The sequence below is a fragment of the Telopea speciosissima genome, chromosome 4 (genome assembly GCF_018873765.1).
Source record: "Telopea speciosissima isolate NSW1024214 ecotype Mountain lineage chromosome 4, Tspe_v1, whole genome shotgun sequence".
Lineage (NCBI taxonomy): Eukaryota > Viridiplantae > Streptophyta > Magnoliopsida > Proteales > Proteaceae > Telopea > Telopea speciosissima.
Window position 1 is genome coordinate 59,447,279 of NC_057919.1, and position 122,860 is coordinate 59,570,138.

A 122,860-nucleotide genomic window follows, 5' to 3' on the forward strand; every position below is an offset into this window, starting at 1 on the left:
GTCCTCCTCCTTTTTGAATTGGGCTTCTAGGTTTTCCCAAATCTCTTTTGCAGTCTTATATTTACTATAGGTCTCTGTCAGCCTATCTGACAGGCAGTTCAATAGGTAGTCTTTGCAAAAGTCCTCATTACTTATCCATTGGGCTTCAGTTAGGTCCGTGCAATCAGAAAAAGTATTTACCACAGTGTAGAAAATATTGAGGTACTTCAGTTCAAACTGAGTCCTCCTTTTCCAAGAACTGAACTCAGAGCCACTAAAGCTTTCCAATTTAATCATCTCAATTGAAACAACATGTTTCTCCGTTGTTATGTGATTTGTTTATATGCCCAAGAAAAAAAAAAAACTCAAATAAAAATAAATGTTCAAAGGAACAGTCACACCTGAGATGGAGAACCCTGGATTTAGACAACGGAGGAAGGATGGCAGAATTGCAATAGCGTTGGCGCTTGCAATGTGCACGCTAGTGTTGTGCGCTGGTGTCGTGCACTGGTGCGTGCACTGACACTGGTGCATTGAAGCTCGATAATTTTCAGGACTGAGTGCGGCTTTCCCTTTAGATTTTTTTTTATTTAACAATCAAATAATAGCTAAAGTCCTTTTGACTTTTAGCAATTGATTGAAATAATAAAAAAAAACTTTGAATAAAGGCTGCTTCTAACGTCAAATCAAAGCCTGGATCTCCTTCTGATTTTTTTTTTTTTTAATAATCAAGTAATCAATGCTTTGTGAAAAGCATTCTGATAAAAGACAAAATTCTGCAAAGTAGCTTTCTGACAATCGATTCAAAGGCTTTGTGATAAAGCTTTATGACACTCTGTAGATTGGTTTTTCCAAGCAAAGGCTCAGAAAACAAGAAATCAGAATCGAACCCGAACCGTGAATGGAGACGATACCGAAGCCAAAAAAATCAGATTCGCACGATCAGATTAAAACATTAAATGGAGATTATCACCGTAGCCGAAATGTGAATCCGAACTCCAAAACTAGAATTGTGAATTTGAGAAATCCAAAGCCGATCTTGATCGCAGAGAAACGAAAATTCTAATGCTTTAAGATCGTTAGGGTTTAGGGTTTAAGCATAAGGTTGCTTAAAGCATTACACACTGAGTATCTAGTTTAGAATACCCAAACTGCTGCCTCCAGCTAGTATTTATAGGAAAACTAGGGTTTAGGTCAGATGGGCTAATTACTAGATTGCCCCTCACAGCCTGAGTATGAATATAAGTTGGATTATATTAGAACATATGAAGGGATATTACATAAATACCCTTACATATAGCAGCTCCTTCCATCGTTTCATAATTCTTCTTCTCTTCCCAATCACTTTCTCCTCCATGGGTTTTTTTTGAAAAATATTGCGCAAAGATTAGCACCATCGCAAGTTGCCGCATCATCATCTCTCCAACCGCTGCCTCCATCAACATTGCACCACCATTCACCCGCGTATTGTGTTCCATGGAAGACTGTCGTCACCATTGCTGTGTCTGTCAATTAGCCCCATGAGTGGCTAAGTATCTTCTGTCTTTAGGTCTAGATGAAGCATTGAACTTTGTTAATTAAATTCTGATTTTTAGTACACTTAATTGGTTGATGTGTAGACCATTCCATGTGAATGATTTTAATTTATTAATTTACTTTAAAAGATTTGCTTTTGTGATTCATATTTTCTATTCAAGAAATGATTTTTATTGTAATTGTGGTTATACCGATGAAAGCCTATATTTGACAGAACTAAGCGTGCTAAGCATATGCGAAAGATGATAGTGATCTGCAAGATATGTTATAACTAGGATGAATTGCAATTATCATTAAATGGTTTCATTAGGGTTGCAGCTGTAATGAACCAAAATGTACACCAATAGTTAATTGATAAAGATCAACATGGATTTGAAACTTGAAGACAATCTTCTTTCATCGATTTTGATTTATTCATTAGTTCATAGTTTATTTTTAATTGCAACAAACAACAACAACAACAACCATAACCTTATCCCAACTAAATGGGTCGGCTACATGGATCCGAAGAGGCTGTGACAGTAATAAAAATACAATAAAAAGGAGTAAAAAGAAGGAAAAAGAAAAAATAAAGTTACTACAGGAAAAAGTCTAAGCAGCAGTCAAAGCAGCATCCCAGGAACATCTCCCTATAAGGGGTCGGCTACACAGGTCCTTGTCCTCCAAACAACTCTATCTGCGGTCATACTAGGGTCGAACCCTACTACATTCATATCCTTTCTTACCACTTGTCCAATAGTCATTTTAGGTCTGCCCATGCCTCTTTTAGCTCCTTCAAACTGAATATGGTCACTCTTTCTTACTGGTGCATCCATAGGTCTCCGTTGGACATTACCATACCACCTCAAGCGGCTCTCCCGAAGCTTGTCCTAGATTGGTGCAACTCCCAATTGGGTTCTAATACAATCATTCCTTACTTTATCTCTCCTAGTCTTGTCGCACATCCTCCTCAACATCCTAATCTCCGCTACACTCATCTTATCTATATTATTTTTCTTAACGGCCCAACATTCTACCCCATATATCATCGTAGGTCTTATTACTGTCCTATAAAATTTCCCCTTAATCTTACCAGGCATGTGTTTGTCACATAGAACTCCTGAAGCACCTCTCCACTTCATCCATCCTACTTTAACTCTATGTGAAACATCATCCTCTATATCACCCTCATTATTAATGGTTGACCCCAGGTATCTAAAGTATTCACTTGGTTGTATCTCTTGCTCCTCAAGCTTCACCACATCATCACCTCTCCTAGTTTGATTGAAGTTGCATATCATATATTCTGTCTTTGTTCTACTTAACTTAAAATCTCTTGATTCCAAGCAAGATCTCCATAACTCTAGCTTTGCGTTAATCCCCTCCACTGTCTCGTCTATCAAAACAATATCATCAGCGAAAAGCATACACCAAGGGACCTTATCTTGGATATGCCTGGTTAAATCATCCATGATGAGTGCAAACAAATAAGGGCTTAGAGCTGATCCTTGGTATAACCCAATTGTAATTGGGAATTCATTACTTTGGCCCTCTGCAATTCTGACACTTGTCATCACACACTCATACATATCCTTAATTATATCCACATATTTACTTGAGTTTCCTCTCTTCCCTAATACATGCCAAATGATCTCTTTAGGCATTCTATCATAGGCCTTTTCTAGGTTGATAAAGACCATATAGAGGTTCCTTTTGTAAGCCCTAAAAATTTCCATAAGCCTCCTTAGAAGGTAAATAGCTTCAGTTTTGGATCTCCCTAGCATAAAACCAAATTGGTTATACGATATATCAGTTTCTTTTCTTAGGTGTGCTTCAATGATTTTCTCCCATAACTTCATGGTATGACTCATTAGTTTAATGCCTCTATAGTTATTGCTAGGGCTGCAAGTTTGGCCGTGTCGGCCAGAACCCACCCTGGCCCGCCCTGAGCCGGAACAGGGTCTAGGCTAAGATTTCTGGCCCTGAGGGCAGGTTAGGGCCAGAAATTCTTGGCCCTGAGTCAGGGTGGGGTCGGGTCGGGTCAGGGTTGAGACCTCCGGCTCAGCCCGACCCTGATTTTTAACCTTGATGGCCCTGAAGAAAATTCTTTATTTATTAAATAATAGAAGGTATTATACATATAAGCAATTGCGTGGCGCACTTGGTAGTTTGTGGTACATAAAAACCAATTGCTATAAGGAGGTCTTGGGTTCAAGCCTCCTCTTTCACATCTTCCCTATACTTGTTATTTAATTTGCTTATTGCAAGGCCAATCAGGGCGGGCTTGAGCTGGGCTTGGCCCATCAGGGTCTGGGTTAGGGTCAAGGTATTTAGGCCCTGAGTCAGGGTCAAGGAGGGCCTGGACCCAGCTAAGGGGACTCAGGGTTGGGCTAGGGTTTTAAAAAGCCCGGCCCAACCCGACCTTGTTGCAGCCCTAGTTATTGCAGTTCTGGATATCACCTTTGTTCTTATAAATTGGGACTACAGTGCTTCTCCTCCAATCATCTGGCATTTTTTTAGTGCTCAAAATCTTGTTGAATAGCTTGGTTAGCCAAGATACCCCTCGTACTCCTAAGCTCTTCCACACTTCAATTGGGAGTTTATCTGGTGCTGGGGTTTTGCCTACCCTCATCTTTCGTAGGGCTTCTTTAACTTCAGCCTCGTTAACTTCTTGTAGGGGTCCATGACAAGTGTTGTCTTCAGGGCTATTCCTCTCAACCTCCGAATCCATTCTATCAGTCAAGGTAGCTCTATTAAGTAGATTATAAAAATACTCACCCCATCTCTCTAAAATGTCTACATCCCGTAATAGCACTCTACCATCTTCGCTTTTAATGCATCTAACATGGTCCAAATCTCTACTCTTCCTTTCTCTTATTTTAGCTATCCGATAGATCAGGTTTTCCCCTTCTTTAGTATTAAGGTTTTCATAAAAGTCATCAAATTTCTTCGCTCTTGCATTCCCCCACAATCTTCCGAGCTTCTTTTTTGGCCGTATAATATCTCACTTTATCCTCTTCCTCGTTAGTCCTTTGCCAGGTCTTAAAACAAACTTTCTTAGTTCTAATGGCTGCTTAGGCCTCGTCATCCCACCACCAAGTCTCTCTAGGGCCTGTATGCATACCCTTGGAAACCCCTAGAACTTCCTTAGTCACCTTCTTAATACAATTTATCATCTCAATCCACATCCTGTTGGTATCACCCTCAAAGTCCCACTTTCCTTGTGAAACCACTTTATTGATAAATGACTCAGGGAGAGTTCCTTGTAGTCATCCCCATCTTATAGGACAAACCTGTTTCATCCTCTTACGTTGCCTCATATTGAGATACATATCCAAGACCATCAGTCTATATTGGGCAGTTAAGCTCTCTCCTGGTATAACCTTACAATCCTTACATAATAATTTGTCTGATCTTCTAATAAGGAAGAAATCTATTTGGCTTGCATGTTATCCGCTCTTGTAGGTAATTAAATGCTCATCTCTCTTTTAAAAAAAATTATTTGTTATGCACAGGTCAAATGCTATCGCAAAGTCTAGCACTGAGATCCCTTCTTCATTTCTCTCCCCAATCCCATATCCTCTATGAACATCATCATATCCTCTATGATCTCTGCCCATATGTCTGTTAAGGTCACCTCCGATAATAATTTTCTCTCCTTGACCAAAACCATGCGCTAAACCATCCACGTGTTCCCAGAATTATAATTTAGCACTCTCATCTAATCTTGCCTGGGGTGCATATGCACTAACTATGTTGATAGCCTCCTTGTCTAACACCAGCTTGATAGATAGGATCCTATCCCCAAATCTTTTAACGTTCACTACATCATTCTTAAGGTCTTTGTCTACAACTATGCCCACTCCACCTCTCCCGCTTTCGTCTCCCAAGTACCAACATTTGAAGTCATCCAATGCCTTGGCTTTTTGACCCTTCCATCTTGTTTCTTGAATACATGTAACATTAATCTTTCTTCTTCTCATAACATCTATCAGCTCCAAACTCTTACTTGTCAATGAACCGATGTTCCAGGATGCAAATCTAATCCTACGCTTACAAGTATTAAAGGACATGATAAACGGAAAGGCTATAGATCAACAAAACAAAAATAAAAAATAAAAAAATAAATAAAAATAGTCAAAATAAAGTACTAGGATCCATGCAAAAGGGATTGGCTAGGTATATAGTATAGTGCTAGCTGCCTACCTGATGCACCAAAAATAGTATAAATACTATAAAATATATAGATGTAATATGAAAGGTATGGTTAAAAGAGGCTACTTAGTACCTTATACCATCAGTCTCATCCAAACAGAAAGTAATAATGCGGAATAGAGTTAGATAAACAAGGTGGAAACACACGATTCAATTAAGGTTTGGTCAAGATGGATTAGGTTATTTCACAATAAATACACTATATAGAGGGGTGGCACAGTTAATTAGAGCAAGAAGAGGTAGACAGAACATAGGTATAATACTGTATTAAAGACTTAAGTAGAGGATACCACCACTCACCAAATAGTACTAGTGTAGTACCCAATATAGTAATTAAGTGTAGTAGTAACAATATTGAAGTAAGCACAAAATTAAGTGTAGCAACAAACGAAATACTATAACAAATAATTAAACAAATGAATGACCAATGAGATAGATGCAATAAATAATGTAGTGAGCCCCACAGTAGGTCAAGCAAGGCAAAAGAAACAAAATGAGCAGAAACAAATGAATACACTACAAAAGAAACAAATGCAATAAATGTTGTAATCAGACCCACATTAGATCAAGAAAGTTAAAAAGAAAACACTGAAACAAATTGATGCACTACCAGGCTGGAACTCATAAAAAAAAGCCCTTAATGTTTAAACCTAAAAAGGGCAAGTATGTGGGATTCAGTTTGGTGCAATGCGTACCAGGCCTGGGAATCGATGCTGGGGTATGGGGAAATAGGTGTATAGGGGAGGGCAAGCTGAGAGTCTGGGTAGCACTGTAGTAGGAAGAAGTCTGGGGGTAATGGGGCAATGGTCACGGTGGGTGAGCTGGAATAAGTGGGGGACAGAGTTGAAGTATAGGAATCGAAGGGCAGAGGAGAGATAGAAAGAATCAGGGCAGGTGTTCGTGGGTTGCGAGAAGTTAGAGGGTGGAGGTGGACCCACGGGGTCGTCGACGGTGGTAGCAGTCAGAGGAAGAGGTAGATGAGAAGGGGAGGGGTCAGTTGGCTGTAGTAGCATACGGAGATGGTAACAGAGGCAAACCGTGAGTTGGGTTCCCCTTGAATCAGTTAGATAGAGAGTCGGTATAGGGGAAAAGTCGAGTCAGAGAAGAGATGGTTTCTCCTAGAGTCAGTCAGAGAGAGAATCAATGAAGGGGGAATGGTCGACGGTAGTAACAGTGGTAGGTTATGAGAAGTGTGTGAGAAATAATCGAGTGAGAGATCGAGATTAGGTAGAGGTCTCGGTGATGGAAGAGGGTATACTTACTTGGTGGTTGGTCCTAGCTACCGGTGCCGGAGATGGGAGTGGGAATGGAGCGCCGGGTATTGAGCCGTTAGCAATCAGAGAAGATAGCCGTTAGCAGTCAGAGAGTATCGTGAATGAGGTTTGTCCTGTATTCTTTCCCTTTAACACGATTCTTGTAGCACAAAAGCCTATCTGCATAGACATTTAAAAGAACAATGTTGTTTCTAACAGCCAAAAAAATCTGAAAAAATGCAGAGAAAACTCTAAAAAGAAAATGGGGCTTTTTTTGTCTTGATGAAGACTAAAGCAGGAGGAGATACAGAGGAGAAAGGGAAGTTATAGGTGAAGAAGGGAAGAAGATGACTCCTCGTTGAGCTTAAAGAAAAAAATAAACCCTTAACACTTACTCTCGGTCTTTATTTTTAATTATATTTTAGATAATTATTTTTTAAATCACTTTATATCATCTTAAGTAACTTAGCCTTCTAGTTTCCCGTGGATTCGATCCCTTCTTACCACTGTCCTAGCAGTAATTTAGGGTTTATTTTTTTTCTCTTAATGACACGATCAACCAAACATCTTTCCAATCATGTTGGTTGATGAACGCTTCAACTATTGTTCTATCTTTATGTTTTTGAAAGTCTACTATACTGCTAATATTGTGTTCACGTTCCTCTGTTTATATTCATAAACTATTACAACTAGTATCAGAGTTGTCCTAACCTCTGTGATAGTCTTGTTGTTCTTATATCTCTTCTTCTTATTTCATATAGAAAAAATCAGGTCGAGTATTCACTCTGCTCCGAAGCCTCCAATACAACACGAGTCCCCATATTTTAAGTATTTTTTTTGTCGTTAAAATCTTTATATTTAATTCAAGAAAGGAAAATTAAAAATAATAGCACAAAACCCAATAAAGAAGGAAAAGTCGAAGATATAATCTGAACTCACTTGGGAGCCTTCTTCAAGAGGAAGATTCCAATTGCGATTGTTGGTAAAATTAGTGCATTTGAGACATAGGTCCGATGCAAGAAAAATATGTTGCTCGTTGGTAGTCCGAAAGAAAATCAAACATCTATTATCTTTTTTAACCTTCATGACCACTTCTTCCCACCACTCACTTTTGTAAAGGATGTTTACATCGTCTTTCTCTAAGAATGTCTAAAGTTCTTTACGGGGAGTTAGAGGCCTCACATTGCGTTCGAAGATCATCACTTCTGACTATTTCTCATCTACTCTTTCAGAGAGTAGCTTAAGTCAATAGTAATTCCTGAACTTCGTCAAAGGCTGGATTATGATATTTTTAAACCAAACGTCCTTCCAATCATCTTAGTTGATGAACGTTTCAACCAGTGTTTCGTCCTTATGTTTTTGAAAAGTCTACTATATTACTAATATAATGTTCAAGTTCGTCCGTTCGAATTCATGGATTACTACAACTGGTATCAGAACTTATCACCAAAATATAGCATCCACTTTATTCCAAAGTTTTTCTTTCAAACTCCCTAAAGTAGGAATCAAATTCCAATAAACACTTTGATGGAGAAGAATATTACGGCGTGAGAGCTGTTGCACTGACGAAGATAGCAGGAAGATTAGGTAGACAGAGAGACAGGGCTGCTAAAATGGTAAACAACGTGAGAACTGCTACACTAACGAAGACAGCAGGAAGACAAGGTAGACAGAGAGACAGAGTTGAGGACTAAGTTAACCTCTTACTCTTTGGTCTTCATTTTTAATTGTATTTTAGATAATTATTTTTTAAATCACTTTACATCATCTTAAGTAACTTAGCCTTCCAGTTCCCTATGGATTCAATCCCTTCTTACCACTGTCCTAGCAGTAATTTAGAATTTATTTTTGATCTCTTAACGACACGATCAACCAAACTTCTTTCTAATCATGTTGGTTGATGAACGCTTCAACTAGTGTTCTATCTTTATGTTTTTGAAAGTCTACTACACTGCTAATACTGTGTTCAAGTTCCTCTGTTCATATTCATGAACTATTACAACTGGTATCAGAGTTGTCCTAACCTCTGTGATAGTGTTGTTCTTATATCTCTTCTTCTTATTTTATATAGTGAAAATCAGGTCGAGCATTCGCTCTGCTCCAAAGCCTCCAATACAACACAAGTCCCCATATTTCAAGTGTTTTCCTCGTCATTAAAATCTGTATATTTAATTTAAGAAAGAAAAGTTTAAAATAATAGCACACAACTCAATAAAGAATGAAAAATCGAAGATATAATCTGAACTCACGTGGGAGCCTTCTTCAAGAGGAGGATTCCAATTGCGATTGTTGGCAAAATGAATGCGTTTGAGACATAGGTCCGACACAAGAAAAATATGTTACCCGTTGGTAGTCCGGAAGAAAATAAAAAACCTATTCTCTTTTTGAACCTTCATGACCACTTCTTCCCACCACTAACCTTTGTAAAGGATGTTCACATCGTCTTTCTCCAGGAACGTTTGAAGTTCTTTACGGGGAGGTAGATGTCTCATTAAAATCTGTATATTTAATTCAAGAAATAAAAGTTGAAAATAATAGCACAAAATCAAATAAAGAAGGAAAAATCAAAGATATAATCCGAACTCACTTGGGAGCCTTTTTCAAGAGGAGGATTCCAATTACGATTGTTGGCAAAATTAATGCGTTTGAGACATAGGTCCGATACAAGAAAAATATGTTGCTCGTTGGTAGTCCGAAAGAAAATAAAAAATCTATTATCTTTTTGAACCTTCATGACCACTTCTTCCCACCACTCACCTTTGTAAAGATGTTCACATCGTCTTTCTCCAGGAACGTCTGAAGTTCTTTACAGGAAAGTATAGGCCTTACATTACGTTTAAAGATCATCACTTCTGACGACTTCTCATCTCCTCTTTCGGAGAGGAACTTAAGTCAATAGTAATTCCTGAACTTCATCGAAGGTTGGATTATGACATCTTTAAATCAAATGTCTTTTCAATCATCTTTGTTGATGAACGCTTCAACCAGTGTTTCGTCCTTATGTTTTTGAGAAGTTTACTATATTACTAATATTTTGTTCAAGTTCGTCCGTTTGTATTCATGGATTACTACAACTGGTATCAGAACTTATCACCAAAATATAGCATCCACTCTGTTTCAAAATTTTCCTTTCGAACTTGCTAAAGTAGGAATCAAATTCCAATCAACACTTTGATGGAGAAGAATGTTGCATCGTGAGAGCTACTACACTGACGAAGACAGCAGGAAGACCAGGTAGACAGAGCTGCTAAAATGGTAAACAGCGTGAGAGCTGCTACACTGACGAAAATAGTAGGAAGACAAGGTAGACAGAGAGATAGAGTTAAGAGTTAAGTAAACTTCTTACTCTCTGGTCTTTATTTTTAATTGTATTTTAGATAATTATTTTTTAAATTATTTTACATCATTTAAGTAGCTTAGCCTTTCAGTTCCCCGTGGATTCGATCCCTTCTTACCACTGTCCTAGCAGTAATTTAGGATTTATTTTTTATCTCTTAGTGACACGATCAACCAAACTTCTTTCCAATCATGTTGGTTGATGAACGCTTCAACTAGTGTTCTATCTTTATGTTTTTTGAAGTCTACTATACTGCAAATACTGTGCTCAAGTTCCTCTGTTCATATTCATGAACTATTACAACTAGTATCAGAGTTGTCCTAATCTCTATGATAGTCTTGTTGTTCTTATATCTCTTCTTATTGTTTCATATAGTGAAAATCATGTCAAGCATTCGCTCTGCTCCGAAGTCTCCAATACAACACAAGTCCCCATATTGCAAGTGTTTTCTTCGTCATTAAAATCTCTATATTTATTTCAAGAAAGAAAAGTTAAAAATAATAGCACAAAACTCAATAAAGAAGAAAAAATTGAAGATATAACATGAACTCATCTGTGAGGGAGCCTTCTTCAAGAGGAGGATTCCAATTGCGATTGTTGAAAAAATTAGTGCGTTTGAGACATAGGTCCGATGCAAGAAAAATGTGTTGCTCGTTGGTAGTCAAGAAGAAAATCGAAAATCTATTATCTTTTTGAACCTTCATGACTACTTCTACCCACTACTCACTTTTGTAAAAGATGTTCACATCGTCTTTCTCCAGGAACGTCTAAAGTTCTTTATGGGGGAGGTAGAGGTCTCACATTGCGTTCGAAGATCATCACTTCTTACGACTTCTCATCTCCTCTTTCGGAGAGGAACTTAAGTCAATAGTAATTCCTGAACTTCGTCGAAGGCTGGATTATGACATCTTTAAACAAACATCCTTCCAATCATCTTAGTTTATGAACGTTTCAACCAGTGTTCCGTCCTTATGTTTTTGAAAAGTCTGCTATATTGTTAATATTATATTCAAGTTCGTCCATTTGTATTCATAGATTACTACAACTGGTATCAAAACTTATCATAAAAATATAGCATCCACTCTGTTCCAAAGTTTTCCTTTCGAACTCGCTAAAGTAGGAATCAAATTCTGATCAACACTTTGATGGAGAAGAATGTTGTAGAATCCTCCCTCTAACAATGGTAATCACCAACTAATTGGAAAAAGAGAAGAAGAAGAGGGGAGAGAGAGTCTACAATTTAGGAGAAACTCTTTCTCTCAAAGTTTAAGAGCTAATAATGGTAGTCCAAAAGAAAATTGAAAACCTATTATCTTCTTGAACTTTTATAATCACTTCCCACCACTCACCTTTTTAAAGGATATTAACATCGTCTTTCTCCAGGAATGTCCGATGTTCTTTACAGAAAGGTAGATGTCTCACACTGCGTTCAAAGTTCATCACTTCTGATGGCTTCTCGTCTTCTTCAGGGAGGAACTTAAGTCGATAGTAATTCCTAAACTTTGTTGAAGATTAGATTACAACATCTTTAAACCAAACGTCTTTCTAGTCATCTTCGTTGACGAATGTTTCAACCAATGTTCCATCCTTATGTTTTTGAGAAGTCTACTATATTACTAATTGTTATGCATATTTTATACCACATTTTAATGCATTATTTACTGTCATTTTATTCCAAGAACAGTGCTACTCGGGTATTTTCTGTCATTTTTCAGGTTTAGAAGCATTTTGGTCAAAGTGGAGAATACATGTCTAATTGGACTATCAAACATCAAGCTACAAGGTTGAAGAATTCAGTCAGGTTAGCTTTTCAATGCATAGCATCGGAAGTCACTTGATTACAAGCCGATTCGAGTTTAGAGAAGAAGAAGAAGAGAGAGAAACATCAAGCATTTGGGGTTAATGGTAATTTTTTTAATCGGAAATCTTTCAGAAAATATTCCATATTGGGCTCATGTCGTCCAGAATTCAAAATGATACAACTTTAATTCTCGGGCTAGGTCCATCCGGGGTCAGGATGAAAAGATATCATCAATAGGAGGAATTCGACTAAGTTTAAAATTTGGGTTGAATTTTAGATTTAAATAAATTATTAAAATTCAATTTCCTATTTTCTCTCTAATCTCCCACAGTCTTCTTTATCCCACTTCCTCTCGGATTCTCTCATCTCTCCTATCTCCTTCCCATCTCTTTCATGTGCTCTCTCTTTCCCATATAATTTCCACCTTCCCATCTCCCTTTCATTCATTCATATTTTTCTCTTTGGCAATGTCCTTTTGAATATAGCAATAGCAAGTTTTTCTTTGTTCTTAGTTCTGGTTCTGTTATTTTGTGGTTAATTCTTATTATCTCTCTTAATCTCATATTTGCTTCTTCTTTAATTCTAGTTTTTAGATCTCTTTTTGGAATAGATTTGTTTTTAATTTTTAGATCTATATATTAGGTTCATTGTATATAATTTTAATTTCTAGATTAGTTATTAGGTCAATTTTATCTGCCTTCCTCTTTGATCATATATGTAATTTTTATTTAGCACTTTTGTAATTTGTTTGTCGTTATTGAGGAGCGGCGAGTTCAAGTGACGGTGCTAAAGTGAATGGATTTATCTTCATTGGAGTTATTCGAATCAGTTAAGTTCTTCTATTCTATTTAATTTTTTATTTTTGATTTTTTAATTAGTTTTAGTTCACTCAACTATTAATTAGTGTGTTCTGCCTAAGTGGAAATTGGATTAATCATCTCCCTGTGTTCGACTCGTAATTACGATTGACCCGTACGCTTGCGGTATTATTTTAAACTTAAACACTAATTTTGTGTTCAAGTTTGTCCATTCGTATTCATGGACTACTACAACTAGTATCAGAGCCTATCACCAAAATATAGTTGTCACTCTGCTTTATATATTTCCTTCCAAACTCATCAAAATAGGAATCAAATTCCAATCAACACTTTGATGGAAAAAAATACTGCGGAATCCTCCTTCTAACAATCCTTATGAAACTAGGGTGGAGATTATTGTCTGAACCCTCCACGTTATGGGCTAGACTGTTAAAGACTAAATATTTTCCATTTTGCCCCTTTTTTTTATCCCAAAATCAGAAAGAAGAGAGGATCATCGACTTGGAATAGCATCACCCAGGTCATCCTTGCTCTCTAAGAAATTACTACAATGAAAATTGAAAATGGGAGGTCCACTTCCCCTGGATCCTTCTTACAGAAGTACTCTCCTTCCTTCTATACAAAATATAGATTTGTGAAATGCCAAAGTTGCTGATTTTATGCTAAACGGTAGATGTAAAACACATTTCATAAATGCTACTGTTCCTATGCATGTATCTTCTCATGTTCACAAAATATTACTAACTCCTAATGAAGACAGGTGGTGGTGCACGCTTGCCAAGAATGGATTATTTAGCACAAAATTAGCTACTCAATCGCTAAATTCAATTGTGTCTGCCAGTAATCCTATTAGATCCACATGGTGGAAATTTTTTTGGAATTTAAAAATTTACCCTAAATTCCAAATCTTTTTCTAGCGACTTTTAAATGGAGGTCTCCCAAGCAAGGTGGTCCTATCAAAATGGACCAAGATGGATGCAATTTGTGTTTTTTGTGGACAGGGTACGAAATCTTACTGGCACTTGTTCCTATCATGTGAGTGGACTAAAAGAATATGGGTTGCGAGACCATTAGGATTGAGAACTGAAAGTTTAAGAAGCTCTTCCTTGGAAAACTACTGCATTACTACTTTGGTTAATCGATCTCTAGATAAGAACTCTTTAAACTAGTTCTTTAGGGTATTTATTACTATGTGCTACTTCATTTGGACCATGCGAAACAGGGCAGTAATAGGAAGGGAAAAACCCAATCCAAGTTGGATTATAGAGCAAACAACCCGCTAGTTGGAGCTTCTGAAAACTTCCCCCCCAAACCACAACCCATGAAGTAGAGAATGATAACATTGATCTGTTGGCATTACATTCTCTTTCCATTCCTTATATTACTTACCATGTCTTAATCTATGCAGGATACCAGAATCCTCAAGTAAAACCATGCAGGATGGGCGTGCATTAGTTTGATCAACGAAAACCTCAATTTTTGTGTAGCCAAGTTTACTAAATCTATTTGTGAATATGCCTCTGAAGTACTTAGTATTGAATATGGACTGGAGATAGCAAGGAACAAGGGATTATAGGTTAAAGAAGTTTGGTGTGCCTCTCAGGAGATAGCCGATCTCCTCTCACATCCATCAACTCAGCCGTGGCCGTGGTCTTTACTAAAGGAGTTATTTTGTATAAATTCTTTAGGCCAAAATCTTACTTTTAGAACTAGTCCTCACCCTTTTTGCCTATTATTAGCTGGTAAGCTGGCTAAAGCTGCTAGTATGTCTAAATCTATGTACATGTTGACTAGGAAGTTTTATATAAATTTCTATTTTCATAAAAAAAAAAAAATCATAATCACCAACTCATTGAGAGAGAGAAGAAGAAGAAGAAGAGAGGAGAGAGTCTACAATTTGGTCGCATATTTGATAGATACTTTTGTATTTGACATGATCATATCAGTGAAAGTTTCTGAACATTTTCTCATCTCTATCTTTATTTTTTTTTTTGGTAACCTTCTCATCTCTATCTTTATATATACATTTATTGTGATATGAGTGAGAAATTATTGTTTTTTGGCCATTATGTTATTGTATATCCCTTTTATGCATTAGTTTGAATGAAATTATTGGTGTGGTAACCATGGAAGGGAGCGTGTCGATTAAATGACACATGACCGTCATGATTCGCATTAATAAGACTATTTATACAAAGTATTATGTTATACAACCAATAATTGGATATTTTGTTGGAATTCAAGTATATTTGTTTTGGGTGATTATGGTTACATGGTCCAAGTGAGAGATTGTAGGATAATTTTATATTTTAATAATATAAAAAATCCTCCCCTATTTTGTTGGCCCATTTGACCGAGTCGTATAGACGTTGCTTAGCTGTTGTGGAACGTCCCTTTTCAACTTGGGATTTCATCTCCCCTATTTCTAAGGAAGTTGTGGAGTAGTGAGATACTCACTCCCTATAATTTCTAGCCGTTATGGGAGGCTAGAGATTATCCATATAAGAGGACACTTAGGTCCTCCCTCTACCATACGCAACACACAAGTCCCCATTATCTTGTGAGTATTACTAATAAGGTCAAAGGGAGAAACCTTGTCTTCGTGTGATGCTTGTTTGACGTTGCAATAGTAGACTTAAGTAGGACGCCATCAATGGCTTCATCGTCATCTGTAGAAATAAAAAATTCGATGGTAAACGGTATGTCTTGTTCCCATATTTATAATTTGTGATTCAAAGCATTTGTAGGTAAGATCCTGTTTGTGTGTATATAAGGGAATTAAACCCTACATGAAGCCCCGCTTTTCGTAACGGTGAATCATGCAACACCAACCCATTCACGTCGCCATGACCCTCGACACAAACTACCTCTGAGGCACCATGGCAGCCATCCTCTCCATCCTTCAACACTCCACATGCCTAGAGAACATTGCCTTCCACTTCCTCTTTGTTTTGCCCGACTCCAATATCTTTGCCAACAAGTCCATCTTCCCATAGCTCAACTTCAAGCTTTATTCCTTCGACCCCAACCAGGTTTGTGGCAAGATCTCCAAGTCCATCCACCAAGCTCTCAACCAACCATTGAACTATTCTCGTATCTAGCTCACCAACATTATTCCGTCCGATGTCAGCCGGATCATCTACCTCGACTCGGACCTCATTTCATTAAGTACTTCACTGATTCTTTCTGGTCTGACCCGACATTGAAATAGAAGTTCAGAGGGAGTAAACCTTGTTATTTCAATACAGGAGTGATGGTGGTGGACATGGATAAGTGGACAGAAGATGGTTATATGAAGAAGGTTGAGGATTGGATGGCAGTTGATCTCACTACAACAAATTTGGTTTTTTGCGACGGAAATTCTCCGTAGCAAATACTATATTTACGACGGTAATTTACTGTTGCAGGTCCGTCGGATAGACTTCCGTCGTATCCATATACGACAGAAAAAGAGTCCACCGTGGGTTCTAAATGTTTTTGCGATGGTTAAAATATTCTGTAGCATAAAATAAAGTATATAAGACGGAAGGAAAATACCGTGATTTAAAATATATTATATACGTCGTAATTGATATTTTTTGCGATGGAATGTTTTTTCCACTCCAAAAAAACTGTCGTAATTGACCCTTTTTCTTGTAGTATGAGAAGAAGAAGATATATGACTTGGGCTCTTTGCCACCTTTCTTGCTTGGAACATTAAAGCTATTGATCATGGATGGAACCAACATGGGTTGGGAGGTGATAACCTTGATGGAAAGTGTAGGAGTCTTCACCCTGGACCCATCAGCCTACTCCATTGGAGTGGCAAAGGTAATCCTTGGTTGAGGTTAGCTCTAGGAAGCTATGCATCATTGGTCATCTTTGGGCCCCACATGATCTTTACCATTCATTGACAATCTGTTTGAAAGGATGAAGAAGAAGGAGAGAGAGAGATGAAGTGAAAAAAGAAGCCAAGGAAAGAAGAAAAAGGATTCTGTGAAAGGAATTGTGAGTGCAGAGGAGAGATCAAGATGTTGGGAAGTAGTAAAGGCTTAAATGAAGAGAGCTCTCAAGTCACAAGTGGGCTTTGGGGAAAAAGTAGGTTCTGGGTACCGTCCACAGATCAAAACTATGGGCTTATGCACTATTGTTTGGGCTTTGGATGATTTGTAAGACATGATCAGGGAAACCCAAAATCACTTTTAATTTCTTGCTCTTGAGAATACAAGATTTGTAGAATAGACACAATAAGTGTATATTTTGGAGCAGGTTGACTGAGTTTTGTCATGATTGTTTCCCAATGATACTGCATCAGATTAACCTTGTTCTTATGACTAACTTTTCGTTGTTTCCATTTTTATTTTTTTTATTACCAAAAAACAAAAGTATTTCTTTCTGGTAATAGAGTATTAGTTTTTATTCATACACCCATACACCCTACCTTAAGGGCTCAATGAAATTTTATAGGACCAATGGAAATATCATGAGCCTAGCAATAACAAATAACTAAACTAAAAATTATGATTTTATTGCAGCTTTTTGTAACTGACAAATCAAGTTGTAATCCTCATTTCTTCCATGATTATTAATTTGGTATGTAATTTTATAGACATCGAATGCTGAAATTTTTACTGAAAACAAAAAAGAATGCAAAAATTTAATTAAAAGGGCTTAAGGCAACAATCCCCCAAAAATTTAATTAAAAGGGTTTAAGGCAACAATCCCCCAAGTTGCCTGCTTATCAAAAGTTAATGGCATTATTAGTTTATTACTCCAACGATTTAGATGAGGGCTTTGCAGACTAGCTCTGGCATTATATTACTCCAATTCACCCTATCAATAGATCTTCCTCACCCTTTAAATTCTGCAACAAGACAGAAGGATCATAATTTCCAAAACAAAGAATCCATTTGCGAACCAAATACCAAACCATTCTCAAGGCAATGAGCTTTCAATAGTACATTGACAAAGATCAAATAAAGATGTAATCACTTATTTCCCAGACCACATTGCACCTTCCAATAGTACATTGTAAACAGAAAGATCCAATCCATTTCTTCTCAAGGCAATGAGCTTTCCTCCACCTGAACAAAGTTTCAGATTCCCCAGTTTAATGTCAAAACTGACTTCAAGCTCTTGTTCATTGTAGCCTTGGCATGTGCCTGTGAGTTTCTTTTTCCGTGCCTAATAGTGGGCCAACTTTATTGTTATATTTTTCTTTTGTTGAAAGACACCAGTTCAATCATGTCAAATATATACTATCCAAGACTGCAAATCCAGCAGCAACTCCACCTTCATTTGATGATGTAACTTTTGTTCGCATCAGGTAACCACAGTGATCATTTATTATGATTTTACTTTTGCTCCTGTAAAATTAAGTCCCAACACATCAAATGCAAGTTAGTTTCAAATACTAGATCCCTCTCCCTACACACCACACTACCCAAGAAACAGAATATACAAAAGAAAACACACTTTGATACCTTAGATAAGCACTATATATCCCAAGTTCTGATATGGCATGCTCTTGGTGACAAACACCATCTCGCACCAGAAATGAAGGAGAATCAGTGGGGAAAATCCTTTGCATAAGGATGTAAGCATCACGTTCTTCACTCCCTTCATTCTCCAATTTCAGCAGAGTTTCTCTCAAATTTTCACCATAGATGTTGTTACCTGAAGTTGGAATCATAATCAGATCAACAACAACGGCGGCAACAATAGCAATGAGTTTGGAAAGACTGACCTCCGCCTTCTCGTTGAGGTTTGAGCACAAACAAATCAGGCTTTTCAATGGCACTTTTTATAACATCAGAATAATCCATACTCCATAACCCTGCAAAGCATTTGCGTAGTTTGGCAATATCGTCCTTGTTCTCGAGAAACCTACTCATATATTCAGCAAAAAATTCAACTAGAAGTATACTACTCGCCGGGGGGGGGGGGGTTACGAAGAAGTGTACTAAATCTAAGAATCACAGAAACACAACCACATATATAATGAAATCAATTCAACTGGAATGGCAGAAAATGATTCCAAACTAGGATCCAGAAAATCGAAGTATAATCAGAGAATGAATTGAATAACTTGACGAGTTTTTTGTGGGCTGTGGCCCCATTGGTTTTACTCAATCTAGAGATCTTTTAAGGCATAATTACATATGCTGGAAATTTAAGGTAGTTTTATCTTGTGCATAAATGAATGAAACAAACAGAAGAACTAGGACCTAGGCTCTGATTGAAAACAAAATTTGTTACCTTTCAAGTACATTGGGTTTTGCCAGCTCTTGCTGAATTTTCTTGGTTCCTGCTAAATGGTAGGAAATAGATGGGCACTTGATTGCAGAGGACTGCTCCATTAACAGTCTGGCTCTCCATTCCTAGGAAATCAGTAAGAACATAAGCATATGGGAAAAAAAAACAAATACGCTGACATACAACATTCAATGCACTGCATAATTTACTTCATAACACCATATGACATGATGGACATGCATGGATTTGAGACCTGCAAGTTGATGGATCCCTCCTAGGAGATTCAAAGCAGACCTTCATTCCAGCTCATACATGATTTTTTTTTGGGGGGTTGGGGGACGGGGGGAGGGGGGGGATCATGCAAGCAATTCCAAAAGTATGTCAGATCTAATGCAATGTTGGATGTCTAGGGACAAACGTATGGCACCCTTCACAGTTGGTTTGCCTAGTTGGAAAGAAAAAAAATGCAAGGACTTTTGACCATTGATCCAACTTGCATGCGACAGTAATTGACCTTATTCTTTTTTTGGGTTTACAACTGGTGAAAAATATTTCTTTTTTGACATCCGGAGGAGCTTTTCACTCAAGAAATTCAAGGATGTCCCTTTTCTTTTTTGGAGATTGACTGGGAGGTTTGCTTCACCAGTCCTGGTCAAATTTCCATGGTGTTTGTCCATACGGGATTTTAGCCCGCCCTCAGGGTCTGCCCAGCAGTATATATGCTTCTAAGCAGAAACCAATGCCAGTTGCCACAAGGCAAAACAAGTATGAACAAAAGTATCATCAGGGCACAGCAGAAGAACAGAGAAGCACTTCTTACTGATTCTGAAGGATAATCACTAGGTGCATACCCGGCTCTGAAATAGATGACCGCAACTGGTTGGCCACCACTGCAGGCATAGAGCTTTCAAAATGTTAAAAGTTAGAAGTATAACTTGGCACATGCACAGATACTAAGAATATCACATGTTCAAATGCATAACTACATAGCAGAAAATTTACATACACAAGAAGTGTTCCATCTGGTTGAAGCTCCCCCTCTGCATCTATTTCTGCCATTGTTTTACGAATGGCAGTCACGGAATGTGTATTACAGAGTCAAGGAAGAAACATTAACTTCTTTGTTTTCATCAATCTGTCAGAAACTTTAAATAACCGAAAAATAGGCACTCACAGTTCTTGTTCTCCCAATTTACTCACTCAGGATTTGTTTTGAAGGGCTGAAATTCTGTAACTCAGTACAGGCAACAGAAGTAGAATTTCAGACAATTTTGGAATTTCAGTCAAAACCTGTTTAAACCAAGTTTTAATCAAATCTTATAGACCAAAATTTCTGAAAATTCACCAAAGCCCGGAAAATTTCATGAAATAAAATATTAAATTTTTGTACAAAGCTTTTCGATTTCGACCAACTAATAATCATAGTTGTCAAGGCGTCGCCTAGGCGTCCAGGCGGATCTTTAGGTGTCTAGGCGGCCGCCGCCTTATTGTAGGGCGCCTTGCACTGGTTTACTTGGGGTCGAACCAGGTTTTAGCACTTATTTATGCCAAATATCATATAAATAAATGTTTTTATATTTGTTATTTCATTTACTTAAGATATTATTCATAAATAAACAAATACCCCCTATTTTAATCCAATTAAAATAATTAAAAATTTTAAATTCCAAAAGGATAAAAAGTCAACCCCCAGTTCAAGAACAAATACTCGATTGAAATTTTCAATGTTCTAATGCTGGGGTTTTTCTCAAATCTAAAAAACTCCATAAATCTTAATATGGTAAAACATTGGTAAAAATCAAAAGTATGGTAAACTATTCAGCTGATTTGATATTTAAAAAAATATTTTCATTAAGTGATTTTGACAACATTTGTACACACCAAATAAGGTTTGACCAGAACATAACTCTTTCAATATAAATCAGATTTACGCAATCTTGGATTTGTTGGAAAGCTAGTTTAGTGCTCTAACTAGTACAAAAAGTCTCATGTAAAAATAAAATCTTGATCAATCAATTTTCTTAGAGAACAAAAACATTTCTCTAAATCGAGAGCAGGTTAATTACTTATTGATAAGATTATATTTTCTAAGAACAGTATAAACCAAATGTGAGACTAGGTATACTTGAAAATGACCAATTCCAAGAACATATATAAATCAAATGTATGTTTTGATTGTTTCAAACTTCCAATAGCTTGCTTCTTCAGTTTTGTTGTCTTCTATTTCTATGTTGATTTTTGATGACTTGATGTGGCTTAATACTGATTTTTGATGACTTGATGTGACTTAATGTTGACTTTTGATGACTTGATGTGGCTTAATGTTGATTTTTGATGTTATAAGGTACATATTGTAGCATACTAAATAATGTTAGAAAAGAGGGGGGGGGAAAAAAAACACTTGGGCGCCTTGGTCACCTAGGCAGGCACCTTGTCGCCTAAGCGCTTGGACACCCCTCAACCGCCTTGGGTCGCCTTGCCGTCTTGACAATTATGCTAATAATAAAGGCAGAATGACTTTTTCTTTAGGGTGGGGTGAGAAATCTCCTCTCAAGTTGGGATGCCAAAGCATAGGGTCGTGTGGCACGGGCTATATGGGAAAGGGCAAAATTAAAGGAAAAAAAATTGAGAAAGAAAGATCCAGATGTTTTTTTTTTTTTTTTTAGAAGATGGTAAATTAAAAGGTTCAAGACTTAATTTAGCATTTTTGCTTTATCTTAGAAAACCCAAATTAGACCAAAATTTCGGAATGACTTAGTAGTCTCTGCAGGAATTTCAACCACCAGAATGTTCGAATTACTGAGCCACATGAAATCATAACTTCCCAAAATTTAAAACTATGCTAAGGATACTATAGAATTAACCCCTCTCCCCCCCCCTCCAAAAAAAAAGATCCAAAAAGAAAATCAAATTTATAGAATCAAATACTTAAAAACTAGATTCAGCTTTCATTTTTCCTTTATGGCAAGAAATCACACATATTCACTGCTATATCAATCTCTTACATCTTGAAGAGTGTGATTTGCTAACTGTATTGGCACAATACATTACCCTACAGTGCCTGGTACCACATGGGAAGCTGTACGATACAACTTTCTCGTTTCCTATTGCAATATCAATTACTTTCCAAAACCATTTATAAATTCTTATTTATTTTACTTTCACATCGTTAAAATCCTTTGGGTAGGTGGGTGGGTGGGGGTCTGTTCAAGTTAGGTGTCAAAATGTTAGAAGGACTACTCATATATTGTAGAGAGATTTAAAATAAAGGAAAGGCTTGGATGATCTCTTCACCCCAAGCCCCACTTTATTTATAAGAATAATCAAAACATAAAAGTATGTACATGAGCAATGTGGGACTAAACCCATATACAAAACAAACAAATAAACAAAGGGAAAAAAGTCCAGAATACCCCCCACGGTATTCTGGCCCATATATCAACACTCCCCCTCAAGTTGGAGCATATATATCATGCATGCCTAACTTGACTAGGATAGGATGAAACAGCTTGCTATTCAGCCCCTTAGTGAACACATCAGCCAGTTGATCGATAGACTTCACAAAGGGAACACAAATGAGGCCAGCTTCAAGCTTTTCCTTGATGAAATGTCTGTCAACCTCCACATGTTTAGTGCAATCATGCTGGACAGGGTTATGAGCAATGCTAATGGCAGCTTTATTGTCACAATAAAGCATCATTGGAAGATGGACAATATCCTGCAATAGTTCTCTCAGCCATAGAAGTTCACAAATGCCTTGGGCCATCACATGAAAATCGGCTTCAGCACTGGACCTTGCCACAACATTCTGCTTTTTGCTACGCCATGTGACAAGGTTCCCACCCACAAAGGAACAATAGCCAAAGATGGATTTTCTGTCAGAAGATGCCGACAAGCTTCAATCTTGAGGTGACCATTGGGAGATAAGAGAATTCCCTTTCCGGGAGCAGACTTCAAATACCTCAAAATACAACGGACTGCATCCATATGAGAGGAATAGGGATCATGCATGAATTGGCTCACCATACTTACAGCAACTGCCATGTCAGGTCTGGTGTGGGAAAGGTAGATTAGTTTGCCCACTAACCGCTGATAACCACCCTTGTCAACAGGTTCACCCTCTTTCTCCCTAAGTTTTGTAGTAGCATCCATAGGAATATCCGAAGGATGACAACCTAACAGCCCTATCTCAGTTAATAGATCAAGGACATATTTTCTTTGAGAAAGAAAGATGCCCTTTGAAGAACAAGCAACTTTTATCCCTAGAAAATATTTTAGAGAGCCTAGATCTTTGACCTCAAACTCACGGCCAAGGAGAAGCTTTAAATCCCTGATAGTAGCATCATCATTACCAGTCACCACGATATCAACCACATAGACTATGAGAAGAGTAACCTTGTCACCAACTCGTCTGATGAACAAAATGTGATCAGCATTGCTCTGCTTATAACCTACTGAAATCATAGCCTTATGAAATCTGCCGAACCAGGCCCTAGGTGACTGCTTCAACCCATAAAGAGCACGTTTTAACTTACAGACTCTGCCCCTAGTCCTGTCATCAGAGAAGCCTGGTGGAATGTCCATATATACCTCCTCCTCAAGCTCCCCATGGAGGAAAGCATTCTTTACATCTAACTGCTGAAGATCCCACCCAAGATTTGCAGCACAAGATAATAACACCCTGATAGTGTTGAGCTTTGCCACTGGTGCAAAGGTCTCCTAATAGTCAACTCCATAAGTCTGAGTGAACCCCTTTGCAACCAGACGTGCCTTATACCGATCCACTGAACCATCAGCCTTCTATTTGACCACGAAGACCCATTTACATCCCACTGGTTTTTTCCCTGGAGGAAGAGCCACAAGATCCCACGTGTTATTTTTGTGCAGTGCTCTCATTTCTTCCAACATTGCAGCCTTCCACTTTCCATCTGTATATGCTTCCTGCCAATTTTTAGGAATAGAGACAGAAGAAAGAGAGGATACAAAAGCACGGAAAGAAGGAGAAAGAGAACTATACGAAACAAAGCGAGATATGGGATGTAAAGTGCCAGTCCTAGTACCATTGCGATGAACAATAGGTAAGTCGGAAGGAGAGGGATTACCAAGAGATGAAGGATCCGGGTCTGGAGCACGCAATTGGATGGGTACTGGTGCTACAGTGGGTTGCAGCTGCCCTCTGTTGGATCTACCCCTTGTATAGGTGATGATGTTGGAGTTGTCGATTCTCTTATGAAATTCACCAATAGTTCTCTGGACTGGAGTTAGCTCCCCCTAGATAGGAACATTAACAACACAATTTTCTATGGTCTCCCCTTGTAAAGGATTCCCATCAGGTGAAGGAGGAACAGTCAAAGGAAGTTGGACATCCAAAGTAGGTTGGGCAGCAGCCGTGGGTGGTGGTAAAGTAGGCTGGACAGCAGCTGTGGGTCGTGTAGCCATGGGTGGTGACAAAGTAGGCTAGACAGCAACCGTGGGTGATAGAGAGGGCTAGACAGTAGCCTGAGGAACCTCTGGTAGAGGAATCTCAAAAGGCACATCTTCACTAGAACTCTCCCCCTGAAGAGGTGGGGAAGAATAGTAAGAAAGGGACTCATGGAAAATAACATCCATACTAACCATGGTACGGCGGGAAGGCGGATGGTAACACTTGTAACCTTTCTGGGTTGGAGAATAACCCAAGAAAATACAACGAAATCCCTGAGGTTCAAGTTTGCCAGGAGATCTAGTATCCCTAGCATAACACACACAACCAAACACCTTGGGGGGCACAATAAAGGAGGAATTTCCCATTAAAACATCAGAGGGGCTACGAGAGTTAAGAACCCTAGAAGGATTGATGAGATGGGCTGCAGTGAGTACCGCATCCCCCCAATATTGAGATGGGACATTCCTTGCAAACATCAAAGCCCTGGCCATCTCTAACAAGTGGCGATTCTTTCATTCTGCCACATCATTCTGGGCAGGGGTATCAACACAATTAATTTGATGAAGGATGCCATGGTCAGCCAAATATTTTTGAAATTGTGATTCTGTATACTCCGTTCCATTATCACTTCTTAATACTTTGAGAGTAGCCTGGAACTGAGTTTGAATCATTTTATGAAAATGCTGAAAACATGAAAAAACTTGATTTTTTGTGTGCAAAAGATATACCCATGTATTCTTAGAATGACGATCAATGAAAGAGACAAACCAACGATGGCCAGATATAGAAGGTTTACGACTAGGGCCCCAAACTTCAGAATGCACCAAATTAAAACTTAAAGAACTCCTTTTATTAGAAATTGGATAATTTGAACGTGTCTGTTTGGCCAGAACACAAGCCTAACAAAAAAAGTCATCCTTAGTACGAAGGGTGACCAGACTAGGAAATAAGTGAGCTAAGATTCCTAAAGGGGGGTGACCTAACCTAGAGTGCCACTGGTAGAGTTCAGAAGAGACCATAGAGTTCTGGTGTGGCAGAGAATGTAATGGTGGTGGAGAGAAGCGACCGTCATCAAGTAGATACAGCCCACCGTGCACTTTACCCAATCCAATCGTCTTCCCAGATTCCAGATCCTGAAACACACAATGAGAAGGAAAAAAGTGACTTTGCAGTTAAGATCACGAGTAATACTACTAATTGAAAGAAGGTTAGTAGTAAAATTAGGAATGTGCAAAACAGAAGACAAGGGAAGAGAGGAAGTGCAGTTGATGATTCCCTTTCTAGATATGGAAGAAAGAGAACATTAGCCACTTTGACCTTGTCTTTCCCAGAAGTGGGAGAGTATCTATGAAACAAACTAGAGGAACCGGTCATATGATCTGTAGCTCCAGAATCTATGATCCAAGGATGGGAAGCTACAGAGGCACAATGACCTCTAAATGGAATACCTGACCGGGCAAAATGTGAACCTGAAGGAGCAGATGAATTGGCAGTAGCTAATGTAGTAGAGGCAGCAACAACGGAAGACCTTAGCATACGTAGGAGTGCCTGTAGATCATCTTGGGATAGACCAGGGTCAATAGCAGGGGCTGCAGTAACAGTCTCAGTCTGATGGGCCTTGGTCTTTGTCTTATTCTTGGTCTTGGCAGCCCTTTTAGCTTCAAAATCAGCTGGTTTCCCATGAAGTTTCCAACACTTCTCGTTGGTGTGATAGGGTTTGTGACAGTGCTCACAAACAACAGTCCCTGTAGTAGAATCACCAAGAGAAGCAATGCCACTAGGGGCAGGAGTGGCAGGGGCAGCAGACTTGAGAGCTAATCTGTCAGTGATAGGAGGGTGCAACATATCAGCACTCCGGTTCTCCTTAGAAGACACCAATGCATAAGATTGTTCAAGTGTGGGAAAAGGCTTATGGCCCAACACCTAAACACAGATCGGATCATACTCCACATTCAAGCCAGCCAAAAAGTCATATACTCTGATCTTGTCCACGTGCTTCTTATAAAAAGCAATATCAGCCACTGTAGTAGGGTGGAAGTTAGAGAAATGGTCCAACTGTTGCCATAGACTGCGGAGAGTAGCATAGTATTTTGAAACTGAAAGTTCTCCCTAAGTGGTGTGAAGGACCTTCTTCCGGAGTTCATATACTTGGGCATCATTGCCAAGCTGCCCATATGTTTTCTTGCATGCAGCCCAAATCTGGGAGACAGTGTCCAGAAGAAGAAAGTTATGCTGTAATCTGAAGTCATAGAGCCTATCAGACAAGACATGAGAACACCATTATTGGCAAGCCACTTTTCTTGAGCAGGTCCTTGTTTTGTGGTCATAACACAAGTGCCATTAATATGGTTGGTGAGACCACGGCCGACAATAGCAAAGGAGGCAGATCTGGACCATAGAAGGTAATTCGAGCCATCAAGTTTAATAGGATTTGGTGGGAAGCTGTGGTAGTCTGTCTTATTGTGACCATCATTAGGTGACTGATCTGAAGTAGCTGAAGAATTGATCGAATCACCCATACTTGAATTTGTGGAAATCCATAAAGGGACAAGAGAGGGACAAAAACTTCAGATAAATGGCTGCAACTGAAGTCAATTGATCCTTTATAATGGAGAAAATAACCTGCAGAAACTCAGGTCCAATAGGCAGCAGCAGCCCCAAGATCGATAGATGTTAGGGTTTTGAAAAACCCCTGTAAGTGTGTACCGATCTCAGAGCAGCCTTCAAAACTGAACTGTGGAAGCCCAAAATTGCAGTCGAGTATCTCCTGGTAAGTATAGAATCATCCCTGCAGAAGCAGAACCAAAGTGCAGCAGCAACAAGCAGCCCCACACCCAAAGTCGACAATTGTCTCCAAAACCCTGAAGATGGAGATCGATTGGGAGTAGAGGTCTTCAATGAGTGAGAAGAGATGCTGAATAGATGCTGGAAAAGGTGCTGAAGAAGCTCCAATAAGTGAAGAACAGCCTGCAATAATGGTAGGGGCTCATCTTCAAAAAACCTTGAATACTTCAATACGGCAGGTAAAGTCCAGCAGCTATCGAGCAGTAATTAAATCATAAAAAAAACAGAAAAAGAGGTTGGAAGGGGCAGCAACTAGGTCATACGACCACCTCTTGTAGTGCTGCCCTTAGGGAAAAGGGAGAACCAAGGAGAAACAAGGAGGGAGAAGAAGGGAAAAACGATGGAGGAGAGATGAAGGAGAAAAAATATTGATGGGGTTGGTCACTAATTCGAAATCTACTTTGATACCGTTGTATGATTGTTTACTCTGATATATGTGACACTTTTGGAGTAAACTGTAGAGTTCGGAAGCTTGTAGTTCAAAATATTTTTTTGACTCAATGTTGCCAGAGCTGCCATGATTCCCCCCCCCCTTCTCCCTCCATCCCTTCGCCGCCACCCCCCCCCCCCCCCTCTGCTATTCCCGACATCCCTCCCGGCGACCCCTGCCCTCCTCCACTTGCTTCTTCCCCAACCTTGCCGCCACCCCCTCCCCCATTGCCCCTCCATCCAACAATCTCCCGCTTTGTTTCTGCCCCATACCCAAAACCTGGTCTTCCCTGCTTCAGCAATCACCCTCCCCCACTCTCGACACCTCACTTCACTATTCCAAACCTTTCACCGAGAATGGAGTGCCTTTTGCCCTCTGCCCCAAATCAATTCTCTCTCCCGAGCTCTCCAAATGGTCCTCTTGTCTGGTTGGACACTTCTTAGGCGCCCAGCCTTCCTTTAACATTGTCCGAGCTTCTCTCACCAAGCAATGGAAAGCTACTGGATTGCTCGAAATCCATCTCCTCGATTCTGGGGTGTCTCTCTTCAAGTTCTTCTTTGATGATACTAAGTCTCTTGCATTGGACGGAGCCCCTTGGATGGTTGGTTCCAAGCCGATTTTCCTTAGACATTGGCAGCCCCACGTCCTGCTCCACAAGGTCAACCTCAACACTATTCCCTTGTGGGTTAACCTCCCTGGGCTTCCCCTGCAATATTGGACCCAAGAGAGTCTCAGTCGCATAGGCTCCGTTATTGGAACTCCCCTTCGCACTGACCTGCGCACCCTTAAGCAGCATCGTCTCTCGTTCGCCAGGATTTGTGTGGACATCTCAGCAAATTCTCCTCCTCCTTCGTCCATCATCATTAAGGAAGAGGATAGATTTTGGTTCAAACAGCCTGTGAAGTACGACTGGATCCCTTCCCACTGCCAGCTCTGCAAAATCTTTGGTCACTCCAACTCAGCCTACCCTGCTTTGATGTCTCTGGCCTCAGTGGCTCTTGCTCCTGAAGCTTCACAGCCTCGTTCTGACTCGACTGCGCCGGAGAATATTACTTCTGTTATACCCACTGAGGACCCTGCCCTTCCCGGCGGGAACAGCTTTGAAGCCTCTTCCTCTCAAGCTCTTCCTGCTACGACTCCATCGGAGAAAACAGCTTCAACGTCTGGCCCTCTTATTTCTGAGACTAGAGGTCGCAAATCTCTCAGACTCCATCTCCCCCGTCGCCGCCCTAGCAATCGCAATCGCGGCTCTTCCGCTATCGAGGCCACCATCAACGACGTCAACTCCGTCGAAGGTCCTCCGCCTTTGTCGCCTCCGTCAACGACGGCCGTCGCCCATGGCCCTGGTACCGAGGTCGCTCAAGCCTTTTCTTCATCCCATCTGCTTGAGCCTGCTGCCTCGACCTTTGCGCAAGCTGCTTTCTCAGAAGCTTAGGCGACAGAGAGCTCTAATCCTGGAGAATCCCTTGTAAAGGTCATCGAGATTTCTCTGAGGCAGTCCTTGCACCTCCGCGCTGAGCTTGGAAGGGAAACTGGCTCACCTACCACATTTGGGATGTCTTGCAATCCCCAAAACGAGCTAACCCCTCCTGCAGGTGTTCCTGTCGCTGCCCTGACGAAGACCACCAACCTTTGCCATTTTCGCGATGAAGCTTTCCCCTTTGAATCCTCGTCTGATTCTTTTTCCTTTTTGAACCCCCACCCCCTTTTGTCCCCTTCCACTCCCCCTGCTTTTCCACTTTTACCCCCCCTTCTTCCACTTTCACTACTCCCCCTTCTTCCACCACCCCTTTTACAATTTTACCCCCTGCTCCCTACCCCCTAGCCCATCCCGTCCAATTGTTTAAACGACACTTTTGGGCCTTCTTCTTCGGCCCATGCTCCCTCCTCTTATCCTAGGCCCTATCCGTTGAAACACCCCTTGACCCATCCTCTTACTTGCCCAGCTGCCAGGCCCGCACCTCTTCCCCTAGCCCATCACAGCCCCTCCTAACCTCTCCCCCCCTTTTAACCCTCCCATCCCCTATCCAGCCCTTTTGTGCCCAGCCCCCCTCAACCGTCCCCCCCTCAACCCAAGCCTAGTCTTTCTTCACCTACAACCTGCCCATTTATCAACCTCTAGCCCACCTTTATCATAAACTTTTCCCTAACCCTCCCTCTCATTCCCTCACTCGGTCCATCTCCTCCCCCTCCCTTCTGGATCCCCCTCCCCTTGATCCCCCACCCTCGGCTTTACTCGCTCTCCCCTCCCCCCCCCCCTTTGCTCCCCCTACCCCCCCTCGCAGGCCTCTCGTCTGAGACCCGGCTTTAGTCTTCTTTCGGCGCCACTATCGCAGCACCCCTCCGGTGCGTTCTTTGCCATTCCCCTCCTAGTGTCCATGTCCGCCGACCTCATTTAGAACGTCCGGGGTCTTAACTCCCTGGCCAAGCATCAAGAAATCCGTTCTCTTATCCATTCCACCCACTCCTCCTTTTGTGCTCTCCTTGAGACCCGTGTCTTGCAAGATAATGCAGCCCGCATTGCTGCCTCTATTGCCCCCTCTTGGTCCCTTCTCTCTAACTACAATCACTCTCCTCTCGGTCGGATTTGGTTCCTCTGGGACCCTTCCAAAGTCGCCATCTCTCTTTCCCATTCTTCCTCCCAATTCCTCCATCTCTGTCTCTCCCTCCCCAATTCCCACACTACCTGCTTCCTGACAATTGTTTATGCCTACAACCTTGCTGCTGACCGTTCCTCTCTCTGGTTGAATCTCTCCCTCCTTAACTCCTCCATGGACTCCACCCTCTGGGGTTTAGGCGGAGACTTCAATGTGGTGCGAACCTAAGAAGAAAAATTGGGAGGTAGACCCATTGATCCTTCCTCTGTCCTTGCTTTCAATGATTGTCTAGAAGAGCTAGGTATTGAGGACCTTTGTTGGACCGGTTCCCCCCTTGGAACAACCGGCATGTTGGTCCTGATCGCATCGCCTGCAAGCTGGATCGTTTTCTCTCTAATGAGGCTTGGCTCTCCTCCTTTCCCCACTCCCTTGCCAACTTTCTCCTCCAGGGCCTTTCTGACCACTGCCCCTGCCATATCCTTATCCACCCCTATTCCTCCTTCAGTCCTAAGCCTTTCAAATTCTTCGACATGTGGACCTCCCACCATCTTTTTCTTCCCATCGTCCTCAAGGCCTGGCGCACCCCGGTCCCCTCTCCCTCCCTCCCCCTCATTGCTCTGACCAGGAAGCTTCGCAATACCAAAGCTGCCCTAAAAACCTGGAATATCTCCTCCTTTGGCAATATTAATGCCAGGCTCTCCTGCTGCAAATCCAATCTCTCTTTCGTCCAAGCTACACTTCAATCTGACCCCCTCAATCCCCTCCTTGCCTCTGAGGAGAAACTCCTTTCTGAGGAGCTGTTCTCTCTCTCCTCCTTGGAGGAAAGTTTCCTGCGTCAAAAATCCCGCATCCAGTGGTTGGAGTTGGGTGACTCAAACTCTGCTTATTTCAATAGGTCTCTGAAAGCAAGGCTCAACTCTAACTCCATCACCCTTCTCCATTCCCCGGATGGATCCACCCTTACCTTGGTAAGTGACATCAAATCTACAACTAAATCCTTCTTCTCTGACTTGTTCAATCCCCCCCCCCTCTTCCTTCCACCCCCATTCCCCCTGCCTTCATCAACAAATTCCTCCCTCCCCTTGTTGTGGATTCCCTCATCAGCATCCCCTCTGATGAGGAGATAATAAAGGTCATCCACTCCCATAAATCAAATAAAGCTCCCAGCCCTGATGGTTTCAGCATGGGTATCTTTCTTAGCTGCTAGGACTCCATCAAAGGAGACCTCCTCAAAGCCATCCGCAGCTTCTTCTATAAGCCTAGCCAGCTAGCTCAGGTCAATCAAACCTTCATTTGCCTCATTCCCAAAAAAGAGGGAGCATCCTCTCTTTCGGACTTCAGACCCATCTCCCTCTGCAACCTCATCTACAAATTCATAGCCAAAATCCTTGCCAACAGAATCAAGGCGATTATCCCTTCTTTGGTCAGCCCCAACCAATCCGCTTTCATTGCCGGGAGAAGCATTGCGGATAACATTATCCTTTGCTCTGAGATCGTGCGGGGTTTTGACCGTAAATCTCACTATCCAGCTGCCCTCATGAAAATTGACCTCCATAAAGCTTTTGACTCCCTACAGTGGGATTTCATCTGCGGAGTGCTCTCTCAAATGGGCTTTCCCCCTGCCTTTGTTCGCTGGATCCATGCTTGCATTTCTACCCCCTCCTTCTCTGTTCTCGTCAATGGTTCTCCAGCTGGCTTCTTCCACTCCAAGGTGGGTATCCGCCAAGGATGCCCCCTCTCCCCTTTCCTCTTCTCCATCGCCCTGGAAGTTCTCTCCCGCAGCATCCAATCCAAGACCGATCTCCACCTCATCTCCCCCTTGCCGAAATGCAAGCACATCAACCTTACTCATCTCGCCTTTGCAGATGATCTGATGATCTTCTCTAAGGCCTCTCACTCCTCCATCTCTGCTATAATGGACTCTCTCCACCTCTTTAAGTCCCTCTCGGGCCTTCGTATTAACCTCCTTAAATCCAAAATTTTTCTCTCTGGCATCTCTGATCTAGACCGGGACTCCCTTCTTACCCTCACTGGCTTCTCCATCGGCTCCCTCCCTGTCAAATACCTTGGGCTTCCTCTCATTCCAGCCAGACTCTCTATTCACCATTGTACTCCCATGCTGGACAACATCCGCAAGCGTCTCCAACTTTGGAAAAGCAAACTCCTCTCCTACGCGGATCGCCTTATTTGCTTCCGCTCTGTCTTGCAAGCTTCATATATCTATTGGAGTGGGCTCTTCAGCCTTCCCAAAGCCACTATCCAGGCTAAGGAGCGTCTCTTCTGTGCTTTCCTCTGGAAAGGGTCAGACACTTCTAGATTCCTCCATCCTGTCAGCTGGAAGTCTATTTGCCTCCCTAAATCCGAAGGTGGTCTTGGGATCCTGAGAATAAGACTCCAATACTGCTGGTATTCTCAAGCTTATCTGGAAAATCTCCTCTCATCTCTTCAAGTCCAACTCCATTTGGACTGTACCCATCCCCTTTGATGCCTCCTGGATTTGGAGAAAGATCCTTGCTATCCGCCCCCTAGCCCTTCGAGGCATCTCTTCTTCCATTGCCAGAGGCTCCTCCATTTCCCTCTGGCTTGACCCTTGGCACCCCTTAGGTGTCCTTTTCAGTGTGCTTGGCCCCAGGTCAATTTACTCTTCTGGTATTCCCAAAAATGCCCCCCTTTCTTGCCTCATTTCCTCTGGTTGTTGGTCTCCCCCTCCCTTTCTCAATCCCTCCATTGCTTCTCGGATTTGGCCTGCTCTCCCCCCCTCCTCCCTCCCCCCCCCCCCCCTCTTGGCGATAGATTCATTTGGTGGCCCTCCCCCAATGGCCTCTTTAGCACCAGATCAGCCTGGAACTTTATTCGACCCACCGGCCCCATCGTGCCTTGGCATAGCCTAGTCTGGTTCAAAGGCCATATCCCTCGCCATAGCCTCACCACCTGGAGAACCCTACGCCTTTGCCTCCCCACCAAAGCATTCCTTATCCACCGTCATATCCCTGTCTCCCCTGCCTGCTCCCTTTGCTGGAATGGCCTTGAAGACATCCCTCACCTCTTCTTTGACTGCCCCTTCACCTCTTCTATCTGGAAAAAAGCCCTGTCCTCCATCTGGCATCGCAACAGGAGACCCCTAAATTTTGAGCGAGAATGGTTTTGGTTGGTTAAAACTCTCTCAGGTTCCTCGATTTGTGACACCATTGGAAAGCTGGTTTTTGGAGCTGCTATTCACCACATCTGGTTGGAACGCAATCTTAGGAGATGGACTTCCAACTCTCGTTCTTTTGACCTGATTTGGAAAGCCATCTCCTTTGAAGTGTCTTCCAAGCTCAGCCATGCTCATCTTCGCGCTGTCAGGGACAACCCTAGGAATAGGCATATTGCTGGTTTTGGGGCCTTGATCTGCCCTCCCTTTTCCCTCCCCCCCCCCCCCCCACCCCCATTCTCCTTTGTATATTCTTTCTTTGTCCTACCCCCTCCTGGGGTAAGGTAATACATATTATTCACCCAAAAAAAAAAATTTGGGAAAGGCATAGATGATCTCTTCACCCCAAGCCCCACTTTATTTATAAGCATAATTAAAACATAAAATTATGTACATGAGCAATGTGGGACTAAACCCATATACAAAACAAACAAATAAACAAAGGGAAAAAAAAGTCCAGAATACCCCCCATGGTATTCTGGCCCATATATCAACATACATGTATCTATTTTTTGGAAGGAAGTGATCTATCTAAATTTGGTAATCTTCGAATAACGTTATCCTGGTTCGCCTAAGAAACTCAACCAATATCATTATGTATAATTCATAATTGTCAAGGGCCAGGTAACCTAAGGCGTTGGAGGGGGGGTCAAAACTAGGCTACACCAACAAGGCGCCTGGATGCAGACGACGCCTTGACAACTATTGTATAATTATATAGAATGAATACTGAAGACAAAAAGGATATCTCTCCTTCAAAATGGTAGAAAGCCAGTGTTGATCATACATGTTGCGTTCTTCAGTTTGAACCACAACCATAACCACAGCCCTGAACAAATATATTTGAAATTAGTGCCACCTCAGAATGACCTTGCAAGTACAAGTGTACAACAAAGAAAACAAAGGTATTGGTTGAACCCAACCTAGAGTTATTGTACTCGTTCCAAGCTTTAGCTAATGCCTCAGCAAATCCACTGACTGAATTGTTTCCGGGAACCCTTGAGGGATCCAATCCAAGTTTCTTTCCATGGTGGTTGAGTAAATTCCTGCAAAATGTGAAGCTACCATTGTAAATTCTTGCAAAATATGAAGCTACCATTTAGATACTTGTTGCGGTCATGTAAGATCTCGCCATGCTACTGTCTAGTCTTATGTGTACACATCATGTGAATGAATGCAGTATAAATCAAACATTGGATTTAATATTAATGAAATCAAAAGAACAGATTAATGGATATTGGAGACTGTTCAAGTATTCTGAGGTTAATACAGCACTAGTTGACCTGTGTAGATCGTTGACAACACAACCAAGGCCGGCAAAAGAAGCTGAAACAGTATTAAGCTCTATTTGGAGAAGTAATTCAGTCTGAGCATCAAGCATATAATCTGAACGATGTAAACCGAGACGTATTTCCTGTTATAGCATCGAAAAGGATCAGTGCCTTCGCCAATATTATCAGAAATACAAACTATATTTTTATAGCAAAATAGGTAACTACAATGGCTCACCTCCTTTTTGTTAATTTCTAGCATTTTGGAATGAATATCTAACAGTCTACCAGTGAAAGTGTCCACTTTCTTCGTTCTACAACAGTTCACAACAAAAATAAGAAAAGAAAAGCCAACTAATGTTTTCAATTTTGCATGCCATAGTAGAAAGAAGGTTGAAATGAAACTTGATCAAAATTTAGAAGCAAGAGAGACCCAAACAATGAAAGGAATAACAGCTAGAAGCCTAGGACCAAAACAGGACAATGTAAATCTAATGGAAAAAGTAAATTGCAGAACATACAGGAATGACAGACATGAAAGGGGAGGAAGAACGGCATAATTCTTCAAGCACAAGAAACAACAGATAATAATACAGTACCGAAATGCGCCCTGCTTGCTCCCACAAGTTGACTTACCGGACAGAGCTAGACAAGTTTTTATTATTTAAGGTGATTGAAGCATAAGTTTCATTCAATGAGTATATCATCAAGAAGCACCTTTTTTAGCATATCCACTAAAAGTGTAGAGAAAAAGAATAAATAAAACTCATGAGTAATACTGAACAAACATAAAACCTAATAATTTACAACAAATAACTCAACCACCCTACATCAAATCTGCAATTTTTCTGACATGTGAATACCTTGGTTTTTCTATGATTGCTGGTCATTGATACGACATTGGCATTATCATCCTCCGCATTGTTTGGCCACATGTAGTGCTACATGTGAGGGGGAGATTGGAGATGTTGAAGATTATTCTTCTTATTGAAGATTTTCTGCCTGTGTCTTCTTATTGAAGATTTGAAGATTGACTACCGTATCTTCTCGTCTACCATGTCTTCTTATTGAATATTTTTGTCCATGTCTCCTTATTGGATATTATTTGTCTCTCCTTGTTGGAGATTATTTGCCTGTCTTCTTGTGAAGATTATTTATTATGCATGTCTTCTTATGAAGATGATTTGTGTATTCCTTGTGAAGCATATTCGTCTATTTCTGCGTTGAACATTATTTGTCCATAGCCATGATTTATTCATCTGCTTCTGCTGCTCTTCTCTGGGATTTGCCATTGTTGTTGTTGCTGTTGAAGACTTCTAGCTTACAACGACGATTTGTTCTTCTTCTATACTGCTCTTTTCTGGCATGTAGTTGATTTTTTTCTGCTACTTATATTGTTGGTTGTTATCTGGATCACAGTTATCAAGGCATTGCCTAGGCGCCGCCTTGGCATCCAAGAAGTTTTTTTGGGGTCTAGGCGACTGTCGTCTTAGTCCAAGGTGCTGATTAATTTTTTATTATTCTTTTATTCCATTTATTATGTTTCTATTGGTATCGAACTAGTTTTCGCACTGATTTATGCCAAACATCATTTAAAGTAAATGACTTTGTAATTTTTCTCTAAATTTACTAGTGACCCAAGGTGGTGGAGAGGGTCCAAATGCCAGGCGACACCAACTAGGCAAACAAGGTCTCCAAGGCGCCCGCCTAGGCGACCTAGGCGCCCAAGTTGACAAAGGCGTCGCCCTTGACAACTATGAGGCAAACACCCCCAAGTGAATCCAATAAAAATTGTTAAAAATTCAGATTCCAAAAAGGATAAAAATTCAACTCCCTAGTTCAAGAACAAAAACTGAATCCTCGGTTGTAAGCATAGTTGTCATGGCGTCCTGGCGCTGGAGAGGGCTGCATGGCGACCTACGCCATGGCGACCCTCTTTGATTTCTTCTTCCTGACTCTCTTTCCCTCTTCGATTTCTTCTTCCTGTCTTCGATTTCTTCTTCCCTCTTCGATTTCTTCTTTCCCTCTTCAATTTCTTTCGATTTCTTCTTCGATTTCTTCTTCCTGTCTTCTTTCCCTCTTCGATTTCTTTCGATTTCTTCTTTCCCTCTTCGATTTCTGAATTTTCTTCTTAAAACTTGAGAAACAATAGAGAAAAAATAAAACATGGCTCGAGTATACATCTATTAACACATTAAAAATAGAGAAAATAAAAAATAAAACATGGTCGACATGCTCGCCATGGCAACGCCATGGCGGGCGACATGTCGATATATCGACGTGACACCCTCCACCGACTTGGATCGCCGTGACGCCGTGACAACTATGGTTGTAAGGGCGATTTTCAACTTTTAAATGCAAAGGCTTTTCTCAAATCTAAAAATATCATAAAGCTTATTGTGATAGAACATCACTAAAAACCAAAAGAGCAGCAAAATAATCTTTTGTTGTAATGTCTAAAAATTTATTTCCATTTAGGGTGATTTTAAACAGCAAATAAGGTTTGACCAGCACTTAAATCCTTCAATATAAATCATATTTAAGCAATCTTGGATTTTTTGGAAAGCTGGTTTATGCTCTACCTAATATGGAAAGTCTCACTTAAAAATAAAATCATTTGACCAGTCAAACTTATTAGAAAACAAGAACATTTCTCTAATCGAGAGTAGTTTAATTACTTATAGATAAGATCATATTTTCCAAGAACAGTATAAACCAAATGTGAGACTAGGTATACCAGGACAATGATCATTTCCAAGAACAATATAAACCAAATGTATGTTTTGATTGTTTCAAAATTTTAATAGCTTGCTTCTTCAGCTCTGCTGTCTTCTAGTTCTATGTTGATTTTTGATGACTTGATGTGGCTTAATGTTGATTTTTTATGACATGATGAGGCTAAATGTTGATTTTTTACGATATAAGGTATATATTGTAGCATATTAAATAATGTAAGAAAAGAGGGGAAATAAAAAATAACACTTGGGCGCCTTGGTCGCCTTGACAACTATGATCTGGATTTCTTCTTCACAAAGAATTTTATCTATTATTGCTGCTGGTGGGTGATATATTTTGATGATGTTGCGACTAGAAGGAAGCTTTTCTGTGGCTACTGGCTTCTACGACTGTTATATCTGTTCAAGTTTGCTTCCGTTGGTTGTGTCTATTCTTGTTGTTCGAAGCTAGAGCCTAGGAGATATATATGCTCCAGCTTGAAGGAGAGTGTTAAAGTTATTGTTTTTTTTAGTAAAAATGGTGAAGTTTAGTAGTCTGGAAACAGCCTCTCTGTGAAAGCAGGGGTGAGACTGAGTACATTCCCTCCCCAGACCCTGCAGTGGCAGGAGCCTAGTGCACTGGATACGCTCTTTTGGTGAAGTTTAGTAGTCATAGTGATATTTGTAATTTGTGGTAATATTTAGGTGTGTGTTTAGTAGTCATGGTGGTGTTTACAGTATGTGGTGAAGTTTAGTTATATTTAGATTAAGTTGTGTCATTATAGAAGTCTTTTTTATGATTGTAATCACATTATTATAAGTTATTATACTGCCCTATGGTTAGACTAACTTGTCTAAACTGTAGGCTCTTCTTTTCTTCTCACACACGTGAGACAACCTCTTCTCTCTCCTCCTCCTCTTTCTAATCTGGTCCTGATTATTCAAGGTTGATTTTGTCACAAGTATTAAACACGAAACTCTCGGCAGATGGCCAATATTTCCAAGGAAAGGTAAGAATTGTTCCATTTTTCATACATTCTCCTCTTATAGATAGGACTAACAAAATCTTCCGCCCCAAGTACTATTTCGGGACGTTCCATAAATGAACCTCTTCAAATGGAGATATTGCTATTGATTTGATGATTCCTATAATATGAGGTCAGCAAGAATTACTTATTGGGGCAGACAAATGGGTATTGAAATTACTGTTTCAATAAGTATTTGTATCAATAAGAACAGAAGTGCTTAATTATAAACAGATTCATGGATACTCACCACTTAACAAAGAAATCTTTACATCCCTTTACAAAAGAAACACTAAACAATGCCTCACAAATCACAGTTCTCCAACAACCACAAATTAGAGCCCTAAAGATACTCCTATAAGCTCCTTAAGAAAGATGTCCCACTAGACCAAAAGCCTAAAACTCCAGCAAAATCACTAGCTATTGAGTTCCTACCTACAATAGGACATTTCACTAAAATAGAAACTCCACTAGTAATCTGGGCCCCTTCTTTCGAATACATAGATCTCTACCTCGACCAACAGTACCACTATACCAATGCCCTGGACAAAAAGCTGCATCCCAAGAAAGACATAATGGGGGAACAAAAGACAACTTGCACTTCTGACTCAAATAATCACAACCCACTCCAATGTTTCCAGTTATTTTGCTAAACAATTGGCCTTCTTACGGATATTCCAGATCCCCCCCCCCCCGTGGGAATGAATATAAATGTTCTATAAGCTAGATGGGGAACAGTCCTTTGGTGAATCACATGATCGTGTTCCCAAAGTTGCCATTGACAAAGAAGACAATATTAGGTTGCTTAAAAGACTCACTACCTGACCAGCTTCTTTTTTTCTTGTGTGTGTGTGTGAGGGGGGAGGGGGTTATATTAGTCCTCGGGTAGAAAAGGACTATCACAGTCACATCCTTGTTGACAATAGCCAAGGCCACAAAAGGCAATCTCAACATTGTCATTTGTCAGATGAAAGGCCGTGATAATCTACAGTCACCAATGCTTCCTTTGTTCCTTATGACAGGATCCAGACAGAAGCCAATAAAATCTATTCACACACACCCCTTGAGAAAACCAGCAGGGGACTAATGTATTGTAAACAGCAGTGGAACCACTAAGTTTGGATTCAATGTATGACAATAGTTCCTTGGGCATTCCCCTCCCAGACCAGCCACACCTTACTTAGTGACCCCATGAGATTGCAGAAAAGGAATAGTTTTAGTAATTCCCCGTTGCCCAATGCCACATGATCTAGCAAGCACGAGGGTTAACAAGATTAACTCAATATAAGGTTAGTAGAAGAACAATAGCTGCTCAGAAGCAGAAAAGGAAATGAAATCAGTTCAAAAGGAAAATGGAAACTTTTGTAATCATGTTTGTATAACTACATTGAACTCTTACTAAATATGGTAATCATATTTTTCAAATACAACCTTTGTTTTCCTTCTCAATACCAAAGAATTAGGTTATGACTTGTAAGAAATAATAAATAAATTTGAAATGTTTTAGAATTACTTACACAATCATGTTAGGTAACAATTACAGCAGTAAAGTAATCAGACATAAAAGCTATGAATACACATACAGGTAGAGAGAGGGAACCTGGACAATGATTCCTGTAAAAACTTTCCATCCAAACTCACACGATCAACAAGCTCATTGAAAAGGGGGGCTAACTCGCACGCTTGTTGCCAATAAGTTTGAGGGAAGAACGTAGGCAATAAAGCAAACGGAGCGTGTACGAGACCCACGCCAGGAACTATTCCTGACCTCTGCAAGTGAACCACTAGAATTTTAACAACTAAAGGGGCACTTCTAATTTATTCTACTCGCAGAAAGATAACTATATTCTTAACCTGAACGCTTTTGTCTCCTACAACAAGCCCATGAAGAGAACTCCAAACCACAGCGTCATATACCAGCTGTTGAAACAACTCCGTATTGATATCACGAAGATCAGATATCATGGATTTTGTAGAACTCTCATCTAGGGTTTTCTCCTCTTCAACCTTCCCAGAATTCAGACTTACAAAGGAAGAAGAAGATGATGAAAACGAGGAGGATTCAATCTTCGTAATTTCGTGGGATTTCCGCAGGTAGCCTCGAAACGGAGTTTTACAAGTATGATTGAAGAAAGGGAAGAAGCTCCTCGGCTTTGAATAATGGGGAAGGAGAGTGGCGGGAGAACAGCAGACGGTATTGGGGAAGGAGAGGGAGAGGGAAACTGAGGTGGAAGAGGAACAGTTATTCCCCATTTTCTTATGCTCTTCTTTCTCTTTGTTTGCTTTGGCGATTTTCTCATTTTCTTTGGGTGTGCGCTTGTCAGTTCTCGTAGGCTCGTAGCCATTGGGATTGGGATTCCTCCTAAAATAATTTCTATTTCCACTTTCACTTTCACAGGCAAAAAGTGTCTAGATTCATTCCTGGACAAATAGATCGTGTTTGGTTTGGAGAACCAATTGGTGCTGCACCAGCATCAATTGGTTCATGATTTCGAATTAAATAAACTGTTTGATTAAAATTGGTGGTGAGTGGATTTTACGCACGAGATTCTCATTCTACTACGTGAAAAGAACCAAAATAGACATGGGCAATTGGCATGAAGCAATTGTGACGTGGCAATCTTAGAATGGTCCACCTGTCCTCATCAAAAGGACCAAAATAGACATGGATTGCTGGCATGAAACAATGCTGATGTGGCATGCTCGTTTTTAGAATGTTCTCATATGCCTTTAGGCCTTAGGGCTTAGGGAGACAGATGAAATCCACTCACTCTCTCGGATTCCATTTGTGCACCTAAAGGCGTACGAGAACCTGAACCAACCTCAGAGCGGGTTTGCCTCCCTTGGGCCCAAAAAACGTATCATTGCCTTCATTGGGCCAATCTGGCCCCCAACCCCCATTAAGAGGTGTCAATCAGTTCGTTTTCGGTTGGTTTGGTTATGATCTTATGAGACTATGTACATATCAAATCGAATACTTTTCATAACATCAAATCAAATCGAGATCACATGCCTACACCACACGCAACCCATCCATCTTACAATATACTCAATGACCTAATGATTGATCAAACATGGAATAGACCATTGATATCTATACTCTTCCCTACACCAATCACCCAAGCTATCTTGAAAATTCCCCCTCCCAGCAGAACCCCACTCTAACTTCCTGATAACCACCCCCCATAAATCCGAAAAATTTACCATCAAAATGGTTGCACACTACCTCAGCAACAAAGCATCTGAACCAATACCCTTTTGGCATATAATATGGAACCTTAAAATCCATCCAAAGTGTTAGTCCATTGGAGTGTGTGGAATGTTGTAGTCATTGTTGACAACCTTATTTGCCATATTGGTGATGCGGCAGTGGCATTTGATGAGTTGGAAGAGCTGAAACGGTCAAACAGTCACCTACACAGCTATAAGGGTATTTTGGTCATTTGGCAGGGTTACAGGGGTACCCGCACTTGAAGAACACCATTTAACAGCATATTAAGTCCTTATATAGTGTTTGGCAAAGGGGCGAAGCAGCAGGTGAAAGTTTCATATTGTTAAAGTTGTGATTTCATAGGTTCGTACAATGGCAGTGACTTTAAGGTCATTTTTTGAAGGCTTAATGGAAATTTTGGGTGAAGTGGTCTTCATGAGAAATTAAGTTCGTCGAGTCATAGTTCCAAAGCAATTGGTCTCGCATTATTTGAATCTTGGACGAGAAAGTTACAGATATTTTCATGCTGATGCGCGAAAATGGAGCAAATCTGGAATAGGCAAAAGTTTACATACTTAGCCAAAATTTTTGGCTTATTTTTAAGTTCTATACTGTAGATAGACATTCTCCGTTGTTTTGTTAAAACTCCATAATCTCCTTGAGCGTTGGATCGGTATCTTGCATCAGATTTAGTTCATTAAAAGAAAAATAAAGAAAAATGAAATAAATGAGGAAATAACTAATGTGTAGTGAAGTGTGATGTTGGCATGACATCACCCCCATTTCTTATGAAGGAAGAGAGTGTGAAAATCTCTGACGCATTTTTCCTTTTGTGCACGATTTGTCATGAAGAATCTCTTTATTTATGGATTTGCCACTGGTTATCAATTTTTGGAGCATTCAATTTTGGAAGGCCGTATCTTGGCCATCCGATGTCCAAATGGGATGAAGTTTTTTTTTTAAATTGGGTATTTTTTTTAGAGGAAGCCATTGGAAGGAGTTGTAGCATCATTTGAGCATAGAAAGTTGATGATATCACTATTTTATGCTCGATGACTCCGTATTGAAGATGGTTTGAGTAGTGGAGCGTACACAGACATGATTTCTATGCATCAGAGGCTTCATGGTTGTTGGGATTACTTTGTAAGAGATAATCTAATTTTGTAAAACTCTATTTTTTAATGTTCTAGGTTGTTTGCTCTGTTGGAACCCTAGACTATGTGAAAACCCTAATGTTGGGTCTTGTATTGGGGGGTTTTACATTCTTGTACTCTCAATTGATGGATTGTAATACCATTCAAGTTGAGGCTTGATTGGAGAAGGGGTTGTTGCCCTTGTTTGTGGTGTTGCACAAACCGAAGCAGGGATTGCAGTTCCTAGGCTATTGTTGCAGTCAAAAATTTGAGTAGCGTATTGAGCAATATACGAAACCCTAGGTAGGATATTGCTCCGTGGACGTAGGTAGTTTGGCCGAATCACGTAAATTTGGTGTCTTGTCTACTTTACTTTCCATTACATATATTGAAGTGTGTTTGATCTGCAAAGTGGGGTGCACTGTCTGGTAGACCTGGCCACACAGTGGTTGCGAGGTGGACGTGCATATGTGTTGTGGAATTGGTAATTATGGGATTGCCCCAGCCAATAAGTATTGCTTGAAGACTTCTGCATCGACGTCAACATAGGGTTGGAATTTAGGGATTTTTTTTACGAACACTGATTCACCCCCCTCTCAGTGTCAACCTGAGATCAACAAGTGCTATCAGAGTAAGGTTACCCAATCAGAAAAGTTTAACAACTTTGGGATTGTGAACTGAGAGACTTTCAGATGGCTAGAAAAAATAAGAAGAAGTCTAAACCTGTGTTGAGTGATGATTCAACTTCAAGGGTAGTTGTCAGAAGATCAGACATGTGGTCAGTTAGTCAATCAGATACAGAGGTTAATGAACCTACATTCATTGTTCCTGATGGTTTAGAGCATCAAATTTTAGATGGTTCTTTAGAGTCTGAGGAGGAGCTTGAAGCGGTAGTTGACATGGAGGCAGAATGACTTAGTGTATTGGAAGACCTCAAGGATGAAAGAAAAAATAATAAGAAGATCACCAAGCAAATTGAAGACCTTTATCAGAAAAATCTTGAATTACAGGCTCAGTTGGATGATCAAAATTCAGAAAAACAAAAGTGCAGAAAATTAGAAAAAGAAAATTCTGTTATGAGAGAACTTGTGTTAGAACTACGGAAGAGAAGCACACTGCCTGAAGTTGACAGAGATAACCTACAACAAGGTGAAGTAATTTTGAGGTTGAAAGCTGAAGTCAAAGAATTCAAGTTCATAGTGGAAGCGCTTGAAGGACAAATTATACAGAAAGATGAAAAGTATTGTGAATTTGAAGACGAGTGTGTAGCACTGGAAGCACAGGTGGTACAGTCACAAGAAGAGGTAAGTCTATTGCACGTACAGTTGAGTTACTCCCAAACATAGGATGACAACACTCCAAATGAGACACCCATGCTTCTTCACCTAAGAAGCAAAGAAGAAAGATAAGACAACCCCAGGCTCAAAGATATGATAGATCCAGATACAATAGAAGAGCCAATTGTAATGGATTTAGAAGAACTTCACACCAGAGACAAAGATGGCAGACTCCTATAGTATGGCATAGACCCACATCCAGGTTCACTCCCCACTTCCCTGGTTGGTGTTACAGTTGTGGTGCTTATGGGCACAGGATGTCAGATTGCAGATACATTATGAGGCATAGGAGGATCATAGGCAGGGACCATAGATCTCAAAGATTTTATAGAACTGTTGTTTGTTACAAATGCCAGATGTTGGGACACGTGGATAGAAATTGCAAAACCAAACTGCCAATTGTTTAGTTTCAAAGACAGAAACAACAGTTACGAAGAACTCCCCAGAAAACAAATAAACAGCATAGTCAGAAATCCCAAACAGTTAAGAAGAGGATTTGGGTACAGAAGGGAAGTACAGATGTTGAACACATTTCTTTCCTTGAGCAGCCAGCTCCCAAGGCACAAGAAAAACATAATGAGAAAATGCAACAGAAGAAGATCAAGGCAACAACGAACAAATATTGGAGAGAAAAGAACAAGTTAGTAGCAAATGACAATTCATTGATGGCAGAGGTAGACTTCAGAAAAATAGGTACATTAGTTGGCATGGCAACAATGAAGTCTATAGTAGGAAAGCTTGGTCAGAGGCAGAGCAGACATGGTAAGAAGACAACTGAAAGGCAGTCAGAGCAGCGACATAGACAAAAGCCAAAGATAGTTGGAAAGAGTATATGGAAAGAGAAGAACACATATTTACAAGTAGCATTCCTCACTACTCAGTCATCACCCAAGCTGGGAGTGGGAGTGAATACATCTCCCAAGCACTAAGGTGGACTCCGGTAATAGCAGTGGAGTCTTAGGTATGTAGTGCTTGGAATCATCGTGGACATCACCAGTTTAGTTCCTTTATTAATTTTTTATTTTGGATGAATCGTCATCATATGAGGAGATATATGATTATGCAGAGGAGAGAGCAAAGTTGATAAGGTGTCAGTGATGAGGTATTTTGTAGTGTGTGTGGAGGAATGATATTCATGTTGATTGAATATCTAGTGATGTCATGTGTAAGAGGAGTTCCCTATCTCTATGGGATTGGAAAAATGCAATAGATACTCCCATAGTAGATTCTTCTAATGGTACATGTGCAGGGGGAGTAGGGGGAGCTCCCGTGCAGGGGGAGCATTGGTACCCTTTGTACTTGTTGTCAAAGGGGGAGAGAAGTGCATCTCACAGTCAGGATGACTTTGTGTAGTGAGTTGCCAACAATTCCAAAGGGGGAGATTGTTAGTCCTTTGAAGTATGTGGTATGTTGTTGTCATTGTTGGCAACCTTATTTGCCATATTGGTGATGCAACAGTGGCATTTGATGAATTGGAAGAGCTGAAAAGGTCACACAGTCACCTACACAACTATAAGGGTATTTTGATCATTTGGCAGGGTTACAGGGGTACCCGCACTTGAAGAACACCATTTAACAGCATATTAAGTCCTTATATAGTGTTTGGCAAAGGGGTGAAGCAGCAGGTGAAGGTTTCATATTGCTAAAGTTGTGATTTCATAGGCTCATGCAATGGCAGTGACTTTAAGGTCATTTTTGGAAGGCTTAGTGGAAATTTTGGGTGAAGTGGTCGTCATGAGAAATTAAGTTCGTCGAGTCGTAGTTCCAACGCAACTGGTCTCACATTATTTGAATATTGGACAAGAAAGTTACAGATATTTTCATGTCGATGCGCGAAAATGGAGCAAATCTGGAATAGGCAAAAGTTTATATATTTAGCCAAAAATTTTGGCTTATTTTTAAGTTCTATACTGTAGATAGACATTCTCCGTTGTTTTGTTAAAACTCCATAATCTCCTCGAGCGCTAGATCGGTATCTTGCATCAGATTTGGTTCATTAAAAGAAAAAGAAAGAAAAAGGAAATAAAGGAGGAAATAAAGGAAATAACTAATGTGTAGTGAAGTGTGATGTTGGCATGACATCACCCCCATTTCTTATGAAGGAAGAGAGTGTGAAAATCTCTGATGCGTTTTTCCTTTTGTGCACGGTTTGTCACGAAGAATCTCTTTATTTATGGATTTACCACTGGTTACCAATTTTTTGAGCATTCAACTTTGGAAGGCCGTATCTTGGCCATCCGATGTCCAAATGGGACGAAGTCTTTTTTTAAATTGAGAATTTTTTCGAGAGGAAGCCATTGGAAGGAGTTGCAACATCGTTTGAGCACATAAAGTTGATGATATCACTATTTTATGCTCGATAACTCCGTATTGAAGATGGTTTGAGCAGTGGAGCGTACACTAACACGATTTCTATGCATCATAGGCTTCATGGTTGTTGGGATTACTTTGTAAGAGATAATCTAATTCTGTAAAACTCTATTTTTTGATGTTCTAGGTTGTTTGCTCTGTTGGAACCCTAGACTATGTGAAAACCCTAATGTTGGGTCTTGTATTGGGGGGTTTTACATTCTTGTACTCTCAATTGATGGATTGTAATACCATTCAAGTTGAGGCTTGATTGGAGAAGGGGTTGTTGCCCTCGTTTGTGTTGTTGCACAAACTGAAGCAGGGGTTGTAGTTCCTGGGCTATTGTTGTAGTCAAAATTTTGAGTAGCGTATTGAGCAATATACGAAACCCTGGGTAGGGTATTGCTCTGTGGACGTAGGCAATTTGGCCAAATCACGTAAATTTGGTGTCTTGTCTACTTTACTTTCCATTGCATATATTAGAGTGTGTTTGATCTGTAGAGTGGGGTGCACTGTCTGGTAGACCTAGCCACACAGTGTTTGCGAGGTGGACATGCATGTGTGTTGTGGAATTACTAATTACGGGATTGCCCCGGCCAATCAGTATTGCTTGAAGTCTTCTGCATCGACATCAACATAGGGTTGGAATTTATGGATTATTTTTTACGGACACTGATTCACTCCCCTCTCAGTGTCAACCTAGGATCAACACAAAGTTCAAACTTTTTGCCTAGAAGGTAATTCGTAATGGCCTACCAACCAAGACAAGACTGCAAAGGTACATCAAAACTGACATAAATTGTTCTCTTTGTAATCAAAAGGATGAAACGAGCTGGCATGTCCTCTTCTCCTGGGAATTTTCCAAAAGAATATGGGTTGCGGATCAATCAGCCTGCGAACTGAAATATTGCAATTCCAAGACATACCTCACATGCTTATCTCGGTACACACAACCAGGAGCCTCACAAAACTACAGAAACAAACGATCCTAAAGGTGGCATGCTTCACTGGATATTTCATATGGTAGGCGAGGAATCAAGTCATTTTCCAAGGGACTAAACTGGATCCGTATCACATCTTCAACAAAATCAGACGATGGGAGGAGTTGAAAATCTTCACTTCACCACAAAATGAGGGCATAGAAGATGATATCTGTGTCCCACAACCCCCTTTAGATTACTACCTTCAGATACCAACCACCGAAAAATGCATCATAGTAATTGATGGAGGTTTTGATCATAAAACTTCTATTGGGGGCTGGGCAGCGGCCATCTTTTATAATCACAATCTGATCTCGGCAATAATGGACTTTAGTTGTACAGGTACAGTAGCAGAAGCCCGAGGACTCCAACAAGAAATCAAGAGTGCACTATTACTGGGAAGAAGAAGTATAGAGATATGGACTGACACCTTCGCTTTGGTTCATTGGTTAGAAAACCAACGGGACTACTCCTGGCCTTGGCAAATTTTCACTCTGTTATTTGACATCAAAACAACACTACTACTTTTTGATTATGCTTTAATTGTTAAAAAACCAAGACATGATATTCACATTGCACACCAATTAGCACAATCAGCACACATACACTGCCACCAAGGTGATGTAATGGATGATATTAGTATTTTCCTTTAATAAAATTTTCTTTTCCATAAAAAAAAAAATCAAATCGAGATCTAATTGATTCTATTTTATTCGGTTTCATTTGATGTATTCGATCATGGTAATTCGGTTCAACTTATTCAATGCTTTTTCAGATTCCAAGACCAGACCTGCTTGTCTTCTTCTTCAAATCCTAAGTAAACAGGAGGAGTTAGCCAACTCCTCATTTTTGCTAAGAATAGAAGTCACCAAACACGTAGGAGGCTGAAACTTCTTTCTTCATCTTCATGTGTTTAGGTCCAATAAGTACTGTTATGTGTGTTTCGAATTCATATACCTGTTTCGAAGATTGACCCGCTCCCACATATTTTGGTGGTGACCTGAATGGGATTTTTTCTGAAATCTGTGATGATAGCAAAGGTCATTGATCTCATGGGGGGGGGGGTGCGGGGGCTTTTGCCCCCTCAATACAATTCAACCTGACCCGAAGGAGGAGTACTTATATGCCTAACCCATCTTGTTGCATAGTGAGTGAGATTTGGGGTTTTTCGAGTTAGGATTTCTAGGTGAGAACTTGTAATGCCATTTTTGGGTGTTCTTGAGAAATCTTCATTGTAACTTTCTTCCATTACATAGTAAAACATCATCAGCTTTGCCTGTGGACATAGCACATCATAGTGGTTTATGAACCACGTTAAATCATCTGTGCCATCTTGCTTTGTTTTTGTTTTCTGTTTGTGTTTTTTTTGTGTGTTTATTTTAACAAGTCCATTACATAATTATAAAATTTGCAAAAACATCATTTAATATTCTAAATATCAAATCTCTTTAAAATACTTCTTAGTTGATCAAAAGTTGTTTAAGCACTTACGCTTTCCAAAAACACTAATCTACAGAGACTGATATGGTTAGAAACTGAGTTGAATAAAATAGTAAATTCATATTCTAAAACAGTAAGAAACCCTTAACTCCTAGGCTCCCTTCTCTTGTTCAATGGTATAACCTAAAAAATTTATTGATATGTGATTCCTTGAATTTTTTTTTTAGTTCTTGTTTTTCCATATTTTTTTTCTATTTTTTTACTAATTAATATATATTTATTTTATTAAAAAATTTGAAAACATGACCCCATTTGACCGAGTTTGACAAGACCTAGTCACCAAGTATTACTAAAGGACAAGTCAACTCAGAAAACCTAATTTTCTAACTATGCTTTAAACACATTAAAAAAATGATAATCATAAATTTGAAATGGAAACAGTATAGGGGCAAGACTGCGTAAATTATAGGAATCTTTATTTTACTTCTTAAAACCAATGAATTTGATTGCAATCATATTAATTATTGTGAAAAAAATACATTTTAGCATTTATTCTAAAAAAAAATCTCTATTCTTTGAAAGTTTAACTCTTGAAGAACTGGGATCAAGTCAGCTGTAAACAAAGTTTTAAAACACTGTATTGGGGATGGAATCGACCCGAATGGGTCTCCAAGAATCCTAGAATCGGTCATCAGTTTCAAAAACAGAAAATTTCTAGTGTTTTTTAATGAGTCAGCCATATTGGATCGGTCAGGATCGGCCAATTCACCGATCCGATAGCCGATTCTTAAAATCTTGGCGGTAAAACATGTATCTAAACAGTTGTGTGGCTGAGAAAGTAACCTGTAAGCAAACACAAATAATAACAAACATGCAAACAGTAAAAAAGAAACGTATCAAAGAACCTTCTGTTGATAGGAAAGATGGAAGAGGGATACACGAGAGTATTGAGTACCGATACTTTCTCGGCAATCCCACATCGGGTGTGCAAATGTGGTGTGTGTTGTGTATATCCGCCATTCCACGATCCTAAGTCGGTTAACCTTTTGTGATTGGTGTGTAATTTGTGCGAATACACTTTCATCGAAAAAAAAAAAAAAAAACCCACAAAGAAAACTCCATAAGCCTCATACAGCAACTGCTGTTACAAATCTGGATAAAAATTATAAAAACCAGAAAAGGTCTCTCCTTCCTCAACCTTGGAGGGGTTATGAAAAGGAGGTAGTAAAGGAAGGAGAAAGAGAATGAGATGGTTCTGGTGTAGTGTTTTACTTGCTCCAATGAGCCTGAGAACGATTCAAGTGCTGGGGTTGGGGTCTATAGTCTACATGGGCTAAGGTTTTTTAACCCATGTAGATTTAAGAGTTTAACTTGCCTATTTGTTGTAAACAATGTTACAAATTTGTCGACTATCTCAACCATATGGCCACTCATGCACGAAAAATGATTTAAATGAGAGGACAATGTGAAGAGAGATCCCCACAAAAAAACCAAAAAGATTACTGCTATGCTGGTTCCTAACACCTAGCGAAAGTCAGAAAGATACTAAATTTTATGAAAAAGGGCCATGTCTTCTCCATAACATTTCAGCATTTCCCATGGAACAGAAATTTGTATTTCCATCGAAGTCAGACACTGGCTTAATCCTACAAAAATGCGTACCACAAGGCTTTTTAAATTTCCCGTTGATACAATGAAGTTGAGCACACACAAACTGCGGGAGCCTTCTCTAATTCTTTTATTTCACGATTCAGTTGAGTCTGGACTTTTATGACAGGAATAGTACCACATGAGATCTCCTCGTACGCATGGTTCTTGCAGCTGCTGCAACACACGGATCAAGCCATTGAGATGCCCTCCTGTTAGGCTCACACACGCTCAGAACATAAAGGGGATGAGGACATTTAATCAATCAACGCAAAACCAACTCCTCCAATTAGCACATGAATCTGTCTTGCTTTCTACTCTCCATCCTACCTATGCTTTTGGCAACGCAGCAACTGGGCATTTTCCCAAAGTATTCCACAAAATATAATCTCCAGAAAAAACCTGTGGCACCAAGCAATTGATGATGGGTAAACATATCCCTTGATAAAAACCCATATATCTACACAAGCACAACTGTGTGTGTGTGTGCGTGCGCTTGATGAGGAAAATAAAGCTTCACAAAGTGCAATGAAACCTGTACAGGGCCACAGGCATCTATAAATGCCTACAAATGTAAGTGAGTGAGCAACCAATCAATGCAAAAGCTTTACCACCAACTATATGCATACAATTTCACCAAAAAAATCTTTATATATGCAAATTCCTTAAAAATATATTATATATACATATCTCACACAATTTGTATGTGTGTGTGAGTGTGCGTGCAAGGCACCATTACTTGACAAATCCTAACCAAATATGGATCAACACAACCCAGATTGCAGCCCTAAAACTCATGCCTGATGTTTTACTGGTATAATTCCCTAAGCAAGAAGACAATGTCACATGGAACAAATATCAAAACTACCTTCTACTTGTAAATCAATCAGATGAGGAAGAAAATAAAGGGAGGGAGGGATGGGAAGGTTACAATATTTCTAGTCCCCCCCAAACAAATTCCCATCGTGAAAGTAAAACATACCAATAGACTAATATGTTTCTTTCAAATTTCCATTATCAATACAGAAGAATTTAGAGAAGAGAGTTAAGCGAATGTGTTGGATTGTCAGAGAGACAAAAGGCCAACTTTTATTTATAGTTATGAAAAGGAACAAATAAGGCATGCTAGTTAAGGCTGACTCATAGGCCTTATCTAGCATCCAAATACATTGAATCTGTATTCTGCCCCGGCACTGGATCTGGAGACTACAGGTTGTTTCTTGCTTTGCCAGATAACAAGATTTTCTCCAAGAAAGTATAGAAACTAGAGGTAGATCGACAGTCATCAATGGAACCAAACCAATTGGTAAAGGATTCTAACTTCCACTTCCATCGTTTGAGAACAAGATAACATTTCCTGGTGCTGACTTTAAGTATTGTAGGATTCTGTACACTGCCTCAAGATGAACAGTCTTTGGGTCATGTCGGAAACGACTAACAACCCCCACAGCATAGGCAATGTCCGGCCTGGTGTGGGAGAGATATATGAGTCTCCCTACAAGATGCTATCACTCCTTTTCTACAGAATCACCACCTGTGTTGCTGAGTAGGTGGTTAACTTCAATGGGAGATTCAACAGGTTTACAACCAAGCATCCCTATCTCTTCAAGAAGGTCTGGGATATACTTTCTTTTAGAGATGAAATTCCCTTTGTTGGATCAGGCTACTTCAATTCCCAAGAAATATTTGAGAAGTCCTAAACCCTTAAGTCTCAAACTTGCTTGCCAGTCGAGTCTTTAGGAAAGAGATTTCTGCCTCATCATCACCGGTGATCACCATATCAGCCACATAGACAATAAGGGTTGTGACCTTGCCTTCTTTGTGTTTGACAAACAAGGTGTGATCCGCATTACTCTGTTTGAAACCGAACTTCAACATAGCTTTCTAAAACCTACCAAACCAGGTACGAGGTGATTACTTCAAACCATAGAGATATTTTCGGAGTCTGCACACCTAGCTACTTGTACTGGATGAGTTGAAGCCAAGAGGAATATCCATGTAGACTTCTTCTTCGAGATCGCCATTCAAAAAGGCATTCTTTACATCCAATTGTTGAAGATTTTATCCAAGGTTGGCCGCACATTACAACAGAGCTCGAACGGATTTTATTTTTGCAACTGGGGCAATATTTTCTTGGTAATTGATATCATAGGTCTGAGTGAATCCTTCGGCAAACAGTCCGGCCTTATAGCGAGCAATGGTTCCATCTGCATTCTGTTTCACTGTGAACACCCACTTGCACCCTATTGGTTTCTTTCCCTTAAGACAAGGGACAAGCTCCAAGTATCATTTTCCTTTAGGGCCTACATTTCCACTATTATAGCAGTCTTCCATTTAGGATCTGAAATAGCTTCTTTCCAGTCTTGTGTGCTAGACACAGAAGATAAAGAGGAAACAAAAGCAGAATAGGTGGGAGACAAAGATTCTTAGGAGACAAATTTAGAAATGGGGTGTTGGGTGCAGGATCTCGCTCCTTTTCTAATAGCAATGGTACGATCATCATTGGAAGGAGGAGGAGAACTGTTACCTTTTGTGTGCTCAAGAGCTAGTACAGGGGGTGCAGGACGACATGGTAAGGTACTACTAAGGTAGGAGCAATTTCTCCTGGCGACGAGAATAAGCAATGAACTCTTTTCCACCAGTCAGAGTTTCCTAAACATTCTCCCCCTCAAGAGGAATGATATTAATGATAAGAGGGCTTGAAGGACCTGCATTTGGAGGCATTTCTTCCTCAAGATGATTCTCCCCCTGAAGACATATCGAATAAAAAGGTTTGTCTTCATGGAAAGTAACATCCATCGTGACAAACAATTTCCAAGTCAGAGGGTGATAGCATTTATACCCCTTTTGTGAGGTGGAGTACCCGAGAAAAATACATCAAAATGCCCAACGATCCAATTTAGAATGGGTAAGCGAGGTGTTGTGAGCAAAGCAGACACAACCAAACACTCTGGGAAGGAGATGAGAGGCAACAACAGGGTCGAGGAGCTGACTCACTGGAGTCTAGAAGTCCAGAACAACAGAAGGAACCTTGTTGATAAGGAAGGCAAATCAACCCTTGTTCCAGCTTCTCCTTGATGAAATGACGGCCAATCTCCACATGCTTGCTTCAGTCATGCTGAACCAGATTATGGGCAATGCTAATAGCAGACTTGTTGTCACAGTAAAGCATCATAGTAATGATGTAGGAACATCCAAGTCTTTCAACAGTCCCTGGAGCCACATCAATTCACAAATTCCATGGGACATGGCATGAAACTTGGCTTCAGCACTTGATCGGGCAACAACAGTCTATTTCTTGTTCCGCCATGTGACCAAATTTCCTCCAACAAAGGTGCAGTACCCAGAAGTCGACCGTTGATCATCAGGAGAACTAGCCCAATTAGAGTCCGTAAAAGCATCCACTCGCAGATGATCATGAGGAGAGAACAAAATTCCTTTACCTGGGGCAGCCTTCAAATACCGTAGGATACGGATCACAGCATCCCAGTGGGAAGTATATGGGTCATGCATGTATTGACTAACTATACTGACGGCGAAGGCTATGTCTAGCCGACTATGGGAAAGATAGATCACCTTCCCTCTGATATTTTCGTTTGTCCACAAGGTCACCTGTTTTACGAGAGAGACAAGCATTTGCTTCAAGAGGAGTATCGAACAGTTTACACCCTAACATGCCAGTCTCAGATAACAAATCCAAGGTGTATTCTCATTGAGAGAAAAATACTCCTTTGGTAGAATAGGCAACCTCAATTCCAAGAGAATACCTTAATGGGCCAAGGTCTTTGATCTCAAATTCCTTGTAATTGAGACGAGCAATTTCTTTAGCGTCGCTGCCCATGACAACAATATCATCCACATAGACGATAAGAATAGCAATCTTGGATCCAAAATCTCTTGATAAAAAGGGTGTAATCATCATTGTTGTGTGTTTAGACAAATGAGACCATTGCATCATGAAATCTTCCGAACCAAGCCCTTGGGGACTGCTTTAAACCATACAAGGCACGCTGTAGCTTGCACACCTTACCATGAGTCTCCTGAGTGGCACAACCAGGAGGGATATCCAGGTATACTTCTTCCTCCAGTTCCCCATGGAAAAGCATTTTTCACATCTAATTGTTGCAACTCCCATCTGAAGTTGACTGCACATGACAAAATAACATGTATCGTGTTCATCTTTGCAACAGGAACAAAAGTTTCTTGGTAGTCAAGACCATAGGTCTAGGTAAATCCCCTAGCAACCAATCGGGCCTTGTATCTATCCACAGTATCATCCGAATTCTGTTTGACAGCAAACACCCACTTGCAGCTATGCTATCCTTTTTGTGGAGGAAGAAATTCTGAATTCCAAGTGCCATTTTTCTCTAGAGCCTGCATTTTTCCATCATAGATGCCTTCTACTTTAGATCTCTAAGAGCTTCATGCCAGTTTTAGGAAGAGAAACAAACAACAAAGATGTAACAAAGGCACGATATGAAGGTGAAAGAGACTCATACGAAACAACCTGAGAAATAGGGTGTTGCATACAAGCTCGAACTCCTTTATGTACTGCATTGGCAAATCTAAATAAGGATCTGAAAGAATGGGAGACAGTGGAGAAAGATTACCTAGAGATGGTGGATCCAATATAGGAGGAGTGTGGATCTAGAGTAGCAGCTATGGTAGTGTCGATTTTCGTCCCACGAGTACATTGACGAGTGTAGGTATGAAAAATAGGTGGAACAACAATAGGCTGAGTTTCCCCTTGGATGGGAATGAGATACTCTCATTGGACAGAAGGCATGGGAAGAGAAGGCATAGGCATATCAATCATATCAGGCATATCGACACTAACCAAGTCACCCCCTTGACGAGATGTTGGAGCATAATAAGGAACAGCTTCATTGAAACAACATCCATAGTCACATACACACGGCAGGTTGGTGGATAACAGCAACGGTAGCCCTTCTGAGTAGGAGAATAACCAACAAAGATGCATTTCAGACCTTGTAGCTCCAACTTACTAGGATGCTGATGGTTCAGGGCATAACAAACACAGCCAAATAACTTTGGTGGAATAATAAAGGTATTGAAGCCCTGGAGAACCTGAATAGGAGATCTAAAATTGAGAACATGAGTAGGCATCCTATTGATTAAATATGCAGCGGTCAGAACAGCCTCACTCCAATAATATGGTGGGACATTCATTTCAAACATCAGGGCGCGAGCTACGTCCAATAAGTGGCAGTTCTTACGTTCAGCTACTCCATTCTAAGTAGGTGTATCAAGCACAATTGGTTTGATGGAGAATGCCCTGAGATACAAGATATGCCTGAAATGCCCCATTTATATATTCCCTTCCATTATCACTACAGAGAATTTTAATCTGGGCATTAAACTGGGTACGAACAAAATTATGAAATGATTGAAAACAGCTGAAAACATTACTTTTATGGTGCATCAAATAAAGCCAAGGGCAAGGGGTAGGACAATCAATAAAGGAAACAAACCATTTATAACCAAAAATGGAAGAACACCGGGCAAGCCCCACTCATCCGAATGGATTAATATAAAAGGAGTACTTCGAGAATTCAAACTAGAATAAGAAGAACGTGTTTACTTGGCTAAAATGCAAGCATCATCACAAAAAACATCTTTGAGATTACATTTGGAAAATAACTTAGGCAAGGCTTTAACTAAAGTACCCACAGGCCACATGAGGGTGTCCTAAATGTCTATACCAAAGTAATAAGTTAGGAGGAACAGCGGGATCAGAAACAGTTGGATGAGCATGACTAAGAGGAGAGGGAGCTGCCACGAGCAAATATAGACCACCATAAGCTTTACCAAAGCCAATCATTTCCCCCGTTACCAACTCCTGGAAAAGACAATGAGAAGGGAAAAAAAAAGTTGCTTTACAATTAAGGTCGAAAGTGAGATGACTAATAGAAAGGAGATTTGTAGTAAAATTAGGAACATGTAAAAGAGAATTTAATGTCAAGGTGGGAGCACATGTGATGGATCCTTCCCAGAAATAGAGGAAAGAGAGCCATCAGCGATGCGAACTTTATCCTTACCAGAACATGGAGAATATTTGGAGAAAAAATTGGCCTTACTGATCATATGGTTTGAGGCACCAGAGTCAAGAATCCAGGATTGGTAAATAATAGGTGCACAAAGACCAGTAAAAGAAATACCTATGGTTGCAGAATCCAAATGTACCAAGGTGGAAGAAGAAGTGGAAGCAAAACTGGCAGGGCCGGTGGAGTCCAACTTGGTTACCAAATGACGAAGAAGCTTGGTAAGCTCATCCGGAGGAGTAGAAGGGGCAGCACCAGTTGGTGAATCAACTGCAGTAGCCCCAGTATGATTTGCTAAAGGTTTCCCACGACCACGACCCTTGTTGGAAGGGGCAGTGGGGTGTCCATGGAGCTTCCAACAAAATTCCTTGGCATGTTTCTCTTTCCCACAATAATCACATTTAATAGGATTGTGTTCAGAACAATCACCAAGGCGAGAAGAACCACCTTTGGATTGCACAGGAGGACCAGACGGAAGAGTCGATCAGTCCCGGGAAGAGAGGGGCAGCATAGAAGAGAAACGGCTGTCCTCAAGTTGGATCAGGGCGTAAGCATGTTCCAGAGTAGGGAACGGATCCTTGCTAAGAACTTGGGTACGGAGCTGATCATACTCCACATTAATTTAATAGGATTGCGTTCAAAACGATCACCAAGGCGAGAAAAACCACCTTTGGATTGCACAGCAAGACCAGACAGAAGAGTCAATCGGTCCTGGGAAGAGAGGGGCAGCATAGAAGAGCAACGGCTCTCCTCAAGTTGGATCAGGGCGTAAGCATGTTTCAGAGTAGGGAACGGATCCTTGCTAAGAACCTGGGCACGGAGGTGATCATACTCCACATTAAGTCCAACAAGAAAATCATACACCCTGAATTTATCGTCTTGTTTCTTGAACTTGATCACATCTTCAGGGGTAGAGGCCTGGAATGTATCATAAAAATCCAATTCCTGCCACAAGCTGCGCAAGTCAGAGTAGTATTAGGACAGGCTGAGTTCCTTCTGCTTGGTCTCATGAAGTTTCTTACGCAATTCATAGACTTGTGGATCATTCCCAACCTGTGAATAGGTCTCTTGAGCAGTCTTACAAATTTTTGCAGCCGTGTCTAATAGGAGATAACCATTACGCTAAATAAGTAAAATCCCTAGATCCATACCAACAAAATAAAATTTAAGGGGCCACATAGGCTGAAAAAGTGAAATCTCCCTGGAATCCATTACACCCTAAACTTTGCTTGTCCCATCCTTTTGAGGTGAACACAGTTGGTATACCTGTCCAGATGCATAGAATAAGCTTTCCAGCTTTGTAAGATATATAAAAACACATAATAAAAGGACCAAGTTCTAAATTGTAATACACGGTAAGGTAGGCCTTGATATGGACAATGACATTATTCATGGGGCTAATCCAAAGGCTCCTTTATCAATGAATATTCTGGATCTGCCATATCAACTTCCATGTGGCAGAAAACCCATGATTTTAGCACATTGTTAGTCATACAACCACCTATGATGTATGGTGCGGAGTGTTGGGTAGTTAAGAAGCACCATATAGATAAACTCAGTGTAGCAGAGATGATTTATGGTGAGATGGATGAGTGGCAAAACTAGAAGGATAGAGTAAGGAATGATCATATTAGAGCTGGTTTAACCCCAAGGGGTTAGCTCAGTTGGCAAAGATCAACACCTCACAATTAACAGGTCACCAGTTCAACTCTCCTTGGGACCCCACCTATCCAAAAAAAAAAAAAAAAATTAGAGCTGGTTTGGGAGTAGCTCCGATACATGATAAGCTACGAGAAAGTCGCTTGAGGTGGCATGGCCATGTAACCATATTCAACGGAGGTCTTTGGATGCTCCAGTACGGAAAAGTGATTTGATTCAGATTGAAGGAACTAAAAGAGCCAGGGCAGACCTAAAATGACCTTAGGAGAAGTGATGAGGAAAGAAATGCATAGCTTACGCCTTGTATCAAGTATGACCTTGAATAGAGCTGATTGGAGGGCAAGGATCCAAGTAGCCGACCCCATTTAGTTGGGATAAGGCTGAGTTGTTGTTGTTGTTGTTGTTGTTTGTTGTTGTTAGACATAACAGGACATATATTTGAACAAAATTAAAAAATATCAAAGGTAAAACAGAGATGGTTATATCTGTTGCTACCTAAGATAACCGAGAAGAATTATGAGGAAATTATGCGAGTGCCAACTGTATACATGATCAACAAAAGCTTTTTGAATGGATAAGCAGAAATTGGGTTCAATTTACATCTTGAAATTTCTTTTGTTTGGCCGAGGCCACGGAGGCTGCGGTAGTCATGTCTCACGGACTCATTTCCGTCTTTATTTTAATTCCTTAGATCTCTTTCTCATTTTAACCAATTTAAATTGTAAATCTACCTGTTTATATTAACTGCCAAATTGGCCTGAATCTACTATATGAACAGGCACATGGAATTAGAGAGCACAAGTATAGGATCAAATTTTGGTGCTGACACCATGGTGTAGAACTCTAGAAAGCCAGGAAAGAAATGACCTAAAAAAAGATAGAACCTTATATTCCAAAATTGGACCTACCTGAGTTGAGAATTCCACCGGTGCTTTAACAGATGGATAAATGCTCACCTGCATGTCACGCATTTTTGTTAATAAAAAAATAGTCATGCAAAAAGCCATAGAAGAGAAACACTGAGAAGTATCCTATGACTCACTCCAATAACTAAAAAACATAAGAAGCTTCATACCAAAGACACATTCACTCTATGGACCACGCATAATAAAGAACGTAAATAAAACTACCGACTGAATGACCAATTGTAGCCCACTACATGAAATAGATGCATGTGCATTGCTCATGCTTCCCACTAGTATGAAATATGATGATTAAAGATGATTCAGCGATGCATTAGACCCTTCAAATTGCCAGGGAAACTACATAGAACCCAAACGCCAGAGCTGGACATTAATTCCCCAAATAGCAAAGCACCACATGACTCAAGATATATTAGAAGTGCCATCATTAAAGATTTAAAAATAGCATTAAAATTCCAAATAGATGAGTGGTAAATCTAGTGAGAAGCTTAAGTAAATATTGCTACGAGGTTCCTATTCCATCCAATGCATTAGTGATGTAGATTGACTAAGGAGGAGTACACTCGCTAGAAGAAGAAACAGCCAGCAGCAGCCAGTGCTTAAGCCCCATAGGGCCAGCCATGAAGTCTCATTGAGCCCAATTTAAAAAGTCTACTTGTGGCTTATGTTTTAGGCATAACTAATGGGCCAGGTCTGGGCCCATTAAGGGTCTTCTATTATGTATTTGTTTCTACTTTCATTATTACTTTGTTTAGTAATATTGGTTGCTATTAGAGTACCACATTAGTTTCTTTTTCTAGAGATTTCTATTTTGTAATAGAGCAAAGTAATTAATAGAAGAAAGGAGCAGCAGAGCTCCATGAATTTAAGATTGAAGAAAAGATTGGCTTGCTGACATTGTTTGCTGTGACAGACTGTGGTGGAGTAAGAGACCCTTTTGGTTGGTGAGATACTGACCAAGGCCATAGGTGAGAGAGGTCTTGGTCATATCCCTTCTCCTTATTCAATATTCTTTTCTGGCTCTAAAACAGAGGTAAGCACATCAGTCTTGCTCCAAGTTGAATATTACTGTTTGCTGCTAATGGAAGGCATTCCATTTGCTGCAGTTATATCTGTGAGGCTGCTACAAGCATAGGTTCCAGTTTGAGTTTTCTGATCCGAGACAGTGGAAGTACTGTTCCTATTCATCCAACCATCAGAATGTGGTAAGTATTTGAAGTGTTCTTCTGTTATGCAAAGTCCTCCTTCGACTGTAGTATGGGACCATTCTGCCCTGTGGATTAATATCTATTGCTGGTTACTAAATATGACCTAAGTTGCTATTTTTTTGAACTGATGTTCCAAGGCATCTGGCCATTGGAATGAGTTGATTTTTATAAATGTTGATTAACTCATGAAGTGATGAGTCTGTACTTTCTGGCGCTACTCCGCTAAGTGGATTTTAGGTAATTCAAAATTTTGGCCTCACTTTCTATTTTCAACCTTTGGATATAACTTGGAATCCAGCTATTTCGTTTGAGGGATTGAGGTACTGTTAGTTATCTACACCTGACCTAAGTTTAGGAGCCCTATAATTCTGCCTGTGGGTTGGACTCTGAAGCTTCCTTAGGGATGCCTCGATTCCATCAATTAGGTTTCAGAAAGAGTAACACAAAAAATGGAGTAGGAGTTGAAGTGTCATTGGACAGGGATCAAGAAAAACATTCGCAATGTCTTCAAGAACTAATAATTTTTAAATATAAAATGAAGGTTTGCCTTTTTATCTGTCTTCTCTCTTTTACTATAAAAGAAAAGACGGCGCTGGACAGTTTGCTCAAGCTGATTTTTAGTGTACACAATCACATAGAATATGCTCCATACATGACAGATGACACATTATAAATGCCTCAGCTCAATAGAATGGTATTAGAGCCCCAGGCTAAGATATTAAATTCCCTAAGGATACATAGGATTAGTTATTGCCAAGAACGCATGGACCACACAAATGCACTAAACAAGCAAAAGCATGGACCCTTATATAAGACAAAAAATAGAGAATGACTAACCGATTTTGGATCAATCGACATTCCTGAAAGTGTTGCTCCCACAATCTTAAAAGACACCTGTAAGTCATGAATTAGTAATCAGTATCACAGAACAGAAAATGCATAAATGAGAGAAGTCCATGCCTTACATGGAGAATTCCACAATTAAATATCAAAAGTTCACCATCAACACATGATCACAAACTTAAAATATATGAAATACAAAAAACTATGATTTTCCAAAAACTAGACAAGTTACCATTTGTATCCATTGCTCCATTTACTACACGATGCACATACATGAAAAATGAACACCAAAGGAGGGGGGATCAAAATACAAATTAATACCTCCCTCAGACCTGAATTGGGTTTGTTTCAGCTAGAACTGTGCTAACAACAGACTACCCATGATACTTATGTCATAAGTGAAAAAAAAACAAAAACAAAAAAAGGCCACTACCCAATGCTGGTTCGGCCTATGTAAGATCCTGGGAGGGGTGAGTTTGGAGAGGGCCCAAACTTCAGCTTCTTTTTTTTGGGTAAATGACATTTGAGGTACCTAACGTTTGGAGAAAGTATACATTGGATACCCAATGTTTGTGAAATTATGATTGAGATATTTATTTTTACATTTCCAAGTATACCCTCAACTAATTACATACTCTAAATAATAATTTTACACTACCACCTCTCCCTGCAACACGTATTTTTATCTGCTCCATTTCCTGCCGTCCCTGCAACACCCTCTCCCCTTCCACCATCCACTCGCTCTCTGTCGCACCACCCCACCCTTCCCTGCAACCCTGCCCATCTCTCTCTCTCTCTCTCTCTGCATCTCTAACCTCTCCCCTGCCCCCGCCCTATAGCTTCCTCCCCCACCCTTGCCTCCAACCTTCAGCCCCCACCCCCACCACTACCTTCTACCTCTGCCCTCATGCACCCCATCACCCATGACTCTAACCGTCCCGTTTCATCTCTACCTCTCTCCCCATCTCCACCATCTTCTGTCTCGTATTTTTCCTTGAAATGAATGAATCTGGTTCTCATCATATCTACAAGATTAAACAATTGGCTATCCACCGCTTGCAGCCCCACAATTATTTGCTCGATTTTTGCAGCGGCTACTTCTAAGTCTCCCTTCTCACTGCAACTGAGGAATCCCCACCCCTCTCCCCAAAAGGAGGATGGAAAAAGGAGAAAGATTTTAAAGACTTTCATGCACCAGCATAGTTACGGTGGGATCGAATCAGTCTGTTGTAGGACTTCATGCACCACTATAGTTTCGGATCCAGAGTAAAGACTTTATTTGCTTCAGATTAGCTACAAACCCCTAAGCTGCAAATATCGGAACTCATTAAAAGATAAAAAAAGGGGAGGGGGGGCAGAAGCCATATTCTAATGATCATATTCAGACATCTAGAGAACAGACAAAGAGGGGACCCATGCGATTTTCTAGCTGAACATATAACTGGAAGAGCGATGATATCATTCTTCAAGTTCATCAATAAAAAAGGAGATGCAGTATGTATGAAAAATGTTGAGAATTAGGGGTAGTTTTGTCCTAGTTATTTTGGATTTTGGGGTTCTATGTTATTTTCTTACTTTTCTGTCTTTATTTGTTAAGATGTAATAGGTGAGGGCTTAGGGGTAATTTCATAATAAACCCCTAACCAACTTACCTAAATTATTCAGTCTTTTATTATAAATAAAACCCAGGTCCTGTGAATCTGTGATAGAGCACATCTTCTATCGCAGGATGCCTTTCCTTCTCTCTCGGTAGCGTGCTTCTTCTTCTTCGCTTTTCCCTTCTTATTCTCTTCTTTTCCTTTCTTCAACCGATTAATTAGTTTCTGATTTCTAACATGGTATCAGAAACCCTTTTCATGAGTCACAACAGGTTTCTAACAACGATCTTCAACTCCCTCATTTAATTTGTGCAGGCTTTTATGACCCTGAACTAAGATTAGCCAGTTGGGCATTCTCCATTTTGATAGCTGGCCAGGATGCTCTAACATCTGCAGGTAGCCTCACAACTACAGATAAAAAAGAAGCAGAACTTCATGCAATTTTGCAGGGGTGGAGACATGCTATGAAGGCAAACATTAAGCTCAAAGAAGTGTGGTGCTACAACAAAGAACTCTACTCCCTCCTCCACCCTACTGACTCCATGCACTTACCTTGGAACTTAATTAATCTTTACTTCAATTTAGCTTATGAAACTGCCAATTTTACTAGTGTTAGCTTTAACTGGTGTAACAACTAACTCTGTTATAGTAATGTTTTGAATGTAGCTTGATCAACCCTCAACGATATATGTACCAAACCCTGTCTTAACCATAATGTAAATTATCCTATCTAGTAATATAATATTTTCTTTTTCATAAAAAAAAAAACATGGTAACAGAGCTCTACTAATCAGTAGAAGGTTCTTCTCTAATCTCCTTCTGCTGATTCTCCTTTCGTTATTTTTTTGGTTTTCTGGTGTGCAGCCACCCATTGCTGCTCTTTTCAGTTGATGGATTGAAGACTCCATATACACGACTGAAGTACTTATTTGTGATAATTGGTGGTGATTTGTAGACCATCCTTTGAAGTTTCGATTGGAGTATGAGAAGGTTTCTAATTTCTGAAACCGATAAAGTTATGTTTCTATTTTCAGAACTTGAGAGAATTGGGATTCTTCCTTGATGGCTGCTGATTCTATTGGTTGCTGGGGTACCTCCTAACTCTATTTGTGATAGTTGTTTTGGTGGCCTGATCGATTGCTTCTGGTTTTCTCCATATACACCTGTGGATGCTCTGTTTTCAGAGCTTTTTTGAGCCCTACAGATGGGCTTCACGGTTTCTGCTCTGGTTACCTGCTCAGCCTGATCTTTTGGGGTTTCATTCCCCCCCTCCAGGTACTTCGATCACCATATCAGATCCTTCTACCCTGCTGTTTGTGAGTTCTGCAAAATCACCCATATAACTGCTGCAAGTGCTCTGTTTTGGGTTTTTTTGGTTTTGTTCTGCTGGTTCCCAGCTTGAATTTGGGTCTTTATTTATTTTTCTGATGCCTATTGCTCTGGAATTCTGCTGCAGTTGGTGACTGGTGCTCCATATTTTATCATGTGCTTGCTGCCCTATCATTAGCTGGCTGTTCTCTTGTGTTAATTTTTTTTTGGCTGGTTTTATTTTTTTCCTGTTGGTGCTATGGGAGAGAATAAAACTACTCCAGTTGTTACATCTCAAACTGAAACTATGAATGTTACAATTACCTCTATCAAGCTGAAAGGGAGTTCAAATTATTTGTTTTGGGCTCAAGCTGTGAAAGTTTATAAAATGGCCAGAAAGAAACTCAAGTATATTACCTCCGACCCTCCTGCCTCTGATTCAAAAGATTATGAGGATTACATGCAAGACAATGCCATTACTTTGATTTGGTTATGGAGCAGCATGGAACCAGATATTGCTGCAAACGTGATGTTTCACACTACTGCTAAGGGTGTGTGGGATGATTTGAAGGATACCTAATTCACAGGAGAAAAACATGAATCGGGTCTATGATCTATATGAGAAACTCTTTCAACTCCAGCAGTCCAACAAGCCTCTCCAAGACTACTACAGCACTTTTAAAGGCCATGTTGAGGAATTAAATGTTTTTCAGCCTCTCACCACCGATAGTGACAAATTAAAAGCACAGCAGAATGAATTTTTTGTGTCTAAATTTCTGGCTGGCCTAGATTCTGATTTAAAGTCTGTCAAGGGACATCTTCTTGCTGGAGAAATTGTTCCTACTCTTGCTGACACGTTCTCTTGCCTACAACGTATCTCTTCTCCTGGAAAAACTGACTCTACTTCCAAGGAGAATTCTGCCTTTGTGGCTGGCCGTGGTCGTGGTCGTGGTCGTAGTCGTGGTCATAACTCAGGGAGAGAACGTGGTGGCGGTGATGGTGGTGGTCGTGGAACTGGTGGTTAGTCAGGTGATAAACCTTTTCGGAAGTAACCACCTGGGTATGTTGCTCAGGGGGAGAATAGTACTCGAGTGTGCAAATTGCAGAAAGCAATCTATGGCCTTAAACAATCACCCAGAGCATGGTTTGAGAAGTTCAGTGCCACAGTAGTATCATGCGGTTTTTCACAGTGTTATTCTGATCACTTTGTGTTTGTCAGTCGTCGTGGTGGCAAATTGGTTGTTCTGGTTGTGTACATTGATGATATTATTGTTTCTGGTGATGATGTGTCAAGTATTGCTGAGGTAAAGGCTTACTTACAACAGATTTTTCAGACCAAGGATTTAGGTGATCTTCACTACTTTCTTAATATTGTGGTTGTGAGAAGCAAGAAGGGTATTAGTCTTTCCCAAAGGAAGTATGCGTTAGGTCTTTTGTCTGATATTGGCATGTTTGCGTCCCAGCCAATGGATATTCCCATCCTCATCAGAAGTTTGGGGTAGATGATGGCGATCCTCTCAAGGATGTACACCAATACAGGAGTTTAGTTGGAAAGTTGATTTGCCTTACTGTCACGAAACAGGACATCTCTTTTGTTGTTGGTGTTCTTAGCCAGTTTATGCAAATTCCTCAGAAATCTCACTGGGATGCTGCCATTCGCATTCTTCGTTATTTGAAGGGTGTTCCTGGTAAATGGTTGATTTATCGTCCTAATCAGCATATGGAACTAGTTGCGTATTTTGATGCAGACTGGGCTGGATCAGCAAGTGATCATCGTTCCACTATAGGTTATTTTACATTTGTTGGGGGTAATCTTGTGTTGTGGCGTAGTAAGAAGCAAACTACTATTGTAAGGTTGAGTGCAGAGGCAGAGTACCGGGCTATGGCCCACACTACAGCTGAGTTGATGTGGCTCAGGTCTCTTCTTCTTGAGATGGGATTTCCTATGCCTACGCCGACAAAGATGTATTGTGATAACCAGGCAGCTAAGTAACCCTGTTTACCATGAGAGGACTAAACATATTGAAGTAGATTGTCACTTTGTTCATGATGTTGTCTTAAAAAAACTAGTTGAGACTCCGTTTGTTTCGTCTTCAAATCTTTGTTTGCCCCTAATTTTTACACCTGTTGTAACAAGCTGAGCTTGGGAGACCTATATACTCCAGCTTGAGGGGGAGTGTTGAGAATTAGGGGTAGTTTTGTCCTAGTTATTTTGGGTTTTGGGGTTCTATGTTATTTTCTTACTTTTCTGTCTTTAATTGTGAAGATGTAATAGGTGAGGGCTTAGGGGTAATATCATAATAAACCCCTAACCAACTTACCTCAATTATTCAGTCTTTTATTATATAGAACCCAGGTCCTATGATAGAGCACATCTTCTATCACAAGCTGCCTTTCCTTCTCTCTCGGCAGTGTGCTTCTTCTTCTTTTTCTCTTTTCTCTTCTTATTCTCTTCTTCTTCTTTCTTCTACTGATTAGTTAGTTTCTGATTTCTAACAAATAAATAAATAAAAAACAGCAAGTTTCATTGTATAATTTTCGAGAGGAATGAAGGAAGAAGTTGCAGGACGATTGGCAATTCACCGGAGATACGAATGGATCAGAAATGTTGTGATGCAGGAAAGCAAGTCCAGGCACAAAGAATTGGCAGGAAAACCCACGAGAGATTTCTTAAAAGAGACATAACAGAAGAAAACTGAGAACTTACACAAGTGAATGGAAACGGAGTTGTGCGACACCTAAAACAAATCAATGTGTAAAGTGAGAAACTGAAACTAAATAAAAGCAAAGCAAATGAAAGAGAGAGAGAGAGAGAGAGAGATCAGTTTATCAAACCCAAAAGGCACAGAGAAACAAACAGTTTCAGACAGAAAAAGCCACAGTGGAGCGAGCCTAGACCGTTTAATCTGGTCGAGGGGGCGCAACAAAAATTGGGGGCCTCTCGGGGGGCCTTGTGGGAGTGAGGGAGACAGCGGAAGAGGAGGGGGTGGGGCATGGGGGTGCCATGGTGATGAGGAGGGTGTGGGTTGGGGTTTGCAGATGGGGTTGAGTTGGGGGCAAGGGAGCATGGTGGGCAGCATTGCAGGTGAGGGATGGCAGGTGGCTAGCGGGGAAGGAGAAAATTGTTAAAGGATATATTTGGGATTATGAAAAAATAAAGAACCTCAAACGCATTATCAATGAAACGTGAGCCACTTCAAACATCACATCATGAAACATGAGATATCTCAAATGATAAGATTCTGAATATGGGGTATCTTACATACAATTTCCTTAAACATTAGGTACCCCAAATGTCATTCACCCTTTTTTTTTGTGCAAAGTGGCGGCTCTCAAGACTTGAACCCGGCATTTGCCCGGGCAGCCCAAAATTTTTACCATTGCTCCAAGCACTTGCCCCTACATATGTCATAAGTAAACTTCCTGCAAATCAGAAGCTCACTTAAAGGCATTTTCCCACAGGTTTAAGTTAATGACAATATGACATGTGACCAATTGACCATAGGCAGTGCAGTCTCTTTATCCAACATTAAAGGAAGGTCAGAACACTTCAAGACAACAGCATATGCCGAATCAGCAACTCTACAGAACAAGACTCAATGCCCAACACCAGTTTTCACCAATGTAACAGTAACAGTACGAAAACATGGCATAATGTGTAAAAACCAACTAAGGCCCAAGTCAGAAATAGTATGTCAAGGATTGATGCACCACCAGCTGTCAGATACTGACCCAGCTTCACACCATAGAAACCACATAAGCAAGTACAAAGGAATTCAGATCAGGCATAACATTGGCAGATGTCTCTGCTGCTCTAACGTTCATTACTCCCATTCTAGCTCATTATTGTCACTTGGGAGCTTGGGGAAAAAGGAAAAAACAACCATGGAATATAAAGTTTTGAAGTCGCATATTAGTCCAAGTCAGGTATTCCCAATATCAACTAATCTAGAACCATCTTAGCATTTGCATGCAGATGTTTACCATAACAGATTTGACTTTGAAATCTAAAAAAAAATTCTTTGGAACCCGAAGACTCTTTCAGAAACCCAGCTCCATAGGAAGCCTTCTAAGACTAAGTCCTACCTTATTTTTTTTATATACAGAAAAAATAAATAAACTCCATAAATGGTCAATATAATGAAGGGGTCTCTGGTGATGCACAAACAATATTTGAAGTTAACAGTTAATATAGTTATATACTTGTCCATCTAGCTGAGAATACTGATAGTAAAGAATCAATGAAAATTGACACTACAAGTGATTTGAAGACAAGTATAGTTTTAATAGGTTTGGTGTCGAATTTCAGGAGATTAGCAAGGGAGAAGAAATTTGGGTCATTAGGCACAACAATAAATTAGGTTCATGAAGCCCTAGATAGAGGCAAACACATACTTTTGCATAATTGTATGCCTGCCAGCAAAATGGTTCTTCTAAATCAACAGCCGGGAGATCCTTGTTCATTTTCTCCAATAAGAATTCCTCCACATTTACCATATTACTAGAACTTTCTGATTCAATGTCACTATCTTCTTCCTCTATACTCCCTTGAACTGACCCAGACAAGGAAGGGAGCCTTTGAGCTTGCCTTGGTGCAAACTTTATCGTTCCTGGAAAAGTTGCTTCAATACTTTTCCCAGTAACACCCCGTCCAGCAGTTATGATTTTCCATTCAACCGAATGCTCTGCTGATGAAACTGTCCCAATAGAAGGATTGCCATCAAATGATACAATTTTTCTCCTAGGAAAAGGCATAGTCACAGAACAAAACTCCATAGTTAGCGGGGCCTTGTAACCTTCCATCAAGGACAACTTGAATAAGAATGCACCTTCATCTTCAGAAACCATTGAAAGCTGATAGAATCCTTTTATTGGAGGTCCAATTCCGCATAAGGCCTGATAACGCATTAAACTAAAATTTCCAAGTGGTGGTGAAAACATCACTGACTGCTTATCAACACCTTGTTCAGGGACTTGAGCACAAGGATGGAATGACAAAACTTCTAACTGAGCAGTATTCAAGCCTGCCAAAGGGAACGACACATCAGGCAATCCTTCTAACTCTGCTCTGCAGTTTACTTGACCTGAAATTGATATAATATCTGGAATTTCATCCCGATCATACATTGCTGCATAGACTGTTTCATGAATTGTGAACAATATTCGTTGCTTTCCTTTGTATAGATATGGCTTCCATGCTGGTTGCTTAAGGTCTGAAGGAGGCAAATCTGATGAAGAAAAGCCATTCGCCTTAACAGCAGAAATGTTGGAGAAGTTGAGGTCCAAAGGTGTCCCTGTAAATGATAATAGACAAAAAGCTTAAAAACAATCTAAGAAAACCCAACTTGCAAGATTGACAAAAGAAAATGTCAGAATAACCTCTCTCTTTTTTCATTTTTAGATTAAAAAAAAGGAAAAAAACACCTTTCCCTCTGCTTTGATGGGTAAATTATAAGATCAACTTGAGATGAGAAATACCATAACATAAATTACCCACCAAAGGGCATTGCGCTACTTATAAAAGAGAGAAGCGCATCTTTGTCAACGGGCCTTGAACCACTTTTTGGAGCATCTGATGCGACAGATCCAGTCACAGTAGTGCCTGAAGAAGTGGAATTTGCAACAGGTGCAGCCACGGGTTTTGATCTAGCAGAAATTCCTGATATCCCTAAATTGCCAGTTAAAGAATCCAGCAATCCTCCCACTGAAGGAGCTGCACTCACAATCACCTCAGGTTCCACAAAATCACCCGTGATTACATCGCCAATAGCATGTGCCACCATAAATGCACTATAAAATGGAGAAAGTGATGGAGAAACATTACTATTAGACATATTGTATGAGCTATTAAACACTGAAAAATCCAAATCAATCAGCATGCAAGGCCACTATAGTTTCTCACATCATTCACGTTGTAGAAAGTTTGCAGTGACAGAAAGCAGCTGCATTGCATCAGAATACAAGGGCAAATTGCTTGGCGTGTGATAACAGAACATTCAATGTTGTGTTTCAAACTTAGGTTGGAGGATAATCAGTATGTCCACAAAAGATTAATACAAGGGAAACTCAAATACATCATATTTAATACATAGTTGACTCAGAAGTAATAACAGAAAAGAAAACAAACATGGTCAAGAAAACTAGCCAGACAAACAAATTTATCATCTCAAATAAAGATATAATTAAAGGTATGTATGATAGTGTGGTGACTAGTGTAAGAACTGTGGGAGGTCAAGCTAGTAAATTCCCAATTACAATTGGGTTACATAAAGGGTCACTTCTACGCCCTTCTTTGTTTGCGCTTATCATGGATGATTTAACCAGAGACATTCAAGATGAGGTTCCCTTGGTGTATATTATTTGCTAATGATATTGTTTCGGTGGATGAGACAAAAGCAGGGATTAATGTCAAGTTGGAGTTATGGAGATCAACCTTGGAATCAAAAAGTTTTAATATAGGTAGAAAGAAGACGGAGTATATGGTGTGTAACTTTAGTTATAATAGGATGGATAATGAGGTGGTGAAAATTGATGAGAGGGAGATTAAAGTGATTATTTTAGGTATTTGAGCTCAATCATAAATAAAGAAGGTCATATAGAGGATGATGTTTCACAGAGAATTAAAGTAAGATGGATGAAGTGGAGAGGTGCAGCCGGAGTACTGTGTGACCAACACATTCCTTTAAAGCAGAAAGGAAAGTTCTACACAACTGTTGTCCGGCCAGCTATGATGTACGGGGTGCAATGTTGGGTAGTAAAGAAGAGCCATATAGCGAAGCTATGGGTTGCAGAGATGAATATGTTAAGATGGATGTGCGCCAAAACTAGGAAGGATAAAGTGAGGAACGCATGTATTAGAGCTGATGTGGGAGTTGCCCCAATCAGCGACAAGCTTCGACAATGTCGTCTGAGGTGGTTTGGACATGTACAACGGAGGCCTAGGGACGACCCAGTAAGGAGTGATCTGATTCCAATTGAAGGAGCTAAAAGAGATAGGGGCAGGCCTAAAATGACCATAGCTGAGGTTGTGAAGAATGACATACTTAGTCTGGGTCTTGTGCCAAGTATGACCTCAGATAGAGCCTATTGGAGGGCAAGAATCCACGTTGGCGACACCATGTAGCCGAATTTTTCCTGATTTCCTGGGCTATCCTCTTTCCTCTTACTTTCATCTTTCATTTTTCATTTCTCACCTTTCTTATCTCATTTCTTTATTTTTCTTCTCCATGTAGCCAACCCCATTTAGTTGGGATAAGACTGAGTTGATGTTGTTGAATCTGAATCAAAACACTCCTACATACTAGAACAACTAAAGAAATCCGTTGAACATGGCCATGCCACCTCAAATGACTTTCTTGTAGAGATCACTACTCTATATTGGAGCATCCAAAGGCCTCCGTTAAACATGGCCATGCCACCTCAAATGACTTTCTCGTAGTTTTCAATATAATGGAACTACTCCCAAATCAGCTCTTATATGATCATTCCTTACTTTATTCGTCCTAGTTTTGCAAGTCATCCATCTCAACATCCTCGTATATCCACTACACTGAGTTTATCTATATGATGCTTTTTAACTGCCCAACATTCTACACCATACAACATGGCCGGTTGTATGACTGTCCTATAAAATTTTTCTTTTAAGTTTTAAAGGAATACGTCGATTATACAACTTTACGGACACACTTCTCCACTTCATCCATCCTACTTTAATTATTTGTGAAACATCATCATCTATGTCACCTTCTTCTTTTTCGTTTTTTTTTTTGGTAGAATCTGTCACCTTCTTTGTGTATGATAGACCCCGGATATCTGAATAGTTACTTGGCGGTATCTCTCTCTCCTCAATTTTCACCAAGTCATCACCCATCATAGTGTGACTAAAGTTACACATCATATATTCCGTTTTTTATCTACTAATCTTAAAGCCTCTTGTTTTCAAGGTCGAAGAGTCAGGGGCAGACCTAAAATGGCCCTAGGCAAAGTGGTGAGGAAAGACATGCATAGCTTAGACCTTGTATCAAGTATGACCTCGAATAGAATTGATTGGAGGGCAAGGATCCATGTAGCCGACCCCATTTAGTTGGGATAAGGCTGAGTTATTGTTGTATCATCTCAAATAATCAGAATGCACATCCAAAAACTGCAGATGCACTATCAACAAGACCATTTTGAAGTGACAACATCCAACAGAACAAGCTTGCCCCATATGGACATTCTCCAACTTCCGATTATATTTAGGCCCCGTTTGTTTCGAGGAGAGAGTGATGCAGGGAAAAATTGGCTCACAAGGTTCTTTTCTAGAACCTGGTCCACATGTTGGTCCAAGACCAGCACCAAGTCCAAGTCTGGCCCTCCCAGCCGAGTCGTGGACTTCTAGAAGCAGTCAAGTTCTGGCCTCAAAGTTCTAGCAGATTCTTTGTGCCTTTTCAGATTCCAAGGCAGTATTAAGTATCTCTTTGGTCTCCTAGTTTCTAGTGCTTGACTTTTTGTATTCCAAGGCATGTTTATGAGCCTTTTCATGTTTCCTAGGCTTATTTAAGTGTCCTTTAGAATTTCTTAGAGTGTCTTTTAGAATTCTAAGAGTTAGTTCATTTTCTTGGTTTATGTTTTCTATGTATCGGGGGTGGGGTTCAATGTTTTGGGTTTGGTTTTCTAGGTCTTGGGGATAGTTTTCCATATCTAGGAATTGTTCTCTATGTATGGGGAATTCCAAAAGGGGTTTTGGAATTGTAAGAGTCTCTTTAATGATATTGTGTTGTAATCAAGATTTTTATCTCCATATAACGCAAGTGCAGGCTGCTCTCAAAGGCAACCATGAATTGAAAACAAATTGCTCTCTTTGAGAACTTTTGCTTGTGAGAGTCAAGTGGGATCAAGGTGAGACTCCGACGGTTGGGCAACTAGTGGCACTCTAGGCTGCCACCTATATATCTTCATCTTCAACCATCATCATGCTTATCATCTCCATCATCCATTCCCTGTAGCCACCCTCCATCAACCTCCATCATACCTACCCATAACCCACTCAAACCAGATTCAGATCAGAACCCTCTTCCAGATTCGATCTTGGCTTGCTTACCCTCTCGGGTTTGCATCAGAGTATGGGTTGGGATTGTCTGACACATGGGTCCCACATGCTAGTAGTGAGAAACCAAAATGGTAAAGGGGGGGAAAATGTTTGTAGCTTCCCACCCAACGTTGTTCAGTTGGGAAGGAGTAGAGAGGGAGAAGGCGGAAAAAGAGGAAAGATAAACCCCTTATCTTCCCCAATTTCTCCACTGTAATCTCTAATATCTCCATCAAATCAACTATTTTCAACTGGTGCCGGTGTTAATGGCGTCGGACAGACAACACCCCAAAGCTCAGCCCCGCGAAGAAGCTCTCTCTTGCTAGGGGGCGCTCGAAAGGGATGAATAAGCCCAATTTTTCCTAGCAACCAGTGAACCGTGGGAGAAGGGAGAGATTGATCAAAAGGCATTGGCCTCAATGGAGGTTCTGTTCCTGTGTCCCATCTTGTCGCAGAAGTAGCAGGAGCAGATTTGGGGGCTTCCTGTAGTTGATGATTCAGAGGCCTATCCGGCAAAGGTAGGCAGCTCGATGTAGGTGTTTCCGGTGAAGCCCAATGCAACTGCCCTGTTGGCCACTCTCAAATGGCCGGTGCTAAACACATAAGCTCATCCAACAACAGCAACAAATTCCACCTTCTTCAATCTGTTTCTCCTGACGAAGAAGTTGAGCCATCTCATGGTGTCACTGCTCATTCTCCTCTTCTTGATAATTTTGTTGGCAACAGTTCTTCAGCTTGTCAGGCAGCCTTGATTATAGATGCAAACCGCAGATTAAGGGGCCTATGCATCTTCTTTAATTTTTCAAAAAGATAGGGTAAAAAACGAAGCATAAAAAGTCAGATCCCCTCAATCATGAAGGGTTATCCGAAAAAGTCAGATCCCCTCGATCTGTAGAACGGAGGGTTCTCTGAAGCGCAGGAACACAGTGAGGGTGCCATCTTCAGCCTCGCTCTTGACGATGAGAACAAGATGGCCATACGTGTGTTAGGCGCGATGCCATCGATGCTCCACATGCTCCGGTCGGACAGTGACCATGCTCAGCACAACTCTGCGCTTGCCCTGTACCATATCTCGCTGGTTCAGAGCAACCACTCCAAACTTGTGAAGCTAGGTTTTGTGCCGACGCAGTTAGCCATGGCAAAGGGAGGGCACCTCACGAGCAGGGCTCTGCTCATACTTTGCAACATAGCGGCGTGTGCGGAGAGGTGGATACAGTTTGATGAAGATGAAGAAAAATAGCCGTTGCAAGATTTTTCCCAGTGAACAGTACCAAAGTCCCACAATTTTGGTGGGACTTTAAAATCAATGGGCAGAGTAAACAAGGTCCTGATAGGAAAACCTGAAGGCCCGACAAATCCACATCAGTTTCCCATCTCAGTTCTCCAAATGTTCCTATAATTTACTATTCATAAGTGAAGTGGTATCACTTTCCCATTCCCTAAATCCCACCCCCCCCCCCCTTCAAAAACCCGGCTATTTAAACAGGCCCTTAAGGTATTATTTGGGTTGGCCAAGCTTCTCAGCTTCTGCTTTTGCTTCAGGGATTCCATAACCTCAGCTTCAAAAGATGCAAAAGATGGATCCAAACAAAATAGTTGGTTTGGAATCTTTACCACCTAAATACCAAAAGCCCAAGAAGCCCATTCCACCCCCTATTTGGGCTTATGGTGCTAGGAGGCGGTGATTATTCAAAACCAACTCCTCTGATTTGACTTTCCTTTCTAGCCCGAGGAAGCAGGCTTCTGGAAGCCCTCCCAGAAGCTTACCCAAAAATGCACTTACCTAAGATATTTATGACAAAGCATCCTGGATCTGAAAACTCAGAAACACTGCAAACAGAAATGGCATATGTTACAACCACCTATCCTAAAAGCTCGAGCTGTTAAGTAAGAGCAACAACAATGTTTATCAGCACACAACAACACCCCCCACCCTGCACTTGCAGGCACACACACAGCTCTGCACGTGCACCATCACATGGCACCAAGGAGCATAACAACACATAACACAAACCCCTTTCACTTACCAGGGTCTGAGCACCCAACCTCCTGGCTCTCATACCATGTTACAACCGCTTATCCTAAAATCTCGAGCAGTCGAGCTGTTAAGTAAGGGCTACAACAATGTATATCAACACACAACAACAGTGCAAATGCAAACAAAAGCAAAGATGCACCTAGCAAAACTAATTCCAAATAGAATAACATTCTGACTTTTTGTACAACTAAAAAAAAAAGTAAATATCATAATATTAGAAGCTAAAAGAAAAGACATTGTCCATCTTTCTTTATGACAATGTTCAAAATCTCAAGGGGGAGATAGAGATGGGAAAAGAAAATGAAATGCTTACATATGTATTATTGCCACAAAGTCAGTAACATAGGAAATGGAATCATGAAAAGAAATTTCAAAAAAAAAGGAAACATAAATGTTTCACCAGTAATAACTTAAAAGTTATTTTCCTTTTCTTTCTTTTTTTTTTTTTTTTTGGGGCAGCATTACATTGTAAAACTTACCATACCCTGTGATGCAAGGAAGATCAAGCAGGAGGGATGATAGACTTTCCTCTTCGCCAACAGAAGTTCCACAATCGGATTTTTTACACATCCTTTCATATGCTTTTAAATGGGAGGGTTCAACCAAAGGTAACACAAGAATGTAGTAGTGGCCCTTTACATGCAAAACCAATGGCCATAACAAAAAAGTCTCCCCTTCCTCATCTTTATTGATTTGAAGGCTGATAATATGACGTGTAATAGGATCATCAACCCAGGAATCTGATCCTTCAGCTGACTGACTGACACGTACACCAAAACCACGGGCAGAACCTTCTCTGCACAAATGAAACGAATGCATGACGAAGTCCCCCAGTAAAAATATATGAAAGAGAAGTTGAAGTAACCGGAAAGGAAATCTAGAGAATACTAAATCGGCATTAAGAATATTAACTTCATCCAAAAACACCAGATTTCTTTTTTATGATTAACAATTTTATTACCAAGGATAAAAGATAGTTTACAACCACAGCAACAACAACAACAACAGAGGGGCTAAACCCACCCAAAACAAACAATAGAACGAGTTAGAACAAGGGCAAAGGAGGTTTTTGATTGAACCGTGGGTCAGAGAGAGGAAATAAAATAATGGAATGGCTTGTATTAATGAGAGAAAGGCCCCTCTATTTATAATAGAGAGGAAGTTACAAATAATTGAAGCTAGGCGATGTGGGACTAAAACCCACATAGCTGACATAAGCTAATGACACTTAATAATAGAAAAATACCCCCAAAAGGACCAGAATACCCCCACGGTATTCTGGAGTACAATATTCTAACACTCCCCCTCACGCTGGATTATACAAATTTGAAAGAAGAAAGATTCAACGTGGACTAAAGAAAAAAACTCTCTACATAACCATGCTAACACTCCCCCTCAAGTTGGCGCATACAAGGTAATAATGCCCAACTTGAATAAAATGGAAAAAATAAGTTGTAGCAGATTCCAGCTCCAAAATGAATGCAGCTCCCAAATAGACCTTCAAACTTGGACAGACTTGATCAGCAAAAAAAGCATCTCTTACCAATCTTTGTCCAATAATGAATCTCTGAAGTATAATCTTGAAGATAAGTAACTAGGGTAGCCGTCAGATGAGTCAAGCAGCAGTTAAAAATCAAGCACCGGAAAAAAAATCAACCCAATTTGTAGATCCTCATATAGGCAGGTAATAACCAAACATCTTCAAAAATAACCAAACATCTTCAAAAAATAACCAAACATCTTCAAAACTTTTAACACCAGCCTCCCCCTTATGACAAACTTAACCCAATAACAAAGTAGATACCCTTTGGCAATGGTGAAAAATGGTGAAACCTCTGACCTTCTATGTTTTGCACCAAGTGTTCCTGCATGTTCTGCTCTCTGCAATGGCTGCAGATATACTATATATAATCCCCCCCCTCACGTGTAATGCACGTGGACATACGAGAGATGATTGTAGAGATAGGGCAAAACATAACATTCCAAAGTTTGTCAATGGCTACCAAGTGTAATGGAAAAAGAAGAAAAGGCAAACAAGAGAATACCATGATCTTCCAAAGTGTTTATGGGGAATGCTAAGGTATGTTTCGGGAGGTGGTGAAGGAAAAATAGCAGTGGGATTATAAAGGAGGGGTAAATTATGCAACATAAAGTTCCAACCATCTTCCATTGATCAAACAAACACTTTTGATGGAAACCCCTGCAGGGGAGAAACTCCTAACTCCAATGGGCAAATCTGAGAAGTATACCGATCTGATTTGAAGTAAGGAAATGCTCCATCTTTCAAGGCTTGATCAATCTTCAAACAGGGAGGAGCAATTGTGCAAAAAACTCCAAGGTAGAAACTCCCACATGCTAAACAGTACTAACAAAGATATCCGGACAGCAGCTGAATGAAGAAGCTTCAACAAAAATTGGATCAGATCTGAATCAGTAACAATGCTAGGATTCAAGCTCCAAAGTATGCTGGATGTAAACCAGAAAGGCTCCACATAACTGAATAGGTTCGTCGGTACAGCCAATAACCGTAGAACACACTGTTGTAGTCCCAAAGAAGCTGATCTCCAGGGTAGCAGATTCGAGTCTTCCATAATGAAAGAAATTCGATCTCCAATAAGAGGAAACTCAGTCATAATCATAGGGCAGCAGTATGCCACTTGAAGGCAGCAATAACACATCAACCAGTCATGCTGATGGAAGCCAATCAATAATACCAGCCAGATAGGTAGTGAAGCTCAAAATAACCAGCAAAGACAAGGTAAATAACCAAACAAATCCATAGGCAGTTGAAGCAGCCAGCCATAGAGTAATAAGTAAGGGAAATAGGTTGTAAATTGAAGAAACCAAGCCAACAGAATGAACCGTAATTTGTTTTCTAAAAAACCTAATGTAAGATGCTGAATAATGGGTTGAATACTCCTGGTATGTATAAGACTCTCCTCAAAATATGAGCTTGATAGGAAAACCCTAACCCTAAAATCGATTGTTGTCAGGGTTTTAGAAAACCCTGAAATTGAAATCGATTTAGGGAAAGGGGGTTGTAATTGCTGATGTAGACATGTAATAGATGCTGACCAAGGCTACTAGAATGGAACCTCCAAGGTGAACAATTCATCTCCAGTAAGAGTGAGACTTGATCTTCAAAGGGAAGAGACTCCAAAAAATCGCAGAAGTAGAGCAAGGCAACACTAGCATGAAGGACCTTCTTCAAGCCTTGAACTGATGAAGGAGAGTTCTCTTTTAATGTTAGAACCACCTCCAAAGCATTCGAACAACAGCAAACATCCCAAGCCCAAATCGATTTTTATCAGGGTTTTGGAAAACCCTGAAAAGAAAAGATCGATTGGGGTAGGGGTCTTCAAAAAACTTGGATAGGTGCAATATTGAGGTCGATTGGTCCTTGAAGTGGGAGTAATCAGCCCTTCAAAAATTAGCAAAAACTGAAACTTGAAAGTCAGGGTTTTTGGCAGGTAACTAAATTAGCAGATTAAGGAATTTTTGCTGTAGAAACAAATCCAGCCATCAGAAAGGGTCCAAACTTAGGTCGAGTAGGGCTTGTAGTAATAGAGAATCACCCCCAAAAAATTAGCCGCATCTGAAAAGGGAAACCCTAAAATCGATTGGAGTCAGGGTTTTGAAAAACCTTGACAAGTTGAGAACGATTAGGGGATCTAGGCTGGAAAAAATAATAATTGATGGAGAGAAAGAAAAAGGGAACTTAGGTTTAGGAATAGGGTAGAATAGGGCTGGAAAAAGGCTGCATAGGGTGTTCCTAAATTAAAGGATCAAGTTTATAGAGATCTGATCTCAAAGAAGGGGAACTCCAAATCGCAAATGAGGCTTCCAGCAGGGTTTCTTAATAAAAAACGATAGGAGAGAAAGGGGGCAGCACTAAATCATCGATATGATGTTTACCTCATTAGTGCTACCCCTGTTTTTGTGCTGAAAAGGAGAAAAATAGGAGTAGGAAAAAACGAGAAAAAAAGGAGAAGAAAAGGAGAGATCGATTGGAGGAAAAGAAGGGAGAAAATAGGATTTTCTCTCTCTAACCTAGATCAGACCAGCTTTGATACCATGTTGATTGAACCGTGGGTCAGAGAGAGGAAATAAAATAATGGAATGGCTTGTATTAATGAGAAAAAGGCCCCTCTATTTATAATAGAGGGGAAATTACAAATAATTGAAGCTAGGCGATGTGGGACTAAAACCCACATAGCCGACATAAGCAAATGACACTTAATAATAGAAAAATACCCCCAAAAGGACCAGAATACCCCCACGGTATTCTGGAGTACAATATTCTAACAGAGGCCATACAAAGAAGCACCCTACAAAGTGTCACAAAGGATAATCATCCCAAACACCAGCAATTAGGTATGAACATACAATATAAAGAAGTACACATTATGTGATACCACAAACATAGCCATCAAGGACCCTTCTTTTGGGGGACAAATCCTCTTAAATACAATCATCAAAAAAAAATTTATTACAACGACTGACTAAATATCCACCCACATATACCTTTTTGACTTTTCGATGGAGTCAAAATAAATTTTATTAGAGAAGGGAGCCCACTATAAGAGAGGGCTCAAAAAGGAAAGGCTACACAAAGACCAACAAGACATGATACATTTTTCAACCAGTCATTATTACAGCACAACAATGAGTTGGCCTCTAACATTTGCAGCACAAAATTAAATTAAACATCCATTAGGTGCAAATGCCAAAAACAACCGGTCCATTAAGCACAAATGCTGAAAACATATACTAACAGTTATAAGGTTTTTGGTTGGTTAATTGCCAAATCATGATTCATGAGTACTGATTTCTTTAAGAAAAGGGGGTGGGAAAAAAACTGCAATGAGAAAAGACAAGCAGATCATGAGAACTGACACAGAAAAGAAACAAAATTACAAAGATGGAACAGCATACAAATTGTCTGAGATCATGATAACTCAATCCCTACTTAGAACATTGGTTAAAGTGTCTTTCAACTCTCAAATGCCGATTTCCCTTAACGCCATGGCCCTTAAAACATTATTATACATGCTATTGTGCTACTATGCTAGAGACATGTATCCAGTTTTTCCAGACTTCAGACCCAGTGATCCGACCATCAGCTCAACTCAAATGAGCAGATCCTAAGTCAAGACCATCTAAGTTTTATCCCCCTCTGGATCAGCAACACCAAAAATGTTAATTTGAAATAGCAAAATTTTAAGGACTGTCCTACGTACAAAATATATGCTTGTATTAGTTGCTGTGCAACATGTACAAATACATACAGAGAGCCATAAAAAAAAATCTGAGCAAACAAGTCTCGAATTTCAAGAATATTACTCCAGTATAAGTGATTTTGATTATTGGCTATTGACTGTTAATTTGTGTGCCTGAAACATATCTATATTGTTGATTATTTACTGGTTACTTTGTGCGCCCTGGACATTCTAGAGTGCTGATAATTGATTTTTGACTGGTTAAACAGACCACCGCAACTCTTATTTTAAGTGCCCTATTTATTCCAAGACTATTGATTATTAACTGGTACATGTACTTGAAAATGATCACGACATTGGAACAATAAAATCCAGATGCTAAATTGGAGTAAAGTTGGAGCTCTTCCCTTCCAAATTCGCCCCAATTATGCTCACCTAGCCTCTCTTACAACAAGAATTGTATCAATGAGAGTGTCAAATGTTACATTCCTTCTACTAGTTTAATATATTCGATCCACTTCTCATTCACTTTTTTTTATAGGTAGACAGACATCAAGGATATCTGAACTCATGACCTCTTAATTGTGAGGTGTTGGTCCTTCCCAACTGAGCTACCCCCTTGGGATAAAAGCCAATATTTATCACTGAAATCCAATTACCAAAACTTCTGCTAACCTCGTCTTTCTCTCCACAAAAGCAGCAACAAACTCTGAATCAGTTGGAAGTAACGGTAACATGCTGTACTCTAGACTCTCCGGCCCAGATGTCTCATTGTCTCTCTTACAAGCTAATCGCCACTGCCTCTCAACTACCGAGAACCTCCTGGAAGAAACAAGGAAAAATATAAATACAATTAAAAGAAGATGGATCAAAGAACATCCGTTAAAGAGCAAAGAAGTAAAGAACTAATAGCAGTAAAAAATTGGAGCAGAGAGAAAGATCCAAAGCAGAACTCGGCATCTTCAAAATGAGCAAAATGAGAAATAAACATTCAAAATTTAAATTTTAAAAATGATCTAAACCTCGTAGTATTCTAAAAATTGAACTTTAGAGCCAAAACAGCAGACAGGTTACAAATTCATCCATCTCGAGTAGAAGAAACAATGTCAGAACCCAAAATTCCCAAAAATTGCGCAAGCGAAAGATCAGGATGAAATCAGAAACCCTAAGTCCAGAACGGCAACGATCAAGAACTACAACAATTTCCCCGAATAGACAGAAAAAGGTGTGAAGAAAAACGACCTGAAGAGAAAGACACTAGATTTTCAGACACAGAGAGTGGTGTACCTAGAGAAGACGACGGTATCTTGGCTATTGAGGATCCAGAGAGCTCTGATGCTACAACCAAGCATGGCTTTTCCCCCACCCCTCGAATGCTATCGGATTTTGAAGCAAAGAGATGAAACGAAGGATCAGCAATGAAGTTGCCTGTAGCCGGCAAGGCTTAATAAAACCATTTAACTAAAACCGTTTGATCAAAACCGAGTATTAATTGGTCTCGAATTGAGATATTGGAACCGTTTAATTAAATAAACGGTTCGATTCTGGTTTTTAGATCTCATTCCTTGAATCGAATCAAAATCAAACCAATCAATCAGAACCAAACCGATTAACACCCTTGGCCCTTACATAGGCCCCGTTTGTTTAGGAGTCCAGCTCATGTTCACGTACGTGAGCGTATGAGAATGGTTCACAACCGTCAAGATAGAATCCATCCTGTGGACCCACATGGGGTGGATTCCATCTTGACAGTTGTGAGCCGTTCACATATGTGAACGTGAGCCCAACTCTTTGTCTAGAGGGGACATAGGTGGGTTGGGAGAATTGGGATACTTTACGTACTTTATTGAACCTATTGGAGGTATTAGATATGGTTGTCCTCTAAGTTCGTATTTGTTTATCATTGTATATAAAAGGCTTGTCTAGATTGCTTAATGTATATAAAGAAATGAATTTATTGTATGGCATTAAATTAAATAAATTATGTCCTAGATTTTATCATTTATTACTTGTTGAAGGTACTTTTATTTTTTGTAAAGGTTTTTTTTTTTTTTTTTTGGTAAAAATTATTTTGTAAAGCTAATCAGAGTGACATTACTACCTTTAAGACAATTCTTGTTTCATTTCAAGATCTTTTTGGGTAAATCATTGATGTTGGAGAAAGTTGTGTGATGTTTAGTCTATAGGTAAAGATTTTAAATCCTTTTTATATAGGCTATGGGTATTCGTTGATCTCAATTCAATTTACTTTGGTACACCAGTTCACATTCCTAATGTAAAATTGCAGTTCTTTTTGGTAAAAAAAAGCACAATTCTTTTTAACATTTAGGTTGTGTTTGGTATGCATTCTTAGAATGCATTCTAGGTCGATTTTGCACTCTCGGAATATAAAAATAACTATTTTTATCATCTAAGACTACGAAATCAACCTAGAATGCATTTCAAGAATACATACCAAACACAGTATTAGTTAATCGGGTTAAATACCAGCTTTTTAACCCAAACTAACAAGTGTGTGTTTGTTCAATCAGTTCTTAATGCTATTCCAATCTATGTCTTTTCTTTTTCCAAATAATTGTAGACAATTAGATTCTATTGGTTCTTCTTTTTGAAATGCTAAACAGGTTAGGGAACATAAACTGCTTCCCATGTTTTGATCTTCTATTTGTTGACCTAACAATTTAGGTGGTTTGGGTTTTAGAATAAGCTCTATTCATAATCAATCTTAAGAGTTTGTATTTTAGGAAGTGACATCTTTTAGACCATTTTTTCCAACCCAAAAATGGCTTTTGGATTTGGAATGGTATTAAGAAAATGTTACTTACAATGTGTAAGCTTGCTTATTTGTTGGAAGATTGGGGATGGAAAACAAGTGTCCATATAGAAAGATCCTTAGATTTCATCTTTAAATGGTTTTGTCATACTTAACTCTATTAATCTTCTTCCACTCTTTGATAAAGTTCATGACCTTATGGTGAATGGGGTTGGAATTACTACTTATTAGATCATTATTTTCTCTTGAGGTGGCTAATGCTATTTTAATGATTGATTTTTCAAGTCTATTCTCCTCTGATTGTTTTTTCTCTTCAGATTTTCTTATCTAAATTCTCATTTTCCTCTAGTTAGTTTAGGCAATCCGAATAGAGTCTGGAATTTTCTGTGGAAATCAAAGTTCATCCCAAATTTAAAATTTTTTTAGGGAATGGTCTAAATGTAGGAAAAAATTAGCTTCTTTTGCTAATATTGATGATACTAGTGCTTTTTGTAATGCTGAAGTTGAATCACATTGGCATATTTTCTTCTTGTCATTTCTATAAATATGTTTGGTTTGCAAGGCCTTTGGGTGTGAAGATAGAAGCTTTCCAGGCCCCTTCTATTTTTCATCTGCTTTGAACCTACCTAAGCATGACAAGTCTGATTAGTTAGTTGTTGCTTCTTTAACCTTCTATTTCTTATGGAACACTTGAAAATTATATTTTTCAGATAGATTTTCTCTCTCGTCACTATGCCTAGTGAACTCATAAAAAGCCTTTCCCATGCCTTCGCCTTTGAAGAATAATAATAGGGTTTTTTGGCCTTTGCCGGCATTTCTTTTTTATATCCTTCCTTTTTTTTCTCTTGTGGCACAAACATAGCTAGAGCATACAAATTGGTATTTCATATAGTATTTTCAACCCTTTTATTTTGGTAATAAGAAGATTTATTCAAAAGGACGTGTATAACACGTAGTTGGGGGATTACAAAACTCCTTCAACCACGGAGTGGAGTTTGGTCAAATTGTTGAACACAAAATAGACATGGCCTTCCTTGCTAGGTTGTCAGCTACAACATTTGACTCCCTATAAACAAAAACAAAGTTACAGGACACAAACTGTGTGACCAACTAAGAGATGTCTGAGATGATCACCTGGCAAGTCATTGGAACCAATATGGAAGGATCATTGATAGCCTCAATGGCTATCTTGCAATTAGATTCAATGATTAAGTAGTCGATCCTCTGAGCCATGGCTTCAAAAAGGCCCCCTCTAATTGATAGAACTTCTCCCTCCATAATGCTTGCAAAAGTGCCCACCTCAGATTTAGCAAACAACACCTCCCCTCATGGTTTCTCATGATCATACCCAACCCGCAAAGAGACTGATCTGCACTCCACGAAGCATCAGTGTTCAGCTTTACCCATGGTGGTTCTAGCGGCATCCATCTTGGTAATTCAGCAGCATGTTGAGGTTGGGATGATGTCTGCCTATGCTTAGGGCACTAGACCTGAGCAAATTCCATGAAAGCAGCATGGGCTGTGATGCAAACCTCAATAGGCTGCCACTCCTTTCGTCCAAAAACATAATCATTCCTAGCCTTCCAAAAGGACCAGAGAATAAAAGGGCAAAGGCCACTAACCTCCTTTAATTCTTTCTTCCTCATGGACTGGTGTTGCCTCCAACTATTCATCCAAGCCGATAAGGAGGTAGAGCCATTCATAAGATGGGGAAGACCCAACCCAAACAGCTCGAGCAAATGAGCATTGGAGAATAATATGTTGAACATTTTCAGATGTAACTCCGCACCTTGAGCATTGGCTATCGATTGGAATCTGCCTTCGCACAAGCCCCTCACCCGATGGAATTGTTGAGGCACACACCCTTAGTAATTTCAACCTAAGGTTTATGTAACGCTTCACTATTTGTCACATGACAATACATGGGTTAGTCTATGCGATAGAAGACTAGGCAAGCATCTCATTGGTGCAAATTCAGCTTAAATGAGTAGAGAAGGTAGCTAAAATTACAAAAGATATCATTTTGTATTTTATGCTCATCTCCATTTGAAGGCATTTTGGTAATTTTACTAGAACTTGAATCAGAGTTTGAGAAACTTTCCTTGCTTACTTTGGACTAAAATTTGGCTATTTAGATGTACGTAGGGTCCTCTATCACATGGATTACCCATGTACTACCAAGTGACAAATAATGAAGCGTTATAATTCACTAGGCATAGTTATGCCTAGAAGGACCCTTTTCATAATATATCTCCTAATTCTTTACATGTTCTTTATAATATTTAGAAATAGGTTTGTGACCTAAAACTTTTCATTTCCCTATCCTCTACTACCCCTTCCCTGGATGAACCTATTGATCTTCCATCCTTGGATCATCCTAACTTAATTTCCCATGGGTTTTTTTTTTTTTTTTTTTTTTTTGACTCATCTACTTCTAGGTATATGTGGACTGTTGTTATATTGTTTCAGCATAACTTTGTCTGGGGATTTATGGATTTTAGCAACACAGGAGGCGAGCAAGAAGCATATGTCAGAGGACTTTTTCAAGGGCTGAAAGGGGCACTACAGCCTGCAGATGGGATTCTCAACAATAAAAATTTGGATCAATTCGTCCGAGGTGGTTCGGTGGCTTGATTATGCCGACCATGAGTGTTGGTCATGGATGTTGGTCTCATTGATTTTGGACAAAGTATGTCTAAGTTTTATGTTTATAGATATTTGTACTAGTAATAGTCTGGTCTCATCTTTAGTTTGTAAGTTAGCTTATATTGTTTATCAGTCACAGAATATGGTGTCCTCTGTATCTGACTATAATTCTTTCTGGGCCGAGTTTCCTTCCACCTACGATGAATGGGATCCCATTTACCACGGGGCAGGAGAGGACGGAAAAGGGAATCAAGAGGGTATTTTAAAATATAATAAAACCCTAGGAGGGATTTGTGAACCCTAGGATGGTGGGGGGAACAATCCTCTATGGGTGAAGGGAAACTTAGTCCATTCTTTTTTATGTATATAGTTTTCCTTTTCATAAAAAGGGGAAGAAAAAAAAAGAAGATGGGGGTTATGAGGCCGTTTCATTTGGTTTCCATCCAAGGTGGGGATTACATCAATGTGGACTCTAAAACCAATACTTCATGGACCCCAAATTCAAATGATTGTGGAACATTTCAGATGAAAAATTTTCATTCTCTTGTGTATTTACATATGGAATTGTCTAAATGATACCTCGAATAAATGTATCTAGAATATGTAACTTTCTTTTGATTGTCCCTTGTCTTACTCTCAGAAATTCTTTAAGTCAAGGTTAAAAAAAAAGTGTTTCGAAACTACTTGACACAAAATCATGGACCAATTTCAAAGAGAACCTACATCAATTGATCAATTCCTCTAGTAGCTCAAGCTCCTTGAATGATAAGATGGCTACTATCTTCAGCATATTAATGATGACATCTTTGGAACAATTATCTCTCAGTCACCTTCAACAAGAATGCCCTTTTTAATAGGGATATTATTTATAGAGCTCGAAGGTTTGCTTAGGAGTTCATTTCAAAAGCCAAGATAAAACTACTTGCTGTCTCTCAAACATTTATCTCTTGGATCCCCCTAAACAAGGTCTGGTCAAGATCAATGTTGATGGAGCGTGTCTAGGTAACCCTGGTGCGAGTGGTTATGGCAGAGTTGGACGGGATTGGTTGGAGAGGTTCCTTTTTGGCTTCTCCGTTGGTTGTGGTAATACTTACGCTTGTGTTTTCGAGGCCCTAGCAATCAAACAGGCTCTTCAAACGACCCAAAGGTTGGGGATTCATTCTCTGACTATTCAAAGCTATAATGAGATGGTCATCACTATCTTGAATGGCAAGGCACAAAGGATTCTTAGCATATTCACCACATCATTGAGGACTGCATTTATTTATGGCAATCCTTCGACTTTGTTACATTCTTTCATACCCTTCACAAAGGGAATTTTGTGGCAGATCTTTTGGCTTCCTTTAGGGGCTTCATCTCAAGTCCTCCCCCTCCCCTGCTTTGTAATGCTTTACTTTTGGATGCTTGTAATGTTTCTTTTCCTAGAGGTTGTCATTAATAAAATTCATTACCCAAAAAAAAAAAAAGTCATTACCCAAACAAAAAGTCATTTTCAAGAGTTGTCATTGTCTCGCACAATTTTGGAGTATATATTTGAAATGACAGATTTTACCTTACTAAAAGAAGAATGTGTGATAAACAAAGAGGGCAAATAAATAAGGATACGAATCAGAAAAATTATTAGACACCTTAAGGAGTGATAAGAAAATCCCTTACATACTTCAGACTCCCTAGTATGTGACACATAAGTTTTACAAGGACAAAAAATATGGTTACTGATTCTGTTTATAATCTTCTTGGTTGCAAGCACACGAAGAAAAATCTTGTACAACCAAGCTTGGTAGGGGGGGAAAATGTTATTTATGTTTTTGCTCTTTAGTATAATAGACTCTTTTCAACTAGTGGAAAATCATATCATTGCATACCTCTAACTCGAAAAACATGCAAGACAAAAACTACTCTTGATAATGACATAATGGTAAAATTCTCTTCGTAATGTTCACTTGAAGAACTTCTACACGAATAATAATTATCCAAAATAAAAAAAAATTCTGAATAAGACAAGGAACAATCAAAAGACACTTTCTGAGTTCACCATTTTGGTGACAATAAAAAGCACCCTTTAACTTTGTTACAATATATTATGGCTCTTTAACCCAAGATGCGCCACTCCTTGAGAATTCAGACTATAGGATCTTTGTTATTTATATCGGTATCGGGATTTGTATCGGTCATGGTTGATCTAATATCAATCTGTATCGACCGTATTGGACGGTTTTGCCTGCAAATTCAATAAAAATTTTATATTTTGGACAAATAAAATATACAAAGAGGAACCAATGTATGCTTCAATAAGGGAGAGATTACACCTGAAATCAACTTTTATTGCTGCAGAGATTACTAAACACTGGATTTGACTCCATATGGTCATAAGCTGTAACACAAAAGCACCACCCAAGAGCCACTGCATCAACCCGAATAACCTATGGGACTGATCTTGAATCGAGACCAGAGTCTGACCTACTTAAAGCCTCCTTAATACTTCGGATAAATGCATCAGATTTCTCATCTATGTTGTTGGAGGCCACCCTAGTAATGGGAATCCCTTCCCCACCTTGATCATCTGGTTCAGTGGCTTTTATCAACTTTTCTTTTTCTGTTTTCTTCTCTTTCCCTTTAAAAATGAAACTCACCTCAGCTTCATCTTTAAAACTAATGATCTTCTTTGGGACTCTGGCTTCAGAATCAGTTGCAGTAGGTGGCACCACTTCTACTGTTCCATTGATTCTAGTTTTGGCTGGTTCTAAGGAAGGAGGTGAGGGACTAACCTGACATCTATCAGCTTCTTTGTTCTTATTTGAAGGACCATTGATACTGTGCTTGGATTCTTTGCCCTCCAATGGGACTTCCCTTAATGAGCTTGTTCCATTTGGAACATCTTTCCGCAACTGGGTTTGAGTACCATTGATAGCTATAATTCCACCACCACCACCACCTTCAGAGGCAATAGAAGAAGGTAACTTCTTGGAGCTCCCATGAACACTGGAACCAGTAATGGCGCTTTCAATCAAACGATGTACCTTAGGAGGACCCAAGGTGATACGTTTGAAGCCTCGAGCTACAACACCATTAAAGATGAAATCAAAAAGCTTCTGGCAGACCCCAAGTGGCTGGAATTGATTGTTCTTGCTCTCCATTACTGGTGGTAAAGGAGAAGAATGTGGTTAATGAAGGCGCAAGAAAGAATTTTATTCTGTAACATACATTGATTCAATTCTTGGGTGACTGGGGTAACGTAAGCCACAGTGTAACCGTTGGGTATTCATTCTTTTCTTGCTTTTTAACCCCCAAAGGTGCTTATGTCCTTCAACTACTCGTGTAAAAAGCAAAAAAAACCTGCAAAGTGACCATTCTTTTCTTGGAAAAATGGGATAGCTTTCCAACTTTCTTGAACCAGACCATATTCTTCTACGGATGGATGCAACCCACGGTTTCAAATGTCTCATCATCCAGATCCAAATCGGCCAAGGCTGATCCTGATTCCTTCAGTTCTTCTCTGACTCTATTTTTAATATGCATTCTCGGAATAGATTTTGGATCTAGCTAGAAGGTATTCTGAATCGAGAAAATAGAGAAAAATCAAGTTTCAAAATGTGCTTTAGACCCTCTTAAGGTTCAGAAGGAATCTGACTGCTTCCAGCCAATTTGGGGGGAGAGGGGGGGGGGGGGGAAGGATCAGAATCAAATAGACAAACTGGCCGATCACTAATCTTATTCTCCACTATAGCTATATTTCTTGATACCATGCAGCTTGATCTTTACCCAACTGGTCAACCATTAATATTATTCTCCACAATGAGATGCCACACCATCTAATTGAACACCCACTGGTTGAATGGTGTGGACCTGTATCAGTAGGTGTGATATTTGTATAATTTTAACTAAAAATCCCTGATTGCTATCATGCCTACGGTTGTATTGACCTGAACCTGTTGTAGCACTTCTTGATCTCTTTGAACATCCTATAAAGAAACATTTGATAAAGAACACATGAAGAAGTGATTGAAGAATGCCTTTAGTTACATGGCTTCAATAGAAGCCAAACAGCACAGATAATACAAGAATGGATTTTTATGCTTCACTCTATCCTTCCAAAAAATCATTAGCACATGCTCCGGTCAAGCTAGTTAATGAATAACTCATGCCCAGGTTCTAGTATGTACTGATATCTCAAAATTTGTTATTTTATATAAAAAAAAATGTGACATTTCAATCTATTTCGACTAAAATTTTGAGATTTCAGTTCTCATTCAACAAAATATTGTATTTTTTATCTTTCACATATGATTCCGTTTCGATATCCATCGAAACCAAAATATTTCACCAAACATTGATGGAGTTTACAACTTACAAGAAATGAAAATAAATGAATACAACGAATTGATACAATTAATACAAGAAGTGCACATATCCGCCCACCCATCAGATAGTTGACTTCCACTTCATCTAAAGCCATCTCTGATTAGAAAATTTGTGTGCACAAGTCAGACCATTAATTTATTAAAAGCCAGAATTAGAGGTCCATACACAGGTAAGAAAGGATAGACCCTGCTCGTCGCCTGGTCCTTTGGGAAACCTTCCACTTCTCTACCAGGACCTTCTTAATGTTGACACAGCTAGAAACCACCGTGGCCACTCCAGCTGAAGTTATAAATGGGCAATAAACCATGTGGCATGACTCGATCCTAGTGCATTTCTTAACAAGATATGCTAAACCAACGTCTGTTATTTGTCGACAGTGAGATAGTACTATGTCTTTGAGTAAAGGGCAGCCTTCCCCTAGCTCCCAAAGCGCCATATCCCCCAAATTCTGTTTAAATGCAAAACAGGTAAGATTGCAGTTTCAAGATGTAGACATGTAGTTCAAGCAGATTGCAGTTCATGGATACTTTTTGGTCACAATTTTTATGCAAGTCCACTAATTTGTAAAACATAAAATCATTACAAATTACCAATTGTAGCTCTTAACAAGTAATTATAATTTATAACCTATAACTGCTAGATATCTCACCCCTAACACCCCTCCCCATCGCAAACAAAGAGGGAAAAAAACAATGACCTTGTCTTTTTTAACTTTCTGCAAGTGATTTTTGGTCGTGCTCCATTTGGGAGTTGATCCACAAATTTAACAAAGGACAGGTGCAACAGTATATGTGGAGATTGGTAATAAGGCAGCATGAATTATCTCGGGCAAAATCTGTATCTAGATTGTCTGACCATCTGAGAGTCTGGAGTTTCCATGACATGTTTCTTAATATGAAGTTGATCGGGAACGGATTGGGTGTCCACCAAGATTAGCATATCCCATGTCACGGACTTGTCGAAAGCACTTTGTGACCCTCCCCCACCACATGCATGTGGGCGTGTGTGTGGCTCAAGAGCTTCTGTAGCCACTTGACCACTAACAAGGGTGGACAAGTGCACAAGGTGTGGCTAATATGCATGGATGGTTGGTGCCGTGATATATGCTTGTGTGAGAGCTTGGTGCTGGGGGCAGGCCCTTAAGACTCAAGAGGCACACAGGTGTGTGGCGTGTGCATGGCCCAAGTGCTATGATGGTGAGGGTTTGTGCATGGCTCGTATGCCATGGGCGTGTGTGTGGCTGTGTGCTTGGGGCATGGTGCTCGTGAGCAAGGGAGGCAGCATGCACAAGGCTGGTGTGGCACCAGGCATGGCACGTAGGTGTATTGATGGAGAGCCATTTTCCTCCTGACGTTACGATCATAGACAGTATGATTTTTTGAGGGGGTTCATGTCTCCTCCTAGAAAAGTGCCAAAAGCAGAGCTACTGAAGGGTGGTGTGCCTCACCCTCCTTGGTGCCATGGTCCGTTGGCATGGCATTGTTGCAAGCCACAAGCAAGGCTTGGTGGGCAAGGTGGCTGCCACAAGGAAGGCATTGTGTGCAGGGTTGGCCTGGCCGCGCATGCACATCAACACTAGTATTCCACGGGTGGACACCATGGGCAGGTACTCATTCGCTCAAGCGAGCTGGCGGGTGTTTCCTCAATAGGTTTGGGTACTGACGAGGACCAAGGCCAGTGGAAAGCGCTGCCATGGTGCTATGCCGAGCAACCGAAGGTTTGGGGCTATGGTGCTACTAGCACCAACTATGCAACGGTGTGACAGTGGCACATAGTCTTGAACGAGTGGGCACTCCCATGCTTGCACGTGGGATTGTGGGTGTGCCTGCCCTTGGCATGGCTTTGGTTTGGCCTACCTTGGGCACGTCTGTGTGGTGCTTGTTACTAGCCTACAACATGTTACAAGGCAACAGTGCTGGCACTACATGGACGAAGGTGCCGTAGATCTAGCCAACCTTCGGTATGTGTTGTGTGGAGCTGGGAGCTTCATGGCCTATTCAAGTATGCATTGAAGGGAACCCTAGGTGCAAGCAAGGGGTGAAATGGCTTATGCCAAGATCAGAGACACTCGTGTTAGCTTTGAGACAAGGGAACCCATGTTGTTGGATGGCGTCGTGCATGACGCAAGGAGCTACCTGCTAGGGTGCCAAGCACATGGCACCGTGTGGCAATAGGAGTTGGCGACTAAGGTCGAAGTGATGCATGAGAAGCAACTGCGGGCTGAGTTGGATAATGCCCCAGCGTGATGAGAATGCATATTGTCATGTTCTGGTGCATGTTGGGCAAAAAATTTATGTGCTCGGATTGGATAAGCCTGACCTTGACTAGGTATACTTGGGGAACCACACAGGCAAAGAACCCCTATCCAAGTACGCCCATGACATCCAGCCCCTAAAATCCAGGTTGCATACATGATTCTTCTATCTGTTTTCTTATATAGCCCAAGCTTATAAGCTATCTGAAAGATCCATAACATCAGCTGTTTATAGAGGTAGGCTATGGTCCAGAAAGGTCATCAACTGGCAGCCTTGGGATAATTGGATGCCTATATTTTTTGGTATGGCCACACAAGCATCTATCGACTCAATAGTCCAAATTGATGAATCTACGGATTTTATGTATGGTAAGAAGTAAGAGCACCAGAGAATTATTTATGCCAACTGCACATGAAATGACTTCCACCATTCAAATTTGAGGAGCTACAATTTGATGCCAACTATCACTATATACAGAAGCAAGGAGTGGCATATCATTTAAGATTTGTAATTTTAGAAGCAATTCCAAATAAATCTTGTGTACAACATCTATCGATTCAATAGTCCAAATTGTATGCTTTTTGCTGATGATATTGTTTTGGTGGATGAGACAAAAACAGGGATTAATGCCAAGTTAGAATTATGGAGATCAACCTTGGAATCAAAAGGTTTTAAGATAAGTAGAACGAAAACGGAGTAAATGGTGTGTAACTTTGGTTACATTAGGATGAATAATTAGGTGGTGAAAATTGATGAGGTAGATTCCGCAAAGTGATTATTTTAAGTATCTCGGCTCAATCATAAATAAAAAAGGTGATATAGAGGATGATGTATCACAAAGAATTAAAATAGGATGAATGAAGTGGAGAGGTGCATCTGGAGTGTTGTATAATCGTGTATTCCTTTAAAATTTAAAGGAAAATTTTATAGGACAGTCATACGACCAGCTTATGATGTATAGTGCAGGATGTTGGGCAATTAAGAAGCATCATATAGATAAACTCAGTGTAGCGGAGATGAGGATGTTGAGATGGATGAGTGGCAAAACTAGGAAGGATAAAGTAAGGAATGATAATATTACAGCTGGTTTGGGAGTAGCCCAATACATGATAAGCTACGAGAAAGTTGTTTGAGGTGGCATGGCCATGTTCAACGGAGGGCTTTGGATGCTCCAGTACGGAGGAGTGATTTGATTCAGATTGAAGGAACTAAAAGAGCCAGAGGCAGACCTAAAATGACCTTAGGAGAGGTGGTCAAGAAAGACATGCATAGCTTAAACCTTGTATCAAGTATGGCCTCGAATAGAGCTGATTAGAGGGCAAGGATCGATGTAGCCAACCCCATTTAGTTGGAATAAGGCTGAGTTGTTGTCGTCGTTGTTTTTATGTAATTATTGTAATTCTCAGGGGTATTTATATAAATTTATATTTTATTTTAAATTTATTAAAAGTCAGTTGTTAAAGCTGTGGGGCTCATTCTAGTCGTGGGGTTCAATCTAGGCTAGTATTTTATTATTTAGAAAGACTTATTTAAGTTTCTAATTGTCACAACTTGTTAGGAAGTTGAAGTCACCAGAAATTCTAGTTTCTGTTTTTATTTATAGTGATGTAAAGTTGTAAACACACACACACACAACCCCATGAGAGTTGCGCAACAGTAGAACACCTTCTTCCCTATCAACCTACCCCAGATAGGTTGCCTGCACTCTCTCAATTGCTTCTCCTTTGTCTGTTGGTAGCAGTGCTGGAAGCAGATCTGAATCATCCTTGTAGGTTAGTAACAGTTCTGTATATTGGTAGTTGTTCTCTTGATCTGCCACTTGCATCTGAAACTCTCTTATCGGTTTAAAATATTCTTTATCTGATTTCAGATCTGTTAATTAGTTTCTCAATTTCAGTTGATAGTTAAAATTATCTACCTGTCATAGCTTCTATTTTGATCGTTTATTTCATTCTGCTTCTGTTCCAATTGCGTTCTTTCATACCGTACTTGTATAAATTTCTGTGGGCCTGTAAGCAGATTGGAATCCAATATTATCTAACAGGGAACTGTGGAAAATACTTGGATACCAACCTGCATTACAGTGTCTAAATATCACAACTAACTCCTCATCTTCGCCTGGTCCTTGTGGAAACTTTCCACTTTTTGACCAGGACTTTCATGTTGACAAAGCTAAAAAAACTCCAGCTTAAGTTATAAATTGGTTATGAATCATGACGATTCAAGCTGGGTGAAGCAGATTTATCACCAAACTGGGCTTGTTTGCTTAGGATTAAGTCTACGGTTGGGTTGTATACATGTTGGGCCTTCGATCTCATAGGTTTTCAATATAATAGGCCACTTTTATGGGCCTAAAGTATGGGCAATAAGGTTGCATACGGGATTAACTAGTTTGTTTCTTTACTTAGTTTATTTTTAAGTTGGTTTGGGTTAGTTTAATTGAACCTTCTAGTCTAGTGGTCTAGCTGAACTGCTGAAGTTATATACCTTCTCCTTTTATTGTTAGTAATTGTCAACATCTAGTTCACATCAGTTTAGAAACTGATTGTGCCTTGTACTCCAACCAAAGGGGAACCAAATTGGAAACTTCCCAATTTGGACCCTGCTGCTGCTCCTATTATTATATAAAGCAACCCAAGAGGGCACAAGGAGCCAACGATTTTTACACTTCAACATTGTTGTTGACTTACTGTTTGAACTAAGGTGGAACGGGCTGGTGTTTGATCCAATCGACTCCTTACGGTGGGAAGCCTGGGAGGCTGCTATCAATTGTTTTCTTCGTCTCTACGCTGTTCTGAGGCTGTTTGAAGGTTGTCTTCAACATCCCAAACTCACTGTTGCCAGGTGGTTAGTTTCTATTTCTGTTCCTCACCTTCTAATTCCATCACTTCAATCCCCTGCCCTATCCAGCCATAAACTCCCCTCCAACTTTTGATCAAGTTTCACTTTCACCCCCTGTGAGAGGACCCTTCGATCCAACTTTCAGGTCCATTGGAGCATTGGATTTGCTGTTTTAGGTTTTCCCTATCACCCTGATCCTGTGTTGAGTTTTCTGCAGTTCTGATCTGTTTTGTGAACTCGGTAGGGAGGACTTAACTTTCTGATTGTATAGTGACCTGTGGTATTGAGTTCTAAATAGGTTCAGACTTATATCAAAATACCTAAGTCCTGTTCGAAGTCTCTAAACTGCTGTTCTGTTTACACCCCTACTACTATAACCGATTGCATATCCTCACCTGTGTTGCTGTCCTAAGTTTGATTCATTCCCTGTTTTAAGATCCTGTTTTGGGACCATTTGAAGTACTCAAATCTGTCCTACATTAATCGATATCAGAATCTGGCAGGGAACCACTCTTCTGGACTGCTAAGTCCGTCTGATCCGATGGCTGCTAGGAGATGTTCCAGCAATTGCTTGATCAGATGAAAACAAGGGAGAACCCAATTGCTACTCATATACAAGGTAGTTATGCACCTCTTGAAGGTGAGGCAAAACATCTGACACAGTCTACAACAGAAAACTGTACTCAGAAGTTCATGGATAGAGAGGTACACAGAGGAGGACCGGTATTACTACAAAGAAGGTGAAGCCCGAAGTTCCTTACTTTGATTGACAGACAGGCCCATACCTATTCCTTGATTGGCTAGATTCTCTAGATGAATATTTTGACTGGTACGAAACGACTTGAGGTAAGGAAGCTTCACTTTATTTGCTTGCGATTGACTGGTCGTGCTAGAGAATGGTGGACTTTCCATGAAGAGAGGCTTAAAGTTGGAAGGCGTGAACCTAGGACTTGGGAAGAGATGATGCACAAGTTAAAGAACAAGTACCTACCAGAGAATATCCCAAGGAGACTCGCCCTTCGACTAGGTTACTACCAAAAGGATTTCACAGTTGAAGACAACTTGAAGCAATCATCAATGAAATTCAGTTTGCAAATTGAGGATTGTTGGAAGTCAAGCACCACCAATGTTAGAGCACAGATTCAACTCGACTTTGCACCATCAAAGGAAGAAACGCAGGTAGCATTCACAGAGAAGGAGCTTGAAGTTGAAGATAAAGCTGAATTGATCACAGTGAACTGTAATGATAAAGAAGAGATAGTGCTTGAAGCTTCAAAGGCAGAAGGTCAATGGGTAGAATATCCAATTGAAGAAGTCTACTTTGAAGAGATTAAAGTAGACAAAGTTGAAGCAGTGGAAGATGAGGTAGTGATCGAGAACACTCCACAAGAAATCGTAAACATTCATGATGTTGTTCTTGAAGAGGTAGAGTTTGTGCCTCAAGTCTTTGATGAGAAGGTTACTAAAGTTGAGGATTGCATTTAAGAGGTTCATGAAGACACGGTTAAAGCAATAGTACCAGATGAGGTCATGATTAAAGAAGATTTCGAGTACATTCCGCATGAAATTGTCATCACCCCTGATGCTATTCTTACCATTGGAGAACCTAGTGAGTTTGAGTTTCCAACTCACTACTTTGAAGAGAAAACGCCTAGGGTTGAAGACTTTATTCCTAACGTTCCCACATTACCAGGGTTTTGTTTGGGAATGGCCAAAGCTGCTACTCACATGTTGTTTTCCCCTCATCAATGCAAAATTCGAGGATGAATTTTTTCAAGCTAGGGAGAGTTGATGCAGATTCATCACCAAACTAGGCTTGTTTGCTTAGGAATAAGTCTAGGGTTGGGTTGTATACATGTTGGGCCTTCAATCCCACGGGTTTTCAATGTAATAGGACACTTTTATGGGCCTAAAGTATGGGCAATAAGACTGCATACGGGATTAGCTAGTTTTGTTTCTATACTTCATTTATTTTTCAGTTGGTTTGGGTTAGTTCAATTGAACCGGTTGGTTCAGTTTAAGTTGTGGTTCAGTTTAGTCGTCTAGCTGAAGTTATTTACCTTCTATTTTCATTGTTAGTAGTTACTTTCTATTTTTATTGTTAGTAATTGTCAACAACTAGTGCATTCCTTCTCTTCCCCACTCCTTGCCTTCTCCAAAAAGCTAAAAAATGTCAAGGTGGCTCTCAAAGTCTGGAATTCCTCCACCTTTGGCAACATTTCTTCTCGTGTCTCCGCTTGTCGGGACACTCTCTCCTCCATCCAGCTCCGCCTTTAGGCTGACCCCCTCAACTCCTCCCTTGTCGAAGAGGAGATCCTCGCTGCTTCTGACCTTGCCTCCTCTCTCTCCCATGAGGAAAGCTTCCTTAAACAGAAATCCAAAATCAAATGGCTTGGGCTCGGCGACTCAAACACCGCCTTCTTCCATCGCTCTCTCAAGGCCCGCTCCAACTCCAACTCCATCCTCTCTCTTACTTCCTCCAGTGGATCGGTCCTCTCCTCTGTTGATGCCATCAAAACCGAAGCTGTGAACTATTTCACTAGTATCTTTTGCCCCTCCTCCTCCCATCTCCCCCTCCCTGTTGACCTAATCAACAAATTCCCCCCCTCACCTCCTCAGCTCCCTCAGTTCCATCCCCTCCGACTCTGAAATCACCTCCGCTGTCCGCTCCCATAAGGCTAGTAAAGCTCCAGGCCCTGATGGGTTCAGCATGGGATTTTTCTTCACTTGCTGGGACATCATTGGGGTCGAGCTTATCAGTGCCATAAAGAGCTTCTTCTTTAACCCTCACCAGATCCAAAATATCAACCATACCTTCCTCTGTCTCATCCCCAAGTCCTCTGGAGCTTCGTCCATGTTCGACTTCAGACCCATCTCCCTTTGTAATCTTCTCTACAAGTTCATTGCTAAAATCCTTGCCAATCGGCTCAGCCTTGTCATAAATGCCCTTGTCAGCTCCAATCAATCTGCCTTCATTGCTGGGAGAAGCATCTCCGACAACATCATCCTTTGCCAGGAAATTGTTCGAGGCTTTGACCGCAAATCCCACTCTCCTGCTGCTCTTCTAAAAATTGACATCCACAAGACTTTCGACTCCATCCGTTGGGATTTCATCTCACAAGTCCTTCTCAAGATGTCCTTCCCTCCCATTTTTGTCAACTGGATCCATTCCTGTATCTCCACTCCCCGCTTCTCTGTTCTTCTGAATGGCAGTCCTGCTGGTTTCTTCCCCTCCTCGGTCGGTATCCGCCAAGGCTGCCCCCTTTCCCCTTTTCTCTTCTGCCTGTCCCTTGAGGTTCTCTCTCGCAACATCCAGTCCAAAACCGACCTCCACCTCATTTCCCCCATTCCCAAGTGTAAGCCTTCCAACCTAACTCACCTTGCCTTCGCGGATGACCTCATGATCTTCTCTAAGGCTGACCCTCTTTCCATTGAATCCATCTTGTCCTCCCTCAACCTTTTCCAGGGCCTTTCTCTGTCCGATACCTTGGCCTTCCCCTCATCCCTGCCAGACTTTCAGCCCACCACTGCTCCCCCATCCTGGATCTCCTTCGCAAGAGGTTGCAGCTTTGGAAAGCCAAGCTTTTATCCTATGCAGGTCGCCTCGAGCTCATCAGATCGGTGCTCTAGTCTTGCTACATTTACTGGAGTGGTGTTTTTGGCCTCCCAAAGGCCACCATCAAGGCGGCTGAATCTATTATGTGTGCTTTCCTTTGGAAAGGTGTGGACTCTGCCAGGTTCCTTCATCCTATGAGCTGGGCTTCCCTTTGTGTCCCAAAATCTGAAGGAGGCCTCGAGCTTAGGAGAATAAAAGATGTCAACACTGTTGGGTCAATCAAGCTTATTTGGAAGATCCTCACCAACAGATCTTCCATCTGGACTTCTTGGGTGTATGTTGGGCTCCTCTGTAGAGATTCCATTTGGTCTGTTAGCCCAAGGACTAACTCCTCCTGGGTTTGGCGCAGAATTTTGCAGGTGAAACATTTAGCCAGGGACGCCATTTCGTGCAGGATTGATGATGGTGCGACCACCTTTCTTTGGTTGGACAAGTGGCACCCTTCTGGTGTCCTCTCTTCTATCGTCAGCTCCCGAGATATCTACTCCTCCGGATTGGACAGATTTGCCCATGTTGATACTATCATTACCAGAGGCTCTTGGTCCCCTCCCACCTCCTCTCCCCCCCTCGCCGACCTTTGGAGCTCCCTTCCCCCCATCCCCCCTGGGCATCATGGTAGAGGTGACACCATCTTGTGGCTCCCATCCCATACGGGCAGATTCAGCTCTCATTCCGCCTGGGATTTCGTTAGACATAGAGGGACCCCTTGTCCTTGGCATAGAGTTGTTTGGTTTCGTGGCCACATTCCTCGCCATAGCCTCACTGCTTGGTGCGCCCTTGCTAGCTGCCTTCCTACCCAGGCCTTCCTTATTCATCGGCATATTCAGGTCCCCCCCAACTGCTGTCTCTGTTGGAATGGGACTGAAGACGTCGATCACCTATTCTTCACTCGCCCCTTTGCCTCCTCCATCTTGTCCCGTGTTCTTCGCCATTGTTGGCCCGGTCAGCGCACTCCTCTTCCTCTCAGCAGGGAATGGATTTGGATTGACATGACTTTCGGAGGGAAATCGACTTGTGACTCGGTTGGCAAGTTAGCCTTTTGTGCCACTATCTCCCATCTTTGGATGGAGCGCAACCTTAGAAGATAGACATCCAACTCCCGCTCTTTCGACACAATTTGGAAGGCCATCTTTTTTTATGTTTCATCTAAAGTTAGATCCCTCCCCCTTTGTGATGTGAAGGATTCCCCAAGGAACAAGCTCACTGTTGTCTCCTGGGGCCTCCCTACATCTATTTTGCACCCTAGCTAGTCCCTAGCTTCGGTTTGTTGCCCTTGGGCTTGTATATTCCCTCTTTTTTCTTTGTAATTAAATTTTTATTCATCCAAAAAAAAAAAAAAACAACTAGTTCACATCAGTTTAGAAACTGATTGGGCCTCGTACTCCAACCAAAGGAGAAACAAATTGGACACTTCCTAATTTGGAACCTTCTAATTTTGGAACCCTGCTGCTCCCTTCTATTATTATATAAAGCAACCCAAGAGGGCACAAGGAGCCAATGATTTCTCTGTTTCAACATTGCTGTTGTTTGCATGCTTGCTCCCCATGGAGTTTCCTTAGTGTTTGATCTGAGGTGGAAGGGGCTGGTGTTTGATCTGGTCGACTCCTTATGGTAGGAAGCTCAGGAGGCTGCTATCAATTGTCTTCTTCGTCTCTACGCTGTTCTAAGGCTGTTTGAAGGTTGTCTTCAACATCCCTAACTCACTGTTGCCAGTTCAGACCTGTTCTCTGGTTAGTTTATATTTCTGTTCCTCACCTTCAACTTCAAATTCCATCACTTCAATCCCCAGCCTATCCAGCCATCAACTCCTCCCCATCTTTTGATCAAGTTTCACCCCATGATAGAGGACCCTTCGTTCCAACTTTCAGGTTCATTGGACCATTGGACTTGTTGTTTTAGGTTTTCCCCATCACCCTGATCCTGTGTTGAGTTTTCTTCAGTTCTGATCTGTTTTGTGAACTCGGTACGGAGGACTTAACTTTCTGACTGTATAGTGACCTGTGCTATTGAGTTCTAAATAGGTTCAGACCTATATCAAAATACCTAAGTCCTGTTCGAAGTCTCTAAACTGCTGTTCTGTTTACAACCCCTACTACTATAACCGATTGCATATCCTCACCTGTGTTGATGTACTATGTTTAATTCATTCCCTGTTTTAAGATCCTATTTTGGAACTATTTGAAGTTCTCGAATCTGTCCTACATTACTGGGTGGATTTCTTAACAAGATATGCTAAACCAACATGTTATTTCCCGACAATGAGACAGTATTATTCGCTTGAGTAAAGGGCAGCCTTCACCAAATCCCTGGACCATCATGTCCTGCAAATTCTGTTTGAACAGAAAATAGATGAGCTGGGCAACTAGAAGAAGTTCAAATGCAAGACAATTCAAAGATGTCTTGTCTCATAATTTGTTCACAAGTGCATGGTTCATAAAACATAATAATCAATTCAAACCACTAGTCCTAAGCCTTAACAGTATAAGATAATCCAACAAACTCGAATCCCAAAAAAACCCCACCAACCAAACATCAATGACTTTAATTTGATTAAGATCAATGCCCGGAGGGAATGAGAATACATGCAAACAGGGATCATACCTGAAGAACGCTCACATCAAGGTAAACAAGTTCAGGGCATCCTCGTGCAATGGCTATTAATCCAGCATCACCAATTTGGTGACACCCACTGACATTCAAATATCGCAGAGAACAGCCCTGACCAATAGCAATAAGAGCTGCATCCCCAACCCTGGTATTAAACAGTAAATAAGGTCAGATTCAGATTAAGCATGTAGAAAAGCTATCCAACCAACATAAATCATAGCTACAGCACTTTTATTTGGTGGTTTTGCTACTTATAGACTAGGAAACTATCTCCCTACAGATATGTTGAAGCTTTTTGGTACCAGGACTAAACAACACTGTACAAGCAATGAACTGATATATAGCCTGTCTCAGGTTTACCTTTCACTGTTGGCAAGTGGTCACAGGTTCTAGTCTGGAAACAGCCTCTCTGCGACTGTTGGCAAGTGGTCACGGTTCAAGTCTGGAAACAGCCTCTCTGCGAAAGCAGGGGTATAGCTGTGCATACATTATGACCCTCCCCAGACCCCCCCCCCCATTGGAGGGAGCCTCATCTACTGGGTATGCCCTTTTTTTTTTTTTTTTTTTTTTTTTTTTTTTGAATAATCCCCATAACTGACCAACTTAACGAACTGGCATTTATCTAGGAATTTTTCATAAAGCAATGAAAAGTTTTGCTGAACATGAGAACAGAAGGAATAAAGATAATTTTAGTACTGCGAACATGAAAGGATGATGCTACTGAAATATGCTAATTATTTGCTGGTTTCCCAGGGGAAGAGAAGAGAATTTTATTACGTCTTGCACCGTTGTAACAATTATCCTAGGGTCATTTTAAGTCTGCCCTTGGCTCTTTTAGTTCCTCAATCTGAATCAAATCACTCCTCCGTACTAGAGCATCCAAAGGCCTCCGTTAAACATGGTCATGCCACCTCAAACGACTTTCTCATAATTTATCACGCATCGGAGCTACTCCCAAATCAGCTCTAATGTGACATTTCGACATTCCGTACTTTATCCTTCCTAGTTTTGCCACTCAACATCCTCATCTCAACATTAATTTTGCTAAAAATCAATGCAAGTTAAATACGAAAGATTTTTGTTCCCAGTACTAGTTAAACACCAAAATTGAGGATAACATAAAATCACAGACGGGAAGCTTCACCACAAAGTGGACATTTCCTGCTTTGGAAAGAAGGAAAAACACAGCTCCTAAAAGGGAAGAGGGGATGAACTAGAGACAAGGAATCTTACCTATCACAGAATCGAAGGCTAAGGTCTGTAAGAGATTTACAGTTTTCACCGACTGCAATGATTCCCTTATCTCCAATCTGTTAATGAAAAATATATAAATTACATTAATCTCAGAGAAATCATGCATTTCAATCAAAACAACAAATAACAATCTAGTGTATAGAAAGTAGAAACAATTTTAGTCTCTTACACCACTAAAAAGAAATGCATCAATAACTTTCAGTAAAGCTCTTAGTTTTCAAATAAAGAATCACACATGGCATTAGGAATTTAGCATAACCACTCTTTGAAAGTTAAAATAATCGAAAGATTGATTCCCCAACTACCATGCCTTTCTAGTAGGCAACATTGAGTCAAGATTTTAACTTTTAAAACCCAGAATTGGACATGGGATCAACTGAAACACTAGAAAAAGGAATCAGTAATAAGAAGCAAGCATTTCCACAAATCTTTGATTGTTTAGAGTTCTTGATTCAAAAGTCCCATAGATATCTAGCTATAAGAGGTAAGTTCCATTGATTTTCTGCTATTTTAGAAACTAGAAGAAGGAAAAAAAAAAGGGTCAAAAATGAAGATCCAAATGCATGCATGTTCGAAAAAAACTAGGTTTAGAGTGCTAAAGTTTTAATTCGTACCCCCCCGGGTGACAGCTAGGTGAGAAGGGGTCTGTTGCTTAGGCATTTTAACAACATTAGCACCAAGATCATCATAAATTAGGTAAGACGTAAGAAAGCAATACAAATTAAAACAAAAGGGTCAACCAAAAGAAAATCAAATGCATCACCTCATAACATCGACGAATATGAAGTTTCTTCAAGTTCCGGCAGCCTTGAGCTATACTGCATATGGCATCATCTCCTATATTCGAACAATCTACCAAGTTAAGAGCTTGTAAGAGTTTGCAGCCTCTACCAACTTCAAAAAGAGCACTATTACCAATCCTTTGGCAGTATAGCAAAGCTAGCTCAGAAAGGCCTCTGCAACCCATGTCAAGAAACTGTGAATTAGCTTCTCTCAAAAGGAATTAAATAAATTAATACAAAAACACCAAAAAAACAAAACTAAACAAAAACAATAAAAGTCGCATCCTTCAATGGCATGCGCTTATCTTAACAGACAAACGATGTAAAGGAGGGAGCTCAAGAATGAACATCTATATGTTTCTGTTCAGTGTCATCCTTGATAGAAAAGGTCATAACTTGCAAACAAAATCGTTATAAAAAGAAAGAAGAAAGAAGAATATTACGAAGACTTTTTCAATAAAAGATCTGTAACCCTGAGTATGATAGGTGTTTTTCTGAGTGAGACTCAAAAAAGGCCTTCGAGGGACAAGCTTCCGACGGTGACCTTGAAAGGAGCGTAAATCGGCTCAAATGCAATGGTAATTAATAAAAGACAGTAAAAACTTGTATAAGAAATCAATCTTTTCCAAACGCACGTATGTTAGCAATCAATTAATCAAAAGAAGGACAACAGAACTTCTCAATCTTTTCCATTTACTGTCTTTAAAGTGTTTAGGTGCAGTTTTGGGGGTAGAAAGTCTGGGCTCTGGAGCTTTGACTAGAATGTGAGACTGGATCTTCTTGCACATGACAGACAACGTCGGAAACTGCAACTGAACATTTCAGTTGCACCCAGAAGTGTTAAAAGTACAAAAGGAACCTCCTTCTACCTGTTTCTTTGTATAAATGTTGCAGAATGTATCATAGTTTATTGACACTGGTCCCAAATTGATGAGCCAATGCTTGTAAACCCAAACTCCCAAAGGACACATGCAATCCACTTCAATCATAACAATTATAAAAGAAAAGACTAAAGGTCCACTCTGATTGACTTGATGCTCTTTTCAATCCTTCCATATGACCAACCTTTAGTCATAAGCAAGAGTTTGAGAAGCATTCATTATAAAAACACAAAGTACCCTACTAGTCCCTCATTCTGGAAAGAAGCTATAAAAGCATTGTTAAGCATTAAAGAACATGGATCACTTCAATAAGAAAGGCACATCAATGCAAACAAGATCCAGCGCATTAAGGCAGCTAAGAAATACAAGCTTGCTTACTAACATTCACATAATGAATGGAACCCTTCCATTTTGTATCTTGGGTGTATTGTAGTAATATAGGATACATCCATAGGATAGTTTTAAAGTTGTCTTAAGTCTTTTTTGTTTAAGCAAGAAACCATGGGTCAGGTTTGGCCAAAAACTAAAACCAAAACTTGAAACATGACTCAGTTTGGTTAGTTTTTTGTCCAAATCCGACCCATGGTACCAATTTTGGTATAGATCTGGTTCTGTGAACCAGATAAGGTTCATCCAAGTCAAGGGTTAGTGTTAGGACTATAAGTCCTGTTTCAACCAGTTGTCAGTCCTAGTTGCACTTCTCCAAAGACAACCTGCGTATGGAAAAGTTTTCCCTTTTAGTTTGGTCTTTATTATTAAGTAGTTTAGTCAGTTAGGGGCTCTCCTCCTAGCCTGCATAAGAGCAGCGATTATCTTATTAGATATAGGTTGTTATTAGGTGGTTGAGTCAAGTCAGAATACTTCCAAGACTTCTGGTCGATGGAGGATTTCTACTGCATCTGAACTTTGTTTTCCGTTTTATAAATAAATGCAAGAGGCTTAGCCTCCCCAAAATTTAATTAATGAATGAAAAGGATTAGATTGTTTTGATTGGACTTTCTTGTCTCTCCCCACAATCTCTTCTCTCTCCTCTTCTCCCTCCCAAAGATTCTGATATTTCTGGTTCTTCTTTCCTGCAAATTTTCTTCTCCTTCCCTCTTCCCTCCATATTCTTCCACTTTGCAGCTGTTGTGGCTGACAGAACTTCCCTCTTATTTCTCTCTCATTTCTTCTCTCTTCCTCCCAGCAGTACTCTATTATTTTCTTCTCTGTTCAGGCTGCTGATAATCACAGACACAATCTGAATTTCTGCTGAGCCCTACACTTTCTACCTCTGGGAAGCTGTCCGCAACTGAGGATCCTACTCTTTGGATCCTCAGTCTGCATAATGCAGATGCAGCTAAGAGAATAATTATTAAGCTGCTTTCAGAAGGAACCTAGAAGATAAACATCTACTACATTTGTCATTTGGATCTCAATATACACAATAAAATAATTCTAGTTTAGCAAATAATTAATCTACAGAATACATAACAAAAAAAATCTATTTACTAACAAGAACAAATATAAATGATGGGAAAAGGCTGGGCAACCCATTGGCGTGCCCAGCCATGTGTCTCTCTCCCCACCCCCTGTGAAAAGACGCCCCTGCCAAGCCCATCACATGCTCCCCATTGATGCATGCCACTAGCTTGCGGAAAGCGAGCGACGTGCCCAACCCTCGCCCATAAACGATATAGTTGCTTTTTTTCATGAAGTCCTCAAACAAATTCCTGGATATTGACACATAAACATCAGCCTACCACCAAAAAATAAAGAATTCAAAAACGCCTAATATGTGAAGGTGCATTTTTCACTGAAGCATTCTTAATTAGTATGCAGTAAACAAAAAAGCTAAAACATCTGGTTCAAAAGGAATGCTACAACTTCTGAGCAAAAATGGTGAATTATCCTGAGCCCTGGAACCTGGTTTCCAATTAAATGTCTTAATCATATAATAGAATGATATAAGATTTAAGGATACGAGACACAAACGCACGGGCAAGATCTTCCAATAGCCTCCAGTCCAGCTGTTCCAATATTGTGGCAGCCATTAACTTCAAGTTGTGCAAGTTCAACGCAGCCAGTAGCAATTGCTTCCAGACTCTTGTCGCTCAAGAAATAGCAATCACTTAAAGTAAGACTTTTTAGCCTCTTACACACATTGCCGATAGCACACAGACTCCTAGAATGTAAACAATGGAAAATATAAGCATATTATAAAATCATCAAAAGATTTTTTTTTTTTTTGGGGGGGGGGGGGGGGAAGACATTCTCGTAGCATAAACAAAAGTAGTCACATGAAATGGACTAATCAAAGTTTGTCATTTTCTACTAAGAATGCTGTAAAAAGTAATGGGTGAATGTTTTCCCTGGCGGCTAGCATCGTGACAATCAGAAATAGCTTATTTGTACCTAAGAGTCCATAGCATCAACTGTGGATACCTTGGAAAGAGTGAATACTTAACTTCTTCAATCTTCATACTTTAATGTTACAAGCTATCAGCATTTTCATTGGAAAATGGCCAATATTAATGGGAATACATGAGAAAAGAAAATAGTGAGAGCAGAAGACAAAAACCAACCAGCAAAAGACTGAACCAAATAACATACTCTTTAAATTTCTTTATACATTTAAAAAAAAAAAAAACCAACATAGAACTTAGCAGGCTCTACCCCCTTCCGAGAAAAGGGGAAAAAGTATGGAAAAAAAAAAACATTGATAAATTTGACAACCTCAAAATATTGTAGGTAATGTGTCAGGATATAACCCTTACAAGTTACAAGACTTGGGTTTGGAAAAATGGTTGGAGGGTGTGAAGATGCAAAAGAATTCAAGGAAAAAAACAAGAAAATTTTGAAGAAATAGCTTCGGAAAGGGAGAAATCAAATTATTTCTTCAAACAATAGAAAACTTGAAGCTCCCAAGGGTTAGGGTTTCCAATAGAGAAAACTGAATCACAGGATTATGAAAACGACGTAGTCAGCAAATAGAATTGGAAAACAAACATTGAATAACTGCAGCCAAAAGCGACGCTGCCAACAAAAATTGCCTTTTTTACTTGGCAGCTTTTTAACGGTGCAATACCTACTGACGAATCGGTGAGGAAGGTTGGAATCCCCCTGGCGTCAAAGTGCAACTGTTGTGGGAGCCCAAGAAGTGAGACGACAGATCATTGTCTTGTCTTTTGGTGGGACTGCTACTAGGGTGTGGAGTTTTTTCCCGGGGATATTTGATGTCCCTGTTGCTTTAGCACAGGATGTTAGAAGCCGGATTTTGTTGTGGCAAGAATCAGCGAGTTGCAATAGTCTTGCGGCCTACATTGCTGGGTTCCTGCCTTCCTTGATCATGTGGGAGCTTTGGAAGGAAAGATGTAATAGAAGACATGGGGAACGGATGAGGTCGGCTCGGGGTGTCATTGGCAGTATTGTGGCTTGGGTAAGATGCCTACCGTTGCCCTCCAAGCTTTGAAAGAGCCGCTTGATGAGGGAACAGCCCTCCAAGCTTTGAAAGAGCCCCTTGATGAGGGAACAACAAATTCTTGGCATCCTTGGAATTGCAGCCCCGCCAACTAGTGTGGCTCGGCCTTTTCCGGTTTACTGGTGCCCACCATTTGTGTCGCTGAAACTGAATGTGGATGGGGCATGTAGAGGGAATCCTGGCGAAGGGGGAGGAGGAGGGATCATAAGGGACAGCGACGGGGTGGTCCTAGCAGCCTTTGCTAACTTCTATGGTCCTTGTACGAACTCCATCGCCGAGCTACGGGCTTTGAGGGATGGCCTAAAGTTGTGTCACGAGTTGAGCCTCGTTGAGGTGGTGATTAACTCGGACTCGATCTCCACGGTGCGCATGATCAATCTCAGAAGATGTGGTTTATGGCAGGGGTGGTACTGGTTTCAGGAGTCTTTGGAGCTAATTGACTTGATCAAGCCTAGCATCTCCTTCGCATACAGGGAAAGTTATAGAGCTGCGGACTGGCTGGCAAACCATGCTTGCAATGTCAGGCTGTCCACCACATTCCGTCCTGGCGACTTGCCTCAAGGAGATTTCCTACGTATTCTGAGGGAAGATAGATCTGGTTTGCCTGTGCTCAGGCAGTAATGCGTCATAATTCTTTATTCTTTATTTGTTTCTGGGTTAGGGGTAAGGCAGCATGTCCCCCCCATGTATTCTTTCATTCTTTTGGAACTTAATAAAATTCTAGGGGCTGCCCCGGGTCCCAGAGAATATTAGGGTTAAAAAAAAAAAAAAAAAACTGCAGCCAAAAGTGAATGCGACCACATCCAACATCCAAGGTCAACTTAAAGGCAACCAAAGCAATTTTACTCTAACAAGAAACACAGAAATACAACGGTTCAGCTCCCAGAATGTATATTTATAAAATCGTAGGTATAGTTACACTTCATAGAATTTTGGAATAAAGACAAAACTCTTAACCAAACTAGGACAGATAAAAAAAAAATTTCCAATTCTAATTGGACTTCAAAAATATAAAACTTTTTTTATATACTACTACTTTCTCAATGCAACTCAAGAACTACTAATTAAGAAAGGCATATTTACTAAAAATAGTAAAAGTAAGTTGCACTTGCTATATATAGTAATCTCACATATTTTCCATAATAGTAGCTATTAAGACTCACATACTTACTATAAATAGTACCGATTAAGAATCAGAATTACAAGAACTGATGGAATCAAATCAGGAAAGTATAATACACTGCATAGAGGAAGATAGGGCAAATGTCAACCCATTGGAAAGGTAAGAGGTCCTCTGAACAAGCCACTTGTAAAATCTGGTGATCCATGGCCCAACTTGTATTGGACTTTTCACCTGTTTTCTCAAAAGCATAATCTGTTTATCTCCTTCCTTTGACTGTTTCAACATCTTTTAGCCTCATTTTCCCACATGGAATAGTGTAGGGCTAAAACTTTACAGGTGGACAAAGGACAGTAGGATCTACCTATGCCCTGAATTTGAGTACCATAAGAACTCCCATGTGGCATTTATGAGCAGGCCAATGGACTGCTTCAAAATCAGCATAAAGACCCTTGTGCTACCGCCTCCCCCAACCAAATTCACAAAAATATTAAATTAACAAAATTACAGAAAAGATGATCCACATAACACCTATCTCTGCATTCCTAGCCTCCCCCTGACCACCCCCTAAAAGAAACTCCAAACCAGTCCCAATGAAGTAAAAGCTCCTTTTCCCTCCACCCCATCCCTGCCCAGGGAGGACTATTCCCTCTGCCCCTTTGCTTTTTCATCCCTTGATTTGTGGACACAAATTTTTAATTTCCCTCCTATCAAAGGAACACCATGATACTATATATAATAGGTAATTTTCGCCACTGAACCTTATATACCCATTCACAATAAGGAATGACACCTCAGAGTTTCTTGAATTTATCTGTTTAACTTTTGGAACTCCCATGGTATCTTCCCATTGCTTGTTTGATTGTTTTGTCAGAGACACATGTCACGTCTCAACACAGGGACGACAATTTCAGTCTTGTGTGTGTGTGTGAACTGTACACAGATACGAGCATATGTAATAGGTGAGTAGGTGCATTAGTGTATATTACCACCAAGCAGGCCCAGGTCACAAGGCAACTGCCAACATGCTCAACCAGGTCAACCACTTGTCAAGCTGTTTTGACAACATTGATTGAAATTGTGGAGCTTCTATGGTGTATGAAATGCTTAAAGCTTTTCTAACACCCCCCCCCCCCAAAAAAAAAGGGGTTATAACTAGCAGTTGTACCATCGTTATACAAATTCATGGCTTTTAAAGTATTCATTTCCATAGATATAATGTTCATTCCAAAGTAAAATAGAAGAGAAAGACTAGCCTTTCATGTTTCAAATGATTTAGTTCTGGAAAATTCCTATATATGAACACTTCAGAAATGAACCAAGAAAAGCAACCGACCTGTCAGTAAACCTTTGGAAACTGTATAACGCCAACAATTCCAATGAAGAACAGTAGGTACCCACGGCTAGCAGAGCTTCATCCGTTACATTAATACACTGAAGCTTCAAAACATTTAAGGATGAGCAACCTTGAGCTACAGCAAGCACGCCTTGGTTCTTGATGAACTCTGAATCCAATGACAATGTCTGAAGAAGGGTACAGTGAGATCCCACAGCTTCTAATGAGATATCAGTTATTTTTGCACATGCAGCTATGCCGAGGGCTTTTAGTGATTTCCCACAACCATGTGCTAATTCAACCAAACCCGTGTCAGTCAAGCCTTCACAGAAGCGCAAATTCAAATCCTCAAGTAGCTTACAACATTCCCCCACAGCAGCTAGACCTTGATCTCCAACATAGCAGCCCTATGTAAACTGGGAGTTAAGTATGTCCAAGCAACTGAATATTTGAAAGAAACAAACACACACAACAAAACAAAAAAAAGAATGCCAAGCATATCTGAAATTAGAGAGTTACTCATCTTCCTGGCAGTCACAGCACTAGAAGACCAACAGTAAATAGGTAGTACTACTTTCAGACATTAAAAGATTTTTTTTTTGAAAAAAAAAACAATTCACCTGCAAATCCAAAGCTTTTAAGGATCTACACTTCTCAGCAACAGATTTTAACCCCACACTTGTCACATTGGAGCACCAGACTAAGCTCAACTTTTCAAGTCTGGCAAAGCCTTCTGCAAGAGTAACGAGACCAGCATCTGACAAGCTGAAGGACTCTAAGTCACGTTCTTCAGACCGACTGTCCTCAGATACATGAAGATGTTCCAAAGATGACCGTGCATTTTTACTATGACGCCTTTTTTTCTGCATGAGGAATAAAATGTCATTTTTGTAAGATTAATAGCAAGGAAATATAGTAGCATAAAGCTCAGCTACTTCTCCAAGCAAAAGGATGCTGACAATTATATTCAAGTGGATAAGAAAAACAAAGTTGCGCAGGGAAAAAAAAAGGTATAAAAGAATGAGACCATGGTCATCCTAATCAAATCTTCCTTGGGTCTTAGGATAACTGATACACAGAACTGGTGGTACTATGATCATGATGCAGAAAAAACAAAGAATGAGATCATGGTCATCCTAATCAAATCTCCCTGTTGTGGTGATTCAGTAGGTTTACTGGTAAAGATTCTAGGAACCCTTGGTGGTGATTCCAATGTTAGGGTAGTGTTAGTGTGATTCCTGATTATATCTTCTCTCTTTTTTCTTCTATTTATTTTGTTCTTAATTTTTTAATTTCAGTTCAATTTTGAAGCCACACAAAAATCTAGGCCCATACCCATACCCAGTGCACAAGGCTCCCACAACTGCAGGATCTGGTGAGGGTCATAGTGTATGCAGCCTTACCCCTGCTTCACGGAGAGACTGTTTCCAAAGACTCGAACCCGTGACCACTTGGTCACAATGGAGCAACCTTACTGTTGCACCAAGGTCCACCCAAAAATCTAGTCGATTTCTAGAATCTTGGTCCAATTCAACTTCCTGAAGTCTGAAATTTCTAGATCTGATTTCTGTTTTCAACTTTTGTTTTTCAATTACCTGCCTGAATCTCTAATTACAATCTTCATTGAATTCTGGTTTGAAATCCTAGAACCTGCTCATCTAATCTGCTATTTTTCAAGGTTCTCAAGTTTCTACCTACTTACCTACAGTAAGATACTTTAGTATCTACAAATCCATCCATCGGATTTATGTCAAACTTTGATGAATTATTCTATTTACCTAATAGCACCATTGACCTGAATATCTGGCCTATCTGATCTATCTTAACTGCGTTGACAAGTTTTCTCTTAAATATAGTTTTGTCCTTTTTCCTGCCATCATGCCATAAGCTGACCTCCCACTCAATTTCACTGGTTTGAGATTAACACTACCTTATACCAAGTATAAAGGGGTAGTTCATTCACGAAGTGGTAGATTCTCTAGTATCACGTAGCAATGTAATTTAGACAGGGAGACATCTGGTATGTTGCAAAAGCGGAGAGAAAATGATATCAATGAATAACTAAACTGAAGACCACAGTCAAAACTTGACATTGAAAATCAATGGCAATCTTTAAGAGAGAGGATTTCACCCCCTAGCGTTATTATTTTATAGCATTGGCCATCTTCCCCAAAAAAAAACTCTCCACTTCCTCGTCGTGGCAAAATATATGTTTCGAACATGATAAAGCACTGAATCTGAAACGAACTGACCCATCATGTATGCGGCCAACTCCTCCCCCGTGACATGGTTGTGACTGTAATGGTGAGATTAAGAAGCTATTCAAACAACTAACAGTAGTAAAGTGGTTGTCGTGGCCTTTCAGAAAGGAGGTTACAGGAAATTATAGTTGCAAGAAAGCAGTTCCCTCAAGTAATTGATCGAACTGTAGACATGTGCGTAGAAGGTGTGTCTGGGAAATAACAAGATCCTTACAAATACAAACACCGACTTTTTGGGACAATTATGCAATCATGATTCATGAACCGACAATTTCTAGAGATTAAAAGGTTAAAGGGGACTTACAGTAGTCGGAGTCGGTCCAGGAAATATATACCCAAACTGAAACGGAGACGAAACGGGCAATCTCTCATCGATGTAAACATTCCTGACGTTGACGAATCGCTGAACCAGAAGCTTCACGAACGCATCGGGGTTACTAGAGGCTCCGATCCGAACAGTGCGACGACTAAATCTCTCGATATTTAGCCATCTCTTGCAGACCAGAGAGCAGGCGTCACAGCTCGATTTCAGACCATCGAGGTGACGGAAGATCTCCAGGAACAATTCATCGGGAAGAACCGTGTTTATCAGATCATGACCTCTCATTACAGAAAAGATTAAAAGAAATAACAAAATTAAGGAGAAACAAATTTAATCTGAGGTTTCTAAAAATAAAATTACGGAATAGCGAGGATTGTAGCCTGTGATACAAAGGAGTGACTGTAGAAGCCTCTCCACGCAATTGTGCGGAAAAAACGTCGAAGGAATAAAAAGTATGTGAATGGAAACGGATCCATTTTATAGTGCAAAGAGTATTTGGCAATTAACATCTATTTAACATTCTACCGTACACCATTTCCCCCCCCCCCCTACCCCCTTTAAAAGAAAAAGGAATTTTTTTTTTTTTGGTAGAAAAATAAAAAGGTAAATGGGGTATGGGTACCTAACGTTTTGACAAATTGCATTTTAGATATCTGACATTTCGCATATTGTGTTTGGGATACCTAAATTGAATTATAGTGATCCGATTACTCAATGTTTTTTCTATTTTCAATTTTACCCTTTTAATAATTTTTTATTTTTTAATATTAAAACCTAATGGGCCCACATCACCATCCCTCCTCTTCTTCTTATTCTTCTTCTTCTTCTTCCTCCTCCTGCAACTCTGCAGGTTACAACTAGCAACCCAACACTACCCACCCCTAACCCCCCACCTCCCAATCCAACCCCACCACCACGCCCCATGTGAAAACAATGACATGGTGGAGAATCGCCATGTGTCTTCCACCTCATTCCTCTTTTGGGAGAAGAGAGAGGTGAATTAAATGTCGCCACCAAGATTGTTAGGGTCTAGGACTTGGAGTGTAAATATAATGACTCTCATGTTATGCCCTTTTGGATATTGATCAGTCCATTGTCTAGGTACGGGTTAAGTTACGGTCTAGGAAAGGTATTAGGCACCTCAGTTCGCCCGATCAAGCAGGTCTTCTTTTCTTTTTTGGTAAGAAGCCAATCTTCTTATTACTTGTATAGGCAATGGTTATAGCATGCTTTTGGGTGAGAGAATAAGTAAATTACAAGAAAAAAAAGCAAAGCAAGAAATACAGAGAAGGGTAAGATGACATACTTGAAAGTTTGGTTGCATGCTAAGGATTAGTATACATAAAAGTAAAGGAAATAAAGACACACATGTGAAATTCATGAACCTAATACGTATGAGGTAAATATACATGGAGAATGAGGAGATGTACTAGGGATTAATATGCATGGCTATGGCGATATGAAACAAGAATACGGAGATGTGAAGAAAGAAATGGCATGTTCTACGTGCATAAGTATAAGATGCAAAGTATGGAAGCATGAAGAAATGTAAAAGCATGATGTGAAATATAGATCATGGGTGAATCGATGCATAAGAATAATGGACAAAAGGTAGAACATGGTGTGTTGGCAATACAAAATATAGATCTTAGCACGTGGGATATAAAAATAAGATATAAAGAAAGGAGATCATGCATGTAGGTCATATCATAAGAGTGAGTGCAGATCATACAACAAGAAGAAATTAAAAAAAAAAATACAAGCAAACAACATATGTGTGTGTATGATCACCAACTAAGAAGATGAGATCACACACCCTTTCGTGCTCAAGTGTGAGGTAAAAGCGAAAAGAAAGTGATAGAAGTAGTAAAGCAATGTAAAATAAAGGAAAATTCACCTAGTTAGTGAAGCTTTAAGTAAAATAAGTGGAGGTTGTTGACCTAATGGCATTACTGTTATTGTTGGCAACTTGGTGGACAACAGTGGTGTAAGGAGTGTGTTAAGCTTGTCTGCAAGTTAGGAATAAGGAACACAGTGTGAGCCTCAAAGATAATAAATAAAGTTCTCATGGCATGTGAGCTTCCAATGAGAAGACAAAAAGCACGACCTTGAAAATGAAAGGGGCAGCAAAATCTCATAGCATGTGCGAGCATTCAACATTCTATCATATAAACATTGCCAATAAAATAAAATAAAATAAAAAATTAAAGTTGTAGAAAGGCAAAAACATTGGGTGTCTGACTCTTCTTACAAGCCAAATGATGCACATGAACAATGCCTATACCTCCCCAAGGGGTTTCCAGCTCATGACAGGTATGCCTATGGTTGCATGATCCTTCTAAGCTTAGTGTGGTAGCACACTAAAGGCTAGTACATCATATTTCATCATACTTTAGCCATACGTGTGTGTGTGTGTGTGTTCATGCATTTTATTTAAGCCTATGTTCTTGAGGTGTGGATCTTCTGGCATTCATGCTCATCATTAGGATTGCTTATGACTCCAGCACATGTATTTTAATGTTGTTCTAACTTCCATTTTGGAGTTCTATGAGTCCTATTGGTTTTGTGAACAATTCATGGAATGCCTGAATTGGTTCTACATGCATGGTGTTTGGTCTGACATGTGACTTTTTGAAGCAGAGATGGTTCTGGCTATTTGAAGGCTTGACTGTGTTTATTTCAGTATTTTGAGTTTGCTCAAATCAAGTTTCAACAACATATCAGCTTGGTGGAGAGCCACACAAGCTTCCTTGGTAGCCAAAACATGGTTTTTAACTTATTTCAACAAGTTCAGCAGTACAACAGCTTTTCTGATGCTTTAGAGCCTCTATAGCAGTTGTTTTAGTGTATGGAGACATTTTGATGTGTGGTGGGGCCTACACTTTGTACATGGAATTCTAGTTACCCAAGTAGCAGTGTGCAACTTGAAATTGTCAAGATCTTTCTATAGCAGATTTTTGAAGTCTTGAAGATATTTGTGAGGAGAAAGAGTGTGGAGCCATGTCCAATCCCATGTGAGAGATGAGATGGAAGTGTCACTTGAGCAAGATTCTGGCTATTTGTGAAAGTAAGGTGTCCAGTTTGTGAGTTTTCATGAACAACAATACTTCAAATACAATGGTGATCAAACATTTTTAAGGCCTAGAAAAGTGTGTCAAAGGAAGAGAAAATGAAAGGGATTTGTGTAAACCTATAGAGAAATATTTTCGATGTGAATCCCAGTACTGATCCACAAGGAATCCCAAGTGGAGCCCACAATGTGGCTTGAGAGTTACTGAAATGCAAAAATCTGGATTGGCTGTGATCATGAGTAGTTTTTGAAGTGACATTTAGAGATGATGGTGGGCCACCCATAATCATTAGAACTCCCAAGTGACGATCTATCACGAGGTATCAAGTTTATGCTGAGATGGCGTCCTAGTTGGTAGGACTACGTGGCTAAAGAGGGCTTGACAGTCAGCCTGGAAAATAATTTTTCAAGTTACAAGCAAAGCTGATTCTGAGCAGGTATTTGGATCATTGTTTTGAGAGACTGGTAGGCCCCACAGGTTGTACCATGGGTGAGTTAGATTCTCCATGTGATGGACTTTCAAATGATGTCAAGTTATGCCCAAGGAGACGTCCCAGGTTGCTTGTACACGTGGCCAAAGTAGTGATGACAGTTAGTCTAACAATAAAATTTGGGTTTTGAGATTCCTTTTTGGGTGATTCTATTAGAGCAACGGACTGAAATTACTACACCTGCGCTATACAGATATAGTGGACCTAGGACGTTACATAAGACAGGTCACTACTTTAAGTAGTGACGCACGTGTCACGAATTATTTTGCACATGCTAATTTGTGTATTTAAGATTCTAATCTAAAGCATTTTGTGGTTATTGATTAGTCAATGTTTTAATCGAATTTCAAAGACCGATCTAACGGCTCTCAATGAAGGGGTGTTTGAGATCTACGGTACACCAGTGGGGTGTCAGATTATGTCAAAAATAGATTCCTTTTTAAGCCTTTCTATAGGCCAAAAATCTGACATAGGTTTTGCAGGCTTTAAAGCTTGATTTTGGGGTTTTGCACAAAGTTGCTACCCCCCCCTTAATTTTTTGAGATCTACACGGTGGTGGTCTATGTTTTTTGTTTTGAAGTTTTTGTGCAAAGATATTCATGTTTTGTGATGAATAATAGAGTTTTGATCAGTTATTTGCATTCGGATTCGTGCCAATGTTCTCTAAAACGTGCAAGGTTGTGTCAGAGGTGGTTTGGGCATGGTTTACCTCAATGGAATTATCAGAAGTCGTGTTTTGAGGTATGTATTGTTCCAATTCCTAGATTGGTGTATTAGGGCACTGTTTTATTAGTATTTTCTTATGTAATGAGTGAGGGAATTGGGGATTGATATTTTTATTGTAAAGAGCATGTACTGCTGACACTATGGGTGTAAGGAGTAATTCATGTGTGTTCCTGTGTCATAAGGAACTGTAAACCTGGGTTAAATGGTTTTAGTGAAGATTGTTGAGCAAAGCACAAAACTCGTGAAGGGGTATTGCTCCGTGGACGTAGCCCATTTATGCCGAACCATGCATATGCTTGTCTTGTGGTGCGTATGTTGCTCTATTGAAGTGCTTTGATTGCAGAGTGGTTGTTGATCACTGGTAGACCTTAACTACACTTGTAGCGTGAGGTGGGTGACTATATGCTTGTATGTGCTTGATGAATTTGGTTGTTGTGAAAGGATTTTTAAATATACACAGATTCAACCCCTCTTTGTGTCCGATGGCATTCATCAAATACTTCCTTTTGTGACTCAGGGGAGAGATGTTCGTAGATAATATCTCCAATAGTTCAGGCATCTCAGATTCTCCCTTGGGCAGCACTTCGTTGTCCCTACTCGAAGATCACTCAATATAAGCTAACTAGCCAAAATAGGACTTAGAGAATTGTCCAAGGATCCTCCTCAACGTGAGAGGGAGTGTATTTATAGATGTAGAGGGGTGTGTGCACTCCCAAATTCGTGCTAGATGTTGGGTTTGATCCGGATCATCGATTAAGCATCAAAATGGGTGTTTTTACATCGATAGTGGGTGCTTAGTCAAAGTTATAGCCAATGGGGTGTGGACAAGTGGTATATTGTCAAAAGAGGAGTTACTTGGGGCCTAAGGAAGCCAAAATTTGCATCCAAATTGCCAAATATAAGCTTGTGCATGAAAGAAAGTGAAATTGGAGTTAAACATGACAAGTTTGGGTCTCTCGGATTTGCACCTGTCAACATCGATGGAAATGCTTTGGGTGTCGACATTAATATTTGAATGTCGATGTAAAATAGACAATAAACAAGCACTATTCAACATTCAAAGGAGGATGGGTCGATGTCGATGGAAGGTAGGGTCGATGTCGACTCGAGGGCTTTCAATGTCGGCCTTAGTCTAGGTGTCGACAGAGAGGTTTTGGACTATTTAGGTTGGTTTTGTGCTGGACCAGGCCAATTCTGAGGAGGTCTAGGTCTGGTCTAGCCTTTCCAAGGGATCTTTGAGTGCTCTGAGGTTCTGGTTTTGGCTCTGGTGGTTTTTTGAACTATTTGTGGATGGATTCAGGAAGTGCACACTTGCGCTACATCTACAGATACATCGACTCTACACCTTGGAGAATGCTCATCATCGTCACGAGAAGTCTATGGGGGGAATGACAAAATGAGGTTTCTACACCCCATCCTCTCATTCTCCCTCCCGCCCCACCCCTTGCAATCCCACTCCCTGCAACCTCTCCTGTAATCCCACTCACTTCAACCCTGTCTCTCTCCCTTTTCGTACCCCTACTACTCCTCCCTCCCCTATTCTTACTACTTCCCCAACCCTGCAATCCCACCCTCACCGTTCCCAGCGTAGAATACGGTCGCCTCACCCCTATAACCTTACGCTCCATCCCCACCTCCTACAACCTCCCGCACTACCCCCCTCTACCCTGCCGCTATTTATAGCCCCTCATTGAGGTGAGGTTATATCATTTGTTGATGAGAAGATCAATGGGATAGAACCAACAGGGAAGATGACTGACGATTCCCCGTCGCTGCTCCTCACATCCGTGAATGTGAAAATGCTTTGCTATCATTGCGCGTGTTGAAAAGTCTAGTAATATTGATTAATGCGTTTGTTATGTTCATGCTCATGTCGTTCCAAGGACGGATACATTGCATGATGGGATGCGGATAAAACATCAAAGGATGAGAAACACGAAATTAATAATGTCAAGATGACTACGGTGTTGCGTGTCCCTGTGGCCAGACGCTAGGTGGTCAATTTAATCCTTTGGTTTCTTTTATTTTTATTTATTATTTTGGTGATGAAAGAACACCCCTGTTGCAACCTTGCGACTACCCTATCCCCTCATCTTCTCTGTTCATCCCTATCACACCCCACTCCTACTGCAACCCCGTAACCACCCCACCCCCCTCATCTTCTTTGCTCACCCCTACAACACCACATCCCTGTTGCAACCCCACGACCACTCCAAACCCGCTCCTGCATCAAGATTGCCTGCTATAAGAAAGGAGGAAGAAAAGAAAAGGGAAAGAATAAGCCAGTATCACGCTCATCAACTCTGTTTTCTCTATAACCTAACCCATCATCAACATCAACCACTGCAGAAACCTGAATATTCTTTGGTGGACGGGGTCGGTATTGCAAGATTGAGTTGATTACGAGGATGGGGTGGAGTAGCAGTAGGGTTAGCGTTGCAGAGCAGAGGGAGGAGGTTGTGTGGCCAAATTGAATTGGGGCTTGGGGTTAGAGGTCGCAATGGGGTGATGATCGCAACAGGGGTGGGAGTTTGGGAAGGATTAGAGGGAGGGGGAGATGGGGAGGGTGCGGCATGGTGGTGGGTTGGGGTTGCAAGAAGAAGGAAGGAGACAGTCAGTGATGTGGTCCGTTAGATTTTATATTAAAAAAATCAAAGAAAAAGTTATTTATAAGGATAAAATTGGAAATAAAAAATTTTTGAGTAACCGGGTAACTATATTCCAATTTACGTATCCCAAACACATTATGTGAAATGTCAGGCATCTAAACTACAATTTATCAAAATGTTAGGTAACTTAGGTGCCATTTACCAATTAAAACATTGATTGGCCATTTCCCTTCAGATTTACATGGTTTTGGTGGTATATTTGGGAAATAGATCTGTTAGGGAAACATGCATTCCATTCCATAAACATAGAGGTTTAGATATAACCTGAACGGAATGGAGACGCAGCGAAAGGGATGATCGAACACGACTTGCAGTTACGAGCACTTGACAATCTCTATAGGCTTCTCTCTCTTAGAGAAATCCACACTACAAAACCCTAGGCTAGGATGGAAACCCTAGGAAACGCAGAAGTTGAAGGAGAGGGAGAGAACGGCTTCTCAAAGATATGAAAATCAATATATGCCCTAGGGTTTAAGCCTAATACTCATTTATAGGCAAAACCCTGGGCGCCCCTCTCACTTGGTCGACTCCCACTAGGGGTCTAGACCGAATAGGAAAGGGGGAGGGATTGGTCACTTAAGTGACCGCCCCCTCCAGAGCTTGGGTCTCCCTCGGCCAACCTCTTGTGGGCGCACTAATTGGGCCCAGCCCATTATTGTTTTACATCTCCCACTCGCCCACACAGGATGCATAAATTTACTTATGCATTCAAGTTTCTCTCATTCCGCGTTATCCTCCATACAGGTAATGGGGCGTACGACCTGTCGAGATGATACAAGGTAGGAGTACTATATCAAACTTTCATCTAGCCAACATAGTACATCACTATAAAAAGTCTCAAAATACCCCAAACGATCTACTTACACCAGATTTAACACTCTCGACCCCTCATGATGAGCAGTGTTAATCCTTGGTATGTAATGTACTCATGACTGTGTCGATCACAAATACGATACATAGCCCGGGCAATGAGTCACATAACAAAGGTGTAACATCCAATGGTTTTCCCTGAGCCCCTCATATCAATCCAAATATCCCCAACAGCTTTCCCAATCGCTACCTGCTGGACCGCATCATCCATGATCCTAAGGAGAACGTCAAAGTAGCGTCATTGGGTGTCATTTTCATGACATTGTCTTAGGTAATAAGGGTACTGTCACACCCCAAACCACCCCCTAGGCGGGTCGGATGGGTGACCCGGATGTTGAACCACATCCGCCAAATCTCCAGGATCCATAAGCAAACACCACTCAATAGACACACACAGCATTTACAATATAATATTGGAAATAGAGTGCAATGGAAGCTAAAGTGTTATATTTACATGAAAGAGCTATCATAAGTACATTGTTCAACAGTAGCTCACAACCCACAGTACTTCATAACATGCTTACATACATGGCCTTTTCATAGCGCTATATCAAGATACAATATAAACAAAAGCTGCATCTGTAAGCTATACAAAAAAGTGTCATACGGCTATCCACAAAAAGAATGTTCTATGAACATCAAAAAGAGAAGACAACTGCCATCAGATCAGCTCCTCCAGCCTAACTCTATGCACCCGCATCAGAGGGATCACTTCCATCGGGGTCCACATTAGAATGACCATAATCACCATCACCAAACTGTCCGTAATGATCCTCCCATTTAGGGAGATATCCACCTGCAAAATCATCTAAAAGAAATAATCCACGAGGGATGAGCTCCATTGAGCCCAACAAATGAATAATAAATCATACAAGCAGGTACAACCATCATCATCATCAATCTACATGCTGGATTCAATTTTATTACTCTAGTCCACCTAGCAGCACAACTAAGTCACTAGGTATATGCTACTTGCAATGACTCGGGCGACAACCTCAGTCGCTTCTCTTTCGTTCTTCGGTTGCCACCTTAATCATTACGGGTAGAACCTGTGCTGGTCTGGGAGCATCGACTCCCTCCCTTGGCAGACCCCAAGATAACCATGATAACCTATCCCGAATTCTATAACTTCTCGGCTTTCAGGAGGCCATGATCACCCAACACATGCACCCCTGTTGGGAAGGGCTGTAGCATAAGGGTATGTTCACCTAGCCCAATGTTCTACATGATAAGTATGAGTTGAGTGGTGTCAACCGTATCCCATTTTACGAGCTACCATAAACCTCATGTCCAAGTATAAAATGTACGGTGCTCCCACAACCCATACTACGGCTCACCATACCTTTGATTGCTAATTCTGAAGATTGCTGATCCGCAAAAGTGCTCAGACACGCATCACTAGGCAAATAGTCAAAGCCTAGGTAAATAAATTAAAAAATTTATATTAATACATACTAAATTACCCTAGGAGACTAGGGGTAACCTTGGTCTAACTGCCAGACCAAAGTAGGGCACAAAACTGCCATGACAGTACCAGTAGTCGATTGGCATTGGTCTATCCAATGGACCAGTGGCAATGGACCAGTAGGACTACTGTGGCAAAAAATAAAAGGGGTTTATACCATTGGTTCAAAAGAGGTGTTTCAGACCTTAGGGTAGGTCTAAGATAACACAGGGTTGGGTTTTTTTGCAGTGGTTGATTGGTACTGGTCCATCCAATGGACCAGTGGGGTCACAGTCACAGAATTGGAAAGGGTTCTAGGGGAAAGGTCATGGGTTCACACCAAGGATTTTTAGATGATACTGCAGTAGTCCTATCAATGGTTTGGGTCATGGTTCCAT

General features: G+C 40.3%; 3 protein-coding genes and 1 pseudogene across 4 annotated transcripts; 1 reads left to right on the top strand and 3 right to left on the bottom strand.

The window, feature by feature from the left end:
• The first annotated feature begins 385 nt into the window (after positions 1-385).
• On the top strand, positions 386-16,288 carry LOC122659479 (annotated as a pseudogene).
• Positions 16,289-18,133: 1,845 nt separating this feature from the next.
• LOC122659480 (glutathione synthetase, chloroplastic) lies at positions 18,134-40,904 on the bottom strand. Its single transcript, XM_043854585.1, has 12 exons — positions 40,506-40,904; positions 40,252-40,421; positions 35,151-35,226; positions 34,925-35,055; positions 34,565-34,687; positions 34,390-34,470; positions 20,159-20,239; positions 19,973-20,042; positions 19,156-19,277; positions 18,644-18,783; positions 18,381-18,573; positions 18,134-18,263 (listed from the first exon to the last, which is right to left on the bottom strand). Exons 1-12 carry the CDS (start codon positions 40,902-40,904, stop codon positions 18,140-18,142), a joined length of 1,710 nt encoding a protein of 569 aa, XP_043710520.1. The 3' UTR covers positions 18,134-18,139.
• Positions 40,905-50,759: 9,855 nt separating this feature from the next.
• LOC122659709 (AP-5 complex subunit mu) lies at positions 50,760-82,109 on the bottom strand. The gene is made up of 8 exons (XM_043854816.1): positions 81,964-82,109; positions 81,352-81,498; positions 75,942-76,253; positions 69,847-70,139; positions 68,745-69,643; positions 61,438-61,494; positions 59,378-59,425; positions 50,760-51,150 (listed from the first exon to the last, which is right to left on the bottom strand). The coding sequence occupies exons 1-8, from the start codon at positions 82,026-82,028 to the stop codon at positions 51,079-51,081; spliced, it is 1,893 nt and encodes a 630-aa protein (XP_043710751.1). The 5' UTR covers positions 82,029-82,109; the 3' UTR covers positions 50,760-51,078.
• An 8,388-nt stretch (positions 82,110-90,497) lies between these two features.
• LOC122660075 (F-box/LRR-repeat protein 4) lies at positions 90,498-113,650 on the bottom strand. Of its 2 annotated transcripts, XM_043855250.1 has the most exons (9): positions 113,175-113,650; positions 111,230-111,472; positions 110,610-111,016; positions 106,672-106,857; positions 103,946-103,986; positions 103,794-103,867; positions 103,010-103,086; positions 101,771-101,921; positions 90,498-90,905 (listed from the first exon to the last, which is right to left on the bottom strand). In XM_043855250.1, exons 1-9 carry the CDS (start codon positions 113,475-113,477, stop codon positions 90,609-90,611), a joined length of 1,779 nt encoding a protein of 592 aa, XP_043711185.1. In that variant the 5' UTR covers positions 113,478-113,650; the 3' UTR covers positions 90,498-90,608. The 2 variants fall into 2 exon arrangements, with proteins under 2 accessions (XP_043711185.1, XP_043711184.1); XM_043855249.1 differs by having other exon boundaries at positions 103,794-103,986; positions 113,175-113,534.
• Positions 113,651-122,860: the final 9,210 nt, after the last annotated feature.

Excerpts from the sequence above, each read along its gene's own strand:
- LOC122659480 (XM_043854585.1), bottom strand. The coding sequence starts at position 40,904 with ATGGGGAATAACTGTTCCTCTTCCACCTCAGTTTCCCTCTCCCTCTCC. Across the intron at positions 35,227-40,251 it reads TTACAGGAATCATTGTCCAG|AACGAAGAAAGTGGACACTT; the intron begins GTTCCCTCTCTC and ends GAACTGTTGTAG. Across the intron at positions 20,240-34,389 it reads TCTACCATTTTGAAGGAGAG|ACATTCCGTGACTGCCATTC; the intron begins ATATCCTTTTTG and ends ACTCTGTAATAC.
- LOC122659709 (XM_043854816.1), bottom strand. The coding sequence starts at position 82,028 with ATGCTTGGTTGTAGCATCAGAGCTCTCTGGATCCTCAATAGCCAAGAT. Across the intron at positions 69,644-69,846 it reads AAGTAGCGCAATGCCCTTTG|GGACACCTTTGGACCTCAAC; the intron begins GTGGGTAATTTA and ends TATCATTTACAG. Across the intron at positions 59,426-61,437 it reads TGTCGATTGATCCAAAATCG|GTGAGCATTTATCCATCTGT; the intron begins GTTAGTCATTCT and ends CGTGACATGCAG.
- LOC122660075 (XM_043855249.1), bottom strand. The coding sequence starts at position 113,477 with ATGAGAGGTCATGATCTGATAAACACGGTTCTTCCCGATGAATTGTTC. Across the intron at positions 111,017-111,229 it reads TAAAAGCTTTGGATTTGCAG|GGCTGCTATGTTGGAGATCA; the intron begins GTGAATTGTTTT and ends CAGTTTACATAG. Across the intron at positions 103,987-106,671 it reads GCTATTGGAAGATCTTGCCC|AGGCCTTTCTGAGCTAGCTT; the intron begins GTGCGTTTGTGT and ends CATGGGTTGCAG.